General features: G+C 38.8%; 14 protein-coding genes across 40 annotated transcripts; 8 read left to right on the top strand and 6 right to left on the bottom strand.

Annotated features, from left to right (window-relative positions):
* Nucleotides 1–8,769: 8,769 nt before the first annotated feature.
* etnk1 (ethanolamine kinase 1) lies at nt 8,770–20,563 on the bottom strand. Of its 2 annotated transcripts, XM_079454955.1 has the most exons (9): nt 20,280–20,542; nt 17,448–17,707; nt 16,447–16,587; nt 16,015–16,032; nt 15,096–15,238; nt 12,452–12,535; nt 12,172–12,332; nt 11,040–11,113; nt 8,770–10,956 (listed from the first exon to the last, which is right to left on the bottom strand). In XM_079454955.1, the coding sequence occupies exons 1-9, from the start codon at nt 20,424–20,426 to the stop codon at nt 10,884–10,886; spliced, it is 1,101 nt and encodes a 366-aa protein (XP_079311081.1). In that variant the 5' UTR covers nt 20,427–20,542; the 3' UTR covers nt 8,770–10,883. The 2 variants fall into 2 exon arrangements, with proteins under 2 accessions (XP_079311081.1, XP_079311082.1); XM_079454956.1 differs by lacking the exon at nt 16,015–16,032 and having other exon boundaries at nt 20,280–20,563.
* Nucleotides 20,564–22,699: 2,136 nt separating this feature from the next.
* Nucleotides 22,700–25,930, top strand: strap (serine/threonine kinase receptor associated protein). Its single transcript, XM_079454838.1, has 10 exons — nt 22,700–22,962; nt 23,122–23,246; nt 23,422–23,557; nt 23,663–23,744; nt 23,864–23,936; nt 24,023–24,122; nt 24,234–24,371; nt 24,524–24,660; nt 24,831–24,980; nt 25,233–25,930. The coding sequence occupies exons 2-10, from the start codon at nt 23,135–23,137 to the stop codon at nt 25,292–25,294; spliced, it is 990 nt and encodes a 329-aa protein (XP_079310964.1). The 5' UTR covers nt 22,700–22,962; nt 23,122–23,134; the 3' UTR covers nt 25,295–25,930.
* A 291-nt stretch (nt 25,931–26,221) lies between these two features.
* tmpoa (thymopoietin a) lies at nt 26,222–36,434 on the top strand. Of its 12 annotated transcripts, none has more exons than XR_013786543.1 (15): nt 26,222–26,539; nt 30,377–30,494; nt 31,458–31,607; nt 31,696–31,838; nt 32,547–32,648; nt 33,080–33,145; nt 33,226–33,363; nt 33,742–33,810; nt 33,943–34,012; nt 34,184–34,273; nt 34,354–34,413; nt 34,673–34,897; nt 35,015–35,140; nt 35,373–35,476; nt 35,626–36,434. XR_013786543.1 is itself a non-coding variant. In XM_079454748.1 (15 exons), the coding sequence occupies exons 1-15, from the start codon at nt 26,303–26,305 to the stop codon at nt 35,960–35,962; spliced, it is 2,043 nt and encodes a 680-aa protein (XP_079310874.1). In that variant the 5' UTR covers nt 26,222–26,302; the 3' UTR covers nt 35,963–36,434. The 12 variants fall into 12 exon arrangements, 8 of the variants coding, with proteins under 8 accessions (XP_079310874.1, XP_079310875.1, XP_079310872.1 ...); XR_013786544.1 differs by lacking the exon at nt 33,943–34,012 and adding an exon at nt 33,887–33,942; XR_013786545.1 differs by having other exon boundaries at nt 33,887–34,012; nt 34,222–34,273.
* Nucleotides 36,435–37,272: 838 nt separating this feature from the next.
* Nucleotides 37,273–39,493, top strand: slc25a3a (solute carrier family 25 member 3a; the record flags this gene model as incomplete). The annotated part of the gene is given in 11 exon segments (XM_079454388.1): nt 37,273–37,280; nt 37,530–37,620; nt 37,662–37,829; nt 37,903–38,016; nt 38,020–38,084; nt 38,232–38,235; nt 38,237–38,405; nt 38,604–38,660; nt 38,663–38,710; nt 39,343–39,429; nt 39,432–39,493. Coding segments are annotated over 11 exon segments (873 nt in total).
* A 4,073-nt stretch (nt 39,494–43,566) lies between these two features.
* On the top strand, nt 43,567–48,805 carry ldhba (lactate dehydrogenase Ba). Its single transcript, XM_079454423.1, has 8 exons — nt 43,567–43,991; nt 45,807–45,943; nt 46,047–46,164; nt 46,311–46,484; nt 46,638–46,811; nt 47,057–47,174; nt 47,278–47,401; nt 47,638–48,805. The coding sequence occupies exons 2-8, from the start codon at nt 45,815–45,817 to the stop codon at nt 47,803–47,805; spliced, it is 1,005 nt and encodes a 334-aa protein (XP_079310549.1). The 5' UTR covers nt 43,567–43,991; nt 45,807–45,814; the 3' UTR covers nt 47,806–48,805.
* Nucleotides 48,806–50,204: 1,399 nt separating this feature from the next.
* gys2 (glycogen synthase 2) lies at nt 50,205–58,494 on the top strand. The gene is made up of 16 exons (XM_079455018.1): nt 50,205–50,570; nt 51,105–51,286; nt 52,336–52,527; nt 52,613–52,798; nt 53,286–53,430; nt 53,542–53,659; nt 53,751–53,871; nt 54,409–54,515; nt 54,596–54,655; nt 54,999–55,077; nt 56,183–56,296; nt 56,375–56,501; nt 56,746–56,841; nt 56,964–57,127; nt 57,390–57,470; nt 57,628–58,494. Exons 1-16 carry the CDS (start codon nt 50,450–50,452, stop codon nt 57,838–57,840), a joined length of 2,106 nt encoding a protein of 701 aa, XP_079311144.1. The 5' UTR covers nt 50,205–50,449; the 3' UTR covers nt 57,841–58,494.
* On the bottom strand, nt 58,278–59,851 carry spx (spexin hormone). Its single transcript, XM_079455020.1, has 5 exons — nt 59,801–59,851; nt 59,367–59,447; nt 59,230–59,287; nt 59,088–59,150; nt 58,278–58,846 (listed from the first exon to the last, which is right to left on the bottom strand). The coding sequence occupies exons 1-5, from the start codon at nt 59,804–59,806 to the stop codon at nt 58,746–58,748; spliced, it is 309 nt and encodes a 102-aa protein (XP_079311146.1). The 5' UTR covers nt 59,807–59,851; the 3' UTR covers nt 58,278–58,745.
* Nucleotides 59,852–60,312: 461 nt separating this feature from the next.
* On the bottom strand, nt 60,313–63,778 carry golt1ba (golgi transport 1Ba). Of its 3 annotated transcripts, none has more exons than XM_079455016.1 (6): nt 63,654–63,742; nt 63,085–63,176; nt 62,602–62,780; nt 62,363–62,444; nt 61,682–61,744; nt 60,618–61,389 (listed from the first exon to the last, which is right to left on the bottom strand). In XM_079455016.1, exons 1-5 carry the CDS (start codon nt 63,676–63,678, stop codon nt 61,730–61,732), a joined length of 393 nt encoding a protein of 130 aa, XP_079311142.1. In that variant the 5' UTR covers nt 63,679–63,742; the 3' UTR covers nt 60,618–61,389; nt 61,682–61,729. The 3 variants fall into 3 exon arrangements, with proteins under 3 accessions (XP_079311141.1, XP_079311142.1, XP_079311143.1); XM_079455017.1 differs by having other exon boundaries at nt 60,623–61,389; nt 61,710–61,744; nt 63,654–63,736; XM_079455015.1 differs by lacking the exon at nt 61,682–61,744 and having other exon boundaries at nt 60,313–61,389; nt 63,654–63,778.
* Nucleotides 63,779–64,248: 470 nt separating this feature from the next.
* On the bottom strand, nt 64,249–65,337 carry stmp1 (short transmembrane mitochondrial protein 1). Its single transcript, XM_079455416.1, has 3 exons — nt 65,186–65,337; nt 64,930–64,983; nt 64,249–64,782 (listed from the first exon to the last, which is right to left on the bottom strand). Exons 1-3 carry the CDS (start codon nt 65,198–65,200, stop codon nt 64,708–64,710), a joined length of 144 nt encoding a protein of 47 aa, XP_079311542.1. The 5' UTR covers nt 65,201–65,337; the 3' UTR covers nt 64,249–64,707.
* A 421-nt stretch (nt 65,338–65,758) lies between these two features.
* Nucleotides 65,759–70,902, bottom strand: tcp11l2 (t-complex 11, testis-specific-like 2). 2 transcript variants are annotated; one of them, XM_079455351.1, is made up of 10 exons: nt 70,770–70,902; nt 69,169–69,391; nt 68,930–69,062; nt 68,633–68,753; nt 68,315–68,538; nt 68,034–68,170; nt 67,771–67,958; nt 67,444–67,625; nt 67,186–67,358; nt 65,759–67,090 (listed from the first exon to the last, which is right to left on the bottom strand). In XM_079455351.1, the coding sequence occupies exons 2-10, from the start codon at nt 69,338–69,340 to the stop codon at nt 66,822–66,824; spliced, it is 1,599 nt and encodes a 532-aa protein (XP_079311477.1). In that variant the 5' UTR covers nt 69,341–69,391; nt 70,770–70,902; the 3' UTR covers nt 65,759–66,821. The 2 variants fall into 2 exon arrangements, with proteins under 2 accessions (XP_079311477.1, XP_079311476.1); XM_079455350.1 differs by having other exon boundaries at nt 69,169–69,352; nt 70,770–70,892.
* Nucleotides 70,903–71,669: 767 nt separating this feature from the next.
* Nucleotides 71,670–79,161, bottom strand: pkp2 (plakophilin 2). The gene is made up of 13 exons (XM_079455406.1): nt 78,741–79,161; nt 77,779–77,852; nt 77,062–77,693; nt 76,413–76,557; nt 74,912–75,119; nt 74,624–74,801; nt 73,987–74,104; nt 73,520–73,684; nt 73,141–73,317; nt 72,743–72,896; nt 72,472–72,664; nt 72,286–72,373; nt 71,670–71,985 (listed from the first exon to the last, which is right to left on the bottom strand). Exons 1-13 carry the CDS (start codon nt 78,925–78,927, stop codon nt 71,917–71,919), a joined length of 2,388 nt encoding a protein of 795 aa, XP_079311532.1. The 5' UTR covers nt 78,928–79,161; the 3' UTR covers nt 71,670–71,916.
* A 1,406-nt stretch (nt 79,162–80,567) lies between these two features.
* Nucleotides 80,568–106,733, top strand: dennd5b (DENN/MADD domain containing 5B). Of its 5 annotated transcripts, XM_079454876.1 has the most exons (24): nt 80,765–80,942; nt 89,109–89,168; nt 91,260–91,369; nt 92,693–93,398; nt 93,761–93,948; nt 95,538–96,113; nt 96,248–96,479; nt 97,490–97,640; nt 98,047–98,140; nt 98,692–98,799; nt 99,578–99,709; nt 99,877–100,029; nt 100,393–100,471; nt 100,579–100,660; nt 100,877–101,005; nt 101,182–101,303; nt 101,655–101,800; nt 102,318–102,359; nt 103,168–103,286; nt 103,378–103,556; nt 103,837–103,919; nt 104,003–104,129; nt 104,618–104,792; nt 104,895–106,733. In XM_079454876.1, the coding sequence occupies exons 1-24, from the start codon at nt 80,834–80,836 to the stop codon at nt 105,076–105,078; spliced, it is 4,086 nt and encodes a 1,361-aa protein (XP_079311002.1). In that variant the 5' UTR covers nt 80,765–80,833; the 3' UTR covers nt 105,079–106,733. The 5 variants fall into 5 exon arrangements, with proteins under 5 accessions (XP_079310998.1, XP_079310999.1, XP_079311000.1 ...); XM_079454872.1 differs by lacking the exon at nt 98,692–98,799 and having other exon boundaries at nt 80,568–80,942; XM_079454873.1 differs by lacking the exons at nt 98,692–98,799; nt 102,318–102,359 and having other exon boundaries at nt 80,598–80,942.
* A 992-nt stretch (nt 106,734–107,725) lies between these two features.
* On the top strand, nt 107,726–114,268 carry sinhcaf (SIN3-HDAC complex associated factor). 4 transcript variants are annotated; one of them, XR_013786555.1, is made up of 7 exons: nt 107,781–107,956; nt 110,048–110,175; nt 110,365–110,464; nt 110,599–110,722; nt 110,815–110,965; nt 111,094–111,509; nt 111,590–114,268. XR_013786555.1 is itself a non-coding variant. In XM_079455037.1 (6 exons), the coding sequence occupies exons 2-6, from the start codon at nt 110,048–110,050 to the stop codon at nt 111,350–111,352; spliced, it is 762 nt and encodes a 253-aa protein (XP_079311163.1). In that variant the 5' UTR covers nt 107,726–107,956; the 3' UTR covers nt 111,353–114,262. The 4 variants fall into 4 exon arrangements, 2 of the variants coding, with proteins under 2 accessions (XP_079311163.1, XP_079311162.1); XM_079455037.1 differs by having other exon boundaries at nt 107,726–107,956; nt 111,094–114,262; XR_013786556.1 differs by lacking the exon at nt 107,781–107,956 and having other exon boundaries at nt 109,885–110,175; nt 111,590–114,266.
* Nucleotides 114,269–114,623: 355 nt separating this feature from the next.
* Nucleotides 114,624–121,803, top strand: caprin2 (caprin family member 2). Of its 5 annotated transcripts, none has more exons than XM_079454856.1 (21): nt 114,624–114,802; nt 115,343–115,583; nt 115,742–115,804; nt 115,883–115,969; nt 116,128–116,360; nt 116,499–116,581; nt 116,967–117,101; nt 117,191–117,231; nt 117,328–117,579; nt 117,683–117,724; nt 117,835–117,948; nt 118,034–118,118; nt 118,199–118,248; nt 118,349–118,459; nt 118,634–118,720; nt 118,993–119,109; nt 119,193–119,367; nt 119,465–119,575; nt 119,986–120,086; nt 120,392–120,452; nt 120,614–121,803. In XM_079454856.1, exons 2-21 carry the CDS (start codon nt 115,356–115,358, stop codon nt 121,168–121,170), a joined length of 2,733 nt encoding a protein of 910 aa, XP_079310982.1. In that variant the 5' UTR covers nt 114,624–114,802; nt 115,343–115,355; the 3' UTR covers nt 121,171–121,803. The 5 variants fall into 5 exon arrangements, with proteins under 5 accessions (XP_079310982.1, XP_079310980.1, XP_079310984.1 ...); XM_079454854.1 differs by having other exon boundaries at nt 119,465–119,635; nt 120,614–121,787; XM_079454858.1 differs by having other exon boundaries at nt 114,636–114,802; nt 120,022–120,086; nt 120,614–121,773.
* The last annotated feature ends 17,960 nt before the right edge of the window (nt 121,804–139,763 follow it).

Genomic DNA, 139,763 nt, shown 5'->3' with positions numbered 1-139,763 from the left:
TTTGTGAATATACAATCAAAAATTATAGACTTTGTGTACTACAAATATCAGTGATTCACCCTTATTGTTTCTGCGGCAGACAGTTGATCTCACAATGTCTTAAAAATGCTGAAAGGTTATATATGTTTTTTAAAAGAAATATTTATTCACCTTCATTTATATTTATACCTTTTATGTGTTTTGTCACTATTATCATATTGTTTTTTGGTGTTTATAAAAACTACTGTTGCTGTGCCATTTTACTGTGATGTCATCAGATAATACTCATGGTCATACTATGGTACTTTGATATGTGCACCATGGTAAAAAATGTAGTATTTTCAACAAGGTACTCTATAGAATATATCGTCTCTATCAATACTGTTGGCCTTTGCCAGGTAAAACATTTAGCATTCAGAGCATTAAGGATGGTGCAGAAATATCTTTTCTTACTCTTTAAAGAACGGCGAGTCTGAATGCAAACATATAGGTGCTGGGACCCTAAAGTCAAGGCAAAACAATACAAGCATTAGTACCTCTGAAAGAATCTCAAATGCTTTTCCAAACTCTCTGCCATTGTTCTTGTTTTGCCTCAAATGGGATTTTAAATGTCACTTTCAGAATCGGAAATGTGTACCGGTTGTTCCGATGATGAAAGTCGGTAATGTGTGCATCTCTTGGTGTGTATGGCATTTAAAAAAAGTATTTTTAGGGCCCTAAACATTGCATCAGATAACTGGTATGTTTTTATTATAAAAACCGATCAAGTACGCAAGCAAAACATTTCTCAAAATTTGTTTTGTAAGGTTTAAAAAAATAAAACAATAGATCTAAGCACTTGAACACTTTTGTTTGTCAACTTGTTGTTAATCTATTTGGAAAACCTGTTTGAGCTTCCCTTTTGATTCGGGTTACATAACATGGTTTTTCCTCATCGATCTGGAAGCGATTTTGCAACAGCTCACAGTGTTTTGTCCAGACTTCTGTTTGTGAATGGCCCTGACCTGTCTGTGGCGTGTGGGTAAACACTGCAGCATGGGCTTGAGGAGTCTGTTAGCATGCGTAAGAGGCACGGCCGCACGGAGCCAAAACCGCTCTCCATTTCCCTACACTCACAGAGGAAATACAGTGGGCTTTGTTTATGCTTCAGGGGCCTTCAGTGTTCAAAAATGTGAGAAAGAGATCGAGGGGGAGGGAGAAGAGGGTAAGAATTCAACTTATCTTCTACTCTCCGTGACGATTTAGAGGTTTTTGGCTTTTGGAATAAAAAAAGGAAGACACCTCAATCCCAGCAGATGGTTGTGAAGGAGCCGCGATGTTCTTAAAAACAATCTGTAATTCCCCCGTTTAAAGATGTTCTGTGGTCACCCACTCTGCCCTCGGGACTGTATCTGCCCTTACGTTATTAAATTCACACTGCATAGAGAACAGTCTGGCATTGCTGGCCTGATAGAAATGTTTTGACACCGGCACTCCGCCGCCCTCTCACCAGACATGAGCGCGCCAGTTTACCTTCCAAAAACACAACGGCATCTATTTTTTTTATTTATCCTACAAAATGGATTTTTTTTGTCTCTCTGCCTTAAACCCTCCATTCTTCTCCCCCAAAGAGGTGCCTCTGTTCGCTGTAGATAAATAGGAATTCCAAACTCCAACGCTTCATTTGTCATGGTATGAAATCCAAGAGTGGAATCTAGAAATAGCTCCAGCAATGTTAATGTGCAGTGCCTGGGGCCTGATAACATGTAGGAGGTTTTTAGTGATTTTTGCTTCTTGCATATGTTGCTCTGCGTTTTTTGAAAGAAAAAAAAAACAAGATCTGCACTTTTCACTGCAAATATTGCAAAACGATATCCCTTTTTCCACCAGAGTAGCTGAGCCCATTATTTCGCTGTGACATTACAGTTTTAATTGAATTGAATGCAATTTACTCTTAAAGAAAACTTTTAATTAAACACCATATGGACAGATCGGCGGGAGAAGTGGCCTCCTCAAAGTTCCCTGAGGGAAATTCGTGGTATAATTAAGAATATGAACTGTAATGACACTTGGAGATTTAATGAAACTCGCAATGCAAATAGGGCTCGGTTGAAGCGGCGTTTATCTGACAGAATGACTGAAGTTTGGAGATGCGTCTGGGAAACCCTGTTCCCCTGGGGCTGCTTCGTGGAAATACGAATGCGTTGTGGGGGTGGGGACCCAAAGGACTGGTCACATGAGGGCTCGTGTGACCTTAGCAAGACTAATGGCGTACCCTGGAACACTGCGACGTTTTGTAAACGATTTGCAATATGTCCCAGACTGCCTGTTTGGAAATGTGGGGTGACGTCTTAAATTGAAATGACCACAGAACACAGATCCTTCAGTTAATTATGTTGGAAATAGATATGTGACAGTCCCTTGAGGGACTATATTAAGCTGTTACCTGTATTTTTTATATATTTGATAGTGTTGTAAATGACAAGCGAGGCTTTTCACTTTGTGTAACTTTCTCACTTTTGGCGAGATTGTTGTGCAAAATGACAAAAAGAATTCTGCTTATTTCATTTTATTGAAGGGGTAATCTTTTAAGGTAATTACCTATCCCTTGGTTTTGTAGTGTTCTGTATTACTATTTAAAAAAGTGGGGAAAAGTTTGGAAATACAAAAATTAAATATGTGTGCAAAATGTTGTAACCAAAAGAAATCACTATTATATTTTAGCTCATCACACTGGAAATCTCTCAGCCAACTTTGTGTGGTACCACCTGGGATGCTGAAGGCGTTTTCATGTATGCTGGCACTTGTTGATTTTATCATCCAATCCAACTCGTTCTGAATATTATTAATAATCATAATTAAAATGTAGTTTGTGTAGACAAATGCTTACATGGATATGTTGATCTATGCAAATACATTTCAACCACTTGCGAGCCTGGATTGGACTACCAATGACTATATTATCTTCACAAATTATATTGTTGTACATAAGAATATTTATCTTTTTTTTAAAAAGGTATTTGATATTACCTTTTGAACAAACGTTGCGAGCAAATGACTAATTTCCCCACTTTTCCCCAAGATTACTTGCACTCAGACAGACAAATAACTAAATGACAGCAAAACACAAACATCTGCGTCTTTGTTAATGCCGAGGCTTTTCCGTGCTTGTTTATTCTACAACCCTGATGCAGCTCACGGGGGTCACGGGGTGAGAGAGGACACCGCCTAATTACCAGTAAAAGCAGAGGTAAAACGTCTCCTGTCGCACGGATTCAAAGTCCGACGTGAAAGCGGAGTGGAAAAATAAATAGCCAGGCAAAGATGTTAAAAGCCTGGCGCACAAAAGAATTTGTAGCAGGAGCTTTATGAAAGCCAGCGAGATATGAGAGCAGAGATGACAAGAAACAAAGACGAGGAAAAGAAAGCAAAAAAGAAAGTGAAAAAAGGAGCTATATAAAAGACAGGAAACAAAGTGTTTTTGCAGCACAACAAACTCATTTACAGATAACCCAAGACTTGAAAACAATTATAAGCCCTATCTGCTCTCTATAGCCCTGTCTCTCGCTTTGTGTGCTTCTCTTTTGTTTTTCTCAAGGACGTATTAATTATTTTAGATTAGACAGATTTTCATGCTTCGAATAAAGCCTGTTTTTGTGTTGCCTTGGATTGGTCAACTCTTTTATGTTATTCCCGCAACTAAAGGCTATAGAGACGCATTTTAAAGTTCTTGAAAAATTGTGTTCTTATGTAGCTTCATTAAGGACGATACATCTTCTACAGTTACTGTACTCTTTATTTCGTTCAACTGCACAAACTATACTTAAATACATCTAGATATGAATGATTTCTTCTGGCAGAGACTAAAAGACTAATGGTGTTTTACATTTAAAATATAATCATGTGGCTCTGATAGTGATCTGTTTAGACAGTAAAACAGCCGTTGTGACCCGTAGGTTCACTGACATCCGTAGATTTAAATCAGAGCTCCAAAAAGGCGGTTTTAGAAAAGCTAACTTTGGAGTAGGTGATATAATTCTCTCCACAAACCTCTCTAAGGAGACCTTTATATTTGCCTATGAATACAAAGAAAGGGCACACATACACACAGGCCCCGCAAAAAAAACTTTGCATTCCACGTTTAATTGAGAACAAAATCCTACAAACAGAGTGGGTCCAAAGTAAACTATTCAAAATCCCAATTTAGCCAATCAGTTGAGGAGGGTTTGGTCTCCCTGGCGATAGCGGCTCCGCCCTCTTGTGTGGGGCACAGATGAACTATTGTCCCACCGACTCGCAAAACACACAAGTGGTACAGTAACACCTTAGAAAACCTCCAACGGTTTCACCTACAGACACTGAACACACTGTTTTTACACATAAATTGAATAAATTATTCATTTGATATTTTGCATTACTCAGAATGAGGGGAAAACATGTCATGTGGCATTTTTCTGAAAATAATATTTTATATGATATTTCTCGTATAATTGTTATATTCCATAACCTATATTTACCATAAGAATGTGAAAATATTTTGACTTCAATAAAATAAGTGTTAAAATGTTGTAATATGTTGTGTGAAAAAAACTTAAATATAAATAAGAAAATAAGAAAGTTCTCTTCCTCTGTAGAGGAACATTGTAACATTGTAGTTAATGTAAATATAGTTTGTCACATTTGTTCTCCATAATTTAGAACATCACAAGGAAATCTAAAAAGTCATTTTAAAATATATCAATTATTGTCAACTAACATGAATGTGGACATTTTTATTTAAAATCAAAATTTGAGATATGATTGAGATTTGAATCTAAATGCATTAGGGAGGCAAATGCCTAATATTGTTTTCTATTAAAGCTATGTAATCTGTTTTCTCTAAGCTACTTTTTTTAGATGTTTTAGTTTGCTTAAATGGTCCTGTGTGGTGACAATATTGAAGTAGTATCTCCTTTAAATATGAGGTCATAAGAACTGCATGCATATTAAAAAATATACAAATGCTTAAAATTGTTTCAGATTTAGTCGAAGGGTAAGTGAAGGACCCTGCTGTATCTGATTGACAGTTCATGTCCTATACACATTTACTTTAAAATACATTTATTTAGCTCTGCTGGTAAATCACTTCCATCCACATATTTAACATAATCAATAAGGAAAGGTTTTAGTTCTTACTAAAGCTGTAGCTATAAACCAAAGACGAGGAGCATCTTCAACAGTAGGTGTCCCCTGTATAACTAGAAGCAATGGACAGCACGATGCTGCCATCTATTGGCCGTTGTTTGCAGATACATTTTGTCACAAGGTAGACATGTGGCTTCTTAAACATGCGTTATATTAATAGACAAATAATGCTTTTATATCACGTTTAATGTCGCCCGGTTCCTGTTTATTTATACAGAAAGATACAATCTATACAAAACCGTTACAAACATCAATATTTATGGCTTTTGTTCATATCTAAAATACAAACACACATGGAAAGACACAAAGGTTTGTGAATCAGTCATGTGAAATATGCTAATGAGAAGAGCGTGCCTGATCATAATCAATGACCTTCTGCACAACATTAATGGCATTCCCTAACCTTGTGTGTGATGACCTCTGACCCCAAAGATAATATCATTTGGCACATTAGGAACTGAAGGTCAGCCACGTGATTCCTGAGGTTCAGTGAGTTCAACTGTGAATTTGAACAACTTGGCAGTCAAGTGTATAGAAAAAGTATGTTGCTCAATTGGTAGGCCATCGCATTATCAGAGCAAACATTATGCGTTTGATTCCCAGGGAGCATGCATAACGTTGAAAGATGTACATCTTAAATGCACTGAAAGTTGCTTTGGATAAAAGTGTCTGCCAACATATAAAGCATTCAGCCTTTAGAGGTAGGACAGATAATATAAATTTTGAATAAAAACAATGGAAGTCTATGATGTTTTGATTAAGTTTTCTCACAAGTCTATCTGATAATGTCTTGGTCACTGAAATTAGGAAAACCATTGACCTACATATTGTTTTTAACAGCTTTAATGTGGCTCTGAGGTTAGAGCATGGCACTAGCAACGCCAAGGACATGTGGTCGATCCCAGGGGGTTGCACATAGTCAGTCACAAATGTATAAAACAATGCAATGTAATTCGCTTTGGATAAAAGCGTCTGCCAAATGCATAAATGTAAATTTAACTGGCTTCAGAAATACAGAGAGAAAAAGGATTAAGTATTGACTAAACTATTAATCAAGACAGTAATTCTATCAACAAAGACCCACACAGTCATTTTGTGTGGACCACACAAGCACAATCCCATTGTCGACGGCGCTTCAATATGGTTAGCAGACTAAATCAGGGTGTTAATGGTGTTCAAACAGTCATTTTATCACAGACAGCGGGACTGTAAGAATGCTATCATAGTCGGGATTTGCTCGCTGAAAAGCTGCAGCGCCGAGATTAGTTTTGAAGGCCGCTCATAAGTGTCGAGCGGCGCTCTGATACAAAGCTGGTTTGATCCTCGGGGATTGTGTGATGTAAAGCGTTTGAGGCTGTCAACCCCTTTGTCACTAGCGCATGTTTTTTTCTCCATCGTTCTATTGTTATCATCCACTCCAACAGCAGCTGCTGGTATTGTCATCGCTGTTAATCTGAGAAAATATCTTGAGCTCTGAGCGTTATGAACAGCTGTTGGTATTGTGTGAGAGAAGTTAATCTGATTCTCCATCTTTAGCTCCTCAATTTGAGGCTTTGATCCGGGCCATGACACTGCCTACTGCATGTACGCTTTGTAATACATCTGAGCTGGAAGTGTTCCACATCTGTAGAGACAAACACTCCACCGGCCTGCTGTTGCCAGATGTTTCTTGATGGCAATCTTTGACTGCACAATAGCTTTTTATTTGTTTCAACAATTACTCCCCTGCATGGACGTGGTTAAGCAGTTTGATTTAAATGACATGTCAAAATAATATAATGCACCTGGATATAAATATAATTGTAACCATTGTTGGATTGCATTTAACACAATATATTGAATTAAAGATCATTTTAAACTGCTCATATGATTATAAATTATATTTAGTTATAATAATAGTTCTTTCTTAATGTATGTCTACCACAAGCAAGCTTTGTATACGAGGTAGTTGATTATAATATAAATGGCCTCAAAGCTAACGCACATAAAAATAATAAAATGTTAATTTTCTTTCCTTTTTCCTGCTGAATAAGACAATAGCAACCATCACAGAAATCTAAATGGATTAAATGGTTATAATACAAATGTTGAACTGATGATCTCTACCGGTAATGTGGTTCTGTTGGTGGAATGTTATCTGGTGGATAGGAACCACTACAAAACCCTTAAATCTTGACCCTGCTGAAACCATTACAGAAGTTGGAATGGTTTTAATGGCTTTAAAGGGATTTGTATTCATTTTAATGGAAACTGTTTTGGTGTCTACGGGTGTGTGACGTATTCTGTTGGTCGGGTGTTCAATCCTACTGGAATATGCCCAAAACACACTACACAAAGCGAATGTTTCATAATCATATTTAAATGGTAACCCTTACAATTTCTGTAATGGTTTCTATTTGGTTTCTATGGGGCTTTTTCAGCAGGGGAATAAGGCCCAAAACACACTACAGTAAGTTATCTTGTAATGGTGTCAACACCTAATGGTTCATTCTTGTAGACAAAACTATAAATATCAGGTTGGGTAACCCATATATATGCTTTCTATTTATAATGTGTTTTCTATTTGCTGATGCAGATGTCCAGCCCCTAAAACATCTTATTTATACCCACAGAAATATTGAATCAGCATTGCAGCGTCCTGAAATCATCTCATTGAGTAGAAACGTACATCGGCGCTGACAACAGCGTCCATTAAACAATGATAAACTAATGAGGTTACTGTGAAGTAAAACTAGATCCAGCAAGCTGCGTACAATTACCCCAAATATAAATATCCCCCCATGTTTAAAGAGCCATTCATCAGATAAAAATAGCTTATGTGATTAATGAGGTGAGACTTGTGCTAATTACTGTTTCATCCGCTTGTAATTAGGTTGGCACGTCTAATCAAGATGAATGAACGCCTGACCCGCCGCACATTGTTTGTGCCTTTTACATCTTTATTCCTCAAAACGCATTATCGTGACCTTGTCTCTATGGGACATGTTGCCATAACTGTATGGCTTTATTACACCCTCCCGCGGCGCGTTAAGAGAAACACGAGCTTCGTCTCGTAGAGTATAGATGCTTTTAAGCTTTTGCAGTCATTTGGTCCATGTCTACCACCTGTTGTGAAAAAACCAAATGGGCTTTTCGTCAAGATGCATCCTATGCTGTATTACAGAATGTAGGCCTGTTTGTGTACGAAACACTTTTCTAAGTTGATCATATTTGTAGTAAATGCATACACATCCTACTGTTTTATTCGCCTCATTTACATACAATAATAAAAGAGTCAAATCGTACCACTTGGCATGTTTTGTTTATCACACGCACTTGTAAAGTGTTTGTAATTTGACCTTTGTAAAATGGAAATAAGTTGAGGCGTGAATATCAGATATTGAATTTGGTAATTAATGTGGAGCTCTCAGTGGAAGCCGCTGCAGGGACGGAAACTAATTCAATTACGACACGAACCGAGCGCTGTTATAATTATTTCTTTTTGTAGCGTAAAATACAGGCATGATTTCTTCATCTCCCCTGTTACCCAATTGCGCGAACAAAGTGTTGGCACAATCCGTTATTTAAAACTCAATTTGCCATTAAAATAGACATTGGTGTGGTGCAAAACAAACAAAGGCAACGGGACCGGTTTCTCTGTGTAACCTCACAGTTTTATTCATATTAGGAGCTCCTTGTGTGCACACTGTTTAAAAATGATCTGAAATATTATATACACTAAAAGACAAGGCAAGAAATACAGGCAAAATATGTATAATTTTATGTCTATTCAAATAATATGATACAGAACACTTCAGGATTTCATCCCCAGATTAGAAAAATGACACTCTCAATTTAGTTATTCACAATGGACATAGTTTACACAACGTTTCTTTCTTTGACAGTTTGTTTACAGCTGTGCGTAAACACCTATACTCAAACTGCCAGAAGACGCTTGCATGAGGCAGTTCTGTACAAAGTTAACTCGAATGTGCACCCGAAGCACTTGATTGGCTGAAAGTTTGGAACTTCCCGTCACTTTCTGTTGTATAGAGTGCAAAGATATCTGTTATCTCAGTAACAGCTAACTGCAAAAAGTGACACGCAAATTATTTTCTGGGCATATTACATGTATATTACTGAAAGTGAAATAAAAATACAAACGTAGCATTCGGTGTGGTCCGTGACAGTTCTAAATCATAATCGAGTTGTTAGACTGACAGTTACAAAAGAACTGGCATAGAAAAAGAAGCATACTTCAAAATACAATAAAACACCGGAATTTCACAGTTTCTAATATTTACAGTATTGTATGTGGTTGCGTGTGGCTTGAAAATGAGGTAAATGAGGATGGCCAGGCGGCGCAAAGGCAAACACTTAATTCTCAAAGATGAGGTTTGCCAAAGAAAACCCCTTAAAATGATTTTAATTTAAGCTTTAATAAGAATTTATTGACGAAACTAATGACCTACGTGTAATCCCTGCGGAATGACAGAATTACGTCGTATTCATAATGAATGAAGTGTTTTAGTACAGCGACTCATAACATGCGTAACCGGGAGAATAAAGTGTTAAATAAATCTTACAGCTTATATCATTTATCTGCTACTAGTACTAGTTTGAAGAGTCCGATTTGAAATACAAGCGAGGACTGAGTTTGTTCTCAAGTTTGTGCAAAGAAGGCTTAGCTCTGCTGTTGTGGCGCAAGTCGAGTGAAAGCGATAGCTAAGCGCGTCTAGCAGCCGATACGCTCACAATCGCTTTGTTTAAATCAATATAAAACCATCCTTTTAAACAGTAAATATCACCACGTTACTTTTACTATGTTGAAAAATACACTGTGCAACATGTACAAGCCAGAAATATCAGCACTTTGGTGTGGCCATCAGAGTCGCTCACGCAGCAGTCGCGGCTACTTTCTCTATATTCTCCAAGCACCACGCTGAGGAAACTGATGAGAAAGTATAAATTCACAGTGACGGGATGAGGAGAAAATCTTCATTCAGAAACAGAGACAACGCTACTATTGGTCCCTGTATTCCACATCTCACCAAAAGGACCCCTCGTAGAAACAGCAACGCCTGAAGCTCGGCGTTCACGGCATCAGCGACCGATACGTATAGTAAACCCACCTTTGCTATACAGTACTCGGACTTCTCCCCTTAAAAGTTGTGTAAACAAGAAGGAAAGACCTTTAGTAGGTTGCTAAAACAACTCCAGAGGACCTTATTGTGTAAATTATAGTATTTGTTGTTGTCGGAGGTTCACGGGAAATAATATCAAGGTGGTTTACTTTAAATTCTCCAGCGCTTTACACATACATGGATATTTCATGGATCCAAAGTGAGCCGAGGATATTGTGCGTGGTAGCAAATGTCAACTGTTATATATATATATATAACTCGACCGAAGTGCGCTACAACTAGGGCACGGGGTGACCCTCTCTGCAGAGAAGGCTTAGGTTCTTGCTGGTTCGCAATATTGGCAATATAACTCGACTGAAAGTGCGCTACAACTACGGCACGGGATGACCCTCTCTCAACCAGCAGATAGATGCGGAGAGGGCTTAGGTTCTTGGTTTTTCTACCACACTAATCCGACTTGATGAGGCGTTCAGAGTTCAGAGATGAGTTCAGGGGCTTATCTAAAAGTTTTCAGACAAGTTGCAAGTTTCCAGTCTACAAAAACTTGAAAAGCTTTCCAGTTAGTACTTGTGTCCACCAGGGGGAGCGCTTCGCCAGAGCGAGCCACAACCTGAGAAATTATTCTGGAAGGTGCAGTGATGTGACTTCTGGCTTCATCTTGAAGTACTGGCTGAAACGAAGGACTGCGTATCTGCAAAAACAAATGTGACGTAAAGTGTGAGTTTGTGGTGTTTTAAATGTGAAAAATAATGTTAAGAGGAAGTCAAATCTCACCCCAGGAAGTCAAAGTCGATGGTTGAGTATTGCGCTTGGATTAAAGCCCACAGTCCCCAGAAGAAATGTGAAGCCTGAATAGAACAAGAACACAAGTCCATAACGTAAGGATCATTTTGTGTTATTTTATGTGTATTTATGTATGTATGTGTAGATATCTTATTTCATCATGAAACACAAAAATGTTTTACTCTGTGACACTTGTTTTCACCCGGACACTAAAGATAAACACAACAGATTGTGCGTCACTGTTGCTTAGAAACATTTGACCTACGCCTTCTAAGAAAACACAGTTTCCTTTAGTGGACCCATTAAAAAGGGGGAAAATGCTGCATGCAAGTTGTTTGTGTTGATTTTGGATCACTGACAGTAAGGTAAAAGCTAATAAAATGTATCACGTAAAAGCCCCTGTGATCAGACTGAATCAATCTTTCCATCATGTGAGTGCAGATCACGGGTTTCCTGGTCTATAATAAAAGCACAATCATTAGAGAACTGCACCGAAAAGCAATTTGGTCTCTGCAAGAGTCAGATGACTCAGAACAGACAGGATCTCGCAACCAACTCAGACTGTGCTTTGTAAACATTATCACACCCCTTAGTCTTTGCAGTACCTACTTTTGTTTATTATGATTAACATTAACACTGTGGCCTTACTTGTAAGAGCACTTCGACGCTTGCGCATTCGATGGGGACAGACGCCGGCGTTCTGACTGGCGACTCTGTGTTTACAATCTAATATATAATCTAATCTTCTCAAAATGTCTGATATCGATATTGAGGAAGACTTTCACTTTTTTGCCCATCCGAATGCCAGCGAAGTGCTCTCATGAACGCCATAGACTGACAAGACAGAGGAGAATATATATATATATATATATATATATATTTAGATAGATTAAAGTCATGATTTTGGTTTGTTTTTCGCACAAAGTATCAAAGTAATCTATTTAGCCACTATGAGCGGACGGACCAATTTAACCACTTTAGTACTTTTCTGGACCTTGACAACAACTATAACCTGTTAAACGAGTAAAAAAATAAATAAAACTCATGTTCCTTAAACATATCTGTATATGCTGCATGTTATATGCAGCACAAGGCACCGAAATGCGTCACAGTTTCTACTCACCAATGCGAATCGGTTGACTTGCACATAGAGCACCTCAACCTCAGTATCGGACACATCTGTGCCCAATGATTTGTATTCTTTGTATGCCTCCAGATAGGCCCTAAGCCACTGCAGTTGGAGTTCTCGACCAGGATACAGGCTGTAGTCCACCTCATTCAGACCTGTGAATGACGCCCAAAAACCGCACACAATCATTTACAGTCACAGGCCATGTTGTAAAACGGGTTTCTCAACTCCGTGTCATTGCCTCGTCTAATAATGGATGGTCGTATTTCATTACCTGCAAATTCATTGAAGTGATTCCCAATGTCAAAGGCTTGGTAATTGTAACCAGCGTATTCGTAGTCAATGAATTTGACATTTCCTGCGGGAGGGCAAACGAACGAGAATTAGTTGATAAAAGCGCACAGGCACTGTCCTCTAAACCCTTTTTCTTTTTTACTGTAACATTCTATGCCTGTATTAGCAAACCAACACTACATGGGGTTTAGCTGCAATTTAAATGACAGATCAAATGACATCTGTGTAAAGGAGTAAGGATTTGCATTCTGGTGAAAGACATGAAAGTATACACAAATGACAGAAATAAACAGATCCCATGCACTCACAGCATGCAAGATAAACAGCATGTTATATTTATAAGTGTGTGCTGAACGGAAAAGTGAAAAACTTGCAATAACATTTGTAGTTCCATTTTGTTTACAGTTTAAGGGTGAAGCGTGCATTTTTTATGTCTCTTATTCTTTCTGAGCATGCAGGGTTAACTACGAATAAGGTTTTTTCCATGAAAGCGTAACCACTGTGGAGTTATCAAATCGTTGCTCAAACAACATTGGTTGGCCTTGAACATAAATCATTGGTTGAGCCGATGACAGATCGAGAGTGGGCGCCCGTCTAAAAATATTACCTGTATTCTGAATGGGGCACAAAAACTGCACGCAAACACAATTTCCTACTTCACTACAAAATATGTGCGAGTTGTCATTGCAAGTTTTACATGTTTTCTGGGAAATATCTTGTTTGTCTGGTGAAAAAAAAAGTCATACACAAACAGCTTTGTTATCTACAGGAGAAAACACGAAGAAAGTGGTAAAAATAGAAGAATTATTCACATCGGAGTCAAGCGAACGACTTGAAGTGCAAAAATGAAAGACGGTTCAGACGATCGTAGGCCACAGGGTTGGAAAGACAGGAGGTAAAGAGAAAATGGGCAACATTGCCATCTAGAGGCATGTAGAGTCTGTCTAGCAAGCAATGACGTATTTGTTGAACAGTGAGTGTGATGTGTACAGTGCTGACTTCAGAATTCAAAGCCTTACTCCTCTGATGCAATCTAAATGTGTAATGCAATGTCCTTTTAATGTATTTTTAAAGGGGTCATGTCATGCTTTCGTTTGTCCTCTAAGGTCCTGTAGCAGTCCTGTGGCTCAAATGATAGATCATTGCGTTTGCAGCGCAACAGTCGCTTTTGGATAAAAGCGTCTGCCAGATGCTTAAATATCACCGTAAATAAATAATAAATATAATATAACGATTAGTTACTTTTAGTGTATTTCTATTCCTTTTCTATAATCATTTGTGTGTTTAAAAAGTGACATGACATGACCCCTTTAAAACAAAATCACATCCTGTTTTTTTTCATTTGTGTGCTATTTTTACTGTGCCTATGTGTTCACATGTGTTGGCCTTGCATTCCAATTGCTCTAAAGCTTACGGTGTGTAGGAAAAGTTTGATTGACATTGGACAGAAGTGTTGGTCTACAGAAAGAGACACGTGAGGTTGTTACCAGACCCGGTGGCATCCTAGCGGGACACACTGAACATCTCCAGTCAGTGGCTATAGCCCTGTGCAGCAGATGAAGAGATTTGGCAAACTCACATCTGTCACAGAACACACACAGCTTCACTGCAGAGAGGCCAATGGGCACCTCCCCTTTAAGAACAAACACGGCTCATCTCATAAACGCACACCCCCGCCACACAGCATCCCCATTGGTCGATTAGCCAGCCAATGAGGCCACGAGTTACAGCCTCTATGTAAATGCAATGGTGGCTTCCTGTGCAGGTTGAGCCTGTGGGACTCAAACTTATTTAACTCCCTGAGTGACAACGAATAGAAAGAAAAACAAAAACAAGTACAGTCTCGGAAAGCTATTACGAAACGCTCTTTGTATGTTCACTGTAGCACTTTATGAAGGGGCCAGAAATGGTAAAAAAAACCTTTGGCACTTACAGTGAAAACTTTCGCAGTCTGTTTTTCAAAAGCTGAAAAGAGGAAGTGGCTAGGCATTTTTCTCTAGAAATGTAGCCTCCTTCCTCTCTGAAAGTTATGGTTTGTGAAGGTCAAATACAAACAAGCGCCCAAGGTCGTAGCTGCCTCCAAACCCTGTTCCTGAACCGTATTTCCATGCCCGAACGTATGTTGTTGTGAATTATTTACAGGTTCAAGAACCGTTTTAATGGCAACAGGTACCTTTAGGGCGTGATTATATTAAACTGTTAAAATGCAGCTGTCTCTTAAAAAAAAAATGTGAGAGACAGGAAGTATACGCTTTCTTGTGACTACTGCTGCCATTTTCTCACTTGCTCACTATCTTCCAAGTCACACTCGCATTCATTCCCCAGAGCCTGTCGCCTTCGCAGGACAGTCACCAGTCTCTACATTATGAAAACAGCATCACAGCAACATTCCCCAAAGCAACACAAACACACATTTGCTTTTGATTAAAAAAAAAAAAAAAACATTTTGTGGAAACCAGTGGATTCACCTGGTCCATTTGTGAAATTGATGCTTTAAGGTCTTTTAGGGAAGGCCATCCGTACTAAACTTAGGTGAAAACACTGAATTCAAGCCTACCTGAGGCAGGGGGTTGGGGAAACAAACGCTGTGGCTGAAGGAAGCAGGTGGGGTTTGTAGGACTCACCTTCCTGTTGGTTGTAGATGATGTTCTTACAGAGCAGATCGTTGTGACAGAGAACAACTGGGGAACCCAGTTTAGAGAGGCTCTTCTGGAGCCAGATCATCTCCTCTCTGAGGCACGGCATGCTGGGGACCTCGCTGTTCAGCCTGCAAACAGGTCATTTAAAAAAAGATATTAAAACAATCTGGACCGTTGTGATGAAAACAGAGAATTCTCAATATGTCTCTATTTTGTCATGCAACTTTGATGGTATAATACAGCCGATGCGAAAATGAAATGTTTTTATTATTAATGTATTAAATTATTTAAAAAAAATATTTAAATCAAATGAAAATCATTTAACATATCTTACAGGTTTCTCTACTAAAAGTATTTATTATAGGGTTTGATAAATGTTGTGAAGAAACTACTTGAAACATTTGTACTTACAACCGTGCATGACCATTTATATAAATTAAGATTCAAAATGTTTATTAAAAAAACAGGGAGAAATTGGTGAAAAACATCAGTTCCAGCCCCTTCCATGACTATTCAGCCACCTATTGTTTATGTGTGCGTTTTGTGTGATATTAAGTTACATGCTGTGTTCGCACATGCCTTCATTATTGGGTAAATTGCATTAAGTTATGAACGTAAATGCACAAAGCAACACTAGCCCCCAAAGGCACTGAATTCAAGTGAGTAGGTTAATTACAAGTATAGTTGTGAGTGTATATATACAGTAATGTAACCACAGAAACACTGCATGGGTGTGTTATTTGGTGCTTGTTGTGAAAGCTCTAATTGCTGTAGTTAGAAACCATCACACGTTAAAACAAAATAATTAGTTGTGCTTTCTAGTCCAGTAAGCCATCACATAGCAACGTACTAAAGACCGTTTGGAACATCGCGGCACTCTCAGATAATGTAAAAATCTACTTGCCTCCTGAATATTTCCCACCTGCAAAATGAACCAAATAACATTCATATATACATTGCTGCTTATCCTGTTTGTAGATTGCACAAGTTCAGGGCAGCACACATTTAGCTGTCAAATACGTGTATCTGTGCATGTACCAGAAACCATGACAAGATGAGTCATGTAAGATTGGACGGACAGGACATGTTTAAGTGGAAAACAAGTAGAGAAATGTCATGCATCAGAAGGATCTTTTAGGCTTTCTATACGTCACTGCCAGTTAAGATATATTTTTTGGCAATGTATCACCTATAAGAGCTCTTTGAAGTTTAACACCTTTGAGATGTGAAAGTGTTGTGATAGATATAACAATTTGGTTCTCTAAATCTCTACTTGTACGGTTTAGATGAAGAAATGGCCTATTTGAAAAAAGCTTGGTTTACAGTTGGTCCTCACCTCTGGTCCTTTTCAGGGTCATTAAAGTGTGAAGGAACAAGAGAGAAGAACTTGCTCATCTTTATCCAGAGGTCCGATTGGGGCACCCAACCGTTATGGGCATGTATGGCGTGGTACTTCGCCATCTGCCTCGCAATGTGCCTGTTAAAAAAATTAAACGTATGTATTACAATTTTCAGTATGATAAATCCTCAGGTGATGATGAAGCTGTGTGCTACTTAAAGGGACAGTTCACCCAAATATGAAAATTCAGTCCTGGTGAAGTCGACCACATTTTGATGAATGTCCTTTTTGTTTTATATATGCAAACCCATAAAATGAAAACTTACGCCTTTTACCTCCGAAGAGGATGCAAAGGCACAATAGAGATGTGTTTTCAATATGTTTTATGAAGCATACAAGCTTTGTGTGAGGAACGGGCCAAATTTTAGATCGGGTCGGTTTAATTTATTAATAAATCTTTCAGACAGCTTTTGTGAACTGGATTAAATAATTCATTGAAAATGAACGAGGCCCTGTTAAAACTTGAAAGCTCTAAACCCTATTTTTAGTAACTACATTTGCGTTTCACTGAAGCAGAAACGTAATACAGGTTTGAAACAATATAAGGGTGAATAAATAAGGCCTTTGAATACTGTTCCTTTAAATGGAACTGTTTAAAATAGCTTATCGGCCAGCATTTCTGCTATCACCCTGCTAACACAGTAGCCTTGTTCTTTAACAGCTGTCTGAGAACCCACATGTGTTGGCAGGAGGCCTGGGTCAGCGTGTGAGCAAGACCATAGTGCGTCATTGCTCGTCTTAAAGGATTACAGGGTGAAGGTTAAAGTTACAAGCGTCTGGTTAGTTTGAGGTCAACGCCCGTGTCTCTATCTCCGTCATACTTGTTCTTAATCAATTACCATTGTATTACGAAGGACAACAGTGTTCTGGCCTCAGTCGGGCCATAAAAAAACTGCAATGAAATGATAGTTTGAGTGCTCCAAGCATTTCTTTCCCACCTGAAGTTGGCAGGGCTACGGATATGTTCAGGTTCCAGTGCCACACCCTGGAGAAACTCGTAACACAGGCCGTTGTTGAAGGTACAGTAGAGTCGTGGTGCACATCGATGCGCCTGGAGGACGCGGAAGCTCTTCACCTCGTTCTCACGGTCCACAAACAGCTCTGTCTTATGCCCGTAGACGCGTACCAGGACCACTTCCTGTCTGGAGCTGCCGACATAACAGCCGATCAGCTTGTTCGTAATGCCGTCTGTGAAAAACTGCGAAAAGAGGAAGATAAGAAGCGAATGGAGATATCGACTCATGCAGATGGTTTGAGGTTGACCGTTCGAGAGATTCATCAGAAAAACCTTTGTTAGCATCAGCATCACATGCTCTTTATCAGTCCTTTTTGCATTTATTTGTTTGCTAAATCAGCTGACCAGAAACCTCACACTTGAGAAATGCAAGTTTGGGAGAAAGAATATGACGATGTATTTAAAAAAAACAGTCTATCCAGATCAAATATTTGCCATTTAATAAAATGATATTTGCATAAGGCTGTGAGGCTATAATACCACAAATTTCTAAACATATTGTAATTTCGAAATACATACCCGAAAAACAAAAATGTTTGATAGCTGTTGCATAACAAAACACTAAACCGCACCTTAATATCGCTTCACAAATGTAGGTGTGTGACTAAGGTGTCACGAGTGACACTAAAACTAATGTCACAAACTAATGACAACAAAAGAAAAGCGTACTTCGCCTGGTGAAGCTGAATACATTTGCATTGTCTAACAAATGTAAATGAAGCGTGTTTTGGGAAGCTTGGCATTCCAGGGCACAATAATCTGCATTGGAATTCAATGACAGAGGACGTCAGGAATTTGATTTCTGCCCGCATCAGTGGGGACTGGCATGTGCTGAGCACCCCGTTTTGCTTTCAAGTTCATGAAAACATCCCAGTGCGTATCTTATTTCATTCCTACATTCAAGCAGCTTACACCCCTTCCAATTTTGTTTATACAAGGAAATAACTCTTCCACACCTTAGGCTAAGCGGCATTGAGTTTACAAGAATTTTATAACAGATTGCTGACGTTTCATCTTTTTTTTTTCATGCGGTTTTGCGCTGCCATGGGGAAGTTAGTTTAAATGTATTTTTTGTTTTTCCGCTTTAATCATTGTATTATTATAAATGAAAATGATGAAATTAAAATAACTAAAATGTGATCCCCAATGTTGGGATTACTATAGAAATGACTATAGCAACATCACCTTATAACCTACAACAGCACCAGTGTCTGTATAGAAATGATCATGTGATCTGTCATTGAAGGAAGTTCATTAATCCATTGACATTACGAAGCACCTGAGAAACTCGATCGAACATTTGTCCACAGGCACAGAGCAAAAGAAAAGACTTAGGATCACCATAGTAGCGAGCACCAAGGCAACAGAAACCTGAACTGTAACATTGCAGCTTGTCTAAAACAAGTTAAAGGACTAACATAAATTTCACTTGTAACTATATGAATGCCTGCATGTTTGTTTGTTCTTGGAATAGTCAGGACTGACAGTTCTGCGAAATGGGTTATTGGACCGTGAAAGGTGTTTTTGCCTTCACAAGTTTGTGAAAGGTATCCTCCCACTGTGATCTTGATTCCACCCTTCTCAGGTTAATATATGTGTCGTGTCACAGTAACACCAGTGCAGTTATTCCACTGGAACGGGATGGCCCTATAAAACTAATTTTGTCACCCTACAATTGACATAAACTAATTTTAGAAAATAAGGAATGTTGAATGGCAGCAATGGCATAACTGCGTGAGTTAAACTGAAAGTGTCGCTTTAAAGACTTCGTAAAAACGATTTATTGACATGCGATCTGTGTTTGTGTATCATCTATATTAAGTTTCAATGTAGGAGAGTCAATGTATTGGAGCTTTCTGCCTTTTTTATTTCATGCCGGTTTCTATGGCTACGTTCGTAGCAAGAAACAGGTTTTGTTATTCAAAAATGAAACTAAGTAAGGTCATGTTTTCTAAAAACATGTGGATCTAACTAAAAGCCTCCTCAAAAGAAAGCATAACAGAATTCGACAGGTTCCTCATAGGGGTGGAAGTATTACAGCTCTGTAGAATTTGTATTAACGAGTCATATATATGAGGCTCCTTAACAGGCTACAATTTACTCTAACGTAAGCCTTTATTATGACAGCATAGACAAAAGAATTAAACAAAGTCACAAATTTAATATTTAAGTTTATATATACAAACTAAATATTGCACAATTGTAAAATGTATGTTAAACCATTATTACACATGTTATTACCCATTAACTGTCTCACATTTAAATGACTAATTCGTAATTACACATACATAAACCATCTTTAAAATAGCGTCATCAAAAATGCACACACATACGTATTTCATCAAACTAGTGGACAGTGGCATATACTGTATAGGCTACAAAATATCAAACATCAGATATCCTCCGCCCACCCATTTCCTGTTACAAATTTGTTACTTTAACTATTTCCTCGTTGAAAACGCGTCTTAATTGTGCATTTAAAAAGCACCCTGTTGCATGAATGAAAGAAGCACGTTTTCCATAAATAAGAACATTGCAACAGCATTGCTTTGACAGGTCGCCTCGGCTGCTGGTGTCTCTGCCGAGCGCCATGGTGCCGATGGATCCATCTGGTGACGCAGCTCAGGATTTGAAGACTCGGCTTTACATTCTGCATTTTATTACGCATGTTAACGTGCTTCTGTCACCACATGCCGGCTTTTGACGAACTCCGAGCGGTCGAATTGTAAGCAACGGGTAAAAGAGTGACAATTACCTTCATTTTGACCTCCGAAGGTTTCCAGTTGGGTCTGAGCGTCTTGATCAATTTCAACGCTCCGGCTCTGAAATCGTGCTCGTCCACCGTCACATCTAATTTAGGAACAAGCGGCGCGCTTTCGGGAACGTGGATGTAATTGGCCATTGCTGTAAACGATTGATTTCTCTGTTGTGGGAATATGCAAGCTCTGTGCGACGGTGGGGAAGATTCAATGAATGTGAATAAGTAAGGCAGGGTGCGGATTTGAGCTCAGGTTCTGCGCGGTTACGCCTCCTGCGATCACGTTCGCATCTTGGCTTTAACCGGTTCGTTCGGAATGATTCAGTTGAGCCGACTCGGAAAGTTTTTGTATATCACTCGACTGTGTGAAGATTGCTTGGAAAGAAATCGTGATTTGTACAATCATATATAGCACTTACTAGCCACTTCAATCGAAAATGCAACGGAAACGATATTAAACAAAATGCGTGTTTCACGTGAGTTGTGACTCAGTGAACCGGTTCATTTAATCAGATTGACCGAACGAATCAGATCTCCGAAATGAATTAGAGTTTCTCAGAGGTCGTAGTTAATCCCACCCCTGCACGTTAAATGACAATCGCAGTGCATGCTGGTACTGCATGACTCACACGTAGTTTTGCATTTGAAGCTTTCAGCGGTACTGTGTCACTATGGTAATGCCCAGGTAAAGAGGAATCGGTGTTTGCTTTTCTGTCTTCAGGTCATCAAACACAAAATAAAATCTGTGCTCACTAAAAAAAGCCATTTGCAGAACATAGAATGGCCCTTTCAAAATATAAGAGAGGAAAAGGTCTGTGACAGCTTCAATGGATAGTATTGATGGATAATCATTACAATTATGGATAATAAAACGGGTGTACATATATTTGTTTTATTAATGAAAAGATGCGTGATATTATGCAAGATACTTTAAACATTTATTTGTTTTATGCATGTTTGTTTGTTTTTACACATATGTATTCCAGCATTTTTGGTTGGTCTTTAGAAATTTCTCTTGGGTTTTCTTCGAGATACATGTCCCATGACACTGGGACTATCATGAGATCAGAAGGGATTGTCATCGCTGTAGTCGCAATGTTATGTAACATTTTAACAAATTGAGGTTCGGACACATTGTTTCCATCTGGATGTCTCTATGTAAAACATATCTAGCCACATCCTGTCCAGGTGTATCTGACGTGACCACTGAACAATTAAACAAGAAGCGCAATTCCCATTTGATCTGGTACGGGTTTAAGGTATAAATAATAATAAAATCAGTGCCAATTTAATGTTATCCCCAAAACCATACAATTTGTCATATTCTAGCGGATATGTTACTATTTTAATGTGTTTATATAATCTTGCTTATTCCCCCTAGCAAAATTGTTATTTTTATTTACTTTATTTCTTTCTGTTTTTTCTTTTTTACACTACTTGTATTGCTCATAATGTTGTTATTCAATAAAAACAATATAACAAGTGTAATTAGGAACATAATAATGGGCCTATGACACAAAAACTTTATTGTAGATAACCAGATTACAGTTTTGTTCAAATATTATTTTTGATCTGACCCTAGATTAGATGTAGGGCTGTGCAGAGACCTTTAAAGGGGCGGGTGCTCAAAGTGTAAAAGGGGCACATGGAACAAGGCTTTCAATAGGGGGGTGTTTAAAACAGCAATACTGTATAAGTCTAAATGATAGGTGCAAATAAGATATTTGTATAAAGTCTGGGAATAGAAACTGAAGTGAAATAAATTGTCCAAAACGTAAAGGGATAGTTCACCCAAAAATGAATTCTGTCATAATTTAGTCGCAAATATGTATAAATGTTTTTGTTCTGATGAACACAGTAACCAAACCGATCTCATCCCCCATTTACTGCCCAAGAAGGGAAAATAAATACAATGGGAGTCAATGGAGGATGATATGCACACTATAATAATAAATACAATAATAAGTAAACAAGCGCAATGCTCCGCTGAAAACACCACAGGGAGGCGTCTGAACGTGAGGGGTCGGCCCAGGTGAGGTCGTCAAGGTTAAGGTCATCACATGGGTCATTTTATTTAGGGTTAAATTATTCATTAATTTTACTAATAGTAAGCTTGAGCAGGCCTTCACAAAAGTGCCTTAAATTACAAAACATTATACATTTTTGTCTTGATAAAAGGGCACTTTTGGCATCAAGGGCCAAAAAAGGTACCCGAGAGATCGATTCGAAAAACCCTAAAAAGTTTGCTTTCGAATCGCTCTCGCGGTACTTTGATGTCATCGGCCTGTGACACATCTGGGGAAGACACAATATATATTTAAAAAAATATTATTTAAGCTAGAAGTACGATGTATCGGATAAATCGGAGCTTTTAGAGCAACGAGCTCTGAAATAGTTCCCAAATGACGTCTTTGCGCGTCACGTGACCCGCTACTGGCAAATCCCGTGGCGTCGCTGGCCGGAAATGATGCACGCTCTTCACACCAGCGCTTCCATGATGTTCTTGTAGCGTTAGCTAGGGCTCGAGTTTAGCTCGCACACACACACGCGAGTTGCACTTTGTGTAGCTGGTGGCACAGCACTGTAGCTGGGAGTGCAGCTCTGAGCTCCACCATCCTCCCCGACACTTTATTTGACCACTAAGCGCTGTTGTGTGTCGTTGTTGTGTTGCCTTTGCAAGGTAATGATTGATTTCCTTACTAGCTAAGTTGGTGTTAGCCAGCACATCTGTTCTGCTGAATGCGTCGTATTTATGAGTGATTACTTCCATGTATGTGTATACTTGTAGGAGCCACTGTGAATGCCTTGGTTTCTTTTACATATACTTACTTTTCTGTAGGTCTCCAGTGAGTATGGCAATGAGACAGACTCCTCTCACTTGCTCTGGTCACACCAGACCTGTTGTGGATCTGGCGTTCAGTGGAATAACCCCTTATGGATATTTCCTTATCAGTGCTTGTAAAGGTTTGTCATTTTCCTTTGTTTATTGGCCATATTGTAAGGAATATAATTTTGCTAGGCAAGGAATAAATGAAAGTGCCTAGTTGTCATCGTGATTTCAATATGTGACTTAAATGTCAGGCAGAGCTTTAGATATCCACCTGTTTATTGTTTGCGTACATTTTGTTGTCCCATGCAGATGGCAAACCTATGATGCGCCAGGGGGACACGGGGGACTGGATCGGGACATTCTTGGGTCACAAGGGTGCTGTGTGGGGTGCTACATTAAATAATGAAGCGACAAAAGCAGCTACAGCCGCAGCAGATTTTACAGCGTAAGGACTAATAAAGTGAATTTTGGGTTCAGTCAAGGCAAATTGTGTTGCATTTTATTTTGCTCTTGTTAGTTTGTGCTTTGATGTACGTTTTTCCTCTGGCAGAAAGGTGTGGGATGCTGTCACTGGAGATGAGGTCCTCACCCTGGCACACAAGCACATTGTCAAATCTGTGAACTTCACACAGGTAACTTGTTTCCAAAACAATGATGTCACATGAATTGATTATGGCATAAATAGAAAGTCCTTAGAGCACTCGTTGTTAAATGTTGGTGTATACTTCATTAGAATTTGTTTTATCTATAGGACAGTCGATGTCTCCTGACTGCCGGGAATGATAAAATGCTGCGCATCTTTGATCTCAGCCAACCTGAAGCAGGTATGCATGTAAGATGTGCAATTCCATGGCACATAAAGATATCAAAATCTCAATTGGTTCTATAAAACGTGACTTTGGTATTTCAGAACCTCAGGAAATTGCAGGGCACACCTCTGCAATAAAGAAAGCTCTTTGGTGTAACAATGACCAACAGATTCTCTCTGCCGCTGATGACAAAACTATCAGGTAAATGCCATTTCATTGTTTGACCATCAGAGCTTTGTGGCTCCGCCTTTTTGCATCATTCATATCAAACAAATTGCATTGGTTTGAATTTGTGTGCGCTTTTGTGTTTAGGCTGTGGCACAGGAACACAAAGGAGGCAGTGAAGACACTGTCTTTTGAGGTATCGGTTAGCAGCATGGAATACATTCCTGATGGCGAGATTCTTGTCATCACTTACGGGAAAACGATTGCTTTCTACAAAGCCCACAGGTAGACAACTAAAAAGTGTTTGTTTTAAAAACCAACCTCTTATCTGTGATATCTTGCACATATAACCCTGGGAACTACGTTGGAAGAACAACATGTTCTTGAAAATGTACTTAGACATGATAATTGTTCCAATCCAATGTCTGTTTTTTCAGTTTGGATCTGATAAAGACTGTAGACGCCCCTGCTTCTATTCACTCAGCCTCCCTGCATCCCGAGAAGGACTTCTTTGTTGCGGGAGGAGATGACTTCAAACTCTATAAATATGATTACAGTACCCAGGAGGAAATGGGTTAGAATATATTTGCTTTGTATAAATCAAAACGTTTTTGGTTGATGACAAATACTGTATAAAATGTTATAAAACAATAGTGGTGAAGCTAGAAATAAACACTCAATGCAATTGCAATATTACAGTTTTTGATCATTTGAAGCAATGAAGCTTTTGTGTCTCCCATTCAGAGTCATATAAGGGACACTTTGGGCCTGTGCACTGCGTGCGTTTTAGCCCTGATGGGGAGCTTTATGCCAGTGGATCAGAGGATGGAACTCTGCGTCTGTGGCAGACTGCTGTAGGGAAAACGTACGGCTTGTGGAAATGTGTCCTGCCTGGTGAGTTCATTTATTATGGCCTTATTGCGGCAATGTTGGCCAGGACTGTTGGTTTACTCAAAACAAAATCATCTGTATTCTAAAAACCATTCAAATTTCTCATCTATTTAAAAGTTCCTTGTAGATCAGAAATACTCTTAATGCGCATATGCACTGTCACTTTGAATAAAGGCATCTGCCAAATTATTACTTGTAAATGTTGCGATTATGTAACCATCCTGCAGAATACACTAATTCCTCTGTCTCTTACAGAGGAGCTTGCATCAGAGAACTCCGAAGCCCTATACTGCCCTCAACCAGAGATCAAGGCCTGAGTGTGGAGAGTGAGAGAGGAAGCCAAAGGAGGAGAGGTCAGGGGTGGGATGGGTCAAGGAAACCACACCCCAGCAGAGTGCTGTGCCACCACCCTTCTTCACTTGAGACGGACCGAACTGCGAGCATGACTTTGGAGCGTGGCGATTAAAAAGCGAAACGCACACATACACGCACATTGTAGAAGTGAGCATCAGGAGACTGCGGTAGAGCTGAGGGTGCGAGCGTGAATGCTAATCCTCCAGCTGCCTGCTTTTTCTTTGATGCACATGATACACCAGTCAGCTCCATATATAACGGTCTGTTTCTACAGCACTGTGATCACTTTGGTTAATATTTTGCTTTTTTTGTTTTGGTGTTACGACCTGTGCTTTTGGTACATTTGTTTCTTTTTAAGGAAATATATGCAGGAGCTCATGTTCAATTTGATGACATCTCTCAGTGGAAGTGGTCTTGAGGAACGTGTTAAATGTTAATCAATAGTAGTGTGAACTTGTGGTAAATGTTTTGCCCATGAGAGAATGGGAATGCTGGGAAATACGTAAAACTTAACAGTATCTTAAGTTCTGTAATAATTTTGTCTTTTGTTGCAACGTGACAAGTTGTATCATTTGGCCAATAAAATGTTGTTGACATAACTTTAGACATCAACATTTCATTATAAATGTTTAACTGCATCAATTCGTATACTTATAATTTCAAAGCCGTGTACTTTATTCTTAACGGTCCATCAAATGCATTTTGTTTTTCCTCAAACATTCATTTTATCCTCAAAAGTAAATAGCTTGATAAATCTACAAGCAAGACAAGGGCTCGCAGCGCTCAGCCAGTCTGTTTATCGGCCGCGATTTTGAAATTTCCGCATCTACCAATCAGAGCGTTTCTTTCTGCGGCGCCCATCCAATAGGGGTCTCTCTCCTAAGATGGTCACCGTTCGCATAAAAGAAATCTGTATCAGCCAGCGACAGTGTTCTGCTCATGCCAAAGCCCCGTGATAGAGAGTAGCAAACATGTCGGACTTTCTAGAAGACCCGTCTGTGCTCACTAAAGATCGGCTCAAAAGTGCCCTCCTGGCCAATAACGTGTCTCTGCCGAACGGCGACCGGAGAAAGGACGTATACGTGCAGCTGTACCTGAAGAATCTGACCGCGCAAAATAAAAAGAGCACCGAGTCTCCAGAGGTCTTCTCCAGCGACGAGGAACTGCCTCCAGCCCCTGTGGTCTCCAACAAGAGCCGTTCGGGGAGGGTGAGTTGACGCTGGGCATGCTTTTCTTTAGTACCGACTCCTTTGTACATTAATGTATTTTTTTACTCGCACTTTTATAATCGTGAACTTTACGCGCAACGGTGTCGGGAGAGTATTGTCATCTTTTAAATGCTCAGATTCGTTGTTTACCAAATTAACGCGCGCGCGAACGCGTTTGTTAAGAGCGTGGATAACAAGATCATAGTGGATTAATGTCATAAATTTGCGCTGTGCTCGTGCACATGTATCAATACAAACAAACAAACAGGCACCGTTTCCCGCTTAAATACTACAGCTTTTATTTAGGGTTCGTCCACGTGTTATATTCCGCATCAGTGGAAATCGCCAATGTATGAGAGGTAGACTTGATAATGTATAAGAGATCTTACTGCTATATGTCTGTTTACGTGTACGCATCTGATTTAGGCGCGTTCACATCACAGGAAACGTTAAGGCCCCAACACGCCATTAACGTTACACATTTTCACGTGGAAATGTAGGAAGCACCTTACTTTGTTAACTACTATTACTGCGGAATAGTAGTTTTGACCATACTCCGATTAAATCTGGTTACACACATGACATTCTGTTCAATGACATTTCTGAATAGTCCTTTTGTTTTCCTTCAAGATCATATACCTTATCTAATCCAAGCAGGTGATCTTCTTTTCACAGGGTAGTGGAAAACTGTTGTTTCGCAATCCTCAGCAGTAGGGATGAATATATGCCTGGTAATTTTTTAAAACATTGCTTTGTGTACTGTGGTAGTTTGTATGAGACCAGTTTTGCTGCACTTTTTGTAGTCCTTGTGTTGTTCCAATTGCTTCCTTTTGGATAAAAGCTTCTGCTTAATGTAAATGATTGGTAATTTAATTGGATATAAACACGAACGACCTCAACTCTTGTCTCGCACAACAACATAGAACATAGTCTCCACTGTATTAAAGCTACACGTTGGGTGAAATCTTTGTAAATGGTGTTCCCTTGTCATTGACACCCATTTACTGTAGTAAAACAATGAATGGGAGGCTTCGCTATTCTGTTTGTAAACCAATCACACAAATGAGTACTTTTACTCCCTCCCTTAGAATTCTGTGATTTGTTTATTTATGTCAGAAGAGCTCACGGCTGTTTTTATAGTGGGTTTGGTCTCTTTATCGAGGAAATAGTTTCTTGTGATGAGGAATTTGTGCGTTGTCTGCCGTAGCTGTGTGTGCGTTTTGTTCCTCTTTGAAGTTTAGAAGTGTCTTTTGTATATTAAGTTTAGAAATGTGTGGCACACATCTCTGGTATGTTTTAATTGCTGCACACTTACTGTAGGTAAGTCCAAGATGTAATTTGTCGAGGCCATTATAGATGTTGAACTCGAACTTGTTTACTTAGATTCTCTGATAGCTTCGCTATTTTTTTGCTATTCATCGTGTTCCAATAAAGCATTGAAGTCTTTGTTGTGATTTAAATCCCACAATAAGGCAAAATGTGGGTAAACAACGTCTTGCCTCATCATTGTACGTTTGAAAAGCACTGTGGTGGAGTGGTTTATGGTCCGTTCCCCCCGTTTTTCTTGGGTCGAGTCTGTGAACCATTTACGCACGTAAGAGTGTTTTTCGTGGACAGAGGAAAAGTTTTTCCCCTTCATCCTGCTGGAATGCTGTGATTATGAAACTGCTTTTTTGAGTCGGCTGTGTTCCAGATCGACCCCAGTAAAGGCCCCTGCAATGAAACTCAAGCAGGAATGGCTGAAACTCAAATGAGATTCCCTCCTGTCCGTCCTGCCTCTCATAATGCATTCTCCCTCTCCACTTTACTGTTTGCACCATTACATTCAATCACATGGTTTGAGTTGTGGATCAAGGCCGGAGTCCAGGGAATGTGGCTAGATTTGCGTAGTCCCTAGTCTACGAAAGTTCAAGTTTGCATTCTTATTACCTCCTGTCCCGATAGCACCGCCGTCGCCTGTGCTTTGCATGAGCATTGCTTGCTTTCATTTCATTCAGTAGATCTCTATCTGATATTTCTTGTTGCAGTCCATGTGCATTTGTGTGTGAACAGCTAACGTTAATTGCATCTTAAATTCCCTGCACATGATCTTGAATGTAAGATCCACCCAGGCGCCTCTCAGCTGTTTTGTGTGTAGCATTGGATTTATGGGCTGGGGTGACTTTGGTATGAACTTAGATTTTCGTTTGAGTTGAGCAACCCGAGTATTATTTCCTGGCATTTTGTTCAGGTGTGTAATCATGAGCCTGCCATGCATACTTGTTACTTTAGTTCCCATGATGCTATCTTCACTTGCTGTACTATAGGCCAGTGACAGGTTTCCGTGGGCGAAGCATAGGCAGAAAGACTCCCCTGGCCGCTTTAGTCATGAGAGCACGTTTTGGTAGCTTGTTTTTTGACAATGACAGAAGAAGTTCAGATTTTTTTTGTATATGTAAGGTTGTTGAAAGTCAACTGACGTAATGGGTCTGATTCCTGAAACTTTTGTAAATATATGAGTCAATTCCGGGTAATCTGCACGTAAAACAGACCTTCCTGAAACATTCTCCAGATTCACAAATACTTCGTAAACGTCAGATAAATAGATAAATAGTAATAGTTTATTAAATAATTAATAATAGTCAAATTAATGTAGTGTGAATTCCAATCATTCGTGAACGGGGCACGCATGCACGCTCGTTCACAATTATCATAATCCCTGCCTATGAATCACAGCTACACAATGATGTATCTAATAATGCTGGAATTCTCTAGACTTCATTCTCTGGTTTGGCTACATTATATTGCATAAGTGCAGAAGGTACTAATAGGCTATATGCTTACCAATTAAATTATAAACCGTAAAGTCCACCAAAGCATTTTTAGACGGCTAAAATAATAATACCTGGTGCTCTTCTGAAAACGACCAACTGGTGGCCCCCTGAGAACACTTTGGAGGCACTGCACGTTTTTGCGGAGATGCCTATATTTACAACAGTTAGCCTATTTGTTGCTAGTATCTTATTTTGAAGAATATTAGTTGATATGAAAATGCAGTAACCATTCATATTATCTTCTCCATTCTTGTGTATGATGGTTCGTCACTGTAGTGTTAGTCAATGTCCCGCCTCTTCTCCACTGTGATTGGATGGCTGTGTAAAAAAGGACTATGACGTGCTCTGCATTTTACTCAAAGTAAAAAACGATAGAAGACCCGACAGGGCAAAAGAACTTATTAAATATCATTAAGGTACATTGTGCATTAAAATGCTGTGTCGTAAGTTTTACTGATACCACTGTTTATATGTGGTATGGAGCAGGTGTACATTTATTTCCTACCAGCAAACATTTTCATGAATCCGAATGTTGGAATGACTTTATGCACATTTTACACATGAAATAGTTCTGCTCGTGTTTCATAAATGAGACCATGAATGGATGGACGAACTGTCAGGATTAAGTCATGTTAAGTGGTCTGACATCCACACGTACCGTGTAGAGGAAGAAGCCAAGCGTGTATAGTCATGACAAACTGGGAGAGAATACATCTTGTTTGCCAACAGTGGCAAAAACGTCCGCAAATGCAGCTTGAACACATACACACCTGACACATAACATGAGCCTTCTCACTGTTCCCTCCGGGGTATTGACCGCCTCCAGTATTCCCCTCGCTTTGCCTCTAGCTTATGCCATGACATAATCGTGACGTCGGCTCTAAAGAGGTCTTTAGGATTGCCGTAAATGCAAAAATAGCATGTAAATATTCAACCGATGAGGATGGAATAATATGGTCACAGATGATGCTTTTAATTCTACTGTATACTGTTTTAATGATAATATACTTGTTTATTTTTGCAGAAAGCTACAAGGAAAACAGACAAAGTTCGTCCAGAGGAAATCAATGTCACTGAATTGACAGACGATGGTTTAAAAAACCTGTTACTGAAGTACGGGTTGACTGCTGGACCCATTGTAGGTGAGGCGCCATTGAGATCAAAAGCAAATAACAGAGACATTTTTTACAGGTGATGTCACTTTTTCTTTGTTCATACAGTGGCCCTAAAAGTATGTGGACACATGAAGAAATGTAAACTTCTATTTAGTTTGGCTTAACCTAATGACAATTTAAGTATAACATTAGGTTAATCCATATATTAAAAGTTACATTTATTATAAGGATAGCACAAACACCTTTTAAAGTGATCGTTCAACCAAAGCTGAAAATTCTGTCATCATTGACTCATCCTTGTGTCATTTCTAAAGCAGTATGACTTCCTTTCTTCCGCATAACACAACAGGAGATATTTTGAAGAATGCTGTTAACTGACACCCATCCACTTGCATTGGTTTTATGTTTGGTTACTAACTTTCTTGCAAATATCTTATGTGTTCTATGGAAGAAATTCATACAGGTTTAAAACAACAAGAGGGAGAATATGATGACATTTCTGGGTAAACTATCCCTCCAAGCAAAGCAAGTTTGTTCAATGTATATTATTGGGAAAACAGATATAGGCCTAGTTTAAAAACAAAAACATGTAGATTTAGATAGTCTTGAAATATTAAAAGTAAAGCTTGGTATAGAAAATATTAAAAGAAAACTGTTGCTGTCACTATGGTTTAAGTATCTTAAACAGTCCACACTGTTTTACGGACGTTATCAGTAAATCTGATTTACCAGGCATGTGATTGTGCATGTTCTTCCAACTTTCAATGCCCTTAAATGGAAGTTGGAAATAATTTTCATAGGAAGTTAGAAAGAAGTTAGTAGATTATCTCACTGGTTATGAATAAAGGGCCAGATGCAGAGTTAAACTGCTGCTTTTACTTTTCTGTAGAATAAAAAGCAGTTTAAACAATAGTATGATCTACCACAACGTCATTCTCAGTACACTTTTGCTTCTCTGACACGTCTCTACCAACATCTTTCTCTCATCAGCATCCACTCGGAACATCTATGAGAAGAGGCTTCAGAAGTTGTTGGATCAGGGACCACCAGAGGCAGCAGCCCGTCCATCAGAGGCGTCACAGACAGATGGCAGCCAGAATGGCAACACGGATTCAGACCAGTACAGTGACAAGGAAGAAGGTAAATGTAACAGAAAACTGGTTCCTTCATTTGAGCTCTTATGTGTTGTGAAGTTGGATGTTAAGATGCAGATTTGACCATTCGTCAGAAATCATAGCAACAGCACCGATACTTGTGCTCGAGCCGGAACCAGAAGTAGAGCCAGAACCAATCCCAGTTGTGGAGAGGCCGAGCAGGAGTCGAGGAAAAACGCCAGTGACCAACAGAACACGGAGTGCGCAGCACAACAAGGTGAGGGTTGTTTTAAAACCATTCTTTGTGGGTATTATCTATTGGCTGGTATATGGTTACACATATAATATTTACTTAAATGGGCTAAAATTATGAATTAATAGGGTTGGACTTAATATGTAATGTCAGTTTGATGCCATATGAGTACTTGAACGGATTTGCAATTTCAGGTTTCGAACAGAGATGGCGTTATTGAGGCAAAAGTTATGGATTGCAGCTTTTGCTATACTTAAAAACAAAATGAGAAAGCAAAGCATGACTAAAGTAATGGAAGAAATTACTTCTATTCCTTATAACCTTGTATTCAGGTCACAGAGGATCAGCAGCTAGATGTCTGTTTGATATAAAGGGGTCACAGTTAAAACGTTCTGTTCTTCCGTGAAAAGAAATGGCCACATGACGCTCACACCTGTTTTCCCACACCATGCGTTTACCTATACCTATGGAAAAATGTATTGGGTAATGCTATGTAAGTCGCTTTGGATAAAAGCGTCTGCCAAATGCCTAAATGTGAATGTTTAACACACAACAGCGCCACTTGCTGATTAATCCAGAAGTGATCTGATCAAGTCTGATGACTGATTGATATTGTTTGCCCAAGTATGGTCGTTCTCTGTTCTTTAATGATCAGATTGTATTTCATTTCCCTGGGTTCTAAAGACAGCAATGGAGAACACAGAGAATGTTCTAGATCTTGTTATTGTGTAGGAGGATAAACCAGAGGAAGATTGGCCTGTCTTGAACGTTAAGAGGAAGTTGAAGACGTCGTCCTGTTGGCTGGATCAGACGGTTCCCGCTAGTGACGACACTGTAAATCCACCTCTCACTGTTATTTCTGTACATCACCTGGTTTCTGGGTGTTTGCTCACTATGGTGATGGATGGGTGGGGAGAAACACTTTGATCTTTGATTGGGTACGACACTGCTTTGTTTGAGCTGGTATTGCTTTCACAAAATACCTTTGAGCCTTTGTTGCTGTAATATACTTTTGTTACACAGAGCTGTGCGGTTTGTTGTCCTAAAACCCAGAAAAGATTTTCAGAAGACTTAACTGTTTTCTTTTACAATGTAAATTACACAGTTACATACCTTAAAGGTGAATTTCAAAACCGTTGCTTAGAAAAATAGGTATGATGGTGTTAGACAATCATGATTTTTTATATAGTGAGGTATTCTTAACACACATCCTATTACTACAACGGCTCTATAGTAAGAGGTGTGTGTCTGTGCGTTGGTTTCAGGAGAACTCTGAAGTCTCATCTGCAGAGTTCTTTCCTGATACCCAGGACAGGAGGACAGGACCTGTGGTAGGTGTCCTGAAAAAACGTTACAAATGTAACCAAATTATTAGCCTGGTCTCTAGGACCTGCTTATTGTCATGTTCAAGACTGCAGGAAAGGAGTCCCGGCCTTTGCTCACAGACAAAACATCAAAGCTCCTGTCAAAAGCGGAATCTGTGAACCGGCGCAGTGCACCGGTTCGTTCATTTCGCCGTGGTCTGAACGAAGCGACTCCAGCCGACAAGGTGTTTATTTACTGTGCAACCTCAAAAATGAAGGCTGGGCGGTTTGAGGTTAGAAGCGTCAGCTGTTGTATGATGACTGACTCATCTGATCAGAATGTAGAGACAAAGATGAATCATTCATTCGAGTCAGAAGAGAAATAGATTTTTACGTTTTTGTTAATCCATGTATTGTCATTACGATGTAGTTAAGTATTTATATGCATATGTATAATATAATATACATCATTATGTAACTATAAAATGCGTATTGTAATTTAAAATAACTCATACCGCCTAACCTATTGGTTACAATTACATGTAGTGAAATAATCATTTGCTTTCCATGAAGTCTTGCAAGGATTGTCTGAATGTCTCTTTGTAAATGCTACGTCTCTTTAGGATTTCTCTGACGACTCTGTAGTTAAGGGGGTCTCTGTTCCTCTGGTGAGAATAAAAGCCCACACTTTGGTAGGTACTGGGAAGAAGCACAATGAACTTCTTGCCGATCGTATTTATGTTTGTAATTTATACCTTCATATTAAAGACTGTGCCAAAGGAACCGAAACCTTCAAAGCGTTCCTCGGTTTTTGAGTTTGACAGGTCAGAATCCCCCAAACGTCACAGCTCTCTTTTACAGTCCAATGTACACGAGGACGCTCCCGTAGGCGAGGTGCTAAATGTTTTTTAATTTGAGTTTAATTTCATCACTATGATTTCAAATGTTGTCATAGTAGAAAAAATGTTTAGGCAAGCCTTTAATGTTGAAGAGCTTCAAGAGAATTTTACAAAACAGCTTTCTACCGCTTGTTTCGAGATGATAAATCTGGCTTGTGGATTTTAGTTTGATGATTCCTCTGACATCACTTCCCCTCCGATTAGACCGTCCAATCGTGAGCCGCTTGCTTCTCTGCTCAATACTGCTTGTGTTAAGGTTAATGCTGAACATAATTTCATCTTTCTTAATTTGGAAATCATTGAAAAGGATTTTAATTTTAAAACTTGTCCACTCAGGTTGATGACCATGGAATCAAGGATATGCTAAGCTATAAATATGCAAGCCGTTCTCCTGTGGTATGTTTTATGGCTTTAAAGACCAAAACGTTAATGATTTACAGGGTTCTTGCAGTAGAAAACACAAGACAATATATGTATTCTTGGCTATAAATAGAAATTCTGTCAATTAAAAAAACCTCTGAAAACCCATCGAAATTCATTGGTTAACAGGTGTGGGAACCCTGTATCTAATTATATATATAATGGTACACTGTTACAATTTATTTAGCAGCTATGTTTTAAAAAAAGTTAAAATTCGACTGTCTGTTCTTTGAAGGCTTTGTCTCAAGAAACCAAATCTGTCACTGTACCCAAGCTCTCAAAAAATATCCAACCTCATTTGAGTCTGAACCAACCCTTGACTGACCCAATGCGTCGTCTTTCATCTGCCTATGAGTGCCAAAGAGAAGATTTCCCATCATCCCCACTTTCTTTTAGACATTCTGCGTCCCGTTTGGCTTCAGAAGACTCTCTACTCTCAGTCTCAGTTAACCATTCCCAGGTTTGAAGTTGGTCAATTGCAGTTTGCTTTTTAAGCTGTTTTCTTAGTACACTTCTAAATTGGTTTTGGCTTCTTGTTTGTATAAATGATGTATAACCACAAGTCCTGCTTTACCAGGAGAGCTGTGGCTCACCAAAGACCCAGCCCAAGAAAAAGCAGTCCAATATCACTTCTTTCCTCTCCCCAATAACACCTGTCCGAGGGCTTGATAGCATCCAGATGGAGACTAAGCAGACTGCAATGGTAATATAATGAGATGGCGTCTGGCTCCACAGGTGTATAATGGTGATAAGGGACTTCCACGTGTGATGGGTGCTGTAGAGATTTATAAAGCTGTACACACAAACTTGGTTAGCTCTGGTGTCATTACGTTTTTCCTTCTTTGTTTAGGTGAAACGGGGAAGATCTTCAGAATAATTTAGGGCTTTGTTAAATGGCATTCTATATCTCATCATTGTTCTTTCTTTGTACACAGGTCGAAAAGGTGTCAGCCCTTGATCAGACCCCGAGGACGATAGCGAGAGATGTGCTTAAAGAAATATTTCCTGATGAAAACCTCAGCACCCCAACTGGAATCAGGTATGGAGAAAAAATGTGAACGTTGGAAAGTTGTACTCCGTATACCGTTTATTGTAGATTGTGAATATAATGTGCAAAAACATATTTTGTGTTCACGGAATTAAATGTACAATTACTCTATCTTCCCACCCCGATTCATGCTTTCGTAGTGCCACCTGTCGGCGACCAATCAGAGGAGCAGCTGGTCGGTCCCTAGGCGACAAATGGCTTGACGAAACTCGTCTTCGTTATACGGAGCTAAGAGAATCAAACACATCCTACACTGAGACCCGGTTTGTTCCACATGCGGCTGCAGTCCCTCTAACCACTTTCAAACCTGTGGCGCCCCCTGCTGTGAAGACCAGTACACGGCGTGGTCTGCCAGTGTGGGTGCAGCTCCTGCTGTTAAGTGTGGTTGCTGGATTCCTGTTCTTTGTATATCAGGCTATGGAGACTAATGAGGTTGGACTCTTCAAGCAAAGTGGATCAGATAGCACCAGCAAATGAAAGTTGTACACTTAAAAAAACGACCATTTCTTGATTCTGTCAACCCTCTTGACTTCGCAGCCATGGCAGTTCTGGACATTTCCCGGTCTCATTTATACATTGACATAATATTTTGTGGCCGTCGAGTCCTATGCTCTGTTTGTACTCATTTCAGCCTGTTTAGAGGAAGGAGACATGGTTTTGAGGGACAGGAGCATTTATTTGACGTTTCTTGTCTTTGTATGTCGAATGAGTGAGTGTGTGTCTTTGTTTTTTGTTTGTATTTTATTTGACAGATTACTGTGGTGCTGTCCATGAATGGGAGAGTTGGCTATTTACATTTATTTGTTTGTAAACATTTAGTGTCTACTTGTGGCATTTTTCACATGTAGCTCTTAAAAGGTGCCGTATTCATCTTATCATTGAGGCCTCTTCTAGTATTTATGTCTGTTGAAATACAAATATTTTCAATAAAATGTATTTGCAATGTAAATGGATTCTGTTCAATTACTCCTTTTAATGTCATTTCCATTTTAATTCATTTTCTTGAGGTTATTTAATTAAATCTCGAAATGTTGGAATTCTATGTAAACAACTCAAGAACAACAAAAAAATCTTGAAAAAATGAAAGTTGAAGTGGTATATTGCAGCAAGTACTATGGTTTGTCCTATGTCACTAGAATACATTTTTCAAAGATTTTGCTATAGATCTTTGGATTGCTTGATTTATGGGGTGAAGGAATAAGTGTACAGTAGTAATTGTAGAGCCCGTTCTCCATAGACATCGAATTCTGTCCAATTGCATCAGTTGTGCTACATTGGTAACTATAATTTAATTGAATACACTTGAAACTCTGATGCCTTGAGCGGTTGAAGTCAAATGTTTTATAAGCTTTGTGTCTCTTAAATTGGTTGTTTAGTTTGTTTTGACCGTTGAAGTGTAGTGTAGTGACATCACAGAAGGTCCAAATTAAGTAGTCGGGGGTCATCTGATGTCTGAGACCAACTGGCTTCACTCTGGAGACGACAACCAACAAGTGAGCGGATTATATCTTTCTATCTAAGTATTTTGAGGTAGATTTTCGGATAACTAAAACAAAAAACTTTTTTGTTAGCTTTTTACTTTGTGCGGTTGTTAAAACGCAATGATTTTAATCCTCACCTGTGTGCTATAGTCGTAAACCCTCCTCATTAGGGAGAATGTACCTGACTACCCTAACGCAGTTGGCACAGTCAAGTCCTTTCCATACCCGCCTCTTCTCCCTTAAACCTGAAAACACTCAGAAAGAAGATAGTCGACGGTTAAAACATCACCGCTGCTGCAGCGTATAATGGCAAGGTATTCTTCACTCAGTACTCCACTGTACAAAGTCCCCAGGAAACACAAAGTGATGAAAACATTCTGGATTGAATGCATTGTGAATGGAGATACAAGTGTCTGTCAGATGCATGAATGTTATATTTTATTTTAAGAATGTGATTTTTGTTATTTAACAAAATATCTTAGTCACTTTGGATAAAAGTGTCTGCTATGAATACATGTAAATGTATACCATTTTTTGAAAGCTTGTACATATGGTGTTCCTAGACACTTCAGAGGTTTATCATGTAGCTGTCTGAATCCTGTGATTTATCTTACAGCAGTTGTGCCCCTCGACCTCATTAAATGTCGCATTCAGGTATAACTTGTGTCTTGTTTGCTTACGTTGGAATTATCCAGGTTGACCCAGTCGAGTACAAGTCAATTTTAAAAGGCATCTCTGTCACCCTGAGGGAAGATGGTTTCAGGGGGTTGGGCAAAGGGTGGGCACCAACATTCATTGGTTATTCTATGCAAGGTCTTTGCAAGTTTGGTTTTTATGAAGTCTTTAAGGCCATGTACAATGACATGCTTTGAAACAGAAAAATGAAACATTACATCATTCAAGCAATTGATTTACATCTTTTTGTGCGTTAAACAGGAGAATGCTTATTTGTGGAGAACCTCTGTGTATCTGTTCGCTTCTGCAAGCACTGAATTTTGGGCTGATATTGCACTGGCTCCTATGGAAGCATGCAAAGTGAGTATTCAGACATAACCTGGCTACGCAAACACACTGAGAGAGTGCGCCCCAAAAATGCACGCTGAGGAGGGGTTAAACGCGTGAGTGTCTCTTCAAGGCAGACCAACTGTGAGACGTGCCTGTTTGTTTAACTGTTTTTATATCAATGTTTATAAACATAAAAATGTTTATGTAAACCTGAGGAATTGTTTGTTTGCTTGTTCTACAAATGCTTGTTTTCTGTGCAGGTATCTACAAAGGTGTTTATCCTTTGTGGCTAAGGAAGATTCCCTTCACCATGATGAAGTTTGCCTGTTTTGAACGTACTGTGGATATGCTTTATAAGTACATAGTGCCCAAACCTCGCATCGAGTGTTCTAAGCAAGAGCAGCTGGTGGTGACCTTTGTTGCCGGTTACATTGGTAAATCAACCTGCAGAACAGAGTAAAACATTCATGAAAAATAAGGCAATAAATGAATTTTAAAATATTATTCTGTAGTATAACGCTGACTTAGACTGACAAGTAACCTAAAGCCATTTACAAATCATTTTAGCTTCTGAGATGTAGTTGATGTTTTAAATACAGAAATTCTAAAGCTTATTGTGTGTCTTATCTCAGCTGGTTTGTTCTATGCTGTGGTGTCCCACCCTGCTCATTCTGTGGTGTCTGTACTGAACACGAGAAAGGTAGCTCGGTTGTGGAGGTGCTGAAAAGACTGGGACCCGGTGTGAGTCACTGCACCACTCGCATACAAATCTGTCAAAAACTGTTGATGAAATGACTTATGTTTATAGTCAGCCCAGTCATTATCACTCAATAATGCTCAACGGGTTGAACAGGTTTTGTATCACCTTCAAGGAGTTTGTTTTGTCATTTTCACTGGCTACATTGTCCTTCTTTATATGGTTGGTTACTAATAAATGGAGTGATAGGATGGAGTGACACAAGAGACCAAATACTAGCAAAGTAAACCGGTTAACAGTTACTAAAAGAGTTTTGTGGTAACTATACAAAATACTTGAATCGAAAACTAGAGACTTGTGATCAATCATTTTAATGGTTCACTTACATTAGGTAAGTATGCAATACACCATGTGACCACAAGAGGCAGCTGTTGTTCATAAATGTATTCCTGTACATCAATATTTAATTTAAACAAGGCTTATTCAGTAATTGACTTATATTTGTCGTACTTTAAATTATGTTTATATTTAATTTATTTATAAATTAATTATGATAACTTGATTTCATTATGTGCATACATTTGTTGTGAAGGGTATTTAGGTGTAAAATATCAGTGTAGAAAATCAAGAGTTAATATAAGCCCTCCTAAATGTACGTTTTCCGCCTCTCACAGGTGTGTGGAAGGGGCTCTTGGCTCGCATCATTACTATTGGAACGCTGACGGCCCTACAGTGTTTCATTTACGATTCTGTGAAGGTGTACTTCCGTCAGCCCCAGAGATGCCCGAGGCCCTAAAGAGAAAGATGGGCCTCCTAGAATATTAGTTTACCCTCTTAACAACCACATACATAAATATTATTTTCCACATGTAACACATGGTTGAAAGCACCAGTGGGCTGTGGTTTTCACTGTGTCTCTGTACGTCTCTATGAGTCTTAGAGTAAAACCCAAATTGTGTTTTTTTGTTCTTATTTTGCTGTCATTCTACGATTGCCGTTTTAAACACTCGAAGGCACTACTAAGGAGCGCTACTTTGGTATTGAGACCCCACAAACATTTACTCAAGAAACTAGTGACGAAACATCAAATATGAATAAATACCCCTGGCCTAGAAGAGAAAATTGGCAATAAGTGAATTAATTGTTTGTAAAAATAAATGTTTTTATGTGTACAATTTTAATATTGTATGGTACATAATATTGGTATTCCTATATATTTAGTAAAATGTGTATTATCTGTTATAATATCTTATAATATAATTAAATTTTTAAAGAATAGGCATACAGGCTTTATCATGCTCTAGAACAGAATTTCATGTAACCTATCAAGAGAATCAAGAGAATATCCAATCACCATTAAAATGAAACTGATTAAATGATCTTTACTGCATTTGTTTGGATTGATATGTTATTAAACAATGTTAACACGCTCTATAAATACATGTGAATAATGTCCTATTTAATAATGTGCAATTCAGGTGTATTGAAAGGTAAGCATTACTTGACATTTAATTCAATATTTTATGTCAGAAGAGTTTAACCTGACAAGAACTCCGGGAAATAGTACCCTAAATAATCTAGAATCTCCTTTCAATGCACCTTTAATTAGTTTCATTCATGAATGTTTTACAGCATATTGCAATAGTATTCAGCGGCATGATATTGTCACAACGAGTGGCCTGTGCGAATGATGAACTAATACAATCTCTTTGTGATGTCACAATGCCACTGCACACTCTCTTCTCATCCATTTTTATCACCAAGCAACAGGAAAATGGTACCCTGTGACCTCAACCCAGCATGTTTTCTATCACAGCAGAGAGAGGGCTCATTCACATTGCTTAACAGAGGGACAGACACTGTGTGCCCACATTCAGGCATATGGGTTCGAGTGCGAGAGGCAGGCCTGGATGTTTATGTGTATGTGCGTGGAGCTGTACCGTAGTTGGTAGTAGGCTTGTATGTGTCTGTTTTTGTGCATTTGTGGAAATCAAGAGAATATCCAATCACCAAAAGAGACTTGCTAATGCAGTTTTCAGGAAACCAGGTCGCAGAACCATGATGCTGAATTCTGGGGAATTGGCTTTGGTTATGTCCCTCGATTTGCTACTCCCGTTCCCAAGCTGCTCGTGTTGGGGGTTAAAGGGCACAGGGTGCATGTCACTGTATCCTCTTTGGCACAAATGCATTCGCTGTGTAATAGCTCCACATGCCCCCTCACCTCCCACCTGAGTAATACAGCTTCAAGCCATATGAAGTGTGTTCAAAGCGCACGCTTTTACTCAAGAATTACTTCATCTGGATTTTTCAGAACTTTGGATGTGACCTAGCATTCATTTTACAAAGCTTAGGGGGGTGAATAAATAGGCTCTCTTAGATGCTTTGTATTTTGATCTATCATGAACGGAATATAATGTTGAGCACTAACCAGCTAGTTATTTATATCCCCTTTGTTGAACAGAGAGTATAGGGTATTAATGTAACTGTAAAACACATGCGGATAGAGTATTAATGCAATTGTGGAGTTTATTCACATGGACCGATCACGTCTCACTACTAAATATAAGAGTCTCGAGGCCCCGTTTGGGACTCTTCAGATGCCATAAGAAACACAACTTCTTATTCTTAGTTTTAAAAATAAATCACATTTTCTTTTTTATTACTAAATCTTTTACGAGAATTATTATAGAGATCACCCAAATGTGTCCATACAAGTGAAGTCAATTGGGGTCAGTGTTGTTTAGCAACATTCTTTAAAATATCTTCTTTTGCGTTCTGTAGAAGAAAGTCATACAGGTTTGGAATGACAAGATCATTCTTTTTGGGTGAACTATCCCTTTAAAGCCAAATGATGAGGTGACCTGTTGATAGTGTAACACGGTCACAAGACACACCACACTCTGTGTGTGCGCTAATGCATGCGTCTCTCACTTTCACTCTCTCTTTTGTTTCCACCCTTGCTCTACTTTTAGAGGTCATTCTAAATAGTATGTAATGTTCCCGACAGGTCACATGGGTTTGTGCATAACCAGAATGGATTGGCTGCCTGTGAAACTCAATATTCTGTGGGAAGGAATTGCAGAGCACTATGCAGAAGAGCTGAAACGCTAAACAGTTAATGACTTTCATGCCCTCAAATGAATTAGTTATGTTCTATGTATGAAAGGAGCAGGCTGATTATAATTAAGCCAATATTTGTGTATAAAATACAGGTCTGGTGTCACATGGAAAAGTTGTCACTGCGGGATGTATTGTAGTAATTGTAAGGCATGAGTATAAAGCCCAATAACATAAATGTGTGTTTTTCTAGCAGCGCTTTGTATATTGGCTTTAAACAACCAATACAATCTTAAATCGTATATATCTTTTCATTTAGTATAACCTTACCTTTTTTACTTTATTTAACAGTAGCCTAAATTTTAACAGGATTAAAACAAATTGTCAGGTTAATAAATTGTTGGTTTTATATATTTTTCATAACTGCAAATTTCACTGTGACCATTTCCATGTGGAAACATGCCCTAGGTGGGTAAAGTGAACTTTGTTCAGGAAAGAATCCTGTAATGTTCCAGTGACCCTTGTTGGCTTTACGAAGAACAAAATCTGTCTGGGCTCCATTTTGTTGCAAGCCAGTGATTGGTTGTTGGCCAGCTGTGTGGTGGAATGGGTGGTCACTGATTGGTGGGAATGCATGGGGTGAACTGTTGAACGGGGACAAACCTGTCAATCACAAGTGGTGTTTAGACACCAAACATGCTATACTATTGCAATGGAAAAATAATTAGCTTCAATTTTCAATGTATGACTAATATCTCATTTTAATTGAGTGCTATTTTTAAACATACTGTATGTGTTTATGCAAACAAATATTGACCTGAGCATGCTTACCAGCCAATCATCCAGTTGATTTCTTTTCATCATCAAATTCTTTTCATTCATCATTTTCTTTTCGCATCAAAAGCAACGAAAACCTTGTCACTTGATTTATCTATATGTATACTCTATAAATATGTATTATATTCTATAGGCCTAATCTTTTTTATATTGTACTCATTATTTCCATGCCATTTGTTTACTGTTCAACTGTACAAAAATATATCATTTGAATTGTGCTAAAATTAATGTTATAAGTACTATCTATTGTATTTGTATTGTAGTTTTGTTTTAGAGAATATCCAGATGGCAGAACCCCTGACATTTATGTAATACACGTTTTTTTGCATCTACATCATCTTTTCACAGAATCCAGTATAGACAAGACAGCAAAATGTCCTTAAACCTGTCCTCCAATATACTGCTTGTTTTATATTTGACTATACTGTATATCTTTCTCTATTTGATATGTTTAATCTCTCTCTGTCACATGCACTCGTTGTTTAAGCTTTAACAAAAGATACAATGGCCTGCTAAGAAGTTTCAGACCGGTCTCATTGGACCAGTTAGTGGGTGGAACTGATTCCTCATTGGTCCTCGTGTTTGGGATTCGAGGAAGACTTGTTCATGATAATCAGGGCAGACGGTTGTGTGGCAAATCCTGTTTGTTTATGAGCTGCCGTGGAATAAACACAGTTGATGCCATAGCTACGTAGATCACGTGTATTTCGAGAAAGCAAGAGAATAAAGAAGCAGCATGCGCATATTTGATCAATGTTTTATCTGCAACTAATCCATCGCTTTAACACTGCAAAAAACAATTCTTCACTGAGCACTTTTGTCTGTTTTCTAGTACAAACTTCTAAAGATTCTCAAATCAAAGTATATTTACTCGAGCAGGAAAGTGACTGAAGATACTAAACAAGAACAAAGTTTACGTTTAAAACATACATGTAATGTGCTTGCTTACTCGCAAAGATTTAAACCTTTGCAGGTCAAGGTCACATAACATTACACAGCCCCATGCAGGTTCAATGACATTGAGCAACCCACATCTTCTAAACTTGACTACCAAAATAATCCAAATGGGTAAATGGTGTCATTATTGTGAGATTTGACCGTGCATTCCGTTCGTTTGGGATCGTATGTGCCATCTTTAAGAATCTTTTCAATAATAACCAACTCTTATACATCGAGGAAGTCTTTTTATGGAAACAATCAAAACCTTGACACGACCCTCAAAGAGGAAAGTGGGCCGGCCTGTTGTGCACAACTGCACATCTCTAAGGACGTTGCGCGCAGCTGGTAACGTAGAGCTCGACGCATAAAATCCGCTTCCTCTGCACGTTACGCGATTATACGCACGCTCGCTCGCGCCCGTGGTCATCGGCGTCTCACTGCCTGCACTGCAGCCAAGGAAACAAGCACATTTAACATTCCTGCAACACATGTATGTACGGCACCTGTTTTATTTACCATTTATTATCCCAATGACGTTCTACCATTGGCGTTTAATGTTATTATACGTGCATCCAGCAAACCATTAACCGGTGTGCAGATGGTCAAATCGGAGACCCATGTGGCGCAACCGGGTTTTTTATTGCTTGTTGTTGTATGCATTATGTAATTCAATTCGCTGCTGTTAACCGAGCGCCGTCGACGTGATGCGAAGTAACCATTTTAGTGTCGCGTGGCGTGCCCGACATTGAAAAGCGGCGGATTGAGCACTTGTGACAATATTCTTGATATACTGTGGCGTGTCGCATCTTCATCATATGAGCATTTCTGAAGCACTGAAAGCATCGAAATACAGCGAATCTTTTTGTTAAAGTTACTAGTAAATGAACAAACCAATGTGTTTGGTTGTGATGCACACGCCTGTGCCCGCGGACGCATGAACATGGTGGAATCCGTCCACGTTGAACTTGAATTTGACCTTGTTTACTTGGGTCAAATGTGAAGGGGGAACATGTTACGAGTGTATTATTAACCGGAGAATCTTAAAATAGGGTTAAGGTCGTGATCTTTTTATTGTTTGTTTTTTAACGTAACGTAATCGTTGCATCAGAATGGTCTAGGGCGTGGATAAGGACGTCATAATAGGATTTATGTGCGCCTAATCAAAACTAAGTTAGTATAATAATAATAAATATAGCTTTGTTGTTTATTATTATTATTATTATTATTAGAGCCGTGTTTATGAAGTTGGTCGCTTTACATCTTTTCTGTTTTCCAACGATTTCATTAATAGACCCATCCTGGATGAACTTGTAGTTTCATTGAATTTCATAAAATTCAGATTTATATTGGTATAGATTTACTGCAAATATCACGGTCAACGTTTGTTCCTGTAATTTGTGTTTCTTATTACAACAGATGGTACATCTATGGTTACTAATAAAGTCATTTAAAGGAACCAAATACAATTTTGGACCAGTTTGGGTTTGCATCCAGCTACCCACACGTGTCGCACTTTTTGTGATTTGACTTCACTTGCACATTGCTTTCTGAGTCGGGTATAACACTACGATTTACATAGTGAATGACATCATGAATGGAGCTCAGGACTGATTGGTACTTAATCGTTATGTAACTAGTGTATTGTTTACAGAGTCATATCAAATGATAAGCTATCCATTTGCTAAAAGATTTATTTAAGGAAATGACATGACAGCATTTCAAGATAAGGTTTCTTTCTTTTTCGAGGCTCAGAGCCACAGCTCAGATATTTTTGGGATATCGGTATGTAACATTTACTTGGATCGCTTGAGGGGATTAGTGTCACAACCGAACACCATGTCAATGACAGAGTTTGTGCATAAGCCAGTGTTCTGATATGCCCTAGTCGACAAATACAATTTTACTCAAATTAAATTGTTCAAATAAAATGTCTTCAACACCTTACTGACAAACTAATATGTTGCTTATGTTAATGAATGAACCATACTTGCAGCTATTACATTTATTATCCAGTAATTTTATACAAATGTTTGGCTTGGTCTTTCTTTCTACTTTAAAACACTTTGCCTGACTTGTATGTAAAAGTCGAGGCTGGGGCAGAAGGAACTGACTTTAGTGCCTCATTTTATTATAGGCTTCATGCTGAGACTAACGTTTAGGGTAATTTGCTCCATATGGTGTAATGGTTACGCAGTGAGTGTGCGGATGTTAGCTTGGGCCAATGTATACTTCAAAATGAAACTTTTAACTCTCCTCAAAGTTCACATTAATGTCTAATTATATATTATCTACTCTCCTCTTACAGCAGAGACCATGGCCTCAGTTATGCAGAAGCTGATCACTCCTCTGGCCAGCGGCCCCGCTGAGCCCCCCACGAACAAAGTGACCATTGTTGGTGTTGGGCAGGTGGGCATGGCATGTGCTGTCAGCATCTTGCTTCGGGTGAGTCTTTAATTTCATAATTCTACAAATAGTGGGTTTATGAGATTTAACGTTGAATAAGTGTCGTCTTTTTTTGAACGGAAAGTGTTAATGTGTTTTGTAGGAGTTGGCAGATGAACTGGCTCTAGTTGATGTTGTGGAGGATAGACTGAAGGGAGAGATGATGGATCTGCAACATGGCAGTCTTTTCCTGAAGACCCCCAAGATTGTTGCTGACAAGGGTGAGATGCATTTGCATTACTTTAGTTTAAAAATACTATTAATTTGTGATTCACCAATCACATTTGCTTTACTTTGTAATATGCCGTTTGGATTGTGCAACACTGCATGAAGTCAAACACTAATTCTTGATTTTTTTTGACTGTAGACTACTCTGTGTCTGCCAACTCTCGCATTGTCGTGGTGACGGCCGGTGTGCGTCAGCAGGAGGGTGAGAGCAGATTGAACCTGGTACAGAGGAACGTCAACATTTTTAAACACATCATCCCTCAGATTGTCAAATACAGCCCTAACTGCATCCTCGTTGTCGTGTCCAATCCAGGTGAGCAAATTGGCACATGACCGCCGAACCTACTCTGATGTAACATTTGCAAACCAAAGGAAAGCAATGAAATGCAATATTGCATTTGAGCATGTTCGAGAATCTGTTTATGGTATGGTATTTAAAGTAAACCTGATTGTCTTGGTTCTACAGTGGATGTTCTGACATACGTTACCTGGAAACTGAGTGGCCTTCCAAAGCACCGTGTCATTGGCAGCGGCACCAACTTGGACTCCGCCCGCTTCCGTTACATCATGGCGGAGAAACTGGGTATCCATTCCAGCAGCTTCAACGGTTACGTCCTGGGAGAGCACGGAGACTCCAGTGGTGAGTTTGAGAACGATTCCTCTATCCACTCTAAACCACAGCCTATCATAACGTATGTTTAATATGTAGCTGTATGAAGTAAGAGCCGATGAGATTTGACTGTGTTAATCCCAAATTAGCATAATGTAATATATTACGTAAAGTCTAATATCGTTCATTAGCTAATAAATGTAGGCTTTATAGTTCATAAACCTCCGCGCTAAATGCATCTTATCCAATCAAATTTTTTTTTTTGCCATTTTAAGTGCCTGTGTGGAGTGGAGCAAACGTGGCCGGAGTGAGCCTGCAGAAACTCAACCCAGACATTGGCACGGATAAAGACAGCGAGAACTGGAAAGACGCTCACAAGATGGTCGTGGACAGGTAGAGATTATCTTGTGTGATTGATGGTCATTTAGAGAAAAGATTTGGAAGAATCAAGAAAAATGCAGATCTGATTAGTATGTTGTTATCATCTTGTCCGTAGTGCTTATGAGGTGATCAAGCTGAAGGGATACACTAACTGGGCCATCGGCCTTAGTGTAGCTGACCTGACCGAGACCCTGGTGAAGAACCTGAACAGGGTTCACCCCGTTTCGACCATGGTGAAGGCGAGTACACATGTATTGTCTGACACCCCTTTTTTGTCTGAACTTGTATATTCTTGCTGCATTGTGAATGAAATGTTCATGACTCATACTCGTATATCATGGAAAGGCTCTGTATTAGCACAGAACTTTGTATCCGAGAAATCTATTGTATTTGGACACAGCACTATGTTAAATTACAAAAGATGCGTTTCCACTCGCATGTTATCTAATACGCTGATGTATTTTGTGGTTTGCAGGGCATGTACGGCATCGGCGAGGAGGTGTACCTGAGCCTCCCATGCGTGCTCAACAACAGCGGGGTGGGCAGCGTCATCAACATGACCCTGAATGACGAAGAAATCGCACAACTCAAGAAGAGCGCTGATACCCTCTGGGGCATCCAGAAAGACCTGAAGGACCTGTAGATCAACCACAGTGGAAACCAAACACACTCCTGTGCATAACTCTGTAACTCACTCCCCACAAGTGTCTTGTAAATCTCAGTGAATTTTTTGATACAGCCACTTTTTCTTAGCGTTTCAAACCGCTCCTCTGATAATGTGATTAAGAGAATGATCAAAGGGAGAATGTGTTCGGTTCTTCACATTTGCACTTGTTAACTTTGTTGCGTGGGCAACAAAAAGAGCCAACACCTCATTCTTCTAAACATAATTTAGTGAGCTCATTAGGGAAAGTTCCTCCGTGCATCTATCTGTTTAAGTCAAGTGGGTAAAGAACTGAAGTGAAATAAATACATATGAATTCATTCTTCTGAATCATATTGCAGGCAGTGGTCACGAGTGTAACAACACCTAATGAATAAAACCTCTTCAGAACTGGCTGTGGGTTGTTTTTATGTCTTGTTTTAAGTACAGATATTTAGCACCTTCTTGTGGTAAAAACCTTTATTTCAGTTAAATAACAGAGCAGGATGCACCTTTAGATTTTTTAACAATGTAAAACGTTTATGCCACAAATACAATATTTAATGGCAAACGCATCTGTCGTAAATTCCATATGAGAGAAATTAAAGGCAGAATAACAGGCTGAAATAGTTACCCACAGTTTTGAACCAAGCATCCTTGAATGTGACGATGAGCGCATTTTTCACGAAGTCTCTAATTGTTTATTTAGGTAAAGCATCATTGGCAGCAGGTGCTTGTGTTTGGGTTTATCCGTGTCCCTTGTTATCTCTTCATTCCGCTTTCCAAAGCGCAGTCCAAACGGGTTGTAGTTGAATTTACTACGTGTTAATCGATGTTTGCAAGAAACGTGACTCGATTCGTCTTTTTCGATGAATAAACAAAGACTCGAGTCGTCTGAAATGTTGGGCTCGTCGGATTCCCTTCTTTCCATCAAGAGAAAATGGTGAAGTTTTTCTGGTTTGAAATCTGCAATGAAAGATAAAAGAAATGCTTGATCTTCACAGCTTTGTTTTGCCTTTATCATCATGCATTTTAATTGTAATATATTTTATGTTTATATTTACATAAAAAAACCATTTAAATCTTTTATTTTAAAATATTTATCATCTTTACCTGGAGTGCCAGTGTGCTCAGGTGTATCCATGGCAGTAAATGGTCCTCTCAAAGCTGTAGACTGGCAGATCATTGCAGTAAGGATAATAACCAGTGCCTTGATTTTCATATTGCTGGAAGCGTATGAAGCACAGCTGCGCGTGTCTCTTTCTTCAGTGAATAAACCCATCCTCTGCCGTCCTCTTTCAATATAAAGCTGGGATGGTGACATCCCCTGACCTTATTTTACATGCGTGACACATCCCGTGCAGTCCATCCAGACTTTGTCAACTGTTAAAACGTTAGATGTTTTCTTCTTGGAAATCCTGGAAATGGATCCACTGTCCATTAAGATTCAAATTGGGCTGACGTGTTTTACCGTGGAAGTTTCGCTGCTTTAGTGCTTTTAATGCATGTCACACTTTTGATTTGGGATTTTAGTCATTCACTCCCAGAGAAAAATATGATCTAAAAGTAAAATAAGTTGTTTGTTGTTGGAAAACGTGAATAAAACAACCGTAATGGTGTGCAATCATAGCAATTTTCAATATCCGAAAAGGAGCGTGCTTGTTTGATAAAACAGAAAGCATTCGATATCCGTCTGGTAATAAAGTCGTGTTAGTCTGGATATCATAATAAGGACATTTCTACAGCATTAACCACTGGCAAGATCGCAAGGTGCCAGCAGATTTGAATAAAACAGGAAAAATTTGAAATCTCTATGTTGCAGTATGCAAATGTTATAGGGACTTAAGTTCTTTGTTTGTTTAAAAGCCATTGTTTGGAACGACACTATTCCTACATACACAAAGATTATTCAACATTTCACTTGTCTTTGCCATATATCATAAAACAATTTATTATGTTATTATTTGTTTGTTTACATTTTCTAACAAAACATACTTTGGTTGTCTGACTATTGTTGTTTTCATTCTGTATGTGCAGGCTATACTGTTTAATCCAACATCACCTAGTCACATTATGCTAAAGTGCGTTTTCCTCCTAAAATAAATAACAAATGTTGTTCTTCAGCAGTACAACGTCAAATACGCGTTGAAGTGCGTCATAAATGATCTGTTGACTTTTTCTCTCTCCCCCCCCCCCCCCCCCCCCCCATAGAGCACTTTAACCCTTAAATGATCTTATATTGTTCCATAAATACTAAACTCCTTAAATATATGAATGGACACGCTGTTCTGTGTTTATTTTCTAAGATATGAACCATATGGCAATTTGAGTTTGCGTGCACGTGCCTTCCCGGTCAGAGGTCAGGAGCGCGCACTTGCCAAATCTTTCACCTTGATGTCAGTGGACTTCAGACGCGCGCTGACACTGTGCGCATGCTGCTTTTAGACCTCAGTAAAGGTTATAGTAAAAGTGGTGTGCAACAGTGTGCCACTGTGATATCAGTGCCTCCAGGCGCAACATTAGATTCAATACGACACAATTGTGTGTCTGTTTCAGATCATCTGCGTATATCCATTTAAATCGGTTCCACGCACTTCTTGAGCCTTATATCACCGAAAATATATCACATTTGGGAGTTTCCGAGATGCGTCTTTCCAGATCTTTATCAATAACATCATTAACCGGACTTCCAGCCTTCGAGGATGATAGTCTGCCTGTGGAGGATCTCTTACTCTTTGAGATTGCATGGGAAGTAACTAATAAAGGTAAGAATTCGATTGCATTTGTGTCAACACACTGATAATGTGCAACTCATAGTCAGTGGGTTTCAGAATTATTGTTTTATAGAATCATACAACTGATAAATAGTATTTTGTGATACTACGATCGCATATCCTCAGCATAACTTCTGCGTGGCCCCTTAAGGTGAATAAACTGTTCACCCCACATCAGGCCCTCATGAAAAGATGAGCTTGCTTTTGTTGATAACCAACAGTTAGACAAGCACCAACCCAGCATGAACCAACCTGTATCCTAAACTAAATGAATGCCGATCCGAGACTCTGTTCACATGGGATTTTTCACATTAGTGCAACATGGTAGAGATGTCATATGGTTCAATGCATGTATGTAACATTCACAGTCTTGTATCTGTGAAACTGTAGGTTAAACATTAAGCTTCAAATCAATAATCAGATTTGTACCTATTTAGCAGCATGGAAAGTTCTAGCACACCACAAGTGTATTTGTCCAGATCTTCTCTGTCACACTCTCTTTTCCCCTTCACTTTTTATCCCCAGTTGGTGGTATATACACTGTTATCCAGACTAAAGCTAAGATTACAGTGGATGAATGGGGCGAGAACTACTTCATGATGGGTCCTTACTACGAGCACAATTTCAAGACACAGGTGGAGCCGTGCGAACCTCCAAACCAAGCCATAAAAGTGGCCATGGACTCCTTGATTAACAATGGCTGCCAGGTACTCCTCAGTTATGCTCTTGTCAGGAGCATCAGAGGCTCTTCATTGAGGGTCCTTTAAAAAACGCACATATGTATATTTCTATCCAGCCCAATATCAAACTGATATTAGGCACAATATTAGCTTTGGTAGTTTACCTTTTGTTATGCAGTGTAATGGTTGTGTTGGGTTTGTGTCTTGAAATATGTTTACCAGAAGATGTCGCAAAAGTGTTGCTTTAGAGACAAAGCAAATAAAACGTGTAACAGCTCCAGCGGGGGCGCTGTAGGTTTGTTTGTCATTTCGTTTTTAATCCTAGTTTTTTATATTTTGAACATAGAATGTAGGAATCTAAATCGGAGAGACAACATTTTTAATAATATTAACAATTATTTATTTAACAGACTGTTAATATAACTTACAATTGAGGAAAAACAAGCTATTCAAAAAGACAGCAATGCCAATGTCTTTTTTTACAATGCCAATGTCAAGTAGACAGTCAACTAGATGAAATGACATGATGACTACTACCTTGCTTTTCAATATTAATTGTTTGTTTAGCTAATAATTTATAAAATACAATTTAAAATAAAATATGTAATAAAATAGTTAAAATATAAACTCACAAAGACATTCTGATCTGGAGAAGTGTTTACTCTTCTCTGAGACAAACTTGTGACTTGAGTTCAAACAAAATTGTAATATCATTTTGGTCAATTTTTATTTTTAATATACTTTTTCTGTTCTCAAAAACAATAATTATGTTTACAAAAAATGTAAAAAAAACGTTACAAATGTACTATATAATATAATTTCGAATGAACCCAATTAAATTTGTAGCATTGTCAACAGCACATTGAAATTACATTTATGTAAATGCGAGTTAATCAGATTAGCACCAAAGCTATAATAGAAATCACTGACTAGTAAAAAAGTATGAAATAAAGATTCATACACGAGCAAACTTATGTTAATATTCATATTCATGTTCTCATATTATGCATCCAATATTACAAAAGCAGGGGTCGTGTTGGTATATTTTTATTGTGTTTTCCATCCTCTTTACGCAGGTGCATTTTGGCCGCTGGTTGATTGAGGGTAGTCCATATGTTATTCTGTTTGATATCGGGGCAGCTGCATGGAACCTGGACCGGTGGAAGGGAGATCTGTGGAACGCATCTAGCATCGGGCTGCCCTATCACGACAGGGAGGCCAACGACTCTCTCATATTTGGCTCTCTTGTGGCCTGGTTCTTCAAAGTGGTGTGTAGCTTTGTACTAGCGCGACACAAAATCTTCCGTTAGATCTATCTTGTAAACATTTGTTACCCTGTTTGTCTCTCATCAGTTAACAGACCAACTTCAGGACAAGCCTAACGTAATTGCTCATTTCCACGAGTGGCAAGCCGGGACGGGGCTTGTATTGTGCCGCTCTCGTAAAATTCCCTTGGCAACAATATTTACCACACATGCCACCCTGCTGGGGCGTTACCTGTGTGCAGGCAATGTCGACTTTTACAACAATCTGGAAAAGGTGACACTTTTACATATGTTTCTTAACAAAGAATATTAAATTGTATCAATATACTGCCATTGTTATTTCAAAAACAAATGACCAAACATTTTCGTGATATTTAGATGGAGTCCAAGAACAATAAGATGGGTCAATGCTTTATTATAACTTGAGCTGAGAGAGAGTGTGAGAGTGTGTGTGGTGATAATTGGGTCTGGTGTAGGAAGCATAAAGGTCATCATGCCTGAAGGTCGCAGACTTTGACTGAAGGATAATTGACAGCATCTCATAATTGTGCGGTAGATACGATTGCGCGTTGGCCCCAGGGAGACTTCCTACCTCCACCGATGAGACAAAAATGTTTATTTGGTGAAACATTGGTTAAATATGACTTTGAATCGTCTGTTTGTTTGCTGGCATACTTTTTGATGTGATGGTACAACAGTCCTGTCCTATTGTCTCACTCAGGCCATTCTTTTTATTATTGTTTTATTTTTTTGTGATGCAGTTCAACATAGACCAAGAGGCAGGAGAGAGACAAATCTACCATCGGTACTGTTTGGAGAGGGCTGCGGTGCACTGCGCACATGTCTTCACCACTGTGTCTCAGATCACAGCTGTGGAGGCCAATCACATGCTCCATAGACAACCAGGTTCTTGTTTTCAAATTTATGAAATATATGTAAAGCGATAACAGTATGAACACTCCAAAATCTGTACGAACCAACCTTTAAATAATGCACCTGATGAAAAACATCTTGCAGATATCGTCACCCCAAATGGCCTTAATGTTAGGAAGTTTTCAGCCATGCATGAGTTCCAAAACCTGCACTCCACAAACAAAGCCAAGATGCAGGAGTTTGTAAGAGGCCACTTCTATGGGTTGGAGCTCCTTCCTATCAATACCTATTACACATTTTTTATCCTTCTCGTTTATTGTCTCATAATTTGATAAGTCTCTTCTCATTCGCAGACATCTGGACTTCAACCTGGATAAGACCCTCTTCTTCTTCATCGCCGGTCGATATGAGTTTTCTAATAAGGGAGCAGACCTGTTCCTCGAATCTCTGTCTAGATTAAACTATCTGCTAAGGGTATAAATATTTTACTTGTGTACACAGCAGTGGTAACTGTTATAAGTTCTCATACTTGACTATAATTTAACTTCTGTTCTGTATTGAATAAAATCCCATTCGTATCTAGCAACCACTCAAAGCTAACCCTTACGAAACCATAATATATATATATATACTGGAAAATACAATGCAATATATTAAACAATACGTTTCCATTATATTGAAACAAAGTGCTTTTTTTCAACACATGAAAAGTTAATATTCCTTATAATTCCTGTATGATCTAAATAACAATGTTAATAAATTAGCAATTATTTTATATATTTTCAGCAATATATACAATTATTAAATAAAATTGCTTAATATATAGGAAAATATGTTTTCTATGTATAAGGGAACACAAAGCAACACACACGCACAAAATAAATCTCAGAACATCTTAGGAACCCTCTGCCAACTATCCACAGCATTCTGGTGACAGATTCCTAAATTTTCTTCAGAAAAGATGGTCTTGATTGATTCAAGTTTTATTTGTTTGTGTGCACTGTCTCGCAGGTGCACAAGAATGATGTCACAGTAGTTGTATTTTTCATCATGCCCGCAAAGACCAACAACTTCAACGTGGAGTCTCTAAAGGGACAGGCTATACGCAAGCAGCTGTGGTACGTAAAATTGAAACACAGCTTGTTTTTCAGATCCAGCGTGTCAGATTTAACCGGGGTGTCTTTCCTCTTCATCACAGGGACACAGCCCAGTCTGTAAAGGAGAAGTTTGGCAAAAGGCTTTACGAGGGCTTGTTAAGGTTAGCATTATTTTGTCCATTTCTTTATCATTCAGATTTGCGTCACTCAGAATTGATGTGACCGTATATGTTGTCCGTATGCGTTGAAGAACAGAGACGATGAACATCTGATGTTTTAATTTGACGTGGCTGTGTAACCTTTGTGTGTTTGAAGTGTTAGGTTTTCATAGTGTTGACAAGATGATGATGAGAATCCACCACACTTCCTTCAGAGGTTGTCAGTGTTGGGTATTCATATGTCATTCTATGATGTAATTGGTTAATTTCTTGCGTCATCCTTAGGAAGGGCAGGGCGAAATCTGTGTGCGAATGTGTATCCTCTAACCAAGTTCTATGTTCACAGGGGTGAGATCCCAGACATGAACAAAATTCTGGACCGAGATGACTTCACTATTATGAAGAGAGCTATTTATGCAACGCAGGTCAGATTATATTATAACAGATATTATATCATAAATGCAAGAGTTTTGCTAAAGAAAGACTAATACAGGATATGAGCAAATAAACAAAGGTGTCCTGTCCCTTTAAATGAATTTTCACTCTCTTTTAAAACATCAGCAGCAGGTTTCAGCACAAAGTAGAAGGTGTGTCCAAAGATGGACATCTCAGAACTAATGAATAAATGCATTCAGTAGTCTTCATTCATTCTCCCCCTGCGTCTGTTTTTTATGAATAGGTTCTAATCAAAGGTCAGCTTTAGGTTATAGTGAATATTGACTTAACGGAGGTCTCTAAATCTGAGGTTGAATCCTCTGTATCGTTCTCCTGGGCCACTGGCTTATGTTGAAGTGCTCAGTGACGTATTTAACCCTGTTTCCTGACTGTTCGTGGTCGATCGATTGAATGTGTTACTGAGATTTATTCAACAGCTTCGTAATGGCAATGTTATGGACATCCAGTCAATATACGGCCACTGGAGTTAGATTTATCTGTGCATCAATATTTCGGGAGCTACAGAAGGAGCTATTGATCCATTCGCATAGGTATTTTTTTTATAAAGAGGGAACGAGAGTAAAAAATGAGACTAATATTTCTGCAGGGTTAAAGACCATTTCATTTTTTATAAGTGCGTCGGTCTTAATAGGAAGAATAATGTATAGGAACCAAATGAAGTTGAGTTCTTTTTTGTTTATTGCTCAATAGTGACCACATAATGTTAAAAAGTTTTAAGAGCAGAGAAGGGAAAACTCATGACTGAACTTTGTGGCTCTTAAGATCACTCTGTTTTTTGATAATTCATCTCTATTATATCTACATTTTAAAAAATCCTTAAAACTATATACACACATTTGTTTCTTTGGATTTTAATTAGAATTTTGGTTTGAAGAATTTAGGATTTTACAAAAACCTTTTCAATTAAGAAACCCTTTAAAAAAACGAATTTAACTATTTTACACTATTATGATTTTAAACTCTTATACAAACCATGATTGCAGAATATTGGAGCTGTATTATGGAGCCAAACCTACAAACTGAATGCAAACCAATTCTTTAATTCTGACTTGACTCAATTCTGGTTCACCCTAGAGACACTCACTCCCGCCGGTAACAACGCACAACATGCTGGATGACTCAACGGACCCAATCCTGAGCAACATCCGGCGAATTGGCCTCTTCAATGGGCGCAATGACAGAGTGAAGGTATGAGGTTTATTGGAATCACTTGAATATAAACCCTCACCCAAAACCCCATGTTAAGGATAATTGTTGTCGTGTCAGATTGTGTTCCATCCAGAGTTTTTATCCTCCACTAGTCCCCTGCTGCCCATGGACTATGAGGAGTTTGTGCGTGGCTGTCATCTCGGAGTGTTTCCTTCTTATTATGAACCGTGGGGATACACACCAGGTTGCACACAAAATGCACACACACAAACAGAAATGAATATTTTAAGCTATTGGTAATCGCTTTATAACAATGCTTTAAACCAAACCCTTTATAGAAACTTATTGACAATTGCAATTTCATTTTTTCAATGTTTTCACAGACACACTACACACTATCTCAGTCTATGCGCATTTTCATATTTTGCTATTTTTCTTTCGTAGCCATGCGTTATATTTCTCTTGATCATAACTTATAATGTGTTCAGGTGAATGTACTGTAATGGGAATTCCCAGTGTCACAACCAATCTGTCTGGATTTGGCTGTTTCATGGAAGAACACATCTCTGACCCATCTGAATACGGTTAGTTTACCGTTTAAAAGAACTACTTGTATTTGTGTTGCCTGTATTGTGTTTTACAACAAATTCTTATGCATATTTAAAGTCACATGTCTCACGAACATTCTGGCTGTCATCTGTTGTAGGGATCTACATTGTGGATCGGCGTTTCCGTACTGCGGATGAGTCGTGTAACCAGCTGACTCAGTTCATGTTTTCCTTCTGCCAGCAGTCACGACGACAGAGGATAATCCAGCGTAACCGCACAGAGAGACTTTCTGACCTGCTAGACTGGAGATATCTTGGACGAGTGAGTGGCCTTTTAGCTGAAGGTTATAATGTGTAAACAGGACATTATAAATATAAAATGCCTAATAATAACAACAATACTGTACAAACCTGCTCAATGAATTTGTTGATTATAAGGAAAAACTTTAGTCTTTCATTTCATTAACAGTACGAGCATTTTGTACCGAATATTTGTGATAAACATTTGATCATTTCACCAGCTGAGTTACATAAACGTTTTCATTATAAAATGAATAAGAATGGCTAATTTTGTCTCCGCTCAGTTCTACATGCAATCCCGGCATCTCGCCCTCAGCAGATCCTTCCCTGCTAAATTCAAAATGGACCACCTCAACTTTCCATCAGTAAGTCCTGCTAATACCCATGTTCTCAAGATTTGTATTTGATTGTGAAGATGGTCAAGTAATTTGTTTGCCATCATATTGGAATTTAAGTAACTGCTTGGAGAGTACGTTAAGTAAGTAAGTAAGAAAGTCAGTAACTGTGATTTTGTTTCAATAGACTGAAGGTTTCCGCTACCCCCGACCCTCCTCGGTACCACCTTCCCCCTCACCCTCCCTCCACTCCACCCCTCACCACAGCGACGAGGAAGATGACGAGCCGTATGACGAAGATGAAGAGGCGGAGAGAGACAGACAGAACATCAAAGCACCTTTCACTCTGGGTGCGGTGCTGGAGGGTAAGAAGAAACAACCTGGGGAAAATGGGAATTAAGACCTGCACCCTTTTGCTCATCTCATCTTCACAGCTCTTCAGATCTAAAACTCTATACTTTTGTTACTTGAGAGCTTTTGGATAAATTGATGATACGGAATTATCAAAATATCTGAGACCACATTGAACATCCGGGATCCCATTTTCCTGTTAAAGTCAAAGTATTTTTAAAAAGTTTTAAAGTTGATCCTTTGAGGATCATTTAATAAATGTAAGCGGATTTTCATTCTTTCTTATAGCGCAAAGTTTATCACTTCTAATGAAAAACATTCTGTTTAATTTGAAAAAAGCATACAGAACATTTTCACTAGTCATATATATTCCACTGGTCAAATATTATATAAAGACCTATTATATTTTTCCAAGAAAAGTTCAATATTCCAAAAATGATGAAACAAATGTAATACAAGCCCCTGTTTAACAAGACGTCTGACACACTCAGTGCAAATTGTTTAATTGATAAAATGTTCACACATTCTCCAAGTGTATTTCACATGGTAATTTGAATGTTGATTCAACATGAGAAAATGAAAAGAAAATATCTGTACAGTTAATATATATCTATATATATCACAGAGTTCAGTCATCATAAATAGTTAATTTTCCAGGATGACATATCTTGGAAAACCCAACCCTGAAATAAACACAGAAATGAAAAATATCTTATTACTCTCTGCTATTCTTTTTTGATTAATATATCATTGGACCAACCCAACGGATTCCAGTAAATCTCAGACTGACGGAAGAGCCACACACATAATCGAACCGTTACTATCTGCAAACAGTATTTGATGAATGTCAAAAAACATCAGAAGAGTTAAACAGAGATTAATTTCTTAAGATGTATAACTCCACGTGGCTCACAAAAACGGAAATGTTCAGATGAAAGAGTCATTTAGCTGGTTTCAGTAAGGTTCACTATCATCTCTGGCTTGTTGGAGAACATTTAAGAGAAATGCAGCTGCTTTCGAGATGCTCAGATTTTCTGTGTTCTGGCTGCGTGATTCTGTGGAGAGAGTTACAATTATACATTTAGTTGTTGAAACCAATAAAGGATAAAGGAAAAGCTTTCTAATATACTTTTATAGAAAACTGCAAAACTTTACATTAATGTCAGTGTTAGGCTAGGCTAATGGTGGGCTTATAAATTATTCTTTGCTTGCAATGCCAATAAATAGTATTATTAATTGTACTTGCGTGTAATATTTCGAATATTTGCATTTAAATCTTTAAATAATAGTTCATACCCAAGCGAATTGTGTCGTACAGGTCCCCTTCATTTCTGTCCTCAGCCACAAAGCGCCGTCCCTCTATAAATACCATAAAGAGTAAAAAAGATGTAAAAAAAAACATACGACGTTGTTTGAAAAATAAATGCCTGTTACTTACGTGTGCCCTTTAAATACAGCATCGCTTGGGGCGTCCAATTCCTACGCTGAAAGCTTCCCTTTAAACATTAAAATATAACAATATAAGTGCAGGAAAGACAACATTTTAATATGAAGAGTAACACATAATGCGACTACCTTGGGCGCGCTCCAGGAATGGGACACAAACGTGGAGAGAAGTAAGAGCGCGAGCAGGTACGACGAAATAGTTTTTAAACCCTGGATAGTAATAGTTCAGCATTAAAGTTTGAACTTTAATCGCATGCAAAACATGGCAGAAAATATCACTCGGATTAAAGTATGCCAACATATTAAATAGGATAACATTGTGCGTAAAAGGGTTACATTGATAGCCTACCCCGTGCGTAAAAGCTGAAGAAAAACTAACCCTATCTTAACCAAGTCACTTGTAGCTGAATTATGGTATTACAGATGAAAACTAACACCAATATTACTGTTTAAGAAACTTTAACACACCATATGTTGTTCTTATTATCTTCACTTCAAAAGCTATTATTTCCAAAGATAAATAGATGAACTGCTACCGTTGGATAAAAGTGCATGGGTCTTACCTTCATAGTTTCAGATGTCCTTCTCAGCTCTTGAGTCTCCGAGGCAAAATCAAGAGTGAAGACAATGACGGCTGTCCTTATTTATAATCATCAGGGTAGAGGAATGTTGAATGAATTAGTCTTCAGCTATAGGTCAAATCCCATTGATTCACAACGGGGCCGGACCGCGAACCTTTTAGACGGATTAGTTAACACAGTCTTTAAAATAAAATAACCCAAACATTTTTTCCCCGAGACACACTGGGCTCTCCACTTCACGGGAATGATTCTGTAACCTTAGCTGCTTTAAGGTGTGTTGTATGGGAAATTCACTTTTAATAGTAAGCAGTGAAGAGAGGGCGGACATATTGATGTTTACACCTGCAGCAGCCATGCGTCTCAAATAAACCAGCCAATCGTTTTTTATGAATGAACGCAGCACAGTTTCTCAGAAAGAGGCTGATGGGGTTTCCCTGCTGACACTATGTATATAAATATCTGCCTTCATATAACGTTCAATTGATGGTTTTTCCAGTCGTAAGCAATTGATAGAAAAGTAAATTACATAGAAAATGTATTAAATCGTTGCTGCAATGTATTTCAACCAACAATATTATCAGTGAAAAAGTATCACTATAGAGATTAGGTAAAGAGAGAGAAAAAACTAGAAAAATAAAAGTACTTATGATTTGAAGATTCGAAATAATCTCATTTTAAAAGAACACTGTCAAGACACTTCACTCACCATAATGACTTTAAAATGTAAAACATTTAAATACAATTTTTCTTTACCATGAGTTGTGTGAACTACATGGAGATATTTGTTGAAGACTGGGCTGTCATGCTAGAAAATTGCTTTTATTGTATGGAATGTAGGTGACAAATGTTAGTCTGTTCTGCGGCACCCCGATATATACATATTTTTAAATAAACATTTGAAATATATATGTATTTTTATTTACAAAAGTTCATGGCAGCTGAACCATTATCCAATCCCAGTGCTGAGATTTTACAATGATAAAAAGAAAACAACATCTTCGTATGGCTGTTAGTCTATGCGGTCACAGCTAAACCTCCAAGTTGACAAGAAAGTGTAATTGGCTCTTGTAAACAGATGTGACAGCAAAAAAGAAAAGTATCTTAATAATTTGTCTCTTTGTCCTCATTAAAATAATACACACTACATACACAACAGCATAACAAGGTTGTCGTGACAGAATACAGACTTTCAGAACTCAATAGAAACCAATATTTTTAAACACATTCAATAAACTGTCCCTCGTGAGAGAGCCTCTGCTGACTTCATCATAAAGTATGCATTTATGAAGTATACACTTTGTGATTCTCCAGGGTGCAGCAATGCTGGGCCATGTGACGCCGCTCTGTAGATTTGCTGTGCAGGAAGTGGCCGTGGCTTCTTTTCCAATCCACACAGTTTGCTTTTTGTTGTCGTAGATACACTCAAACCTGCCGTTATCCATAAAATGGAAATTCGCCTGACTATAATGCTTCGGTAATGACCTTAGAAAATCTATTCCATTCCGTAAATAAGAAAAAAAACACAGTCTTTGTTAAACCATGTTGTTGCTTTCGCTCATTTTGTCCACATACTGCAATAAAAAAAGTGTAAAAAGTAGAATTAGGATACTTTTAAGAAAGTAATTATTACATTCAAACATTATAGATAATACAGACGAATTACAGTAATACATTTAAAGTAATTCAATATAAACATTACATATTGCTTTTAAAAGGTATTTACATATCAACCAGCAAATTGTTTACTATAAAAAAAACATAATCTTATGAAATTGAGTGACGCTGTGTATGCTGTTTGTAAACAAAGCACAATCCAATCATTTAAACAACATGATGCACACAGAACAGCAGATTCATGCTCACATGCAAGACAGAGTTAGCAGTGACTGACCAAGATGTCTGACTGTCCGCTCAGCCTTTGGAAGGCTTTAAGAAAACAACAAACACACGTTCAAAGACAAAAGACACTCGCAAGAAAACGTTTTCTGCCGTGAATAAGAAAACAGATGTGAATCTTGCCCAAAAAAGGCATTGTGTATATTTTTAAGCATAAGTACTTATGCTCATCCTAAACCAATGATTCACCATCAGTATCAATTGTAAGCCACCTAGTATTGTATTTATATTTTAAATAATTTTTACATTTTCAATATCATCGTTACTAATCTGCAGAAATTGAGACGTTTGTGGGGAAAATTCTTCCTTCCAAAGCCTTAATAACAGCATTCTTGTTATTTTTATGTTTTCAAAGATTAGGTTTCAGAGCTGCAACAGCAAGCAAAATGCATTTTAAGTGAATTCACATGGATTTATGCTGGTGTCCTAACCAGGTGCGACGAGTCTAAAAAAACGTTTTGCTGCAATCAAGGTAACAATCGGAAAATTCGTAATAAAGAAGGTGGGTACTGCTTTCGCTGTATAACATCGTACCTGGTAGGGACACGTGTTAAATTCACTTTAGTCGTAGAGAATTATTGTATAATAATGATTACAAAATAGATCAAACACGGTGCACTTTTAATCGCCCTGCTGTATAAAGCTTACCCCACTTATGATAGGAAAATTCAGCAAATATCCAAGTACAGGAATCCTTCTGATAAAACCAATGACCACTGGAAAGAACCCCCTTCAAAAACAACATAGAGAAAATATCAGGACATGAGGATGTGTCATTTAACTAGTATTAGACCGATATTGCCACTGTTCTCCCTAAATATTAGCCATTAAAAACACATACACCTCTTAAATAGCTGCATATTTTTTCCTTTGTACGTTAAAAATACCTAAATAGAAGAAAGAAGCCATAAAACTCTAGAATCACTCCGACAATGGGCCATCCGATCAACACCACGAAGACGCCCCCCAAAAAGAAGATGGTGGCTTTCATCTTGTGCTTCTGGAAGAAGAACCTAAAGGTTCTTTCCAACCCAATGACGAATGCCAGGCCAACAACAAAAAGGATCTGAAACAAGACGAAGATCAAGACAGAGGTAAGTGAGACACTGTCTTTGGGTGAGGGATCTGTGCATGTTGCTCAATAATCTCAATTCTACACAGTTAGTACTGAATATGTAGAACAAGTACGGTGTAACCATAATATTATTATAGTCAAACTATTCGAAGAGACAGAATGTAGAATTCTAAATTGTAAATGATTTTGCCTCATTTAATAAACATACGTAATTTGACATCAAATAAAAAGTGTAACTGTTGCCTTAACTTACTAAATAACAATTTAACTTGGATGAGAAAAAGAAAACACTCACATTTCCTATGGCTAGTAAGGCTTTATCAAAAAACAGGATCATCCCAAAGAACAGGAAGAATACCCCAAAACCTGTCAACCCCATTCCAATCTCTGTTGGGAGAGAAAACACATCAAATCCAGTTTATAGCAGTTACATTCATCCAGACAGATACTCGCATATTACAGCTCTTGTTTTATTAGAATAAAATAATAAGAACAAATGTAATAAAAGTTACGTAAGCTCCGCAAATGAGATTGATTATTATGTAAGGGTTTAATGACATAAACTTGCTTTAGTATGTTGGGCTACATCTCTGTGTATTTCTGACGTCAACGTTACAACAGCCTTAATTGAAAATTATTTATAAACGAGAACATCTATTCGGACGATTACAGATGTATTGAAATGCTATGCACCGCAATATTTACATGAGTACATGACAGCTGCACCCAACGACATGAACCCAGGCGCGTAATAATACTTAGACAGTCTTAATAACAAAGACATTTGACTTTATATATGTACGAGCTGATGCGAGACATTGTATAATTCAAAGCTGTCAGTGATACAGGTTACAGCGGTCTTACTTTGGGAGTCGGTGAGGGAAATCATCTTTGCTTTCACTCCTCTTGACACCCGCTTGTCCACAGCTGTTACAGGAGCGGACACGTGTTCCGGAAACACTCGCTTTCACCTTCCGGTGAAACTTTCCGCACGAAATACTTTTGCGAACTTAATATACTGTCAATTAATTTATTGCTTAACGTATACATAACACACACGTAATGATCAAGTTATAAGTCCGATTAAGCAATTAACGTGACGTGCTTATGCTCCGTCACGTTAAAAGTCCCCGTACTAAAAAAATCGATTCAACTAATATCACTATAGATAACTTTGTAATGATTTTACAATTAAATCATTACCTTCGTATAACGCGACTCCGTACATATCACAAAAAGCAGCTTTTGCGTTTTGAAAAGCCATAAATGTATTCACCGTGTCCACGTCGACATCTGGCGGTCATATTTACAAGTACAACCTTTCACAATTCAAACTGTACTCGGAAGTCTACAGTAATGTACATTTAAAGTTCAATGCGTTTTATTAATAATCGTTATTATTTTATTTTAGAAAACGTTTGTTTGTAAGCCATAGAAAAGAAAACGCCACAAATGCACGTTCAAGGTAAAATAGGCACATTTATTTGTGCAAGCTCACTTATACATTGCTTATTAAAGAATGAAACGTTCTTGAAGAGAACGTCAGTCATATGTTTCAATTGATCCTGTGCATGTGCAGTTTCTTTTTCAAACGATTTTATTAAACATCTTACAAACATAAGAACCAGAACTCAACAAGTGTGTATGACGTTTTTCAAACAAATATATTAACTACATAATTTACAATCAGGTAACAGAATCCATGTTTTTATTGGTTTAAATAGAAAAATTGCAGTAGAACATAACAATTTTCAAAAGGGGGATTTGAGGCACTGTAACACTGAGAATATACTGTGCATTTAAGGGTCCTCGTTTAGATTTCCCCAGCTGTAACATGGAGTATATCCTGGTTTATAAATGCCCCCTCTATTTTCAGTTCAATGACAATTTGAGCCATATTTCCAGCCGTGACTCATCATCACTCGGGAGGAGGTTTCTTCTTGGCTTCCACGTCCTTTTTGAAGGCCTCGATTTTCTTTGAAATGTTGGGTACCTTAAAAAAGTGTAGACAGAATAAACAAAGCGGGCATTGTGTTTCATTACAAAATATAACATTTATTTTGGAGCTAATAATAAAATGAAGGTTAAAAACAGCAATGGATGTCTAAAGTAAAATGAAGTTATATTTTAAAATGTATACTTCGTAATTCTGTGCCAGGTACATGCCAACCACGTTTCCCAGGGTGAAGCCAAGCTGAAATAGAGATGCATTCATGAGCAGATTAATATATTCGAGTTTTTAATTATACACTATAAGATTTTAACATAAACCTTTGTATTTATGTTAAACTCCATTAATACTCAACTGCATCAATTCAAAGCTATGTGCGAGCTAGCATGTTTCCTAAACACAGAATGAACGTATAAATGACGTAACATCGCAAATAAGTACTTACAATGAATTGCATCATGATTGATGCTTTATAATGTTAACAGAAACAAAATAATGAAGTGTCACTGGTCCCGAAAGCTGTGGTTGTAAGTTTGACACGTTAGCCTTCAACTAGCATCAAACGTCATCTGCACGCAAGACGAAAACAACCACAACGAACGAACCGGAAGTATTGTTCTTGCAATAAAAGTAATACAAAACTGAAAATATAAAATGTACTCCTATCCGATGGCCTTTTGCTGTTTCATAACCTTAACTGAAGTATCGCGTTTAATTTGACGTTTTATAGTTAAAGTCATGATGAAGAAAACAAGACAATGGATTTGTCAAAGCTGTTTATCCAAAAAAACATTATAAATGTCTTAATGCCGTTTACTTGTTATTGTAGGATTTAATAGCGTTATATTGGTTCCTATTTGTCCAACAACATCTTATTAATAGCATCACAGATACCGGAACAATTGTTTTTCCTATTTGTTCAAATGTTATTTGTTTTAGGTTGTTTTAAAGCCAGTACAATTCCCTTTACATCCACTGGAATGTCTGTGATGATTTCTATTGTAAAATAAACGTGAATCAAAATTATCACACTTAATTTCACACTTTATTTTCTTCAGTGTTTGTCACAGTACATCACAAATGTTTTTGAAAGGGTTCTTAAACATGGCAAACAAACAAAACATACATTGCAAACTTTGAAAAAAAGGAAGGTCTAAAAGGTGCAACAACTTGTGCTCATCAGAATGGCAAAATATATATACATTTCATAATCTATGCAGGTAATAGCAAGAAACCCATCAACAGAATTTTACCTTAGAATAACATATGAAGACGATTCCCTTAATTCTTATAACCAAACATGCCTGTAACCAAAGCACAAGAACATACAAACATCATACAAAACCTTTTTGTATTTTTTTCAAAATGTGTTTAAAAAGAAAAAGGAAACATGCAGATCATCGGATAATGACACTATCAGAATCAAATTTAACATGGACGTGTTAAGGAAATTAAATAAACAGAGATCTAGTCTGTCCCTCTTTATGTCAATTCAGTTTTTTTCCTTTTTATACAAATTTAAACTTTCAAAGCTTAAATATGGTTAACAATTGAAATACAATACTTTCAAATGCATTACGAACAGAATCTATAATTTTACATTTTCACTCGTTTTCATGATCTGATGAACATATTTTTAATGATAATTAAACATTAACGTAATCGGATAATACACTGGTATCTCTAAGAAAATGTGTTTACTGCTATATTTTTCTCTATGCAAATATATTAGCCTATTTTGGCTCTCTGCCTTTTACAAGTATAGAAAACGTTCTTCTTTTTGCCCTGCACAAAAACTTTATTTGTCAATATACTACATGTAAAGACTACATTCGTATTGCAGTAACACTGTTAGGCAAGAACCACAGTTAGAGATGCAAAAATACTTGGCAAGGAACAATTTCTTTGTAACATCGATATCCTCACAATCAAACTATATAATTTCCCATTTTCAGCACCAGCGGACAAAATTGTTCTTCAGTCTTCTCTGTACTGCAGTTTAATCTGAAACTTGGTTTATGATTATACATATTATTCTTTACTAAACACATAAGTGAAATATCAGCACAACCTCTTTTTACTCATTTGGACTCCAATGTGCTGGTTGGTGGCCCCTGTGTGATTTGAGGATTGGCCCCTGGCTCCTGCATGTCAAAAAGGAGCGTCTTCAGGATGCTGATGTAGAAAGGTGTGTAAACCTTTTTGTTGTAGTTGACAAGGTTGGAAAAACTCGCCCCCAGGGCCATGAGCTCCGGTTGAATCAGACCCAGCCCTGGCGGGACGGGAAGGGGTGCCCTGTGTGAACTGGTAGAGGCAAAGACCACCCTAAAGTACTGCTGCACTCTCGCCTCTGCCAGACAGCAGAGACACAGTAGAAAAAAAAACACGTTACGTTTTTTTTAACAAATATTGTACATGCTTTTCAGATAAATGGGGTTTTCTTACCAACAAGAGTGCGCATTGGGTTATTCTCCTGGGCGACGTCACAGATCAAGCTTTTCAGAGTAGCCTGCAGTTCAGCAGGGAGAAGAGGGAAGTTTCTTTCTCCCAGTGACTTGTTGATCTCACAGCAGATCAGATCACTGACATTTCTGAGAGATTCAGTCAGGTTCAATTCTCTGTAAGAAATTATCTTTTGAATCATTTTTGTATTACCTTTATTGTAGAAGTTTTTGTTTTTGTGAAAGGCATAGATGGACTTACGTTCCATGCATTCCCTCCAGCAGCACCGCAGTCATCTTCTTAAGTCTCTCAACAAGAGCTGGCAGGCCTGACACGGGCCCTCCAATCGAGCTGCAGACTATCAGCAGAACAGATGCGACAGCTTGGTAGAGCTGAAGAGACTTCTGCATTTCCTGCAACCTCACTTCATCTGTCATAAAGGTCTAAATGTGCAAGAGAGAGACTGTTAAATCATAAGTGTTCTAAAAGGTACAGTCATTCTATATGGACGGCAAACAAAAACGCTGATCTGTGACTGTGATAACTTAAGTTTCTATAAGCTTTCTGTCTGTGTGTGTGTTCACCAACCTCAGGCAGAGGACCCTTGGTCTCATCCCAGGTGAGCAGTTTAATGAAGGCAGTATTTAGAACCAGTATGGGCCCTGGTAGGGACTTCTTGCCTTGACCAGAATCGCCGCTCTTGTCCGCTGGGGGCATGAGCTGAGTGGCCTCCTCTATTGATGCTTTGATCCATTCAGTTGTGTGATCCAAAGCACCTAAGTGATTAAAATTACATGTAAAGTCTGTTGATTGATGCAGATATGCTATGTTTGATGCTTTAAAATTCTTACCAGGAGTTCTTTCCAGAATGCTTTGGAACTTTGCTCTTTCATACTCCACAGACTGCCTCTGAAGTTCGGGTCTAAAGCTCTGGATGGTGAAGTTTACCATGTCCATTTTCATCAGGTCCAAAACCCGAAAGATCTCCCTGTTTAACACAAATAATGTGAAATTATGTAATTGTCACGCCCGACTTTTATTTACTATAGTATTACAACCATTGTACTTGTTCTACAAAATTATTACAAAATACCCTTAATAATCTATTAATGACAAGCGAAAAACAACATACTTTAACAATTTCACTATGTCGCCAGAGCCTTCCTTAAGTTTCTTAATGTCATCGTCTCGGACCGGTGCGCAGAACTTTCCCATAGTATTAATGATGTAGGAAGCAAGCCCCTGGATGTCAACCGCATTGTTGTCAGCCTGCTGGTGTATTAGGTCCATGTCCAGAACCTCCATGATCTGTGTACGTAGGCGGTTAGCACCAGGGTTGAGAAAAGACAGCAGGGTCTAGATAGTAAGAAAAAAAGTAATGAATGAATAGTCAATAAACATCATTGCATTGGCCATGTTGTCATCAAACTGAAGTAAACTTTTGACCTACGTCTCTGATCTCTTCCAGAAGTTTGATGGCGTAATCGTACTCAGGAGGGTCTTCGTTCAGCTCTGCTTCAAGACAATCCCAGAAGGCCTTGTGCACTATATCTTTCACCCTTTTCTCCAAGCTTAACAGGTAAAACATAATGTTAAGCGATCACATTGTTTCTCTATCCAGATTTCAAAAGGAAGAGTTTCTCACCGTTACCTCAAACATGGATTTTACATTGTCTCTTAGCAGACGCTTTTGTCCAGAATTTTATTTTGAAAGTCCTAAAATGGTAATTCAATATTAATCTGTTACCTGTGTTGAGGTAGTTCCGGAGGCTCAAGGTGGAATTTATGGTTGACTACGATCTCGTGAGCCAGGCTCAAATTAGACAGATCCCGGGCTGAAGCCATAACCTCATCAAGCGTTAGGGGTTTTGGTGGACTGCCTGAACACAAAGCGATAAAATGTCAAAGTTTAATATTTACCTATATATTTGACAGAAACATAATAATTGTTTGCTTTGTGTGTGTGTGTGGTAGTAGCACACTTACAAGAAGGAGAGTTGTGTTTACTGGAAGAATTGCTGGTGAAGCTCTGACGAGAACAGTCAACATCGCTGCACGAGGTCAAGCTGTCGCACCTTTCCGATGACTCTGTATCGCTGTTCTGGTCCTCACTGGCCACCGTAGACGTGGAGGTGGGACGCTCATCGTTCAATGGCATCTTGAACAGCAGCTGGGAGTTGTCAAGAAGGTATCGATTATATGAATCGAACTGTGGGTAGATGATTTTGTGAGACAGGCTGATTTTTTAAATGGAAACTGGGCAATCTTTTAAATAGGGTTGCGGAGGGTGATGGCACTTTAAATGTTGATAAATTGCACAAGCACAAGAAGCTTTATTCCCATAACAAAGACAAAGTAGTTTACAAAGGCCAAAGAAAACAGGTCAACAAAAGGGCTCAGTGACATTCATGTGGCTCACAAAGGAACATTGTATTTTAAATGCGATGGGGACGCTGTATCTAAGGCAACAGACAATGCTTGAAAACAGTGTAATCTGAAAAGACTAACCTATTTAGTTACACCCCGACATTCATAGCCTCCACTACACACCTGTTCCTAACGCCTTTCAGATGTTACGATTACGTTTGTGCAAAATTGTTATGCCAAATATTTGACTGATCCCATTCATTATGCAAGAGTCAATTATTTTACAAAATGTATTCCACTGACAGAACAGCCGAATTTTAACTACCCTGTGATAACAGGTTTATGTACTGCCCAGGTGGAATTTTACAACCATTTTAATAGCATCGCATGCATTGGTTTCACTCCTTTGTACAGATGAGAATGCAGATGCATTCAATATGCGTGTTTTGCACATTTTATTTTAAATATTGTATTTATAATAAAATAAATATTCAGTCAGACGTCTATAGAAATGTGCAAAAAATGACCACGGAATAGTAGACGGAGGGGTTGTTATAATAGGAAGGCCGATGGCATAACATGTGCAAGCCTTTCCATTCGTGTTACTCCCAAAAAAGATAATCTATTTTGAGCAGAACAAAAACAGTCTTCCGCACTGCGCAGATTGGCCGTCATATGACATCAAAGTACCGCGAGATCTCTGCTTTCAAAACACTCTCGCGGTACGTTAATGTCAAATGACGATCACTCTACGCAGCGCTGCATACAGTCGCACACACACAACTGATCTCAGCTGCTCTACACACGTGACCTTATCTTCAGCACACAAACAAGGACAAAACACGAGTAAACTGTCACAGCATTGCAACAGAGCGACCGAACTGGACGTTCAAGATCACCCAACCCTTTTAAAATAAGCACATTCTTAAAACATTCGCTCTTTATCGTTGGTTAGATGTAAAATACATAATATTTAAATAATGAAATGAGTCGTGAATGCGTGACTATTTATTAAAGTGATTTGCAGTCGTTCGAGCTTCATTGCACAGACCGATGTCCGACCCCATTTTCCAATCAAAGTTACCAATGCTCCGTCTAAAGGTTTCAGTAATTCATTCCGTGATTATAAAGTAAGCTAATGTCTTTTGAAATTGCTTGTGAGAAACATTACAAATATAAAGTCCTGAAAGAAATGTCGAGTAAAATTATGTAACAGTTACCTGAGGCTAGTCCCCGAGAGTGGAGACTTGGCAAACAACGCCGAGCAACGGGGCTTTTCTCGATTTACAGGACAAAATGTATCGATACTCTTCCTCTAGCAGTTCGTTGGGACTTTAAAGGGCTCTTTACATTATCACTTGCAGTGTTTTGTGAAACTGGAAGATTCCATTATTCCGTAGCCGAGAGGGTGGAAATATGTAGTCTTCGACAGGATATGCAAAGTGACATTAACGCATAAGACGACCCAAACGTGACATTACAATTATAAACCTAAATAGAACAAGCAAAGAATGATTGTGTGCTTTTACAAACAAAGACAATGTCGACGATGAACGTACTCCTGAACGCGCAACCCTAGTAACATAATGGTACAATCCAGTTCGCATGAGCTTCTTTGTTTACGGATGTGACGTCTAAGAACATAAAAGATGTTTGCGATCGTTTGTACAAAAGAACGCTTATGTTCAAAAGCATTAGTCGTTTCTCGTCGACAAATGCACCTCTAAAGTTCAGTCAGACACGTTCTGTTCTTGACTAAATATTTAGAAAAACTAAATATTTCGATCTGTCGCTCGATCCCACCCACTGAGGAATATGATCGTTTGTTTTTATTCAAAAGCTCAAACATACTTCCTGACTGTAACATGACCTTTTACGTCGTTCTCACACTACATGCAAATCCAGATCTCACATTATATGAACATCTAATGATGGATGTATGTTTCGGGTATTTTTATTCATTTCTGTGTTTTCGCAAATCATGTTTACGCATGCCTTAGTGCAAACTGTACTCGACCAGTACCATGGTAACTAAACAAACACACATTAACCCCTTATTAATGGGGCAATAATTTGATTTCTCATGGCCTAAGCCAACAAATAAAAGAGTGCACAAAAATATAAGAATGTGTTTTTTTTAATATCGTTAATTGAAGAAACCAAAGGCAGTACAAAATAATAAATAAATTAAGTTGTTTACAGTCAACAGGCATAATCACTATATCACTATACATTTAATAAAAAACAAATAATATTAAATTAAGATAACAAATATACACGTACAAAAGCTATGTTAGAAAGTTTGAAATATATCAAAGTACGTTTTTTAAAGTTAAAAAGTGAAAGGTCTTCTTGCAGTGCATCCTCCTATTCGTGGACAGAATTCACAGCCTTTAGTGTCCTTTTGTTAATGAAATCGGATTTCCTATAACCAGCCTGCAACAGATTTATAAAAAGATGATAAGATTAGATACATTAAACATGAAAACATTACATAATGAAAACTCAAACTTAACCTCTAATATCTACACAAGCATCATGTTAGAACTAAATGCCAGGCCACTGCCTCAACTATCATTATGTTGATTAGAACAATCTCTTCGTTTAAATCTCTGTTTCTTTATCTGCTTTTCCATCTATTTATATAGTCTCTGATAATGACTTTTAATTGATTGCTTATTCTCAAATATGCTAATAAATGAACACAATGTGATACAAACATAAAATGTATTCTACCTTCTTATAGCAGCTGTGCAGCTCAGAATGCCTCCACAGTGTATGCAACAGAAAACAGGCTGCTTTGCCTGCCCGTGTGGGCCCAAACCTACAATTGGTAGGGAAACAAAATGTATGATTGACAGTAAATAAGTCACGTGCATGAACAGATACTAAAAGTCCTCCCGAAGATGAAAATCACAGTACCCATTGTCTTTGGTGCTGATGCTGATAATCTTGGGTAATGCTCCTTGGTTTATAATGTCACAGGCGTTCTTCACAGACTCTTTGCTTAAGTTGATGAGGATGTGACAGATTGTGACAGTGACATCTATGGGTTGCTCTGAGCTTCTGTCAGAGTTTGGTAGTATGGCAACCAGCTCTGGTAGCACCTGTTTAACTAAAAAGATTTATACAAACCACAATCAGCATTTAAACAGCGTACAGTTACCTGTGCTGTCATTTAATTCAAGCTCACCAATGTGTTTGTGCAGTTCTCTGTAGCGGGAGACATTTTTTACTAACGATACACATATTCTTATTTCTTCCATTTTCTCTTCTTGCAGCATCTTTTTTACGTGAGGAAGGACTCCCTCTTTTTGCACAATAAAGTGTGAGATGGCCTGGGATATCTAATGGGAACACAAAGACGTTAATCCGGCCCTGTTGGATGTTTTAATGACATGCTTTAACTAACCGAACTGTATGTGATTGCATTCTGTATATTACATATTTAGCTTATAGTCAATGTCTAGCACAAGACTAAAGCTTAACTAGTAGAAAATAGCACTTGCAACAGCAGGATTGTCACTTTGGATAAAAGTATCTGACAAATGCGTAAATATAAATGCAATGAGATAAATTTTCAGGCCATACCTCCCCAGAACAAGCGGTGAGGTTTTGCAGTGCTCCAATGGATGCCTCTTTTGTGTGTTGGTTTGTACTGACAGCAATAAGCGAGAGATGCATGCGGATAGTGATTGCGCTCCAGAGCCACTCTGCACCTTGAGGACTGGCATTCTCTTCCAGCAGAGGATACTCTTCCTCTGTTACCTGCGAGTCCGGTAAGCCAAAACAAATCATTATAAATAAAAAGTCCCTGAAAGTATAACTTTTGCTTACTATTTAAGATAATTTAAGATTGCTTAATATTCAAGATGCTGCATTATTTTATCCCGTCAACCAGATCACCATCAATATACTGTATAGTCAATATTATGTACATTTAGGACTGTTTTGGCATGGTAATACTAACCTCCTCAATACTTTTTGGAGTGTTGATGATGAAACAGCCATGATTACTGTTTTGTGCTGTGAGACTCTGTTTGGACTCTTTAACCTCTGGGGCATCCATGTTAGGCATCCCAAAATCAAACCGATAAGAGAGGTTGTGCAGGATACACACACAGTTTTCTGTGGCCTTTTGAAAAATTGTTGTTATATCGTTATTAAAACATAAAATGATCACAACACAAATTTATTATAATTATTTAGGATCATATTATTAACATTTTATCGCTTCTGTGACTGATTTTGAATTATGTCATACATTTCAAGATCACTTATGATGGTAAAGCTTTTTATTGTTAGGCTTATTAGTAAGTCATCTGAAAATATTCATATAAGTTTCATCATTATATGACCCCCTCAATTATGAATCTAACTCACTGTTGCAGTTACTAACGTATGAAGACTGGGTTATAAGCGCAAGTAGCTATTTACCTTGTCATCAGGTTTATAGTCTGAAATGGTGCTACGGATGTAATAGATGAGGCACTCAAAAAGGCCCTCACAGTCCCGCAAGGCTTTACGTCCATCGGGACCGACAGAACTCAAATTTCTATAGAAATACAAACAAATCACGAAGTAGAAATTCAGTAAATGTATTTTCTTATACATCTTATGAAAAAAAGTAAATTAAATATATTAAGAAATAATAATTAATATGGAGGGTACCCAAAATTCAATAACTTTTTTTTCTTGGCATTTATGCATGTAGGCTAATAGCTCATATGTGTGTCTGCAATCTATCTTTACGTTGTTCTTTTTTACTTTCATGGATCAATTCTGAGGGATGTTTTTCTTTTTGTCCATTCAATGAAAGTGTATGGGGACCGAACCTATCAAAACCAGACATCTTTTACATTCCACGATAGAGACATGCTTTTAAAATATGAAAATGGGCTCCTGTGCATCACACAGAAGAGAAAATGCCATATGGGTTCCAAACAAAATTAGGGTGAATACATTTTTGGGTACACACCATCACTTTAATGATATATAACTTAAGTTGCTGTCTCCACTTAAAACGCCTTATGCTATGAAAACTAGTCTTTATCAAAACCATTTTCTCCCTTACCTCAGGCAGCCAGTAGCATTGTAGAAAACGTCAGGGTCAGCCAAAAGGTCCAGTTTAGGATCCTCCCCCTCAGAAATGCCCGAGCAAGGCACCAGCACGCTGTCTGTGAGAGGTTTGACCGCCACTCTTGCTAGGTGCTCTTTCAACAGGTCATGAGATGAAAGATTCCACAGCAGCCCTGAGGAGATAATGACCACCGAAGAATCAGTGAGGGTAGAGGTCACATTTCTGTATGTTTTCGAAGTCAGACTTATGGTTAGGATTTGAGATTTAGTATGATAGATTTACCGGTCAGCTGCCTTCGGGTCTGAATATCTCGGTTCTTCCTGATTGTTCTCAGGATCACTGGAACCCCTTCACAGTCTTTGACGTCCATCTTGTTTTCACTGTTTTCGAAAACGGCGTTTCGGAGTGCGCTGGCGGCGGCCTGCTGGAGCTCCTCGCTGTCATTGTGCAGGAGCTTCAGCAGCTTTGGAATTCCCTTTAGAATATGTATCTGTGAAGAGAGAAAATGCTTAAATGAGTTTGCGAACTGTAACCAACGGCTCACTCCACCCCTCCCTCTGAACCACTTTATGGTGGCTGCACAGAACTAAGATGTCGTCATGTTTTTCCGTTACTTTGCCGAAGGTGATAATGTATTGACAAAACACACTCTGTAGAGCAACTTGTCTGTTTAAGGGTACTGTAGAAACAAAATGACGAATTCCAAGGGGGCCTGCGGTGTATGAAGATAGAAATAGCTCATTCTATGGTAATAAAAACATAACGTTTCATTATCTAAGGTCTTTATACACTTCCGTAAACATAGTTATGTATATTATAATTACATTTTTGTCAATAGAACCTCCAGAAAATTGTACAGCACCTCTAAGGCTGACTTATAATGTTAGGCAAAGTGCAATGGTAATAGCTAATGAATTGTTCAGTGTATTTTGGACACCACCCCTTTCAATACATATTATTTCATTGGCTTTAACAATGGAAACTTAACTCATATTATGAGTTTTTAACTATCATTCTCCCCAAAAAGCAATGACAGGAGTGCAAAACATTTTCTTTTAATGCATTATGAACAGGGTCCAAAATAGGCACTCTGCTATAACCAAATACAAGTAATATTATCTTTTTTTTTTTAAGCTAAGACATTAAAGAGTTTAAAAATTATGGTTAACTTATTTACTGAAATTCAAAACAAAGACATACAATCCATCTCCTGAAGCAAACACCTGTCGCAACTTGTGTGTTTTCAAATGACTTTTACCTTTCCATCAGTATGTCTTTTCTCAAACTCAGTGTGCCAGCACATTTGAAATATTCCTCACATTATTCCACAAAAAGCGCAACAAAATGAGGTGTAGTCTCAAAGACAAAGACTGGCCCATTTCATGTAAGATTCAGCAAGCGAATGACTTCGTCACTCACCCCATTCACAGAAATCACACTGTCATTAAGTTAATGAAAATAATGCAAAATACAGATTCAGGGCTGGTAAGAAATAGTTATGGCTGGTAAGGCTTTTAAATTCACCCATCAGGTGTGGCAGGTTAACTGGTTGAAGGAAAAAACTCTATGTAGAAACTCAAAAAAATATTTTCTACAGCATTACTCCACAACCTGTTTCCCACAATGAAATTGAAGTGCCACCTCATCAAGCAGCGCTATGACTCATCGTTTCATTTTGCCTGAAGCTCTTGTTATCATCACAACCATTGAGGCTAGAGTTTGAGAAATGTGCGATATACATCATTCAGGTCAGCTGCATCGAGGGTGGATCATAAAGGCTTACCTTTTCCTTAGCGCCAGGTCTGTTAAAGCATTGGCTCTGTATGAAGTTAACTGCAGTGATTTGTGCTTCCACATCGTCTTCCTCTAGGAGATTTACAGCCTCTTTTAGTGTCATCTCTGTCCCATGCTCATTCTTCCTCCCCGTTCTTTTACACACAAAATATGCAGGAAGTTAAGATAAGATAAAGAAAAGATAAGATAATGTTACAGTGTATTGTGCACTTTTGACCAAGCAGAAAAAAATACTTTGTAAGCTTATGCAGAAAGTGATGCAAAAACCTAAATAGTACAAAGAATGTACACAACATTTTAACATGATGTAATTTTATGTAAATTAAGTGCCACCTAAATGCAAAGCATATTTTGCAAAAAGGGCCAAAGAATACGTCATACTTTGTGTCTCAAGATGTCTATTGTAGGCCAGCGACAGACTTCAATTATTGAAATAAACAATATACTTAAGCAATATTGGCATATTGTGTAATTCATTAAAAACTTTAAACAATTCATTGCCTCCTACTAATAAACTAAAAGTTTGCATTATGGTCCTGATCACCACAAAAACAAAACATTACTATAGCATAAAACAATAACATTGTAAACACAATAACGTGAATCATTACTAAAGAATGTCTAAACTGTTGGCTCACTTTGTTGAAGCTGTCATTGTGTGTTTTTTGATCTCCAGGTTTTCAATCCTTCCCGAACTCCCTGACTTTTCCACCATACTGATGAGCGAGCCAGGTTGGGAGGGTTGTCTTCCTGCAACAACCTCCAGGCTCGCCTTCCGCTTGTGGCCCTGCCAAGACACGTTCTCTGTCTGTTCATGAGAGCCGAAAGCCTCCTCCCTCTTCTTGCTGAGGGTTATTTCAACACTGCGCTTCTCTGACTCCATCCTGTTCTTCTCAATCGGTTTTGGGACAACATTGTGTGAGGTGCTGGGTGAAAAGACCTCATCCCTTTTAGCCTCGAAATTGTCATCATAAACAGGTTTAATAGGGCGCTTCATAACAGCAACAAGTCCAGAAACAAATAACCTTGGGCTACGCAGAACCTCAGAGTGGGCATAACGTAATGGGTATTTAATCGAATGGACGTTGTTGGTCGGAGTGGCGGTGGGGAGCGTGAAAGAGTAAAAACCAGGTTGGTTGCTGTAATGAAAGCTTCCGAAGCCCCTGTGGAAGTGAGGAGGGTCTGGGTTTGGCCACTGAGATCGATCACCCATCCACAACGGACTTGCTGTTTGTGGCATTGCATCATTGTTGAAAAAAGGGTTGATTTGCTGCAAAGTACAGTGTATGTCGTATCAAATCACATGAGTTACATAGAGTGTGGAACATTAAAGACACATTCATTTGATTGGGTACCTTTAGTCGAATGTTTCCTAATGAAATACTACGTGATATGTGACAGTTGGATAGGCTTTCTGAGAGAGATGGATCTGGAACACACATCACAAAGCATGCAAATTCTTCATTCACAAAAAACTAATAAACAGGTTGGGTGAAGAAAGTGATTATCACTCTACTAACTAAGATTCAATGTTTTCAGACACATATAGGGGAGTGAGTGGTCACTATACTATTCTTCCACCACTACTTTGACTAAATAAAATGATTAAAATGTCCTATTATACACTCTTAGGTGCATCATGATGCCATTGAAGAAAGATTTTTGGCTGAATGGTTCCATACAGAGCCTTAACTTGATCATCCAAGGAACTTTTTAGATTTACAAAAGGTTCTTTGTAGAAAAAATGGGTTGAAGATTGTACAAAATGGTTCTTAAGAGAGGCTTTCAGTAAATTTTAAGTTTAGGGAACCAAAAAGTGATTTTCTGTCATAGTAGTTATATGGTATCGCTGGGAAGATCCTTTTGTAGGATTGTAGTATAATATCTTTTAGAGGGTAGAATACTTTCAAAGTTGCATCCCATGGAAAAAAATACAAACTCTGAACTAAGTATGAAGCAAAAATCGTTCACCATTAAAACATTTATGTTCTTATGGCTTTATTCCTGTGAGATTAAATGATGTTATATTGGTTCCCATCTGTAGACAAAGAACCTAACACACGGGTTCACCTGATTATTCAAGTTCACACACTTAAGCTCCCATTAAAAAAATCAAATCCATTAGTCAGAGAAGCAGCAGAATGAGAGCAAACCGCTTTACAACAAAGGAGCTGACCATAAACAAGACTGCTGCTGACGTGACTTCCATCCTGTACTTTCACAAATACCGACTTCAAACGAACATACAAACCAAAACTCTGCTTGCCTTTACATGACTTCGTTATATAGTAACACTAGTAAGTATCATTCTGCGTACCTGGCAGTTTAGGTTTCTTTCTTTTCCGCGAGAGTGTCAGCTGCACTTGTTGCTGTAGTCGGTTTCGCCGGTGAGTATCGGCGTGAGTGAGTTTGTCCGTTTGCGGTAAAGCCAAAGAAGTGTCTTGCGACTTAAAAGACCCCATAGCGGGCAACACAGTGCGCATAAAATCTGCCTCCTCCGCCATCGAGGTCTCTCTTACGAGGTGTGTAGTGTCAGGTGTTTTACTCCCTGTTAGGCGAAAAGGGCTTCGGTCGGTCTTTGTGTTCGAGGTGTGGTTTAAACACGTCACAATACTAATATCGTGTTACCGCACAACTCTGAGCAATTGTGATCGTGGAGGTGGGCAGATTTCATTGTCGACATTTACTGCCCTGACTTGACGCCAGGCAATGTTATAGCAAATATGTGTGGACTCGGCATTATTATTTCGTTATTATTCACTGTAATATAATATCGTGTCTGTCTGTCCTTCTGGGTGTCCTGTTGGGACACCGACGAACTGTGATGCAGAGCCACTCCCACAAACAAGACGTCACACGTGAAAGTTTCGGGGGTTGAAATGTATTTACAAACTTTTCAAAGTTACCATAGTGAAATTAAGTAAGAAAGTTGAAAAACAAGACAAACTTATGAGGTATTTATAAATAAAGAACACACATCCTGGTGTTTTCATGGATAATCCATGAAGTGTTTGTTATTATTCTTTGCTTCACTCAAGTAAAACAATATTTGCGAGCTATTTATTATAGAGCTATAATAATTTCTCAAACATACTTTTTACTCAGTTTTTTTTATTATTTACTTAACAATTACTTCAATATTAAATAATAATCTTACAATCTGCTTAGGAGAAAATAGTTAGGATCCAAAATGAGAGAACTCCGTTTTTTAAAAATCATGTTTTTATTTTGCATTCCAGTTAATATCAATCAAACTGCAGCTAATTTACACAATAAAACACGATAACATAATAAAAGAAATGAAAAATGTAAAAATGCTCATTTTGTAACCCAATTCTTCAATTTATCACACACTGCAAATCTATTGTTTTTATAAAGCATAATGGGATCTTGTAAAACCTTCTGTTCTTTGTCATTCGTCATATACTTTGCAATTATTCAATATGACTTTGACAAGGACAGAAAGGATAGCTAGATGAAAATAATATAACACATAAGACAAGGTAGGCGCAATAAACCACGGCTTCAGCCTACACCTTTTCGGTTACCATATTTGTTTGTTATGAATTTTCTGTACATATATTTTGTACTGTGTTTTAGTAACCAAATAAACCTTCATTCATTCATTCATTCAGGTAGCCATACAGCCGTTTCATCGACAGAGGGCGGCATTGGTGCTCTATCTATGAAAGAACGGAACGTTAACAAATAACGCCTTAATGACACGGTATAGATAAATATTAAACAACTTGGACATATTAAGACGCAGTAAAACAAATAGTCAAAACTATCACAATTAAAATCACATTATTAGTTGCATAACTATACCGTGCCCATAATTTTGGTAAAGGTTTTCAAACGTAAAGAGGCGAACATTGTTTATTTTTATATCAAATCATTCAATTGTTTGTCAATTCTGTGAGATACATGTTGTATGAAAAATAGGCATTATGTAGATAAATACGCTAAAACACGTTCAAAGACACTGAGCGATATGTTCAACCATCATTACAGTAATGAAATCGCACATAATTAAAGAAAAAAGAAACTTAAATCACGTCTCACGTATAAACAAATGAATACACTTGTTTATTTTAGCCCCCCGGCGGTTTTAAAGGTCCCGCTCGTTGCGCGCTCGATTGGTTGAGCGCTATCAGCTGGAGCGCGCGTCAGCGGGTGCGCGCAGGGGTCTCACCGAATCACTCTACAACTCGCAGCCTGCGTAGCAGAAGCTCCTCGGTCCGAATAATCCAAACACAGACCGCGTCCCAACGCTCGCTACACCACATACTAGCGATTCTCGTTTATTAAACCCACGTTTTGTGATTTCGTTTGGCCGGTGACGCCCGGTTATGGAGCTGGGTAGGTCTGCATCATAAGTGCGGACAAAGCGGATCAGCTCAAGCCGAGATGAGTGCCACGATGAGCGGCTCTGGGTCAGCGCCCGGCCGCTTCGCGCATTACTTTATTATATGCGGAATAGACAACGAGACTGGTCTCGAACCAGATGCTTTGGCAGGTAAGAACATCTTTGATTGTTTCGTGCATTGTTGACTGACGATATACACGACACGGCGGATAAAAACACGAGCTGACGTGCACTGATTTCTTATGAGCGCCGCTTGAACCATATTATGATCTTTGTTTGGAAATTGAAGGCTGTTTATTGTATTGCAATCTCTGCGGGTGATTGTTTTATTATGCTTATGTTTTTGTTACTAGGCCTATTTGTTACACAACAATTTCGCTTCAAAGCACGACTAAACTATGGTTATTGTGTAAATCTGTGTGTTTACGTCGGAACCATGTTTAGCGTATTATATAGACCATGTTCAACTTTCGCAAGGTAGCCTATGTGCTCGATCTAATTGGGTAATTCCTGTAACAGCCTTTTAGTATAATGGTGTAATGATTTAGATAAACCAGCTCAATACCTAAACCCATAGTGTCTTCCTGTGCTGTGTGTGAAAGATAATGCATCCAGTTCAGTTATTTAGAAGCTTAGCATCTGCAGAGAGTCTCAAACGTCAATAAGAATCATTATGTATTGATTGTTACTTTTTTTGATGTCCCGTGGTGACACCAAAACCAGTCTAGAAATCTGCGGTTATTGGCTTCATTGGCTTGTTGGCATCCTGGCAGAACAGCTGATATATGCTTTATATGGGCAATAAAGAGATCCCTGGGGGCCTATGGTTAAATTAAATGCAGGTTGGGAAATTGACATGTTGATTGGCTTGAACTATTATTAAACCAGATTATTTAGAATTATTTATAGATACATTATTGTAACATTCTCGAAATATGTAGTTCATTATATTGTGTGTGTGTGTGTGAAAAATACAAACCATAAAAATAAGAACAGAAGGAGAGTTGTTTAAATCGCACATAGGACAAAAGATATACCTCCTTGTGATTTAAGCATTCAGTGTTGTTTCATTGAACAATCACAAGAGGCATCATATGGGTCTCGTAAAAAATGTGCATCTATTTTAGACATTGCCAGCTAGCAGGGTTTTCAAAATATCACTGTGTCTTTAAACAGTTCATTGTGCTGGAAGGATCCACAGGCTGCTAATGTATTGAGCAACCGATGCTGATCATTTCGTTTGGATGGTGCCCACTGTTGTCATTGTGTACCACGCTCGGTGTGACTCAATTCATGCTTGTCGAATAACTTGTTTTGTGAAACTAGCCACACACCTACCGGGAAATATCGTGACATTTTTTAAATGACCCCGAAATTTGTTTCTAATACACTTGTTTTAACAGATCCACCTTTTAAAAACCCGGCACAGTTTAACAGACGCTGCTACTGAACTTTGTGAGGCCCGGAGCTAAGCTGTTGATGCTCTTGTGGATTAGATGTGGTGCTGAGAGGCTGCGTGGGATAAAAATCAGGCTGTTTAGTTTCAAGCACGGGCTCGAATCTCTTTGTTTGTCAAAAATGTGTAAATTAAACCTGGTTACAAGAGCATTTTGGAAATAATCGGTTTATGCAAGTCAGAAAATTATCTTGCCAGTGCAACCTGGAAACACCATCGCCGGATTTGGCACAAGCTTGATTTCGCTTGGAAATGCACTTTTTTATCTTCATCTGCTGTGGAGAGGTCAACTTTTTTTCAGTGTTTAGAAGTGATGATTTAAACTTGTTTTCAACCTAAAACTTAAGCTTGCATTTGTGTTTGTAACATTCCATGCTAAAATTGTGTCCTTTGATGATCATGACTTTCTCATGTCAGGTCAGTCATATACCGCAGATAAAGTTCATCATGATTAAACAGTTTGAGCTTGATAAATTTACCTCCGTGTGTGTCCAGTGTCCTAAAGGATTCGGACATTATCAGCTCAGTGGGTTGCTCAGATAAGCAGTGTAAGCTCTCACTGTTTGCGGCATGGTGAGATGTTCACTAGAGATATCCTGTGTACAACATAACCTTTGTTGAAAATAGTTTGATCCATATCGAGTGTTTTGAAAATCCCCCTCGATCCACCCCGTATCACCTGTGTTTTCTACCCGTCTAGTTTCTAAAGGTTAGCTTTGGTTGCACCTCATGTGAGAAGATGCTCATTTGTAATTCAAACCACTTGAAGATCGAGAGCGAGACATGGTTCTCCGTGATATATTTTTGGCACCGTTTCCTCTGTTCCATTGTTAATACCAGTAATGCACGCTTCCTGCTGGTTACCTCCACGCGTTTCTTCATGACTGAATACGTGCAGTTGGACTCAATAGGCCGAGCTCCCTCCTAGTGCTTTTAGGCATAATCATCACTGCCGTTCACCTTTTTACTATTCTCTTCCATTTACAATCTGTTTCTTGATATAAAGGATTCTTATTAAAATGGGTTAATTGTCAATGGCCATTAATAACACAAACACAGTGTGGCCTCTCAATTGATGTCATTTCAAGTGGCTGTGCCTCTGTTCTGATGAGGTTTATTAAGCAGACGGTTGTCCTCGTTTATCGGAGTCCGATATAAATGTTGTTTTGCTGGCTAGTTTGTAGACCTCTGCAAGGCCAAGGTGATTTGGGAAAAACAAGTTCCACTAATGGTCAGCTTTGTTTTTCTATCTCCTTTATGTTTGCTTTAGAGCTCTGCTCCTTATTTATAGGTCTCTCTGCTCTCATACAATCCATTTGGTTATGGATGTTGGTTGGTTCATGGAAGGCCCTCTAAGCTCTTATATACTAGGCCTAAGGTACGGTATATCCTCTGAGTGGGATAAAAATATAAGCTATAAATATCCCCTCTTGTGTCTTATGTTCTGCCTTTTGAGAGGACACAGTTACTGCAGATTGTGGGAAATTGCTTTGAAGGCAGCCCTCTGTTTTTTCTAGTCGTGTTTACAAATAGTTAGAACTAAATATAAAAACACATATATTTTGTGTTTTTAAGGATGTTGCAATGTAGGTTTAGAAATGCATGGTGCATTTTTATGTGCCCTAAAGGTAAACATTGCCAACACAAATGTATTCGCAGCCTAACTGTCTTCCCCTAAAATCTTAATTTTTGACACATGTGCTTGCAGCTGTTTTTTGTTTTAACGCTCCAGCGATCACAGCACTCAAAATCTGTTTTCGGTTTCTTACAAAACATTCTGCACCTGCCGACCTCGATCAAGTTCTTGGATTGCCCTGATGTTCCACATGTCAATAAAAGAGCTTTGTAAAACGACAAACAAAACCGCTTTGTAGGAAGATGTTTCTATCTTTGAGCTTTTGGCTCGTCTCCATGGTTCACACCTCAGTCGAAAGAGCGGTTTTCTCTCTTGAATTGCTTTCGTTTACTGTGGATTTGACACCTTGAAATGGTCATTAACAGGGTACGATAGTGTTTGGTCCTCTTTAGGTTAGACCTGTTGATATGGAGTAGTTGTGTTTGAAGAACTGCATCGGCTCCATTAGATTTTTATAGCATCCAGCTTTTAACAAGTACTTTGGCAAACAAGATGCTGATGGAAACATTTTACACTGCCGGCAATGTAGCTGCCATCAGTGGGCAGTTATGCAAGTATGTTCATACATTAAGTGCATAGATATTCAGTCTTCGGAATCGGGATGACAGAAACGGGTATTTCATTTTTTTTTGGTCAAATGTATACCCAGTTGCTGTGTAGGTCACTTGGCCAAATAAATGTCATTAAAAAAACTGGTAACTCCATATCAAATCACCACATCTCTGTTTCTCATCGCTATAAAGTCCCAGTTATACTTTATTTTCAGTGTTCATGGCTTTCAAGTGTCTAGTGCATACTTTGGTGACTAAACGAAAGACAACATGAATACTATGGGTTTCAATATAAGATTATGTTCAGGCAGCCTATTGTTATTAGAGAAGTTGAGCTGACAGCTTCCGTAAAGAAAATATTTTTTAACATTTGTGCTCCTTAACCATCTTCCTGTTGTTCTCAACATATCATAAAAAGGATTCTTCCTGATTGTGCTCGACTTAGTACTTTGCGTAGAGGAACGTCTACATTCATCACGTGAATGTTGGTTCCACCGATCCAAGAAGTGACACACACCTGTTAAAGCAATAGAGATTGAATAGAGATTTGTAAACAAGCTACAAGAATCCCAACCAAAGTTTCTACTCTGAGGCTTTAAAAATAAAACTAGACAGGACTTCGGAAACCTGGGCTGCATTGTTACACTACGGCTGCATGGCGACGTGTCTCCGCTCATTGTATGTCATTGGCCTGCTCCTATTGTGATGGGGACAGAGACCCTAGGCAGTAGTGGACAGCCACAAAGGGACACTGGAGGGCTGATTCCTGAGCCATCTGTCTGTGAGCAACAGCCTGAACGTGGGGACAATGACTATGCTAATTCGGCAACACCTCCATGACTTCTCATGGGTTAGAGTCCTATAGGCCTGAATTGGGGGGGAACGGGTAAAACGGCAGAGCTGTGTAGCGGCGGCCCAATCCTCTTACTCTGTCCTTTCTTTGTCTCCCCCTTGGGCTATTAATGTATTTTTATCGGTAATGTTTTGCTGGTTTGACATTAAAGTGGCGTTCGAAAAGACGCTTGATAAATTCTAGTTTTTTATTTTCTAAGCTGTTCAGAGTTGGTGGAAGGGGATTCTGTAAGCTTGTTAGTTTAATCTACTCAAGAGTTTCAAGGCAACTGTGTAATCTGCCTCGCTCTGATCTCAAGTGTGGTTCAGGGCTGCATAAAACGGCATCACAGGAGTATGTCTAACATAATTTCATATACTATGAATCTAAACCAATGGGTGTTAATTTAAACATTTAGAGGTATTAAAATGGTCTCGCATCAGGATTAACCCTTAGATTTAAACCACATTACCAAAACGTTTATGCAATTTATAATAGGGCAACGTATTACTAGCATTTTTTAAAGTCAAATTGCGACTGAAGGAATCCCCAAAACTTCATTCAAATGTGTTTAAAACATAAATCAATTAGAAAATAATACACATCATTGTATGTTTTTATTATTTTTGTTTTATATGTATACTCTTGTCATCTCTTTAAAGCTACTTCCTTTATTTATTATGAACAACTAAGAGAACACAATTCCTTTGAGTGAGTGTTTTTGGGCCTGTCCATTGTTGTTTGATGAACATTATAAACTGAGATCTTTTCATTCTGCTTCGTTGATTGTGATGTAGTTTTGTGTTTAAATGTCCATTTCAGAGTAAGAAGGGGTTTTAGTTTAGTATTTTGGGCTCTGACTCCCTGGGCGCCCGCATATCTCAAACAACATGCGAGACCTGAAGGCTTTTAGGTGATTATTCTTCATGAAAGCTGCATTGATACACGTTTTTAATCAGCGACTCGTAAATAAATAGGGTTTGACGTTATGTTTAAAGTTATTAGAGAGCTTTATACAAACGTATAGTGCTTAAAGTTGAAAGGCATGTTTCCGGCATTAGCTTCACATGCGTTCAATACACTCAACACATTTCGTTATATTTGCTGTTTTGTACCTTAGCCGGGGACATTCTTGTATTCTTCAGGCGGAAAATCATATTTGTTTCATTTGCAAGATTGAGCACGTTTGCTCTGTCGGTCCTTCCACTTCATCATAGCATTACATGCGCCCGTTACACCCGTGCATTACGTTATAGGGGACTCATAGAGAACAGTTGAAGGAGGAGAGACGGAAATTAGTGTATATAACATTTATGCGCATAAAATATATAAAACGCAAACATTCTATATTGATCAGTGTGGCATTTGCACCGGTGCGATCATTAAGAAAAACTTGTCGCATTGGCAGTTAAAGTAGTCACAATTTTGACCATTTAGTTGCAGTTTGAGTTATTTTACAAGCGCATAAATCCAGTTACGTAATGTCTTTACCTCCATGCGCTGCTGTCATTTAATAGATTGAAGTATGGGTAGGACATTTCAACTTCATTTAAATGTGACCGTTGTAACAATACAAGGAGCATGTAAAGTACGCTTGACATTTTAATAGTGAACCTAAAATGTTTTTATTATGCAATTGTTTTATAGAAATAGGAATTCGAGTGAAGGGATGGATGCAGCTCTGCATGTCTGATAGACAGCCTGCTTCTTGTGACCGGTTATATAGGACAAAGGGGCTACTGGTCTTGATGGACAGTCATCTGTGTATGTCTGTATGTCCTGTGTGTGTCTGTTGTGTATAATTGAGACAGACTGAGGCCGTGAATCGGTCATGTTGACTTTGTTCCTTGACTAACCTCCAACTCATCAGTAACCTCTGTCCTTAGATAAGCCTTGACACACCACGTGACAATTTGATTCCAGCGATGCATGTTTAGTTCAGATATGAGTATTTAAATGTTTTGGTATTTTCTGGTTATTTGTACTTCCATTAGTGAGGATTATACTCACTATTTGGGTAGCTGACATGGCCGTTACTATTTCTATACATAAGGTAGAAGTGTTTTCTGAATGCATTATGGGAGGTTGGAGGATATGACCTAGCACGTTTTTATAAGTTTGTTTTATTTTTATTCCCAAAGTCCAAAAATTCCACATGCTTACGATAGTTTGGGATTTATATACAGTAGCTGTTTGTTTGTCTGTTTGTTTCTCGAGCGCTCACAGTTTTTCATTGCTGTTTGAACTTCGACCTGAATGTCTGCAACAGGCCAGCATGAATTATCTCCCCAAGTCCCTATGTGATTTGTGCCTGTTTGTGTTTGTTTACATTTGTGTTTGCGCTATTGAGTTGGTTCCTTAAGGTTATCCAAAGTCCCTATGCTGTAAAACTCTCTTATAATACAGACTCTCTTACAATAACACATAGGAATTATTAATAAAGTCAAATTTCTCATCAAACATGTAAGATTAAGACTATTGCTTCCGGCTCTCTGAGAATAGAGTTATTTCCACAAATCAGTTAATGTAGATGCAGAGCTCTTCTTGCATCCAGGTGTAATGTGGAGACTTCGACAGGCCAGAACGTGTTGTATACTATGCTCCAGCTTAAGCAGATGTGTCGTCATGTCTCTGACAGCAGAGCTGAGCTTGTGCTGACATCCCAAACCCTGAAGGGAAAGGACCCCTGTTTTGTGCTCACAATGTGCCCGTTCAGCACTGAAAACACACACACACACACACACACACACACACACACACAAATCGTGTGTAGCACGGGCTCAGTTACGTAACGCAGTCGAGGATGGACAAAGGCTCTGTAAAAGACATTGTGTGCTGTCTTCCATCAGCACTTTTAAGATAAATGGTGCTCCGGTGCAAGGGCAGTGATTTTGCTCTATATCACACCCAATCATATTGATGTACCTATGGGTTCAAACCAAGGGCTTATTTGTGCAGTTCTGTTTTACACATTTGCAAAAAATGAGCGGATAAAAGCTTTACAAAAAATAAAACACTGCACTGTACTTCAAAAACTGTGAAATACAATGCCATGTTTTCTTTCATTCATTAAACGCAGTCATGGTGCTGTTGAAAAGTGAAATAAGGTGTTATTTAAATGATGACTATAGCAGGTGTTGGGATAAGTTATGACGTCAGGGAAGATTGCATGGTTTATATTCATTCGGTGATGACACGTGTTCATAACACAAGCAAACACGGGCTGAGTCATCCTGTAAGTACAGTAGCAAAACACAGCAGCAGTTTCCTTCTGTGTCGGTGAATACCAGTCTACACAGAGAAACTTAAAGCTGTTCTTAGGACCCCCATTTAGGACCTCAAATGTCTTAAATAATACCTGACGCGTGAAACTTAAACACACAATTGGACACAAACTTACTCCCATTTATATTATATTAAGCGTTCAAGGCTCAATCGAAGATGTCTTGCAGCCAGGCAGGAATATAATCAGTGGAGATTGGTTGCGCTTGAATGCATTTGTGTGAGCAGATGTAGATTTCCCTTAATAATTCACCTCGCCGTGTTCTTCTAACACCCACCGATAAGATATTTTGTGTTTGCTTGCTTGCTGGTCACGCATAACATAATGTCTCACTCCCAGCAGAGATCACATCCCACAGTCAAGCTGTACTCGACAAACCAGCGGTGTCTCACTTCACCTCCATCACTGCACAGCCTGTAAAATGACACGCTGTCTGTGTCACAATGCCATTGCTGTTGGATTCAGTCATGCATCGGTTTTTGTTTGCGTCTCCATTTCTGTGTCTTGTTTGACATTTTGCTTTTTCGTTTGTCTGTTTGTGTGTTTGTACCACCTCAGCTTTGTACCAATGGCTAGAGGCCGATCGGCAGGGCAAGGACCCAGCAGCCGTGGCAGCAGGTAAACATCATCTTTAACCACCTCATTGCAAAACTTTAACATCCTCTTCAATCCTTCATCCTTGGTTTTCATCTCATAAGGCTTATGTCTATGCTTGCGTATTGTTTTCCTCCGTCTGCATGCTTTTTTTTCAAAGGAATAGATGATTTTTTTACAATCTTTTTTACATGCTTTTTGCGTGTCTGTGAGATTTGCATATGCTCAAGCTTTGATATTCTGCTGGAAATATTCTTTTGTGTAAAAAGAAGACTGATTTCGAGTTCTTTTGAACTCTCCACCCCTTCTTGTCCCTGAAACGTGGGTCCTTCACCTCTTAGCTTTTTTTAAATCATTTTCTGTTTCCCTGCAACAGTGACTTTCCTTCCTTATTTTTCTGTTGTTCTCCTACTAGTTCATGGGATCTTTCTCTCGCTCTCGCTCTCGCTCTCTCTCTCTCTCTCTCTCTCTCTCTCTCTCTCTCGTATTTTGAAGCCCTCAGACTCTTCTCTGCAATAAAGGCCTTTAGTAAATTCTCGTCCTTCCTGTTAGTTAATGCCCCGGGCTTTGGGGCAGCACTCCTGCCAAAACACTGCCAAATCCCCACACAGCACAGACTCGGGCCAGAAATAATATGTGTGAAAACTGAAATTATTTGGGCTGTGTTGTTTATTATTTTTTATTATTATTATTATTATTTACTTAAACTATATCTTAACACTGCTGCACCCTTCCGCCCCGGCGTTATCTTGCATCTGATTATCGTAGCATCACTTATTGCAGTAGGCATGAGAAAACAAACAAGACAACTAAGATGAAGAGATATTGTGAGAGTGTTTATTCCACAACCCTTTTATTAAAATCTCTCCTTGGATACTAATCCTACACGTCACTGTCGGCTCCTGTAATCTGTGCTGTTGGGTTTTCACACGGGTGTGTTCCAATATCTGTTCATGCCTCCTTGTGTTTTGCTGTCACAGCGATGCCGTTTCATCTAACACAGCAGCCTGCCGGAGACACGGTAGATGTACCGAGCCAAAAAGCTGTAATTGTTTTGAGCAAACTGTTGCGTTCTTGGAAATGCGGAGTGAAATAGGGTTAGGCTTGGTTCACACGCACACATACAAATGTGTTTATTGATCTATGGGGCCACATTGGGAGATGCTCAAACCTGTCAATAATAGAAGTGTCAAAAATGTATGACATGTATGAAATAAGCATTCTGTAAGAAATAAAGCAGGGGTGATACATTTACTTTAGAGGTTATTAACTTAAAGTATATATGTATAATGGATTATAAAAGTTTGAATGGATTATTTATGCCTTGTAATGCACATTATAATGTCTCATGAATAATTGTAAATTTATACATTATAACACTTATCAATTCATTGTTACACTTCACATTTTGATTTTGGTCATAATTCTTTACAACAACAATACAAAACACATTATGATTATAATGCATCATACCATTTAATAACCGTTAATAATGCATTAAACCTTTTTTGTACCTCTTTTCCTGGTGGTGTAAGATGACGGCTAAATATGGCAACTTTTTGACATTGACACCATGTACATTTGGTTACTTTTAGATGGTTTTGTAAGGTTGAAACGTTTGTTTTCATGAAATGAGGATAAATGCAAAATATGAACATCCCAGTTCAACCCAACATGTGTATGTGAGTATGTCCGTATTGAGATTGGAGAGCGAGGAGTCATGCTCTGATAAACTCTCATTGACAGGTGTCGTATCTGGGTCACGTTTACACTGCAAATACAGGGGGATTACTCTATCCAGCATACCTGAAAGAGCTGTGGAAATGATTTCCTGAACTAATTTCCTGTCACACACAGTAGTGTGTATTCAAACAAATATATGATATTAAACCAGACAAATGAGTCCTCCGTTTTCAAAAATGTATCATTTTGTAATGTAATGTAAACATTTATCAGCGAGATTAAGACGCGTGACAGCACTGTTTGTATTTACGGCCCCCTCCGCACTCATCATACCATAGTTGCTTTTGCATTGTAAAGCTTTTGAATAATGTATTAGTCAATGTCCTTGCCTTTCTCCTCATTCATTTGTCTTGTTCAATTCTGTATCTTTAGGGGAAAACTTTGATCAGAGCCCTTTGAAAAGGACCTTTAAATCCAAAGTGTTAGCACACTACCCAGAGAACATCGAGTGCAACCCATTCGACCAAGATGCTGTTAATATGGTGAGTCACCTGCAAATCTTGAAATTACGTCCAACTATGACACTTGATTCAGTTTGAGTGATTTATTTATTACATTATAATTAAAAAAATTACAGGTTGGTTAATAATGACAAAACAACTATACATACATTTTCCCTGAAAGTCCCTGAAAATATTACAATAATATAATAATAGTTATCACATTAGTCTCTACATTCCAAAATATATTCAAGCATATGGGGACTTTAGTTTTTTTTTGTTTTGTGCATTTAGTATTTATCTAATGTTCATGCCGGCGTGCAAAGACTTGTGAAACTTTTTACAATATCAAACACATCTAAACTTGTTTTATGTTCTCAAAACAAAATATTCCCAGACACAGTCTTACTCTTTCTCACATTAATCATGTGTGTTATGTCGCAATCTGCATTGATTCACAACGTCAAACATACACAAGCACACACTCGCTCTCTCTGTGGTCGCATGCTGTGATCGGACGGGTGGCTTGTGTTTCCGTCCCAGAGTGTTCAGAGGTAACGAAAACCTCTGACCTGTCGATCCCGTGCCGCAAGGTCATTTCTTCCACCAGTGGCGTAAACGGAAGCTTGGCAGTAGTGAGTTCAGCATCAATTATTCAACCCAAGCTCTCTGCTTACGTCGGCATGGAAACTGCTCATTGTGCGTGTCCTCGATCTGTAAAAGAATACCAGGAGTGCGCAGCATCGCCAGTTGCGATGCCGTCATGCTTTTTACCATAAAAACTGAATGAGGCTTCCTGTTTATTCATTTCTCAAGGTTAGTTCTGATTGGTAGGGTCTCATACGTAAAACAATGCACCAGAGCAGTGCACGCAGCACAAGTTCTCTGAAACAGACTGCAAATAGTCCATTTTTGTTCTCTGCCTGTTGTGGCCTGGATGAAATCTCTGCATGGGTCCATTAGTCTTATTAATGTGTACAGTTCAAATCGGGTTGAGCGTGTGAAATCCACTTGGTGTTAAACAATTTTTTTTCTCCTATTTAACCATTTAAATAACCAAAAGATAAGGAGCCAACGTTGTTGTCATCTTTTGTATTATATAATGTTTTTATTCTTTATTATTTATATTGATGTTTGTTTGTTTGTCCCTTTAAAGGGACAGTTCACCCAAAAATTAAAAAATGATAATAATAATTTACTCACCCTTAAGTGTCAAAAGCTAATTTTCCCATTATGGTAGTCAATGGTGGCCTAAAACTTGACAGTTGAATTACTTAAATCTATTTGTAGTCTTTTGTGTAAATGGGTAGTATTATGAAATAATGCAGTTATTTTACCCATGTGTCTCATTCTCTCTGTCTACAGCTCTGCATGCCAAAAGGCCTGTCCTTCCGAACGCAACGTGACAGTCGCGCCCCACAGTTCCACTCTTTCATCATCACCAGAGAAGATGGTTCTCGCACTTACGGTTTCGTCCACACCTTCTACGAGGAGGTCACCAGCCCTCAGATCTGCTCTGCCATGCAGGCGCTACACCAGATGCACCAAGCAGAGCACAAGGCATCTGCCCATAACTGTCCTTCCTCATCTTCTTCATCTTCATCGTCTAGTATGGACTCTTTAGCCAGCAGCCTGGAGGACGTCGAGTCTCCTTCCTCCTCGCATGGAAACCGCAGAAGTTGCGGATGCTCCAGCGAAGGTTACGACTCCCTCCGCGACACTCTGTATGTGTCAAAAGCGGAGTGTCTGATCACGCCTATGCCATTTATGCACGCGTGTAAACGCTTCCTTTCGCAGCTCCACCGTGCCGTCACCTCCGGTCAACCACCACCGCTCCCTTTGGAGAGCTACATTTACAACATACTCTATGAAGTACCCTTACCTCCACCCGGACGATCTTTAAAGTTCCACGGTGTGTATGAACCCATCCTGTGCCAGAGGCCCGGTGTCGGGGAGTTGCCATTGGCTGATTTCCCGATGGGTGAGGCCTTCCGGTTGTTGGGGGTGGAAAATCTGGTGCAGGTTTTCACCTGCGTCCTTCTGGAGATGCAGATCCTTCTGTATTCACAGGGTAAGAAACCTAGAGAAAGATATAATGGTAAAAAATATAATGCTTTGTGGCATCTTTTCGGTATCATTCAAGGTTCAAAATGTAATTTTTGTCACACTTGAGATCAGATAGTTGAAGAAAAAGGTTTGGTGTAAAATAATACCTGTTAACCTTAAAATTGTATTTTGTTTTTTAAACATTGGCAAATGCAAGTGAACATTTGCTTGGGCCATTAAATAAATTTGAGTCAGCAGTTATGATGCATGGTTTGAAATACAATGTAGTCTGGCCTTGAATATAATTTGGTCTGGCTATTACAAAAATAATTTAGGAGAGAGAAATTAAAGTTCATGCTTTTTGTCTTTTTCCCATTGCACGTATAGACTACCAGAGGCTCATGGTGGTCGCGGAGGGAATCACAACGTTACTGTTTCCCTTCCAATGGCAGCATGTGTATGTGCCCATCCTTCCCGCTTCTCTGCTGCACTTCCTGGATGCCCCTGTACCCTACCTCATGGGCCTGCAGTCCAAAGAGGGCACAGACCGCTCCAAACTGGAGCTGCCTCAAGAGGTGACACGCACTCACTAAAGCATGTTCACATGCACAAACCCGCACACATACCCCGCACTTAAAAACACATTCACATCCTTTATCTCAGCGTTACAGTCTACTTGCCGGATGCATCCAGCAATATACGGTTTAAAGCAGCTGGAGGCTGCCCTCATGGCTTAGAATAGCTGTTGTTTTTAAGCAATATATGGTTTCATAGTAGAGCCCCCAGGGACACAGCAGCATCTGCACTCTGCTTTTTGGGTTCTATTGATGTGTTACTTGGTGACATTTTTTGTATCCGAATTCTTAGTAGGGGAGAATTATTCACGGTTTATCTGGATGCTCAAATTCTCTAGCGACGCTTTTCCAGATCCTCGTCCCCAAATCCCATTCTCTCTAACTCTAGATGCAGATTCCCTGTTTTGTATTCTCTTTGAAGTCATGCTGACCCAGAAAAACACGTGTGATGACGAAAAGTAACAAGAGACGGCATCTGTAAAAATCACTTTTAGGAAAAGTCACACTGACATTTACTGACATTATTCTAGTTCTTGTTCATCGCCTGTGTCCTTAAGGGCACGGAGATCTGATCACAAAAAATTATATTAGTATTCAACGATAGTCATAGTCTGGTTTGGGTGTATATGCTACTCCGACGTGTATTTGAGCGATAACGCATGCAAACTCATTTATGTCACAAACCGGACCAGTGACTTCTGCTGCTTTAAATATGAATATGTATCAGTTATGTTCCTGTGATCAACTTGAGGTGACAGATACACCAGATGTTTCAAGGCCGAATGATAAAAGAAAACTAATGTTACATTTGCATCAGCACCATTTGTGATTTTATTTACTATTTTTATGATGTCCTGACTACGAGAGGTTTTTCTAACATCGAGGCATGTTTTAGCAGCTTTGCACCAAAATATAAGCTAGGTCAAACATCACCCACACATTCACACACTGGCCTAAGTGCCCTATGACAGGCTGTCAGCATTGATACCTGGCAGAATGGACAGTTCTGCTTCTTGCTTGACTGATTTATTTTTACAGCAACAAGGTCGGACGTACGTGCACCACACCACTCACTCGAGGGCATTTTGACTGCATGAGAACTGCATGTGACAATAGTCTCACACACACACACAGTTAATGCATTGATTTAACCCAGTTCCAAATATTGCCATTGTATTTGTGACACTGGGTTAGTGCGTGTTTGTCACTGTAATTTTCCAGAATGCATTTGTGTTTGTTTTGGGCTTGTGCACCGTTTGGCACATTACAATGGATTTGGCAGCGTATGGTTAAGATCATTACGTCGGATTATGTTTTTGAACCGAGGTCGAGATTGTATGCCGATGTGAGTATTTTGGTTTGTAAGGCATACAGACACAACACATGTTTCATTATGTTGCCCATTAACATATTTATTGTGTATTATACTTGCAAATGGTCTCTGCAAGTTGAACTATAATTAAACAAAAAGCTAAGATGAGCAGCCTGGTGACACGTTTAAAAGCATGTTGTAGAGCCTAACTTGTGTTCGTGAAATTGTGAGGACTTAACTGCATAATGTTAATTCTGTCGTTCCCTGTACTCCACAGGCAAACCTTTGCTTCGTCGATATCGATAACCACTGCATCGAGCTGCCCGAAGATTTCCCTCAGTTCCCCAACAAGACTGAGTTCATACAAGAACTGAGTGAGGTGTTGCTTAGTTTTGGACTGTCTCCAGATGGAGGCAACGCCTCTCCTGCTCCTCCTGCTACCACACAGACCTCCACACTAGAAACGGACCTGAAGAGCACGTCCCTGAGCGAGCTCGATGATGACCGAAGGAACGGAAACCTTGGAGGTGAAGCCCTGGATGTCTTGGAGCTTCTTCAAGGCAACCCAACGCTGGAGCGTCTGCAAGCTCTGGCCAAGAGGACTGGGGTGAAAGTGGCCCGTTTGGAGGCGTTGGCTGCGGGGCAGAAGGCCATTGGAGAGGAGGGTGTGGGAGGAAGATCTCCCGCAGAGGAAGAGGAGCTGCGGAATGCAAAATTGAGCGTGCAGTTGAGGGAGGTGTTTGCCGCACGCTTTGCAACAATGTTTGCAGACTACGAGTCGTTTGTGATCCAGAACTCTCCAGATCTGGAGTCCTGGCTGACCAACAGAGAGCAGATGCATAACTTTGACAAGGTGACTGGCTTCATTCAAGTAGAATAATGATTGTTGCAATGTACTCTGGGATTGCCTTAACTGTGAAAGAAACATGTGATGCTTTTTTAGAAATTAGGCAAAGATTTAAGTTTGATCCTTTCATTTTTCTGTAGGCCTCCTTCCTGTCGGACCAGCCTGAACCATACTTGCCCTTCCTGTCCCATTTCATCGAAACGCAAATGTTCGCCACCTTCATCGACAATAAGATAATCTCTCAGTGGGAAGAGAAAGAGACCCTTCTACGAGTGTTTGATGGACGCATCGAGAAGGCTCGCCTTTACAATGTTCGGGCCCCAAGCCTGCGATCCTCTGTCTACCAGAAATGCACTTTCCTCAAAGAGTCTGGTAAGAAACCTGTAGCATGACTGGAATGAGATCACAATATTCACTAGGTTGAGATTTAGATTTTCTACTGGTTGGTGTCCGCCATAGATTTTGATTTACTATAGGTTTGTGTTCACTACAGAATTCGATTTACTATAGGTTGAGATAAACTAAACAGTATAGTCAATTCCAATCTATAATGAACATCTGAACCTTTAGTAAATCTAATCTAATGATATTCACTTGGTTGAGATTTAGATTTACTACAGGTTGGTGTTCACTATAGAATTAGACTTACTATATTAAACTAAACCGTGACATTTACGGTATATTAGATTAACGATAGGTTGATGTAGTCACTATAGGTTAAGGTATTCACTATAGATTGAGGTATTGACTGAGATATTCACTTGTAGTTGTTGCTGAGCTTTTTTCTATCCGCTTGTCCACAGAACGCGTTCCCATTATGAAATGATGGTTATTCTCCTAGTCATAGCTAACAATTGTGCTTTTCTATTTTAATGAGGCCTATAGAAAAAGAATAGCTGCTGCTTATGTGGCCCAATGATTAGAGAGCGTGAGAGCTCAAGAGGGAGGGTAGGTTCCACGGAGCCGTATGAAGAAAGAGAGGGAGCGTAAGTGTGTAATAAGAGGTTTCAATACGAGCAGATGAGGACAGAATAAAAGAACTGAAGATCGTGTTCTCGAGTGAGTCATATAAATGAAGCGCTTTTTTTGAAAGAACTGGAGGCTGGCGCCGTGCTGTGCCATCTTGGGAAGCCTCTCTCTGTTTGTCCACTGTATGTTGTGTGCGCGTCTCTTTTTCTAAGCACTCAGCCCTCAACCATTGTTAGGTCAATAACCCCTTGTCAAAATAAAGGTTGCTGCTGTTCTGGGTTGAAAAAAGTGCTCCTGAAGTGGCACGCCATCAACGGATGCTTTTTGAAATATGTTTGGCATCAAAATAATACTGTGATATCAAAATGGTTGTGTCACCTATTAAAAGTGTGTACATTTTTCCTTTTTTACAGCCCAGGCTATAGAGCAACGACTGAAGAAGATCGACCACACGGCTATCCACCCTCACCTGCTTAATATGAAGATCGGACAAGGAAAGTACCAACAGGGCTTTTTCCCCAAACTGCAGGCAGATGTGCTCGCATCAGGGCCCACCAGCAACAAGTGAGTCCCTTGTTTTTAATCAAAACAATATTTTTAATGATGCCTATTTGCACAAATTATGACGGCCCATTAATATGTTTAGGTTTACACTTTGATCTCTAGCCTTCCGGGTTGCAAACTACTTTTGTTAAAGTAATTGTCTAAATGGTTCAGGAAAATGTGTATTTAAATCAAAGTAGTCACTTTGTGACTTAAAAGGGGTACTTTAGGGTTAAATACTTAAACTTATAAAGCTTTCATCAAACATTTAACGTGTTTGGATGAATTTAAGGACGTCTCATTTACATTCATTCATTAGGAAAACACATTTATCCAGTGTGACTTTGGAGAGCATTTAACATTTTGTCTGAGAGAATTTAACGTTTTGTATCCAAGTGTATGACGTGAATCGAAATCATTTCTTCAGCAGGTGGTCCAGTCGCACGTGCTCAACACAGCGCCGAGTGGACCGACACAGACAACAGAATGAACATTTTGTCCTAGACAATGACCTCAAAGAGGTGAATCATTATTAAATTTTTTAATTCCCCTTGTCTGTTTATCTTATCATCCTGTTTTGCTTTTAATTTGGTTTGGATTCAATTTCCTCCATGATTCAGTCTTTCATTCAGTTTTTATTATACTGTTTACTTGCAAAAAATTCTCATTGTCAAACGTTGGTATAAAATTCTGCTTGATTGACGGAAATAATAAAAACAGTTATTATGATTCAGTTGTGACATTAATAGCAAATCTTTATAAATCTAAGTGCTGACAGCTGATTTCTGAAGCCTGAATCGCATGCGACAGTCTCAAGAGCTCCCAAGTGATTTTCATCAAATTTGACTTGTAAATGAATCGGCTGAATCGTGTCCTGTGAAAACACCTCTTAGGCTTTTGTTTCTATTTCCTGATTTCTCCGTTGTTTTGAGCTTGCATTTCTTTTAAAGCATGTTTTAAGTTTTGTCTGACTGTGTCGCATTCGTGCGCACGCTGCCTCTTTTCTTTTCTTTCCATTCTTCACCTTTTGTGTGTTTGTCTGGATGCTGTGGGGTGTACCACCTCACGGCAGATGGAGGGGTGTTTGCTCCTGCAGAACTCTATGGCTTTCTGGGAATGGGATAAGGCGCCACCCCTGCCTGTTAAACCGCCCAAAAAATCCTTCTCTGCTTGCTGTCTGGTATGTGGAGGCCTGTTGACTCGAAAAAATTTTAACATGCCCGTAACAAACTAGCCCACCAGCCCCCCTTCCCCAGCTCCAAATTCCTTGAAGCTCCGCTGTCAGACACAGTGACCATTTGATCTCTTCTGCACTCAGCCCTGCCGGACTCCTCCCATACGCTCCCGTAAACCCCACAACCTCACAAACCCCACAACAAAGACTACAGTCCCTGTCAACCTCTTTGCTGTGTGATTGAATTTTATTTCCTCTCGTACCCGTTTGCAGCTGTTTTCCTGTAAAACAAAACTCTCTGAAGCTTTAAAGAGCTTTTATTGAACACTTTTGCAGTATTTTCTTATCCTTTAAAAAGTTGTTCACTTTAGGATTTGTCCATGTTCAGTGTTACGTCTTGCACCAATAATAATTTTTTTTTGACCTTTTCTGGAACTAAGAAATATGCTGTTTTTACTATTGTACTTTTAAGACATCTATATAATTGATAACCTCTATGTGAAGCAAGTATTTACAGTCCGGCAATATATGTGAACACGGTGGTGGTTTGAATCACTCCACACATTCATTTCCAGTGTGTTTTCTTATAATGAGAGTAATTTAATAATGTTTTTGTCGATAAACCATTCCTGCTAAGATTTACTATTTTAAAGAGATTTTAATATGGACTTTTTCAATGAAACTATATACCCTCTTCCATCCAAAGCAAAGCCATGGGAGTTGCGAATTGATTCTGGGAAAACAGAGAGTGTGTTTAGACTTCTTTCATGTTTTTGATCTGCAGAAGTATATGCCGGAGGCCCGTAACCTGGGGAAGAACCTGAGACAACCTAAACTATCAGACCTCTCCCCTGCGGTCATCGCTCAGACCAACTGGAAGTTTGTGGAGGGCTTACTGAAAGAATGCAAGATGAAGGTCAGCATATGTTTAACTGGGATACAAACACACAAATCAAAGTACTGTGGTTTTGTTCGTTTGTTTGTTCGGCTCGCTCGTCTCATGGATTAAAGACATTTTAGAGGGAATTAAGTTCAGTATGTCCAACGTGACTGAATTTTAATTGTTTATCGATGGGTTTTCAGACCAAGCGCATGCTGGTGGAGAAGATGGGGAGAGAGGCTGTTGAACTGGGTCATGGAGAAGCAAACATCACAGGCCTGGAGGAAAACACACTCATAGCCAGCCTATGTGACCTACTGGAGAGAATATGGAGTCATGGTCTGCAGGTCAAACAGGTGCGTTTCAACACTCCCCTATTGGTCAACCACAGTGTTAGCCATTTACGTATATATACTGTATGCCCGATGGTTTGGGGATAGTTCAACCAAAAATACATATTCTGTCATTAATTCTTGTCATATTTATTCTTTCTTCTGAGGACAAAAACGAAGATATTTTGAGAAATGTCTTTGTGGTTTTGTGTCCCACAATTGAAGTCTGTGTGGGTCCAGTGTTTGTTTACCAACGTTCTTGAAAATATCTTCTTTTGTGTTCTGCAGAAGAAATTCATATAGGTTTGGAATGACTTATATTTTTGGGTATGTTGACCCTAATAAAAATAAAAACTCAAATATATTTGCTGTCATATTCCTTTATAGGGGAAGTCTGCATTGTGGTCTCATTTATTGCACTACCAGGCAAGAGAAGAGACGAACGAACTGCAGTCAGAGTCTCCAGGTAAATATCTCTCTTGGTCTCTTTATCTCTATCTCTCTCTCACTCACTAAGCAGCACCCCAACAAAATATTGAAAATTAAATCTCATGTGTCCCCTTTACTCTGCAGTTGCTAATGTGCAGGAAAAACGCAAGTCCGAGTCCAGCATCAGCCTTCCTGCGTTACGCGTATCAGTCATACAGGATATGAGGTAACTTTGTTGCCTGAGGACAATTCAGTGGTGTTAACAGTAGCGCACAAACAGGGGGTTTGACTGTATAAAAATGTATAAATGATGCTGATGTTCTAGTAGTTGACGAAAGAATATCAATGTTACACCCACAATGTTTTGTTACTTGTGGCCTTGCAACCCACATACGGTCCATCACAAGGTTTTGCTCTCTCTTTCTTGCTCGCTCCAACTCAGACACATTCAGAGCATGGGGGAGATTAAAACCGATGTAGGTCGAGCACGTGCATGGATCCGTCTGTCTCTGGAGAAGAAACTACTTTCCCAGCATCTGAAACAGCTGCTGTCTAACCAGACTTTAACAAAGTACACATCCACCCACTTCCAATCTACACATACACATATACACACACCTGCAGACCCAGATACACATATATACAAACAAAAGGACGCTTGTATGTTCTGAATCATGCAAATAAGCACACAAATACTGATTTGATGGTTGGTATGCACCTGTTAACAAGTATGCGATGCTCCCGCAGGAAGCTGTATAAACGTTACGCCTTCTTGCGTTGCGAAGAGGAGAAAGAGCAGTTCCTATTTCATCTCTTGAGCCTGAACGCAGTGGACTACTTCTGTTTTACCAGCGTCTTCACCACTATAGGTATGTTCCTGAAAAAGACACACACACAGCTGTCTCTATACATCATATACAGCTTTTGTGTATGACACACTCCTTTAATTTTGGTTTAATTGATGGGCTGAGGTATAGTGAAATTATTATTCGTTTTGCATTTTATTTAAATATATTTTCAAACAATCTTAAAAAAAAGATTCCTTTTGTAAATTCACCTTGTGCCTTTAACAACTTGCCTTCTTGCCAAACCTCACCCTCTGAAGTATAACAGCCAACTTGATGTTAGCAAACCCAAACATATCAAATGATTTACATGTTTTTAGTGCCATTACTTCATAAAAGAAAATGCATGTTTACATATTATATCTTCCCCCCAAGTGATTCCATACCGGGCTGTCATCATTCCCATCAAGAAGCTCAGTAACACCATGACAACGTCGAACCCCTGGCTGTGCGTATCTGGCGAGCTAGGTGACTCCGGCGTCCGGCAAATCACGAAGAACGTTCTGGAAATGACGTTTGATGTGAGTCCCATGACATCATGCAAAATCTGTGTTCACAGCTGAAACAGAGACAGCAGATTTATTTTCACTATTGCACACATTTTTATCTTCCTGTGGGACTGCAACAGTTCATATTTCCTGCTGTTCTCAGAAATGATCACACTTCTTTTCGACCATCTTCTAAATGCGCTGTCTTATGGAAATTCGACATTTGGCTATATACAGTAAATTATTATGCATAAATATGTTTTTTGCATTATGACTGACTTTTTGCAGCAATACTCCTTTTTCAATCATGGATCCAGTCATTTACATATTTCATGTAATTGCATTATCGCCATCCTATATTTTTTCCACATTTTTTCTTTGATTCTCATTACTGTCATACAATACATTTACTACCATAAACAAACTTGCATTTATATTACAGAAATGATGAAATTTTGTGGGAGTTGATCCTTGAGGGGAGCCAATCACTGCCATTTGTCTTGCTGTCAATCACCAATCATGTTCTAACTCATTCTGTGTCCTCTCACAGTCTGCCTTTAGGCCTCACACGCACTTCTCCATCGCCTTCAAGGTTAGGCGCACATCCCTCCATTTTATCTTTCCTTCTCTCTCCAAACATCTCATCCACAATTTTTCAGCTCCTCCGTTCAGAGAGATCTCCTCTTTTGTATTCTTTGGGTTCCTCTTTAGCTTTCAATTTTGTAATATGACTGACATGCACATTTGGGGAAAACACCATTTTTTTATTTAAATATCATTTACTTTTTATAAAATTGTAGAGTAATAACTATACAGGCTTACCAAACAACCCCTCCCAGTCTTGCGTTTAAATAAACATTGGCCCGGTTTCACAGACACGGCTTAAGCCTATCTATGCCTTAGATATTATGTCGCTTTTATAAAAATATCTAAGAAGAATACAGTACTGGTGCACATCTCGAGACAAAACAATGGCACTGATATATTAAGACATTTCTGCAAGTTATATTTTAGTTAAGACGGGTCACGCAATCCTTTTAGTCTGGGACTAGCCCTAAGCCTTGTCTGTGAAACCGGGCCATTGAGAACTACCTTCAACTATTCTGAATTTGAACGCAAATGGGGGTGTGGCTATTTTTTGGTTTTCTTACAGCAGCTTTGACATCATGAGATTAAGCATAAATAGCTAACAAACCTTCCCTGAATGTGTTTTAAAGCCCTGAGTCTTGGTTTGTTTAAATGTTCGGTCTAAACCTATTATATGGCATAGTGCACACTTTCCTTGTGTTTCTACTTTTCACTTTCCAAACGCAGCTCACGCGGGGTTATTGATCACTTACCGAGAGTCACTCCGTGTTTCTGACATTTCTATCTATCTGTGTTGCATGTTTGTCTTACAGTGTCAGAATCTCGGAAAGCTGACAACAGTGCAGCTGGGTCACGATAACTCGGGCTTGCTCGCCAAGTGGCTGGTGGATTGTGTCATGGTTCGCAACGAGATTACAGGACACACATACAAGTACGACCCACTCTTATCTCTTGAATCCCATCCTTCATTCTCTCTCCCTCCGTTTATGGTTTCCAAGTTATTCACTTCGTATCACTTCCAGGTTCCCTTGCGGTAGGTGGCTGGGCAAGGGAGTGGATGACGGCAGTCTCGAGCGTGTTCTGATTGGTGAATTGCTTGTCCAGTGCAACGACGACGATGGGGGGCGAACTCCGCCGCTTCAGCGCTCGCCGTCACAGATCCGACGAATCAGCATCACGTCTCTTACTGCCCGTGGCAACAGTAAGTTCTGATTTAGGTTCTTATACATTTCAGGTTAAAGGGATAATTCACACAATAATGGAAACGTGGTCATCTTTTATTTATGTCACTCCAAACCTGTATAAGAAGATATTTGAGAAGTGCGCAGTGGTTTTGTGTCCATAGAGTGGATGTCAATAGGACCCAATTTTGTAGTCAGTTTGCGAGGTTTATAAACTGAGCTACATTCACTTCAAACATTTAACTGAGAATTCTGTTTGTGTATTATGCTATTTCTCACTAAACATCCTTCTTACTCTAGAACCAACCATAGTTCAAATACAGGAATCTATTGGTGAAGCAGTAAACAACATTATAAAGCATTTCCACAAACCAGAGAAAGAGGTGAGGATGACATCAAATATATCAATATTGTCTCAACATGATTTCTGTAATTTTTTTAACACTCCACCCATCTTTTGTTCCAGAGGGGCAGTTTGACGATCCTTATGTGTGGAGAAGGTGGTCTTGTTTGGGCGCTGGAGCAATTCTTTCATCATGGATTCCGTACGGCTCGACTCTTTCAGAAAAACGTCTTTGTGTGGGACTTCTACGGTAAGTTCATCCTGAATGTGTGATTCTTGTTGGGTAAACTTAGTTCAAATGTGTGGGTAGACTGATTTCTGTCCAAGTTAATATGAAATTGAAGTTTCAGTTAAAGTTTATTAATCCAATTGGCATTACTGTGTTTTTCCAAGTGGCAAAAATCACAAAACTGTCTTAACAGTATTTTATACGATTTAAACTCAATATTATCATAGTTCATGTGATGTTGTTTCAAGCAGAACATCTTGGAAGAACATCAACTTGTTAGGAAATAAATCCCTAGCTTAGTTGAGGACACAGTGGCCAACTGAGGATTTTTTATGTGCTTTGGGTCCCTCTAATGGAGACATTGAAGAATGCCACAAATATTTTTGAAGCAAAAGCAATTGCATTTAATGTTATTATTGTTACATGGTGTTCAAAACTGAAAACATTCATATGACTAGGTAAATATTTTGTTTCGTAAAGACTGTATCTCATGAATGTATTTCATACAGAAAGGGTAGTGGCGTTCATGGTGAATGCAGATCATATTGGAGACATACAGGAGACACCCGAGCCTCTAAGTCTGACCTGTGAATCTTTGTGTCGCTACGTCAATGCCATTAACAACATGCCACGCAGCATCGGCAAGGATGGCAAGTTCCAGCTGCTAGTTTGCCTTGGAGCAAGGTAAGATGACACGCTAACTCAAAACGTACTCTTAAATGAAATGAATCATGTGAAATGGAGATCAAAATATACCCACGCTCATGTATATCTCACTCTGTACAGAGACCGATTGCTGCCGCAGTGGCTCCCTCTACTGGCTGAATCCCCCGTCATCACACGCATGTATGAAGAGAACGCATTAATGAGAGACAAGCTCACAGTCAGCTCTCTTGTCGAAGTCCTGCAGACACTCCATGACTTCCACATCACACTTGAGACCTCCCTTACCAAAAGCTTTGAACTTTAACTTGCTGAGGTCAAATTCAGCTCCATGTTCTTGCATCTCGGCTCCTGTGCTGCCACCTTCTGCGCCAAAGCATCCCCAAAAATGACCGCGTGTAGTGTCTGGGGGAAGGATGGAGGTCTTATAGACGCTTTCTTATCTGACCGTCTCCCACGTCCCCAAAGACACTCTGAACTTCATAAAAGTGTTTTGTAGCAGTTTGGGGAGTTTCACGAAAACAGTGTTGAGAAGAATTGTTGAATTTGTGTGGATTTTGCATTCGTGTCTGTGGTCTTTCTCACGATCCCCTGGTCTGCGAGCGTGTGCGACGATGTAGTCACGCTGTCTAGTGCTTCTGCTTCATCACGTGCCATCTTTAGACCACGCTGCGGGAGACGTGTTTTTGTCAAAAAGCATTTGTGAGCATATTACTGCTGAATTCTCGTTTACTGACAGATTATGTCCTATATGTTCAATAATGGTTTTATTAGAATTCAGAAGGCAACTATACGTCATAAACTCCGACGTCAAGTATTATATGACTTGAATTTTAATCTGTAAATTGAATTTAAACTGATAAACAAATGGCTGGGTGTTAATATTTAGCGAAGGTTGCCACAACAGAGCCATGAAGAGTCAAAACCTGGGTGTCAGTTTGTAAACATTCTCAAATTAAGTTTCAGGAAAAATGGACATTCCAACTTGATGTGAATTGCAGTATGTCTGCGAGTATTGTGTGTGCGTGTGCGAAGATGTTTATTTTGCCAATGAGTATTAACTTCATAAATATTTTTATTTAAAAAAACACTGGAAGTCAACACAGAGCAATAAGACGCCTAATTTTAACCCTGTTTGTTGCCATCCTTATTATTGTTCAATCGAGTACACTTAAAGAGTAAAAGCAATTACTTTAGGGGGCTTTATGAAATATATAAGTCCTACATACCACTCATTGAAGGTCTGTGAAATGTATTGTATGACGTTGTACATCTCTGTGTAATTATTGCACGTCTCTTTAAAATCACCTGTGGTATAAATAACCCTGTTTATGTTCTTTTGATGCACCTGTTAAAGAGAAATTATACGTAAGACGTTAAATTGTTACGGTTTATGTAGCGGTTTTCATTGTTCTGTAATGTTACTTGAGTTTTGCTTTTAACAGGACTCTTAGCATTTAAGAGCTGTATGTGCGTGCCACTAGCACGTATTCAACCTGTGTGTTTTATTTCTTTTATGATGTATTTATTTCTTGACACATACTTGCGTTACACTGTTTGATTGATGGATTATAAACATAGTTTTGGGCTGAGTTATGCAGTAATCCGAGACTGGATCAAGGATTTATTTTAGTAAAATGACAAATGTGTGTTAAAAATGTGTATATTATTGGAAAAGGGCATCCTCTAAATTGAGATATCGGGAAGCCACATCAACCGTTTGTTTCTGGTTTTGATGCATGCTACATGTTTTAGATCTTAAAGAAGCACTGTTGCTGTCAATTTGTTCATCGTTCTTTACGTCCTGCTCAAGAATCATTCCATTCTGGTTCACTTTTTTTCCGTATGAGTGCTTTTTCCTCTCATCAATCATATTGTCAAAGCTCCCTGTGTGTAAAGTGGGTTTCTCCATCGGTTCTGTTGTTTATATTTAACTCAAATTAAAATTGCTCAGTACATCTATACTTTTGTCATCTCCGAACGCTTTGTTTTGAGCAGCATTTTTTGCAGACACTTTCTGATATACAACTTACGAAGGCATGCTCAAGCAAGCATGTTGGGTATTCCAGAACGGAAAAGTCTTGGATTAAATTCTGCTATGAAGAGGTCTTCATGGAAAGTTATTTTTGGTTTAGGGCCATGATAAAGGCATCCATGACACACATTTTAAACTTACATTTAGTCATTAAGCAGACGCTTTTATCCAAAGCGACTTACACAGTCATATGTCATATATATTACATCACAGATGTCAAAAATACATCTAGTGTCAAAAATAAGTGTCTAAAAATAAACCTGGGGTTTCATAGTGGTGACATCACGGTATACAGATGAACAATGGCCACTGCTGAAAAAAACTAAAATGTTAATGTTTTTTACTACAAATATGACATTAACATTAGAACCATTGTTAATGAATGATCTATGTGTTTTGTCTAATTCCAGTATAATTTAATGGGGTTCTTGGTTTCCATTGGCTAGATAACACAACCCCACAGAGACCATTTCAGTTTGTGTCAAATGTAATACAAATTCCATTATAACTATTAAACTCATTAAAATGTCATTCTGTAATACTATATACTCGCAAACTGAACCGACCAAAGGTCTTAACTGATTCGATCGAGTCTCAAAAATGGCGTATTTGATCTCGTTTAAACCTATAATATAATCTGCAACGGGTCAACAAAGTCTAAAATAATTTTTGATGGTGAAGTATTTTAGTGGCCGTCGACATGTGCTCATGGCTGACGAACACGGAGAAGCGAGAAGGATGGGCTGCTCGCCGCCTCCCCGCCTCGACATCTGCTCTCCTCCCGCCGCCTCCGTAGTAGTGCCGCGTAACTCCGCCCACTAGGATCCAAGTGCACGGATGTAAAATGACTGCTGCCCCGGCAACCGGACCCGCCCTCGTTTCCCGCGTAATTTTCTCTTCCTTATATGGGCAATAGAATGCAGACGCAGTGTAACGTCAGCCGCATATGCAAACGAGCTTGATTGAAGAAATTCAGAAAATGGTGGCTGGATGTCGGCGCATGCGTAAACATTTTACTATACTCAGACAGAAAGTGAGACAGTAGCGAGTGGCGTGCTTGGTAGTGGCGCATTGTTAAATGACTAACATTTGTAACGACTGTAACTCTTGGATTTCGACGCGTGATTGAGTTTAACCGCTGCAAGTCAAGGTAAGAATGTGGCCTTAATTTTAAAGTAACTTAACAGTTAGTAACCGTTGTTAAAGATGTCAAATTCGCTTTTCGAAGGGCCGCTTTTAAGAAGTTATGTGACAATGCGATGCCCGGTTGAAAGCTGTCGTATTCATCCCAAACGGAGCCTAAAGGTCGCGTTGAGGCTTGCTTAAAATGTTTTTTACAATTTTGCTACGGCGTAAAAACGTGTCATAAGTTTAGTGTTTTACAGAGCATCATATTTTAGGGAGCTTGCATCTTTCTAATGATGCTTAGTAAGTTAAGTGTGGGATATAGCAAGCGTTTGATTCACGGAACCCGGACTGTTAACCTATAATTTTTATAAGCTTCAACCAAAAAAAACCAAATATAACAGAATGTGATGCGTATGCAGACATTCGCAAATATACGCACAGTTGGCGGACATGGTTAAGTTGTGCTCCTTTCGATACTTTGCTCGTTTGACTGCGTGTGGTCTCGCTCATCTGTTGGTGGGTGTGCTTCAAAACAAACCCACATTTCACGAACCCGCCAACGTTCCCAAACTTCCGATATACACGCAAGAAATGGCGCACGCATTTATAACGACATTAAAATAAACATCGAGCGCACGGTTACGTTGAGTAACGTTACTGTTAAACCCTCATCTCGTGCGAGACGGAGGCGGTGTCACTGACGCATTCAAATGTAGAGCTAAAGGGGGAATTTTAGTTTTTTCTGACGGGTGTGATGCACTTTAAAGTGTCCTGATAATAACAAAAAGGACAAGTGCGTGTTTTGTCGCGCTTACGGCGCTTGAGCGAAGTTGTTGCGCGGACCGCATGTGTTTACAGTATCGAGCGCAAAGCATGGAGTCGCACGAGCCACTGACGCAGAGTCGCGCCGAAAACAAAGAGCAACGCACAAGCGATTCGACTAAAATCAAACTTATTCTCTTATTTAACCATCGCTGGCTTTAAATACACGCATTCGTGTATTTCTCAACGAGGACAAAACTCGTTTCTTAGTTGAAAACACGCCGAACGTCTGTTTAAAGATGCCGTGTGGCGAGCCATGCTTCCGCGCGAGCTGGTGGGCGGTGAGTACGGAGAGACGCGCACCATTTCGCTGCAGTGTGGTCGCACGTTTAAACGCCATATTAAACGCGGTTTGCTTATCTGTTCGATGTTTTATGGATCGCTGGTAATATCAGTTTGGATGTTTTACACGGCAGATTCCGCAATGGCACCGCGTTACTGTTTTACCCCCGTTTCTGCCCTTCCTCTGAAACGCGTTGCCATTTTTGAATTGCGTCAGAGGCGCTTGAATTATACAAGCGCTAGTTCAACTGTGTTCTTGTGAAACTGTACAGCGCATCCTAAAATGAGAACCAAGTGTGATGGCTTTGGAAAAAAAACCCATACTGTACAGCGCTGTAAATTAATATTTAAAGACTGCGGTGTATAGATGCATCTTATGTAATGACCCAGTTATAACAAACAGTATTAATGTAACGCCTCGAGACAACATTCACATCTGTCACCAATCTGTGTCAATGCGCGAGGCCACCGGTGTCCAGCATCCGGCTCCATCAGCACCGAGGTTATAAAAGACACTTAGTCCATTCAGCTCTTGTCCCACTAAACTGAAGATTGATTACAAACATTCTCTCTCTCTCAATGCTTCTGACAATTTTTACCCAACTAAATCGAGAAATAACCCAGAGCTTGAATTAATTAGAAATGTGCTTATTTGTTATCACTGTTAGCTTCAGTTCCTTACTGGTATTATTTGAAATATATCAAGTCGTTTTGAGGCTCCCTTTATTCGTTGAAGCTCCCGGGTGTGCCCCAGTTAAGAAACGTTGCTCTTAAGTCAGACAGATCCGATCAGTTTTGCGATACATCACAAAAAACATTAAAACGCATTACTACTGTGAAGCTTTGCACGGGGACCTGAAGTCATTAAACAATGACAGATTAAGCAATGTTTGGTGGAGAAGATTTACAATTGTTGTCAGCATGTGAAACTACTAGTAGATCAGCAGGACTACAAAGCGGTGAATTGCTACACTCCTGTTATTCTCAAAGCCTATCCTTGTCATTACAGATGTTTGGCTTTCATAAGCCGAAGATGTACCGCAGCCTTGATGGATGTTGTATCTGCAGGGCCAAGTCCTCCAGCTCTCGTTTTACTGACAGCAAGCGCTATGAGAGAGACTTTCAGAGCTGCTTTGGGTAATTGGGTATCTGCTGGTTAACTCTTTTATTGTGTGTGCGCGCGTGCGTTGGTGTGTGTGTAGTATATCTTTCAACCCCTGATGCGCTTATAATGAATGGTGATGTTTACATTGTATCTGTATATTTATTTAATAAACAATATTTGTTCTGCCTGTGTCATTATAATAACAAGAGATGTTTCTACAGTTTAGGTGAGACACGCTCTGGAGAAATCTGCAATGCTTGTGTGCTTCTGGTGAAACGGTGGAAAAAGCTTCCTGTTGGTTCCAAGAAGAACTGGAATCATGTAAGTTTGAATACTGAAAACTCAGATATTGGCAAAACCCAGCGACAAACATGCAGAGTGACTAATAATCATGATTTATGGCAAAACTCTTAAAATGTTATGGATTAGGTCAAAATTGTAATTGTTGCACAAAGGTGGTGGATGCACGAGGAGGGCCCAGCCTGAAAACTACAGTCAAGTCAAAGAAAGTCAAATCTCTGTCCAGACGAATCAGACCAAACCAGATCACCCAGGTTCAGAAGGGACTAAAAAGACACAGTAAGGGTTGTTTAGCAACAGATTAAAACATACTTTGCATTTCCATGTTTAAATCAGCCCAACTCAACCAAATTTGCTTCCTTCATCAATAGATTCAGATGCTCACAGCACTACCTCCAGTGCCAGCCCGGCCCAGTCGCCCATTTACAGTAACCAATCAGATGAAGGCTCTGACTCAGAGTTGGCTCCTGGCTCCACCCGATCTCCTGTGTTTTCCTTCCTGGACCTGACATACTGGAAAAGGTATTTTACTAGACTAATTCGCATGCTTAAACGATTTATGAGTTCGACCTTTATTGTGCACCAAAAGTAAAACCTTTAAATGAATGCAGCTCATTTACAAATAAGCTGACAACTGCAAATCTCTGTAGGCAGCGAATATGCTGTGGTATCATCTATAAAGGCCGCTATGGGGAGGTGCTGATTGATCCTCATCTTTACAAGCCCTGCTGTCGGAAGAAACAAGAGCAAGAGCAGGAGGAAGAAGAGGAAGAGGAAGAGGATGACGAGGATGAGGGCGACCTTGACAAAAAGGAGGTGCAAAGCAGTCAAGAAATTATTTCTTCCATTCAGCCTCCTTCCCCTTCTCATCAAATCAAAATGGAGCAGCAAGTGGACGAGGAGTGGTGATGTCACATTCCCAGGGTATTGACTTGGCATTCTTAGGAAGCCTTCGAGAGTCAGGGGCTGCATCGGCGGCCTCAGAAGCTCTCAAAGGCATTCTCTCGGATAGCGTTCGATTCAAGAGCAGCTGGATCTTTGTTTGCGTTTCCCAGTTTTTATTCAGGTTAAGATTGTGTCTTTTTTAGTTTCTTGACTGTCGACTTGTTTTATTTATCAAATTGAATTGGTGTCCTTATTTTCCAGAGCCTGGTACCACACTATTCCAAATCCTGTGTGGATTTTCTTGCGCACTTCTGTTTTTGTAGACCAAGAACATCTGTTTGCTTTGTTCAACTTGCAGAATGTTGGATCTTCAAGCATCACGGCATGAAAACCTGTGAACATGGCAACCACAATCCTGTGCTGTCAATGTTGTAACCCTTAAGCGAGAGACTCTATCACCGCTGTGCCCTACCTCTGGGGTGACTGTCGTTTCAGTTTGTGTACAGTATTTAGGGAACAGTAAGCAGCATTAGCTAAATTCTAGCTAAATACAGATACTAAGGTTTTACCATCTTGCTGGTACATAGCCATTATATAGGGATTTTTCTTTGGTTTGATCTTAAAGGTAGTGTTCACCCAAACATGTTTGACTTTTCAGTAGAACACAAAAAGTGTGCATTAAAAAAAAATCCTGGCTGATGTTTTACATATAAACTTAAGTTAATGAGAATTGGGGCTTCAAAAAATGTTATCTTCGTAATATTACCTTAAAAGTGTTTCATAAAGCCCCAGTCCCTATCTGTAAAAAAAACTACATTTGCTTTCTTACAGAAGTCACCTAGCGAGGTGTTATTTTTGGGTGAACTATTCCTTTAAGCTTACATTCACATTTATTCATTTGGAAGCCTGTATGCATTGTTTTCAATGCAGGTTGTCTGTTTTGCATCACTCGTGGCTGGCAAGCTAAAGGTAAATATTTCTAAAATGTCAACAAACTTTTTTTCAGTGTCCTAATGTAAATATTCAGAACTGTAGAATTGACTTCAAGGGATAGTTCAGCCAAAAATGAAAATTCTATCATCATTTACTCCCCTTTGAGTTGTTCCAAATGTGTATAAATGCATTTGTTCTGATGAACACACACAGAGAAACATATTTGTAGAAATGCAAAAAACATGATTCAATATTTTTTTCCTGCTGTAAGAGTCAATAGGAGATGAGATCTGTTTGGTTACAAGCATTCTTCTGAATAGTGTCATCATGGTAAAGATAGGTGTCACGCATGAACGCTAAGGAAACTGTTAATGGTAATCTGCATGAATTTTGCATGTCCTTTTAAGATTTTCAGGATTTTTCATTCTTTGTTTGTATTGTCTTGCAACCATGTTGCAATATGAATGATGTGGGCGAATGTTGAGACGGTCCCATTATATTTTTGTATATAAATGAAAGGAAAAACAAAAATGAAATTGGAGTTTGATTGCAATGTGACGTCTTAAGATACCAATGTTGTTAAATAATTACAGGGAGTCAGTGGTCTTCACATATATTTTAGAATTGGATATTTTCAATATGGTCTCATTATCAAGCCAAAAAACCCATAATTATTGCTATTTATTTTGTCATTGTCCATATACCTCCTTTCTTGTAAATACAGTGTACTCTTTAACTCGTGACCCTTTTTAGTGTCATAATAGGTTAGAACACATTTGCCGGTTTCTAAGACAAGGCTTAAGACTAGTCCCAGACTAAACTGAAAATAAATTGCCATGACATACCTTAAATATTTAATTGTAATTGTTTTGTCTTAAGATGCACACCAGTAATGTTTTTGACGAAGGCTTTTTAGAAATAGCGACTTAAATATCCTAATTTACGAAAGGCATATCCTGGCTTAAGCTAAGCTTTGTCTGTGAAACCGGGCCATGGTCTGTTTGTTTTGCTATGCTTTTGTTTTTCAAATAATGTCTGTTTTGTTTGTTCATTTGCTTTTCTCTTCAGGGAAAACATATATTTCAAAGTTGATATCTGAATACTGAATGACTAAACCAATATTTCCAATGCAACCAATGTTTGTAATATACATTACTTTTTCTAATAAGCTATATCACTTATAAGCAAAGCGTGTCCATACTGTAAATCCAGAGCTTTCCTTAAAGGTCAAATAATGATGTCCTTCTGAAGTAATTATTGACAGTTCTGGTAACTTGGATTATACAAATTCGGCGGTTTTGGCTGTTTAATTCCAGGGGATGGCAGCATTGTGCTCATTTTTACACACAAAACACTCAATTGCAGTCATTTTCTTTCTTTCTGGGCAAAAGTGAAAAGCATCATCTTGGTGTTTAAATTAGTATTTTGGTGGCAGCTTTGTTGGTGAATTTGCCATATCACAGAAAAACATGAAAAGGGAATGTTCTTGTCAACATCTGATCAGGTGAAGCTTTCGGAGGCACTTAAATTGTGATAAATGGCGTTATTTGTAAATATTCTAAAATGTGTAAGGCTGAACAACAATTATTATGACATTATAATTTTTTGTCATATTTATTTCATATTTATTTACAACACTTGTCTTGTGGTATTTTCATAATCACGTTCTCCTGTAGGACTTTCCTGTCCAAACACATAGCAATATTGACTATATGCTTTAAAACAGAGGGTAGGCCGAGATTCACTAAATGACACGGAGAGCTTCGTGCCTGGGCAGTTGGAAAAGCTTGCCGTTTGAACGCTTAGAACCGCTATTTTATTTTCTATTTTTTGTTGCCCAGATGCCCATGTGATACATTTCCTTATACTAGTTAGTTGTAGTGCTACAGGCATGTATGGTAGCTATGCACTTTGTATTCACATTAGAGATATATGAAGCAGGTTTTGTATTTTTTTACATATTGTACTTTTTACCTGTGCCTCAATAAATGTAATTTGTGATGGTTACATGTGGTCATTTTTGTGGAGACACAGATCATGCTCAGACAGACAGACATAGATTAGTTAGATATATATATATATATATATATATATATATATAGACAGTCAGACAAGATATAGATAGAGAGATAGAGATAGATAGATATAGATATATATATATAGAGATATCTATATAGATATATCTATATAGATATATAAAGAGATATCTATATAGATATAGACAGACAGACAGACAGGATAGATAGATAGATAGACAGATAGACAGATAGACAGATAGACAGATAGCGCAGGGACAGTCCCGTGTTGAGATGCGTGACGTCATGATTGCACCTTCAGCTGATGGGTTTCCCTCTGCTCTCATACGGCATAAAAAGGAGCGAGACGGCCGCGGTCTGTCCTCTCTGTTTATCCACCGCTTCATGTCGTACTCGCTCGCCGAAGGACTCGCTTTGATTTAAACGATCAGCCTTTCCACCAAACTCAATCTCGCGACTGACTGACTAACAAACAAGCACACACACCCCGGCAGAGGCGCGTAAGGTCGGTGAGATCGGATCGGATGCTTTTCTCATTCACTGCATGTGTGGGTTTATTCGTCCTGTTGAAGTTATCTGCATGCGCGTTTGGGAGGTGGCACATTGGCGTTGGGCTTGTTTGGAGAGGATGCTGGATATTATTAGTAGTCATATCAGAGAAAGCTTGCAGAAGTTGAGTTTTTGCAATATTGCGATGATAAATGTTATTGTAACTGGACCTGGATGCGTAATTTATGTTTGTGAGAAGTTTTAGCGGGTATTTGTTTGATGAATTAAAGAACTAAGGATTGTATGTGTTTCGTGTTGATTTCCCGAGGAAATTTTGCTGTTTGTGTTTATTTAATTGGCTTGTTTGTAAATGCAATGTCATGGTTAAAGCTGGCGAATGTCCAGTCTCATTGGGGGCGTTTATATCGCTACCCTATGTAAACCAACGAATCGGATGCTTCATCTCAGCTACTTACTGGATGCTTTGTTACACTTAATGTGGTGTTTTCCTTTTTTTATCCTAATAAACTGACCTGTTTTATTCTGTTTCCTTTAGAGAGACTAAGATCATGGTTCAGCTGTCACCGTCTCGGTCTATAGAGACATTGACTCCTTTAGGAATGGCCATGGAGATGGATGGGGGACAGGGCAGCCCTAAATCTGACTCTCCTGGAACTTTGACCACCCTCCAGCTCTCCCTAAACCCATCCACGACTACGTATTACGGCTATGAAAATTATATTGAGGATGGCCTTATCTGCCTTAAGCACAAGATTCGTAACATTGAGAAAAAGAAGGTGCTTCGTTTTAAAAACATGTCATTTTGAATAGTTTATTTAGAAACCACTGCTAAAAAACATTCTGCTTATCCATTGTTGATTTGTGTAAAGCCCTCATTGTATCTTCGCCTGACTGTTTGTGTCTTGATGGAAAATAAAGCTTTTGTTTCTTCCAGCTGAAACTGGAAAGCTACAGTGAAAGGATGAAGAATGGGCAGAAATTGAATGAAGACCAAATGGTAATAGTGTTTCATTAAATTTGTTGTAATCTCTAATCTGGGTATTTCCAAATCCGAGATGCACATGTAACTTTATAGGAAGCTGTGGGGAAGTACGATGAGGTGGTCCACAATCTCAAATTTGCCAAAGAGCTGCAGAATACCCTTGGTGCCCTCACACAGGATGTAAGATTTTATTATTAACATGCTTGTTAATGACATTTAAAGACTTCATGTATTTTAACCTTATAATTTGTCAATTGGCTTGGTGGCAATTGTGAAATCAGACCGTGAAGCTTTTTATGGACGGATATATAAAAACAAATTTATTTGGTGTAACGTAGCTGCTAAAGGCCCAACGCAAAGCTGTCCGTCAAGAGAAGATGATGAGGATAGAGTCGGAGAAGACACATCTGAGCTTGATGCTCCAGGTGCAATATGTCCTTCAAAGTCTGCAAAGAGAAGATGTCCGGAGGAAGTTCTGCAACGCAAAACACTGTTACCTGTCTGCACAGGACATGGACAGTCTGTTAGATCTTGCATCATTAATGGGATGCAAAAGAGACCATTCAATGAGGTTGTTTTGACTTTCACTTTCTACAGAATAGAGGCTGTAAAAATCTGTTTAAAATAATGCACATTTGTCCTGACCAGGTGCTTGTTTTAAGCCTAATATGGGAAGCCTAGTTTGATCTTGCTGTTGTTTTTGCTTTAGTTTGGAGGGTCAGATGGAACAGGCTGCTCTTGTTTACTGGGAGCTGCTGGAAGGGAAAGAAAAACCAGTTGCTGGCTCAACGTGTGAGTTTTGGCTCAATCTGTGGATCTATCAAATAAGTGTTCGTTTGTATGTTCTCTTATAAACTTTGACTATTGACTTCCAAAATCACAGGTAACTTAAATGTCTAGTGTTTAGGTGCATCTTTATTCCACATTCCCGTGCATTTTAGTATTGACAGCCTTTAAAACTTAAATTATTTCAAGATGTTTCTTAAAAAAGACCATTCACATTTGAATTATATACTGTATATGCAGTTAGATATTGTTAATGGGTGTTTTGATATAACATCCTTAACTTTAGGGTCAAGATACTGAAGATGCGATTCATTCAGACTTTACTGCAGTTTAGTGAATTAAATGTACAGAAGTGGACTATAGAATGCTGATGGCTGTCATTCTTCCACAGATAAAAACATGAAGGAGAAGTTGCTTCGACTTGTTGATTGTGGCTTCTTTGATCATGTACAACTTCAAAATAACGCTAAAGAGAAATCTGAGATCCGAAAAGCTGATCCTCCATCCCCACAGCGTAGCCTTTCCTGTGAGACTTGTTTGAATTTTAAATACCTTTTCCATGATTTGATATTAATAGAAGATATTGCATAGTATACACACTTTTCTCTATTTCAGCTCTGATGAAGCCGAGTTTGATAGAAGTGCCTTCAAAAGAGGTAAAAACTGATGTGTGTTGAAATCACCTGCTTGTGAGTCCGCAAGAAATTTCCTGTGGACCTATAAGCAGGTGAGTAACTCTTGAATGATGCCAGTTTCTTAACAGACGTTATAAAGTCGAATCTGAGGTCAACATGTGCGGTCAGGTTGAGAAAACACCACCCCGTAGTTGGAAGGAGGAGTTTTTGGCAATGAAGGAAAGAGAGCCGCCAGACTCATGGGAAATCGAGTTTTCTGATGCTCTTGTTGCCCCCAAGCCCACTGTGCAGAAGCCATGGAAAGGAGCAGCAGGGTTAATCCCCAAGACCCCAGCCATAACGAAGAGGCCCATTAGTGACCCCAAAGAGGTGGATAACTGTCTATGAAGACACTATGGCATACCAACAAAACATTAGTAGCGTTTTTGTTTCTAGAACTGAAAAAACCTTTTTGGTACATTGTCTTTGCTAGAAACGACAGAGGAAGAGCAAGGGCGATATTGACTCTAAATCCGTGAGTTTTGATTGTTTACAATTTCATTTTTGGTGCCTTTCAAGTTCTGCAACGTTTTTATTTTGAGGAACAATTTTGTACAAAACTAGGTGTCTTTTAATGGCTTTCAGGTGCCTGTTGAAGTTTTCGGTTCTCCGTCTCCGTTACCTAAAGACCCTGTTCAGCGCAAACAGGAGCTGGAGTCCCTGATGGATCAGATCTCTGGATCCTTCAGCTTTATGCAGGTATGCCTAACTTCAGTTTCTTTATCAGGGTATTGTTTGGATGGCAAACGTTTCATTTAAACTTTTAACTGCATTTTGGGTGCAGGAGTCTCTTCTGGATGGGGAAAATTCTCCTTGTAGCATTCGAACTAAGAGAGGCCGTCAGTCTCCTGCATCCTCTACTCCCATAGGTACACTTGCCCCACTTCCAACCACATTGTCTTTTTTATATCGTGTTAAAGTACCATTTTTGGAATCTTCTAATTTACAGCACAAAGGGAATTAACAAGTCCATCAGATATGCTGCCTCAGTCCCAGCGTGTAAGCAATTAAGAATCCATGGTATCTTTTGATATGACTGAATTGTGATGTGACGGGCCAGAAATAGTTTTTGATAAAACAAGGTCTTATGTAATCGTAGAGCACTCCACTGCGTATTCTGTTCTCTGGAGAACCGAAAGGCTGTCTGTTGAATGGAGACCGGTCTATAACTGGCTCGGATCTCAGTCTGCACAATAAAGAGAAGTCACAAGTAAGGAGTTTTTGCTGTATGCTTCAAATTGTCATTGTGTTGCTTTTAAATCGAAAATCTAGAAACCATCAAGGAACCACAGGTATGATTCTCAACTGACTAGGTACAGTGACAATGTGATCTTGTAACCTGTCATGGCATAGTTTTCCACTCACTTACTTTATCCGTGTCTAGAAACAAAGTGAGGGCTTCACCTCTCCACCTCTGTACCGCAGAGGATCATCCATTTCAATCCCTCTGGAAAACAAGAGCTCTGTACAGGTTTGAACAATCCACATTAGCAGATGTCAGATTTCGGGGATTTATTTTACCGTAGATTTATCATAAATTTGCCAAAAGGAAACTCAGAATTTTCTCCCGTATGTAAAATGGTTATAACTGGTGAAGATGCTTGAAAGACTTGTGCCTGTAAGGTGTCCAAGCTTTACACAAAGAAAATTACTAGAATAATTCATGTGGTGTCATTTTTGTCGAGTGCCTTGAAACTGCCATATTACCAGATTTCTGTGTGTGTGTGTGTGTGTGTGTGTCAGGCAGAAAAGCAGACGTTATGCAATGGGACGTCAACCCCCGTATCCGTGCAGACGTTTACAACTCCTCCTAATCGTCAATCTATCAGTCCAGAAAATGCTTTCCACAACATTCACTCTGTGAGCACAATGTAAATCGTTTATAAACAACTTTTATAATATACGTATCATATACGTTAAGATCACATTTGTCTTTTGGTCAGGTGTTCAGTGTGGCCTCTTTACCCATCAGTAAAGACTCCGAGATTAAGTCGGATGAGAGTGGATTCTCTGAATCCATTCATCAAAGTTACTCAACAGCCAAAAACCCAAGTTTCTCCATTGCCAGCACTCAAACGCCACCTGAATTCAACCTGCCTGAAGATGAACTCCAGATTGGTAACACGCATGCATACAAAATTAAATCTTTGAAGGTTAGACCACCGTTTGGCTTTGTGTGGGCATGTTTACTGCTTGACCACGTGTGTCCTTTCAGAGAGCCAGTACCAGTTTGAGTGTCCGGTCAGCTCAGGCGGTCACGTGTTCTCTGCCCCTCAGCAACAGTCTCGTCTGGGTCAGGCCAGCTACACCCGGGGGACAGCGAGAGGTATGACACGTGCAGGCAGGGGTTTACATCACTCATACAGATCACCTGGTGGCTTCAGAGGTACCTTTCACTTCCTGTTTCACTCTTTGTGGTTTACTCTCTCTCCATTAGACTTGCCTTGACATTGCAGAACCTACAACTTAATTGGGCATGTGGTGGTATCGAAACTCTTGCACAACGTTTTACGATTACATTTCTCAACTTTTTTTTCGATCCTTGGTGGGTTGGGGACCAAAAGTGCTATCTTTATTGTTTGTAGCCTGGCCTAAAATAAAATGCTAAATGGATGTATTAAAAATGATATTGATGTTACAATAACACTTTGATTTAAATGAACTGCGTAGATGTTCAAAAATAAGTTAAATTTGTGAATTTTTGCAGAATCATTTTGTCTTAAACTCAACTTGTAGGTTATGAGGCTCACCGAGTGAATTTACGCTCTCCAGGAGGGGGCTTTATTTCCCAGAGCCATACACAGAGAGACCCTGCATCTTCCCTTTATGTGACTAGAGTAAGATGTTTTAACTAAAGGTTTTTTTTGCAGTTAATAGCTTATTTCAGCTAATATTTTACAGTGGGTTTTAATGTCTGAATTAAAATGATCTACATTCAGTGTTTGTAAATATTGGGCCTTTTACAAATGTCATAAAAACTGATGAATGGATGAAATCTATCAATTTAGTTTTTTTGTGTAAGGACAATGGGGACTTTCTTTCATTTAAAAAGTCCCCATTGTCCTTACACAAAAAAACTAAATTGATAGATTTCATCCATTCATCAGTATATATATATAAAACAGAATTGTTTTTGTAACAGGAAAATGGATACCAGCAGAACTTCAAACAAAGTGGAGGCACAGCAACACAAAGGAACAGTGGTAAAAATATTTAATCAATCCATTTTCAGTACATGCTGGTGCAAAGATGGAAATGAGTAGTAGTATTTTAATGACGTGAAATGTGAGAAGTGGCATTCATCCAGTTTAACATCTAAATAAATTCAAACATCTATTAAGCGATGGTCTTTTTTTTATTACAGCTGGTTGGAGCGACTCATCACAGGTGAGCAGTCCGGACAGAGAGGGAGCATATCCGTTCGACTCTGGAATGAGCGACACACTTTCAATTGCGCCAATGGAGGTACCCTCTCAGGGACCGCACACTCTAATGCCCGTTCACCTGTACCCGCTTGCCCAACTCCGCGTGGCCTACTCCGCCGCCCGCACTGCCAACTTCGCACCAGGCACTCTGGATCAGCCAATCGCCTTCGACCAACTGCATACCAATATTGGTGAAATGTTCGACACTGCCACCGGGCGTTTCACCTGCCCAGCTTCGGGCGCTTACGTCTTCATCTTCCACATCCTGAAGCTGGCGGTTAGCGTGCCACTGTACATCAACCTCATGCGCAACGAAGAGGTGATGGTGTCCGCATACGCTAATGATGGCGCTCCGGATCACGAGACCGCTAGCAACCACGCTGTGCTACAGGTGTTCCAGGGAGACCAGGTGTGGCTTCGGCTTCATCGTGGCGCCATCTATGGCAGCAGTTGGAAATACAGCACCTTTTCCGGTTTCTTGCTGTACCAGGACTGAACATCGGTCTCTACAATATAGGCACAAAAAAGGATGGGGTGTTTTGGGTCTATCGACGGTTCCAGTTACTGCACTTGCGCTTTTGGTTACGCATGGTGCAACTGCATGTTGGAAAGTTCATTCAAAGTCAGTGTTGAGGCCAACGTAAGATTTGCTGTTGAAAGTTTACATGGGTTTATTCTGGGTTTTTTCAAAATGGCTATTTGAGGCTTTACTGTATACTACATGCACACTTGTAACTCAAAGTAGCTACATTAAAAATGCACTAAACTGAAAATCCTACCAATTCAGGAGCGACTGAGTTTATTCTGCTGTTAAGTACGTGACCCTGTAAGCTTGTTTGCAGATTTTATTTCGCAGCCATAGAAAGGTTCGACGCCTTTCTGTTTACGGGGTCAAAGAATGCTTTGCAAGAATGGAGAATTTTTCTGGTAATACTTGACACGAAGCACTTTATAAAGGGACTTTGTGGCCTTGTTGAACGTGGGTGTATGTGTATATAAGTTTGTATGTCTGTCCATGTTGAAAGACTGACTCTGCCAAAATGGTGTTAAGCCAAAATGTCTCCCTCTTGTGCCTGAATAAAATTGTGCAGTTCACTTCTGTGGTGTTCCTTTAATTTGTGTATACAGTGACTTTACGTAAATGTTATCAAATACGTTAATATCCACCTAATATTAATTAAAATATAATTAAACTTAAAGTAAAATAGTGAACATAAATATTGAGGACATTGTGAAAATAAAATCTTGATGCTTATCTCCGAGATCACGTGTTCAGGTAAACAAATTCATATTTCTGATGCTTTCTAGGGAAACCTATTTAATCCAAAATATTTAATTTGGAGGATTTTCTTTAACCAACAACTATAAAACGTATCATGTTTATTCTCGTGCCATGTAAAATAACCGAATGATTTGATATTGAATAAAATATAATCGTATATGAATGTAAAATGGGTAATCCCATTCTGTACATTGCATCTATGCAAATTGGAATAGAAGTGTGATTTTTATATATATTTTTTGGCAACATGAAAAATTGATGTGCACAATATGGGAGTAATAAGCAACATGTTTGCAAGAATTTCTAATATTTTTCATAGCAGTATCGCGATATAGCTTCATCGACTAAAACCGCGTAATTGACAGCAAAACAAAAAACCGCGAAAGATTCTCTAGACAAATCCCCGTTATGACACTTCTAAAAGTCGTACACTAAATGGGAATTATGAAGGTTTTGTGTGTGGCATCCTCCTTACAAAAATGTTTAGTTAAATTTATAAATCGATAATTCACAAATGTCTTAACGATTTTGCTTGATTGCCAACATCGTGTCTGTACACCTGTAACCGTAACGTAGACTAAATCAAAGATGGCGGCGCTCATAATCCTCAACGTTTTATAAACCGAGAAAGCCCACCGAGGCGTCTTCGTCCAGTTTCTTTGAACGCGTTTGTTTTGATATCTTAAAAAGTGTATAGCACGGCATCTTACAAACCGATGGAAGCAGCTCCGGTAACAGCAAGCAACTGGATCTACAATCGATTGACAAACATCTCTTATCTCCGGATCTGTGAGTTAATTGACCACCTTTACAAGAAGAATCCGGTTGCTTTACTATTACTTGATCCGAACTCTACTGTATGTGATCGCTACCGTAGTGACACAATCAAACGATACATGTAATCACTTTTAACTGCCGTGTGAATGTTTCAACTTTTCCTTTTAAATAGGTTATTTATTGGAAACATCAATGAAACTGCTTATACTTTAAAGTTATGCGCATTTAAGGCCTCAAGAGGGAGCCATTTCCTTAGATTGCGTATAATTGAGAAGGCTGTGTTTGGTATAGCTTTAATGATTAGGTTGTTATTGATTTAATCCTCACTTCGATCAGCATTTGTGCAATTTGAGTCTCTTCTGATTTTACTTAAGTAATATGTTGATCAAGATGACCTGTGACATGTGGGGGGGATTAGTTTTCTTAGTGTTACGCAATTGAATTTCTCTCTTATTAAGTTTCCATTTACTCATGTACATCTGATCACTATTGCCATATTGTTGTAATCCCTAAAATGAAATAGGACCCCCGCTGGCCTATCAGGTAAGTGTGACCGCTGTTGACCTCCCCAACAGTGTACAGAGCTTCCTTTTAGGTCACATTCCTTGTAAACCCACCAACCCTAGCCTGTGCACCTTGTTCTCCCGCACACAAAGCCTATCTCTGATCCCCTGCAGAGTGTGGCATTCTGGGATAGCTGGAATGGTCAGCTGTCTTCATGCATTCTGTGGCGTGGAGCTCATTTGGTGTGGCGTGTAACTGTGTATGTGTACATTCCCTCTTTAGATAGTTACACACGCTTGTTCTTAAAATGAAAGGGAATGTACTGTACGTGTCCCGTAAACAAACCGCTTTTCACGAGAATTGTTTGGAGTTTTAAGGGCAACAGTTTCTAGAAATCAGCATAATATCAAGATAGAAAATTTCCACTTCTCTTTTTTTGTAGTTTCAGCCGTAGGGTTTTCTCATTTGAAGTTCATAACAATGTTATAATGTGAAAGTGGGAAGACAGCACTTTCTGTGGTTTTATCCCTGAGATTACCACCGTAACCAGAAAAAAACTAAGAATTACCAAAAGGGACTCATTTAAAAGGCATAGTTTACCGAAATTTCGTTTCCTTATACTTAAAATATATTGGTGCTTTTTACAAATTTAATGGAGATGAGTCTGTCGAGGTCTAATGTTTTTTAAGACATTTTCTTTGTGTTGGAGGTGTGTAAATGATGAAAAAATTACTTTTTTGGCTTAACTCTTTTGTTTTTCGCCAAAGAAAGTTGACTATTTAGCAATCGAACACAAACCGATTAAGTCATTCAATTCAGATTTCAAATAGCTTTGTTTGTTCCTCTAGGCTTCATCTTAAAGCACTGAAGTATTTGCATATATCTTTTTTGTGTGAAAGGACCTCTGTGGAACAGCATCCAGATATAATACATGGAAGTAATTTATCTGTGGAAGACAGAAGCAGAATGGTGTATACATACAAGCTGCTTCATGTATGAGACTAAACAGGCATTTAACCCAGTCTTTAGATTTGTTGGTTATTTGTCATCTTGCACAATGTCCTTCCTGAGAGAAACTAGGTTTTGTTAGTGAACATAAGGGCAGGTTGACCGTGGCATAAGCAGAGCTTTTTTTCAATTAAACGTATTGAGTCAGTGCTTTTACATTAACCAAGATCTTTTACAATGGCTTTCTTAAATTATGTCTTTGTCCGCAGGCTTCACAGCAATCTTAACATTTTGCAATAACGTTAAGCTTTTGTGAATTATTGTGATCAGAGGTATTGATTTAAGACCCATATTCAGTTTGGTTTGGTTTCATCCATAATTTTGTTTGTTTGTGTCCACAATAAAGTTTGCTCTCAATTCCATTTTGTAAGAAGTAATATCTTTTGTTTGTGTAAAATGCTGTTGGCAAAACGCATGGCAAAACTAGGACAATAAATTAGCTCAACTAGAACAAGAAAGATTTCCGTATTTGTATTCTGATCTGATCTCATTATCACAGTTTTGTGTATAATTTTCCGAACATTGTACCCAACACATAGTCCCGCTATATGCTTTTGCAATGTTTTACGTGTTTTATATATATATATATATATATATATATATATATATATATATATATATATATATATACATACACATACATACATACATACATACATACATACATACATACATACATACATACATACATACATACATACATACATACATACATACATACATACATACATACATACATACATGTATATTATGGTTTACATAATGTTTTCCTCTCAAAGTGTTGAAAATTAATAAAACACATTCCCTGTAATATTAAAGTATTTTTATTGTGTTGGAAATAAGTTTTATTTGGATGTCTAATTTCCTCAATAGGCATGCGCAGGGCTTGCATGTTGGATGTTTTTTTGTTTCTTATTTCATGCACACCCTAAATTCCTTGGTGGGTCAAAGCTGTGTGTTACATAGCGTTGCTTAAATTCCCAGGATAACATAGTAGAACATAGTCCCCAACACACAGCATGACACAGACGCACCGTTGCATTGCTGCGGCCTGCATTGCATCATGGGATGGAGCAAAGATCAAGGAAATAAACTCTGTCAGCTCAGATGGAGTTATAAGATGTGTATCAGGTTCAGCCAGTTCTGCCCTGTGCCTTGTTGTTTTAATCTCTCTGATAACAATCTCTAGCAGTTTGTAAATTGAAAACAACTGCTAGTTTGTAGAGAATTGCTAAAATGCTGTTGCCGAGGTGCATCGCATACAGAATGCAAGGCCCAAACAGCAGTAAATGTTTTCCCATGAAGGTGAATGAATTAAGTTATTTCGCACAATGGAATGGCTATGCACGGTCTCTGTGAGAACGTCCAGGTGTGTGATTTTAACCTGAGACTGCACCCGTGGTCAACCCCCCTTTCCAAATGAACTCCCGCCGTCATGTTAGATGTGTATTTTTCTTAAACCTCCTACCCTCGTTTAACTCCTCACCTCCAAAGTTAACATATAAGAAGCCCTGCAGTTAGTTTAGTCTACTTTGCTCTGTTTACTATACAGGAATAGAAAGTGATTATAGTACAGATATGTATACGTTCACAGTATGTGAACGTTTAGTATGTATGGAATGCCTAATGAGCCACTACAGAGAGCAGTGCATGGAGTCCTGTATCCCACGATGCATTGGACTTCCATGAACAGTTTAGAACCAAAATAAAATAGTTACATTTTTTACCAAATTACCTTAAATAATACATTTAAATAAATTAAAAAGCATAAGAAACATTTCATTTTCAATATTGCATGAGATGTAATGATGTCATAGTATTTTAACAGTTAATTGTTGCATTATTATTATTCTTATTAATTTATTATTTTGTTTCATATAACATTTAATTTGTATAATATGTTTACAATATTACCTTTTCGGATGTTGCTTACTTGAGCAAGTCAGACTGTTTGTATTTTAAAAAGCTTCATTATGGTTTTAAGCCGGATTTATGGTTATGTTAAAGGATTTCTTTTCTAGTCTTAGTTGGCTGAACATGGATGAGTTTGATGTTTAGTATGGGGGGGCTCGGTATGGCTCCTGTCAGCGACCCAGACTGCAGATAATATTGGGTGCGTCTGGAAATGCTGTGGTGTGGTTTGAATTGGTAGCTGGTGAGAGCATTTAAGTGTTTCCACATGGCACATGATGGAGCTGTGAGTAGTATGTATTTTTCTTTCAATCAGAACGTGAGATCTGTGAACTGTGTTGTCTGGCAACCCCATGTCATCTGACCTAGTGTGTGCTACATGGAGTCACTTCCAGCTTCCTGTTCACACTGCACACAAATCCAGTCTGATTATCATATCGGATTCAAGTCACTGTCTGTCTTGAAAAGATTCAGCATTCGCTTATGAATCACATTAAAGTTGTGTATGTGGTCAATATGTGGATATATATTGTTTATTGTTAAGTTGTGTATGTAGTCAATATAGTAATGATGTAACCCTTGATGCCAAAATCAAGATGAAGATTGTTGAACTCATGAGGTGGATGCCGTTTCAATAGGGTCAATTTAAGGCCTTGTTTGGTTACCGACATTTTTGTGTACTGCAGAAGAAAGTATGTCATACAGATTTGCAATGACATGAGGGTAAGTAAATGTGGGAAATAATTCTCATGAATCCTGGTTGACAAAGTGGATCCTATTCACTCTTGCTTTGTCAGGAATCTCTCTCTCTTTCTCTCCCTCTGTAGGTTTTTTTCTTTAACAATTATTTGCTGCGGAAGATAGATAATTATAGCTTTCGGGAAATGATACCTCTGTAAAGGGCCATTCGGAAAAGAATCTGCCTGTAAATGTGATTTTTTTTTGCCCGATGCTTGTGACAGAGCTGTGCTTTGTGGAGAAAGTGAGGTAAACGACCATATATTTTGCACTTCTGCAATCTTCTCTGCTGGTTCGTTTTTCGGACACATACTGAAATACCTTCTGGCGTGTGTGTGTGTGTATTTGTGAAGATCTCTCAAAGACGTAATACAATATTTGTTTTAATATTGTAATTAGTTTTTTTTGTATGTCATGATAATATATAGTACTTGCCCTCCATCCTTAAAAATTTAACAGTGAGGGCCATAAAACGAACTTTTTCAATTCAATTCAATTTTATTTATATAGTGCTTTTCACAATGTGCATTGTTCCAAAGCAGATTTACAGGGGAAAATAAGAGAAAAACGAAAATCACAAAAGAGGTAAAACACATTGCATGGTGTTAATATAACAAGTTAAATTATTCTAGTAAATAATATCTAATGTCAGCAGTCTCCCGGTCGTTTGTTTAGCATATTTGCATTAAGTGAATGCTTGGCTGAAAAGATGTGTCTTTAATCTAGATTTAAATTGGGCGAGTGTGTCTGATCCTCGAAAAGCATCGGGAAGGCAATTCCAGAGTTTAGGCGCTACGTATGAGAAAGCTCGACCCCCTTTGGTGGATTTAGTTATTCTAGGTGTTATCAAAAGTCCTGAGTTTTGAGATCTTAAGAGAGCATGATGGCTTGTAGTGTGATAGAAGCTATGTTAGGTAGGTAGGAGCTAAACCGTTTAAGGCTTTATAAGTGATTAAAAGAACTGTAAAGTCAATCCGATACTTAATGTGTAGCCAGGGAAGGGTTGATTTGCAGGTTATAATTCGAAATATTCGGTTCTTTGGTCCGATAAGTAATATTTCTGTTTTATTAGAATTTAAAAGAAGGAAATTACAGGTCATCCAATGTTTTATATATTTCTGTTTTATTAGAATTTAAAAGAAGGAAATTACAGGTCATCCAATGTTTTATATCATCGATGCACTCTGCCAATTTGGATAGCTGGGAGGAATCATCTGGTCTTGATGAGATATATACCTGGGTATCGTCTGCATAACAGTGGAAGCTAATACCATGTTTTCTAATAATGTTTCCAAGGGGCAGCATGTATAATGAGAATAGCAGGGGTCCTAGAACCGATCCCTGAGGTAATCCATAATTTACTTGCGTCAGATTTGATGATTCCCCATTTAAATGCACAAAGTGATGTCTGTCTGATAAGTAAGATCTGAAGCATTGTAGTGCCTGTCCCTCAATACCGGTATAATTGTGTAAGCGATCTAGAAGTATGTTATGGTCTACAGTTTCTAACGCAGCACTTAGATCAAGCAGGACTAGGAGTGAGATGTTACCTTTATGTGATGCTATACGCAGATCGTTTGTCATTTTTACGAGCGCAGTTTCAGTACTATGAGGCGGTCTAAAGCCTGACGGAAATTTTTCATGTATGTCATTATTTTGTAAGAAAGAGCAAAAGGGTAGTAACTCTTTTAATAATTTAGTTGGTATGGGGTCTAATAAGCTAGTTGTAGGTTAAGATGTTGCTATAAATTTAATGAAATATTCCTGTTTTATAGTTGAAAAACACTCTAACCTTTCTTTTGGGGCGATAGTTGGTACTAATTCATGGGACAGACTTGGAGGTTGAGTTTTTACTATGGAGTTTTTACTATAGTTTCAGTATTTAGATTTTATTTATACACGCCTACAACGTGCACTCGCTAACTGAGTTGTTTCTTGAGTTTCTAACACTCTTTAATGTTATGGCATTGCGAAATTAATGTTAACTCTTTAATGTTATGGATACTGGAAGAGTGCGAAATGCCTGCTGTTTCCACCAACTCATGCCATTTCCTTAATGTAAACAGAAGAAGGCTGTCTGACTCAAAATGCCAACACATTGTGTTTTAATATTTCCTACTTTACCATACTAAACATAACATTTCCTTTTTTTCTTAGCCTGCGTCCTTGACTGTGTTATATTATCACCATTGCATATCACGATTTATACGTCCAAGGGTGTAGATGCTTGCGTGAGTTTCAGAACTACAGCTCTGGACCAGACTGGTTCACATTAGAGTTGTTTGTATTTGCCATGTGTAAATGATCCAGAACCGATGTTAAACAACAAACTCGCACCGGAATATACACACACAAACCTTTGAGCTCATGTCTCTCACTTAAGGGTCTGGCACAAACCCCACTGCATCTGATATTTACAAGAAATGTTTGGTGATCTCAAAGCCATTTGGAATATGTATTTGTTTTCAGTTGTATTTGATGTGCCCATTACAGAAATGCAGAGCAGATACCAAATAAAACTCAAAGCAATTCTGTTGGCTGTTGTTTTATGGTCTTTACAACATAGAATATTCTACGACTAGGCAAAGACATGTTCTTTTATCAGTCACAAACTCGTATCAAAAGATGGTAGGTAGTACTGTAGACTTTTCTAAAAAAAACACTTATATTTCACAGAATTTGGACTATTTATAGATTTAATGATCAGACATCAATAAAGGGTAACAATTGGGGTACTTGGCCATTTTGTTTTAAAGTGAAGGTCATTTTGACTGGTTTTGGCTAATGATTGACATCACACAAGTATTTATTATATTTCCAGTTTATTAAAAAACATTAGGCTGATTCAATGATGCTGCTTGATTCAGTGCTGTTTGATGTCTGGACTAGTCTGTTATTCTAGAGAGCTATTTGACTCTGCAGATTTTATGGGTAAGGCTGACACCTCAGAAACTAGCATGTATTTACAAGATTTGTGTAGAGCCTGTAGTTTAGTCTGTTTAGATTCAGACAGGTCTATAGATGCTGACGATCTGGAGCTGCAGTTTAATAAGAAATGTAAAAACGTTTATCTCCTATCGAACGAGTTTGTTATGTTTCACTGAGTTGTTGGTTTTTTTAAGATGTGTTTTATTGAATGCTTAAGCAATATTTGTATTTGCGGTGAAATTGTTATACACATTAATTAAAACAAACAAACAAACAAACATCCAAAATGGGACGCTCTGTGGCTCTGTAAGACACGAATAGCCGTTTTTCTTTTATCCCTTTGGTTTACATTAAATACAATACATGACTCCGTAGCACATCTCCGGCTCCACCACTGATTTAATTCAGTGACGTTTTTATCGTGTTTCAGGTCTTTTTTTATTAGTTCGATGCTTTTATATTTATTTATGACTCATTCAAATACCTAGACAGGAAAGTATATGTCTCCGATTACAACAGAATGCCAGACATTCTGATTTGAATTTGCTTTGAGCTTTTCATTGTTTTGCGACTCATGGGTTGAGTTTTTTTGTAAAAGATCTGCGTATGACTGAGAAATATTTTACAAATAGTTCAGCCAAATATGAAGATTCTTTCCTCCCCCCATGTCTCTGCAAACTCATATGCTGCTTTATATTTCTGTGTAACAAAACATATAGACATTTTGAGTTTGTGGACTTATTATTTATTTATTTTTGGAGTGGGCAGACAGCCACTATAAACCATCGGCAAGAGCTGCGTAATGGCTCTTGGGTTGTTTCTACTCTTGTGTCTATGGAAAATGTAACGGCAAATAAGTTGAGGATGAGTAAATTGAGACAACCTTTCGTTTTGCTTGATTCGTTTCTTTACCTTCCAATTCTTTTTCCTTATTTCTCCTGTTTGTATTTTTCTGTAGAGCACCATTCTGGAACTCGCAGCGAATGTGTTGTCGTGCTGAAAAATATAAGCTCCCACTGAGAACTCAAGCAAGCATTCCTAATTTGTTGTTTTCTTTTTCTGTTGATCTTGAAAACAAAGAAAGCTGTGCATTATTATTTTATTCTTGAGTTTATTACCCAATCAACCCACCGCTGGAGGCTTTCACTGTCCAACTGAGAAATAACCAACACATGATGCTTATTGTGAATTTAAAATCTTTTATTAACTTTTGAAAGCAATGGCATTTTGGACGTCCCACATCTCACAAAAGTGTTATGTTAGCTTAAACAGATTCAGGAAGTGCGTTGAATCTTTCTGCATATCGGTTTGAGATGTTTGTATAGGCTTTTGTCAGTGATGTACACCATTTCCTACTCCTTAAATACACCACCTATCTCCACCCATACAAAAGCTATTCATTACCGCTCTGGTTCACACAAGGACTGTGTATTACTATAGTGATTGAAGCATTGAATGTGGTAGGTAAGAGCTGTGTACTGGGCTGCCTTTGGCTTTACATTTGCGTCATTTGCTTATCACATACTTTAAAAGGCACTGCTATTTTTACATTCTTATAGATCTGAAGTCTGATGGCTGTGAAAGTGTCTAATTCTTTCTTGTATGTTTAGTGTTTGACTGAGCACATTGGATTTGGAAGTGAGCAAAACCTGACAAATCCAAGCAAAACCTCCCATGGGAGGCATTCTTATTTGTAAAAACAAAAATATTCTTGTAAAACATAATATTGTCTTTACAAAATGGTAAAAATGCAAATAAGTTTTCTTTTAAGGTTAGCTATATAGAATTAATATCTAGCTGTGTATAAAAAAATATAAGAAGTTTGCATGTGTATGTGTGGCAGAAAACTGTGCTAAATTCCAGACCGAGGTGCAAGATTCTCACTGACCGTCTTGTGCATATGTCATACATCCATTGTGTACATTGCGTGACCTAAATGACTGATGGATTCCACGGCTGTCTGTAAGCCCGTTTCTTTATGATGGATCTCTCTTACGTCTTATACTTTATCGTGCTGAGAGCCTCTGCAATAAAAAAGTCCAGACTGAGATTTTGGGTGTGTGTCTGTCTGTCTGCTGGTTGTTATGATTTCTAAGGGCCGCATACAGTTAATATACAAAGGCAAACTATATAAAAAGGTTTATTTGTGTGTTTGCAGTGATTGTTTTTAGGCTTGATCATGAAAAAGGCCTCTGACCCTTCTGCAACAAAGCCTGGAAGTAGACTGGTGGTATGTAGGGGTGTGTTTTTCCCTCCTTGGCTATTTTGGCTGTTTTGAGAGACATAATGACGTGTATACATGACGCAGTTTATTAAAATGCGAACCGGCCCGGGACTACTGCTGTCACCCCTGTCTGCTGCTGTGCCAATAAACAATATTTAATATCTATTGACAATAAACAATAGCTGCATAGAAGCAGAACACTTGGAAAGGGTCTAGTTCTTACTGTTATACTTGTTATAGTGATTATACTAAAGACGCTGTGTACTGTAAGTGTGTGTGTTTACTGTCCCACTGACCAAATTAAATAACACATGAGTATAAATGCCAAGCCATTGACTTAAGTCAATGTTTAAATAGTCTTTGGCCAACATTTTCTCACCCACAGGTAGTTTGACACCTGCATGACTGACTTTCTAACATGAAAAAGTATTAAAGAAAAGTATTGGTTGTTTTACTTTTTCCTTTAGTAATTATGATGAATTGAGGCTATAAGGGTTCTGAAGCATTAAGTCCGGAATGTAAATGAATCAGTCAGATCAGGTTTGAAAAGATCTTAATATGAATACATTTTTGAAGCCCTCTCACGCCCTCCAAAACACATTTATTTATTTATAGAAGCTTATTGTAACTACTTTTACAGTATGCAGACGTGCATGGTTTATTTATTACACGTTGTAAAACTCCATACTTAAACAGAAAAATCTCTAGACCTTATATGTTTAACAATTTCAAACATGCCTGCCAAAAGTATTTATAGGGATATATTTTACTGGTTTCATGAATGTTTTTCCACACAAATCTGGTTGCACAAAGTATTTCTCTTACGGGCTGGATTGCGTCCCTGCATTATTACCATATAGTGAGGTCAAAGGTCATTTTTCAGGGTGCTGAGAGCAACACGAGCTTGAATGAGACACTCTGTTCAGTCAGGACATTGGCAGTTTTGGACCACTGATCTCAAGCTTATTTTCCTAAGTCAAAGAGACAGATGCAAAAAAGGGCAAGAAGGGAGAGAGAGAGAGAGAGAGAGTGCGAGATGAAGAGAAACTTTGAATACACACATATATTTATAAATCTCTAGGGATTTTGTAACATCTCAGTTCATCCAATTTCGATACTGTACTGAAAAGATAAGCTATTGAACACACATCTCCATTTAACAATGGAATTGTGAATACAAATATTGAATGAAATTGAACAATAACCTAATGTATTTTTCCATTACGACAAGCTTTGCTTCACGTTTTACATTGTATCAGGTGAAAAGAAACAAAGAACTAAATTTGGTGCGGGAAATGCATTTCCTATCAGTAATTTTGTTCATGACAATATTGCACGTAATTTGAGAAATATTTAGAAATGTATTTTTGTGTGTGCATACAGATAAACTGCAGAGCGTAAGACTTGCTTGTTCCAGGTGTCCGTCAGATGTGAAAGTGGGGGTGTTTTTTTTTTTTGTCAGATCACATTTATGGCCCGTCTTCCCACATATGCCTCGCCACAGTTTCACATGACAGCCAGCCCACGATGGAGGAAAGCCGGCACTTTCAACAGTCCTCTGAAACTTGAAATTTTCCTGAGAAAGAGAATATGAGTAAGTGGTTTGTGGGTATACAGGTACTAGTTCAGTGTTGTGGTAACAAATAAAAGTGTTTCTGATTCATCAGAAAATAACCCTACAGGAAAATACTCCACCTTCTCCACTCCTTCCTGGTTTTTGTGTTTGTTTTTCAGTGTTCTGTTTGGGCTGGGTGAACTCATTATCAAACCTATTCTTTACCGTCCTGTTCTGATAGGCAGGCAAGGACAGGGCTGCCACACCTGCTGCTTTGTGTTTAACAAGCAGAGGAAACCGTGACCGCTCGGCTAGAATTTCTGATAACGTTGTTGGGTTGCTGTTTGCGCGATTAAAATAAAAAACAAAAATGGACCTTAACAGATGTAGATTACTCTCATAAGGGTGTGTTTCCAGTAGGGGAACGGGGCTTGTTTTCTTTTTGTGCTAGATGGGTTTTCCTGATTTGTTGCAAATGATGTGGCTGTGCATGTGTGCCTGCATGTGAGAAACTAAAAAGCTAGACCCAGATAAACATGACCACTTTGATGTGTACCCCATGGGCCAGTCAGAGTGGGCAGGATTTCTTTTTTTTGTTTGGTTTGCATTGTGAGATGATAAATTCAAGGATGCAGTATTAAAGAAATTTTAGTTGTCTACATATCCGACGGTTAATTCCCAAAGGTTGAAATCAAGTCACATCCTACTTTTCTCCAGAAGTGGTTTCACGTACAGTATATACCAAACTTTCCGACTATAAAGCTGGAATATGCAACTTTTGCATCTGTTGCCATCTATGTTTGAAAACAAAATTGCAGGTTACTGAACACAATCTCACAGGAATTTGTACGTATTTTTCCAAATCCAGGTGGCCGATTTCGTATGATCTTATTTGTACGTTTTGGAACGATTTGCTTTTGTAGCAGTGACATTAAGGATTAGTGGAGGGGCTTCAGTAGTGCTTTTTCTAATAATAGTATGTTTTTATTATTATTTCATATAAGGGCTATTGAACATCAAACTGGTGATATTTCTTACCATTTTCTATATACAGAGCACAATTTCATAGCATTTTCCTCTCCTCTTTTGATGGACAGGATATATCGGCCATAGCACACCACCGGCTATTAGCCGATTAAAAACCACCGATAGTGTGAAAAATTGCTTTCATCAACCGATACCAATTATCGGCTGATATGTATCTGTGCATCTCTAGTTACTTTACACACTTAGATTTATATTGGTTGGTGTCTAGACTTTAAATTTGATATTTAATGTTAAATTGTATCAAACAACTCAAATTATAAATCATTATTTGCTCAAAGGAGTAGTTCACTTTAAAAAAGTCCCCATTGACTTTCGGTAGTCATTTTTATTCCTACTATGGAAAGTCAATGAAGTGAACTACTCCTTTACTGAATCTGGGTATGCTCAGTAGATAGTTTTTAAAGGTTTTTTTGTGTTTATGTTTAACCTAAAAAGTCCGTTTTAAAAAGTCCTTTTAGACATGAATACTCATGTAGTATTGCACAAATTGTTCTGTATGTGCATGTTTGTGCCGAGACTGCCTCCAGTTTCTCTAAACAAGCAATCCGAGTCAATTCTTCAACTCTGTTTCGGTATCCGTGATGAGGCCTGTGTGGGCTCAAAGAATGCTTTTTAATTTTTTTCTACCGCTAATGAAGATGTTATTGATGATGTGTTTATTCTGTTAAGTCGTACAAAGCGATATCTGTGGGTGTGTTTTTCGAACTGTGGTTTAGTTTTCCAGCGCACTTTTACAGATCTTGGCCTACAGTAAATGCAAACAGAGCTGATAATATCAGCCATAAAAACAAATTCGATTGAAATTTTGCATAAGATTTAGTTCGCATACAGCCAAACTGGACAGGGCTTAGGTCTTTTGGTCAGATCTCAGGTTTCCTCCATGGTTGGTTATCGGAAGGCATTCTTTGTTTCTGCATGTGAATATCTCTTAAAATCGACTTTTACTTAATTTCAGTAGCCGAATTGGCACAATTCAAACTAACGTCTCTTTTCTCACACAAAACACTGTCAACATTTGGTTGCGTCTATCTCGACGAAAAAGGACATTTTGTTCTCGGCCTTTTGTTTTGAGACCCAACACGAGTTTGGTGGGAATCGTCTCACGTGCCCACGTGTTTCTCAGAGTGCCAGCTGTGCTCTGGCATCAGGCGGGTGTTAGTGCGTCCGAGCATACTATCAGGAGGTGGGTGTTTGGCTGGTGGCATAACAAGGCCATTGAGAGATGCGCTTAACAGACAACCCCTGAAGAATCAGTGGGGGCCACAAGCAAAGCAGCCATTGTTACCACAGATGCATGTGCGCTTGTGTATGTGGGTCGATGGAGAAGGCAAATGTGTTTGACGTGAATAAGGGGGAGGGTGTTTTGAAGTCACAGACCGTCATTGTTGATGTCTGTCGTGCTGGTCAATGAAGACCTCTGGCAGCCCCTGACGCATGGACTTTGTAACCCGGTTCTTTTGAGAGGGCCCTTTCATGTCTTTTGGCTCAAGGGCTGTGAGAGCTGAGAGCTGAGTTTTGGATATGGAAGAACGATGCGATACAGCCATGGTTTGTCCTGCCACTGGATGAAGAAAAGGGGCTTTCAGGCAATAGGGCACGAGATTATTTAGAAGACAGTGATAAAGGCAATCAACCAGCCCTCTTGAAACGTTTGCTTTCAGACATGGCAGCAGAGGTGGAGGTTACCTTTTTGGTTTGTGGTTGCGAGTTAGTCGATGAATGTCAGGAACACATTTTGCTGCGTTCTATTTTCTTTTCGTCTGCTAGAAAGAAGAGCGTATGAGTGCTTCCCATGCTGCCCTATGGAGCTTCACTGACCGCCTCTAACTACTTTGTGTAGAATAAACTATTTATATTATTTAGTGAGTACGCTAGTCCTGGCTTGCACAAAATAGCATTGGAGGTTACATACAAACATAAAACTCATAAAGTAAGTGACAAAAAAGAGTCAATATTACATTTAACACAATCTGTAACTATTTGCCTCTATGTCGCCATCTCTGTTTGAAACATAAAACTGCAGGTTATTTTATGTGTGGGTGCAAGTCAAATGATGCCTTAAATGTTCTGCAAAATTGTATCCGACAGCTTGCATTATAAATCTTTGGTTGCAGATCATTCTAAGGTCAGGAGATGGTTGTGAAACTTAGTTTTTGGATCGCAGCTTTTATATTTATGTCGATTTGGAAGTTGTCCTAAATTTTTCATTATACATTTAACTGAATCTGTTTTCCCTCAAATCACTCGCTGTAGTTTGGGAACCAGGACAAACATGTTTTGGACTGTAAGGTAATGTTCAACGATCAAACGGGTAATTAACCCAGCAGGTTAATGTTGTGGAAAATAACTGTAGTCCTCTTTCTGCCAGCAGCGTGAAGGTCATTCACAGTCACCCCCTCACCCACCTTCTGCTGCACTGTTCCTCAAATGTTAATGTCTGAAAGCATTCCATGAAGGGCATGTTAATATGCCGTGCCTGGAAAAAAACAGATCAAAGCAATAAACATTTAATGCCAAATGCGTTCTTTTGCTATTATATTATATTTTCTATTCACTTAACACTTAAGTCTATTGCAATAGTTTAGTGAGCTGTGTACTGCATAACAGATTATGAGACAAACTATAAGTATGATCTATCCATCCCACACACTTAAGTTGAGTCTAGTCTTGGCTGGCTTGACAAACGTGTTAATAAATATTTGATAGGTGCGGGTACATGTGCTATTTGATGCATATTTGATATGTGAGGGTGAGTGAGAGTAAAAATAAGTGCGAGACAGAAAATATTAGCTGGTCTTCTATGATGGTGGTCTTTTGGGGATAGAATAAAGTGCTTTGGATCAAATCCAGGTTGAATACCGGCGTTGTAAACCCTCAAACACACACAAGTCAGTGGACATTCTTACTGCCTTCTTTCTCTTATTAAAGACAAGAGGTGAGGTCATCGGTCAGTAAGACCACTGCGCCCAGACACATGACCCGCTATGAGCATCACTATCATTCGGACACACGAGCACTTTTGTGTTGAGAACACGTGAGAAAGCCTGTAAGTGTGTATTAATAATGGAAACGATGCAGCTGCAGTCAAATACGCCCTTCAGATGCTTCCACCATTCCAGCCGTATTACATTAGGACTTCTATCGTATTGATCTTAAGCATGACATCACGGTCTTCTCTGTGCATTTCCTGCATGGGGTGTTTTGGGAACAGAATGTGTGTTTGTGGATTGCCGTTTCCAGATTAAGAGGATTTCGTCCAAGTGTTCCTTCTGATAGGAAGAAATTAAAATTAAAGAACGTTTAGCTGTGTGTTAATATGTAATAATGAATGAGTAATTATTTAACTTTATCTGCACAGATACCAGCATTTATTATACTTTTATACATCCATCCATCCATCCATCCTAAAAAACGCCCTGTCCTCTAATGGGTCATTGGAGGGTTGGAGCCTTTCCCAGCATCGTGGGCCATAAAACCGATTCTGAATTCGGACGATAACCGAGTTAGCCTAAAAATAGTAGATGAGGGTAAACACTTTTTTTGTTAAATTCAGACTATAATGATTATAATGATTTTGGTGAATTTACCCATCCTCATCAGAGAAAAATAGTGACTTCCCAACAGGGCAATATAAGCATCACTGGTAATGTCTTCCATTAAATACACAATTTTTCAGAAGTGAATTAGTTTGTGTCCTGCTCAATTACTTCAGAAAATGCAAAAAAAAAGGAACTAGCTTTTACAGGAATACATGAAATCGAAAAAAGAGATGACTGCTAAACTCTTCATACTGAGAATTTTATCTTTGAGCCAGAGAACAGATGGCAGATTATATATTTAAAAAACCTCTATATGCTTTGCGGGCTAAAATCAATCATGTTCACTTTGGCTCTTATCACTGCACGTCCATAAAGATGAAACCAACATACACACAGCTATCGACCACAGACGTTTTTCTAAAAAGGCAACAAAGCCACTTTGCGATTAGCCTGTGTGTGTTATACCCTGCTGATATGCCCCGCATAGCTTAACATGAACATATGTTGCATTTTGTGTGCTGCTATGCTGGTGGATCCATCGGACCATTAACTAGCAAGACATTTTAGGTTAACTAGGTTTGTCATTTTTAGGCGTTTTGGACTGCTCCGAATATCTGCCTGTCTTAAACAAGTAAGTACAAGCTATATCATCGAAAAGTGCTTGTGGATGGCTAGGTTACCACATAATGTTCTGGGTAAGGTGGAGCATCAGCAGTGGTGTCACTTCTGCAGTGTGTGATGCCAAGGACATTAAAACAGTTTTTGGCCACCATTGACTAGGAAAAATGAGAATGGTAGTCAAAAGTGTCCCAGAACAGTTTGTTTTCCTACATTCTTCAAAATAAAAGAAATTTATAAAGCAAATTTTCCTACGATGGTAGTCAATGGTGGCCAAGAACTGTTTGGGCATTCTTCCAAATATCTTCTATTGTGTTCATCAGAACAAAGAAATGTATACAGATTTGGAACAATGGAGTAAACGATGACAGAATTTTCATTTTCAGGTGAACTATTCCTTTAAGATGTGACTGATAAATAAATGTGAGCATTTGTGTTAGTGGCTCTGTCACTTACAGAACATTGTGTACTGTGATATTTTATGGGTAAGAAATCACAATACTTTCCTTTCACCGGTTTTCCACTCGAAGAATAATGTGTTTAATTACGCTCGGAGTGACTAATCTAACCTTAATTGCGATGAACAAAAGCAACACTTACTTCAGAGGTAACTATGGAAATAATGATGTCACAATAGCACGTTTAATGTTGCTGCACATGTCATTGGCTTGAATTGATGTTACTATGCATTTCAGACTAGAGAGGAAGAAAATACATATTTTTAATGAAGCTTAGCCTTATCATGAGTTCCCCATTCATATTTGAAGATCCTCTTGAAATGGTTTGTGTTGACACATTTCTTAAAAAAAAGAAAAAAGTGAGCAGAACATAGAAGGACTCGTGTCCTGCTTTAAATTCATGGGGTTCTTAAGAGGGACCTATCTAACACAGATAGAAAGCAAACATGGATAAGCAAAGCATGAATAGTTTATGGGTTATGGAATTAGAGTTTGAGTTC

The sequence above is a fragment of the Barbatula barbatula genome (genome assembly GCF_947034865.1).
Source record: "Barbatula barbatula genome assembly, chromosome: 4".
Taxonomy (NCBI): domain Eukaryota; kingdom Metazoa; phylum Chordata; class Actinopteri; order Cypriniformes; family Nemacheilidae; genus Barbatula; species Barbatula barbatula.
This window is presented reverse-complemented; position numbering and strand designations above follow the sequence as displayed.

Coding starts and splice junctions, on each gene's coding strand:
- sinhcaf (XM_079455036.1), top strand. CDS start 109,925: ATGTTTGGTGGAGAAGATTTACAATTGTTGTCAGCATGTGAAACTACT. Junction 110,176..110,364: donor GACTTTCAGAGCTGCTTTGG/GTAATTGGGTAT, acceptor ATGTTTCTACAG/TTTAGGTGAGACACGCTCTG. Junction 110,966..111,093: donor GACCTGACATACTGGAAAAG/GTATTTTACTAG, acceptor AAATCTCTGTAG/GCAGCGAATATGCTGTGGTA.
- caprin2 (XM_079454855.1), top strand. CDS start 114,842: ATGTGTGGGTTTATTCGTCCTGTTGAAGTTATCTGCATGCGCGTTTGG. Junction 117,725..117,834: donor GCGATATTGACTCTAAATCC/GTGAGTTTTGAT, acceptor AATGGCTTTCAG/GTGCCTGTTGAAGTTTTCGG. Junction 120,453..120,613: donor AGCAACACAAAGGAACAGTG/GTAAAAATATTT, acceptor TTTTTATTACAG/CTGGTTGGAGCGACTCATCA.
- dennd5b (XM_079454876.1), top strand. CDS start 80,834: ATGAGTGCCACGATGAGCGGCTCTGGGTCAGCGCCCGGCCGCTTCGCG. Junction 103,920..104,002: donor TCCACAAACCAGAGAAAGAG/GTGAGGATGACA, acceptor CTTTTGTTCCAG/AGGGGCAGTTTGACGATCCT. Junction 104,793..104,894: donor CTAGTTTGCCTTGGAGCAAG/GTAAGATGACAC, acceptor CACTCTGTACAG/AGACCGATTGCTGCCGCAGT.
- tmpoa (XM_079454746.1), top strand. CDS start 26,303: ATGTCGGACTTTCTAGAAGACCCGTCTGTGCTCACTAAAGATCGGCTC. Junction 32,649..33,079: donor TTCCCGCTAGTGACGACACT/GTAAATCCACCT, acceptor CGTTGGTTTCAG/GAGAACTCTGAAGTCTCATC. Junction 34,898..35,014: donor TCTCAGTTAACCATTCCCAG/GTTTGAAGTTGG, acceptor CTGCTTTACCAG/GAGAGCTGTGGCTCACCAAA.
- golt1ba (XM_079455015.1), bottom strand. CDS start 63,678: ATGATTTCCCTCACCGACTCCCAAA. Junction 62,445..62,601: donor GGCTTCTTTCTTCTATTTAG/GTATTTTTAACG, acceptor TTGTTTTTGAAG/GGGGTTCTTTCCAGTGGTCA. Junction 61,390..62,362: donor ATTTTCCTATCATAAGTGGG/GTAAGCTTTATA, acceptor TTTTTATTGCAG/TATGTGGACAAAATGAGCGA.
- ldhba (XM_079454423.1), top strand. CDS start 45,815: ATGGCCTCAGTTATGCAGAAGCTGATCACTCCTCTGGCCAGCGGCCCC. Junction 46,485..46,637: donor CGTTGTCGTGTCCAATCCAG/GTGAGCAAATTG, acceptor TTGGTTCTACAG/TGGATGTTCTGACATACGTT. Junction 47,175..47,277: donor CACAAGATGGTCGTGGACAG/GTAGAGATTATC, acceptor TCTTGTCCGTAG/TGCTTATGAGGTGATCAAGC.
- pkp2 (XM_079455406.1), bottom strand. CDS start 78,927: ATGGCGGAGGAGGCAGATTTTATGCGCACTGTGTTGCCCGCTATGGGG. Junction 72,374..72,471: donor ATCAGCACCAAAGACAATGG/GTACTGTGATTT, acceptor TACCAATTGTAG/GTTTGGGCCCACACGGGCAG. Junction 71,986..72,285: donor TGCACAGCTGCTATAAGAAG/GTAGAATACATT, acceptor AATCTGTTGCAG/GCTGGTTATAGGAAATCCGA.
- spx (XM_079455020.1), bottom strand. Junction 59,288..59,366: donor ATTCCTGGAGCGCGCCCAAG/GTAGTCGCATTA, acceptor TAATGTTTAAAG/GGAAGCTTTCAGCGTAGGAA. Junction 59,151..59,229: donor GCTGTATTTAAAGGGCACAC/GTAAGTAACAGG, acceptor TGGTATTTATAG/AGGGACGGCGCTTTGTGGCT.
- stmp1 (XM_079455416.1), bottom strand. Junction 64,783..64,929: donor ACCTGGCACAGAATTACGAA/GTATACATTTTA, acceptor CACTTTTTTAAG/GTACCCAACATTTCAAAGAA.
- gys2 (XM_079455018.1), top strand. CDS start 50,450: ATGCGTCTTTCCAGATCTTTATCAATAACATCATTAACCGGACTTCCA. Junction 53,660..53,750: donor GTAAGAGGCCACTTCTATGG/GTTGGAGCTCCT, acceptor TCTCATTCGCAG/ACATCTGGACTTCAACCTGG. Junction 57,471..57,627: donor ACCACCTCAACTTTCCATCA/GTAAGTCCTGCT, acceptor TTGTTTCAATAG/ACTGAAGGTTTCCGCTACCC.
- strap (XM_079454838.1), top strand. CDS start 23,135: ATGGCAATGAGACAGACTCCTCTCACTTGCTCTGGTCACACCAGACCT. Junction 24,661..24,830: donor CAGTACCCAGGAGGAAATGG/GTTAGAATATAT, acceptor TCTCCCATTCAG/AGTCATATAAGGGACACTTT. Junction 24,981..25,232: donor GTGGAAATGTGTCCTGCCTG/GTGAGTTCATTT, acceptor TGTCTCTTACAG/AGGAGCTTGCATCAGAGAAC.
- etnk1 (XM_079454955.1), bottom strand. CDS start 20,426: ATGGCCAATTACATCCACGTTCCCGAAAGCGCGCCGCTTGTTCCTAAA. Junction 12,333..12,451: donor TCACTTCAATGAATTTGCAG/GTAATGAAATAC, acceptor CGTCATTCACAG/GTCTGAATGAGGTGGACTAC. Junction 11,114..12,171: donor AAGTCAACCGATTCGCATTG/GTGAGTAGAAAC, acceptor TGTTCTATTCAG/GCTTCACATTTCTTCTGGGG.
- tcp11l2 (XM_079455351.1), bottom strand. CDS start 69,340: ATGCCATTGAACGATGAGCGTCCCACCTCCACGTCTACGGTGGCCAGT. Junction 67,626..67,770: donor CCAAGGGTCCTCTGCCTGAG/GTTGGTGAACAC, acceptor TTGCACATTTAG/ACCTTTATGACAGATGAAGT. Junction 67,091..67,185: donor CCCAATGCGCACTCTTGTTG/GTAAGAAAACCC, acceptor GCTGTCTGGCAG/AGGCGAGAGTGCAGCAGTAC.